The sequence below is a fragment of the Berghia stephanieae genome, chromosome 5 (genome assembly GCF_034508935.2).
Source record: "Berghia stephanieae isolate SIO BIC M18660-M18661 chromosome 5, UCSD_Bste_1.3, whole genome shotgun sequence".
In the NCBI taxonomy this organism is placed as follows: Eukaryota; Metazoa; Mollusca; class Gastropoda; order Nudibranchia; family Aeolidiidae; genus Berghia; species Berghia stephanieae.
In genome coordinates, this window is record NC_088364.1 from 81983529 (window position 1) to 82127707 (window position 144179).

A 144179-nucleotide genomic window follows, 5' to 3' on the forward strand; every position below is an offset into this window, starting at 1 on the left:
GGCAAAAAACAATAACAAAGACCTGAGTGACGTCATCTTCGAATTATCTATAGATAGTATGCAGATGACGTCACTCAGGCCTTTGTTATTGTTTTTGCCATCCGCGTTTGTGAGTTGTTCTCACTAAACTGTATTAACCAGACTATAAAAGTTCATGGTTACACAGAGTTTGTTTGTTGGTCTATAGATAGTACGGGCTTGGCTGAGAAGCTCACAGCATTTGCGACCAACACACAAAACTATGTGTAATCTTGGTCGTTTATAGATAGTTCGAAGTTGACATCACTCAGGTCTTTGTTATTGTTTTTTTGCCATCAGCGTTTATGAGTAATTCTCACTAAACTGTATTAACCAGACTATAGATAGTATGCAGATGACGTCACTCTTGGTCGTTTATAGATAGTTCGAAGTTGACATCACTCAGGCCTTTGTTATTGTTTTTGCCATCCGCGTTTGTGAGTTGTTCTCACTAAACTGTATTAACCAGACTATAAAAGTTCATGGTTACACAGAGTTTGTGTGTTGGTCCGTCATACTTCCGGATGGCAATGTTGTGAACTCCTTGGCCAAGCGCATTCTATCTATAAACGATCATTATTACACAGAGTTTTGTGTGTTGGCCAGTTATACTTCCGGATGACAATGTTGTAAACTTCTTAACCAAGCGCATACTATCTATAGTCTGATCAATGAAATTTAGTGAGAATTACTCATAAACACGGATGGCAAAAAACAATAACAAAGACCTGAGTGACCTCATCTTCATTCTATCTATATGATGAGGAATTACGTGACTAGCTTGTTATAACAGCATTTCTATCAACGCTGCTTCCAGTGACTTCAGTCTAAATAGAACAACACTCGGTTATGAAGGGGTTTTCACAAGCATTTAATCAAACGGGTCTGATTCATGGAGCGGGACTATGGTAGTCTCAGACTATAGCAAAGTCTGAGACTTTGTAGTCTAAGACTTTGGGAAGTCAGAGACTACGGAAAGTAAGCTATTCATGGAGTCAGACTTCGTCCCTGACTATCAAGTCTCTGCCTGACTACGCTTGCGAAGTCTCAGACTACAGAGGTCAATCTATTTTTAACTGGGGATTCCTCGGAAACGTACCACAACACGTCATAGAAATGTATTACTTATCCAGCTGCGCATGCGTCATACGAAGTGGCACAGAAATCATATCTATTTCTTCTTTGTGTTTGTTTTGATCGGTTTTTTTTTGTTTTGTTTTGTTGTTGTTTTTCCCCCACAAATAAAAATAGTGTGAGACAAGTTTAGGGGTGTAAAAATTGTTTGAGAATGTTTGTGTGTGTAATGTTTTGAGTAAATATAAATAACGATGGCACTTAAATGATTCTTATCCACGGTGTAGCATTGTTCAAATTAGAAGATATGAAGTGAGTAGAAAAGTGCCAGAAGACAATAGAGAATAAAAATTTTTCGCGGCGGTGGTGGGGTTTGAACCTGCGACCTTATTGGTACGACAACTCCGCCTGGCAGGTGAGAGCGTGGCTCTACCGTGTGAGCTATCCACGAACACAAAAATATTCGTTTCAAACCCAAGTCATTTCTAGATCCCTCTCTCACCCACTTCTGGGACCGCCGATTCGTTCGCCCACCACCATCGCGAAGTATTTTGACCAGCAGTTAAGCTTAATAGCCAATATTCTCAACACAAACATATAACATAGAAACGATTGAGACATTGAGTATGCTCCGGTGATGGGGTGAATTTTTAATTCAGAAAAGTGAGTGGAGCAGGCACTTATGTTGGTAACAACAAGATATGAAGTGAGTAGAAAAGTGCCAGAAGACAATAGAGAATAAAAATTTTTCGCGGCGGTGGTGGGGGTTTGAACCTGCGACCTTATTGGTACGACAACTCCGCCTGGCAGGTGAGAGCGTGGCTCTACCGTGTGAGCTATTCACGAACACAAAAATATTCGTTTCAAACCCAAGTCATTTCTAGATCCCTCTCTCACCCACTTCTGGGACCGCCGATTCGTTCGCCCACCACCATCGCGAAGTATTTTGACCAGCAGTTAAGCTTAATAGCCAATATTCTCAACACAAACATATAACATAGAAACGATTGAGACATTGAGTAATGCTTCCGGTGTATGGGGTTGAGAATTTTTAATTCAGAAAAGTGAGTGGAGCAGGCACTTATGTTGGTACAAAAAAGATATGAAGTGAGTAGAAAAGTGCCAGAAGACAATAGAGAAATAAAATTTTTCGCGGCGGTGGTGGGGTTTGAACCTGCGACCTTATTGGTACGACAACTCCGCCTGGCAGGTGAGAGCGTGGCTCTACCGTGTGAGCTATCCACGAACACAAAAATATTCGTTTCAAACCCAAGTCATTTCTAGATCCCTCTCTCACCCACTTCTGGGACCGCCGATTCGTTCGCCCACCACCATCGCGAAGTATTTTGACCAGCAGTTAAGCTTAATAGCCAATATTCTCAACACAAACATATAACATAGAAACGATTGAGACATTGAGTATGCTCCGGTGTATGGGGTGAATTTTTAATTCAGAAAAGTGAGTGGAGCAGGCACTTATGTTGGTAACAACAAGATATGAAGTGAGTAGAAAAGTGCCAGAAGACAATAGAGAATAAAAATTTTTCGCGGCGGTGGTGGGGTTTGAACCTGCGACCTTATTGGTACGACAACTCCGCCTGGCAGGTGAGAGCGTGGCTCTACCGTGTGAGCTATCCACGAACACAAAAATATTCGTTTCAAACCCAAGTCATTTCTAGATCCCTCTCTCACCCACTTCTGGGACCGCCGATTCGTTCGCCCACCACCATCGCGAAGTATTTTGACCAGCAGTTAAGCTTAATAGCCAATATTCTCAACACAAACATATAACATAGAAACGATTGAGACATTGAGTATGCTCCGGTGTATGGGGTGAATTTTTAATTCAGAAAAGTGAGTGGAGCAGGCACTTATGTTGGTAACAACAAGATATGAAGTGAGTAGAAAAGTGCCAGAAGACAATAGAGAATAAAAATTTTTCGCGGGCGGTGGTGGGGTTTGAACCTGCGACCTTATTGGTACGACAACTCCGCCTGGCAGGTGAGAGCGTGGCTCTACCGTGTGAGCTATCCACGAACACAAAAATATTCGTTTCAAACCCAAGTCATTTCTAGATCCCTCTCTCACCCACATTCTGGGACCGCCGATTCGTTCGCCCACCACCATCGCGAAGTATTTTGACCAGCAGTTAAGCTTAATAGCCAATATTCTCAACACAAACATATAACATAGAAACGATTGAGACATGAGTATGCTCCGGTGTAGGGGGTGAATTTTTAATTCAGAAAAGTGAGTGGAGCAGGCACTTATGTTGGAACAACAAGATATGAAGTGAGTAGAAAAGTGCCAGAAGACAATAGAGAATAAAATTTTTCGCGGCGGTGGTGGGGTTTGAACCTGCGACCTTATTGGTACGACAACTCCGCCTGGCAGGTGAGAGCGTGGCTCTACCGTGTGAGCTATCCACGAACACAAAAATATTCGTTTCAAACCCAAGTCATTTCTAGATCCCTCTCTCACCACTTCTGGGACCGCCGATTCGTTCGCCCACCACCATCGCGAAGTATTTTGACCAGCAGTTAAGCTTAATAGCCAATATTCTCAACACAAACATATAACATAAAAACGATTGAGACATTGAGTATGCTCCGGTGTATGGGGTGAATTTTTAATTCAGAAAAGTGAGTGGAGCAGGCACTTATGTTGGTAACAACAAGATATGAAGTGAGTAGAAAAGTGCCAGAAGACAATAGAGAATAAAAATTTTTCGCGGCGGTGGTGGGGTTTGAACCTGCGACCTTATTGGTACGACAACTCCGCCTGGCAGGTGAGAGCGTGGCTCTACCGTGTGAGCTATCCACGAACACAAAAATATTCGTTTCAAACCCAAGTCATTTCTAGATCCCTCTCTCACCCACTTCTGGGACCGCGCGATTCGTTCGCCCACCACCATCGCGAAGTATTTTGACCAGCAGTTAAGCTTAATAGCCAATATTCTCAACACAAACATATAACATAGAAACGATTGAGACATTGAGTATGCTCCGGTGTATGGGGTGAATTTTTAATTCAGAAAAGTGAGTGGAGCAGGCACTTATGTTGGTAACAACAAGATATGAAGTGAGTAGAAAAGTGCCAGAAGACAATAGAGAATAAAAATTTTTCGCGGCGGTGGTGGGGTTTGAACCTGCGACCTTATTGGTACGACAACTCCGCCTGGCAGGTGAGAGCGTGGCTCTACCGTGTGAGCTATCCACGAACACAAAAATATTCGTTTTCAAACCCAAGTCATTTCTAGATCCCTCTCTCACCCACTTCTGGGACCGCCGATTCGTTCGCCCACCACCATCGCGAAGTATTTTGACCAGCAGTTAAGCTTAATAGCCAATATTCTCAACACAAACATATAACATAGAAAACGATTGAGACATTGAGTATGCTCCGGTGTATGGGGTGAATTTTTAATTCAGAAAAGTGAGTGGAGCAGGCACTTATGTTGGTAACAACAAGATATGAAGTGAGTAGAAAAGTGCCAGAAGACAATAGAGAATAAAAATTTTTCGCGGCGGTGGTGGGGTTTTGAACCTGCGACCTTATTGGTACGACAACTCCGCCTGGCAGGTGAGAGCGTGGCTCTACCGTGTGGAGCTATCCACGAACACAAAAATATTCGTTTCAAACCCAAGTCATTTCTAGATCCCTCTCTCACCCACTTCTGGGACCGCCGATTCGTTCGCCCACCACCATCGCGAAGTATTTTGACCAGCAGTTAAGCTTAATAGCCAATATTCTCAACACAAACATATAACATAGAAACGATTGAGACATTGAGTATGCTCCGGTGTATGGGGTGAATTTTTAATTCAGAAAAGTGAGTGGAGCAGGCACTTATGTTGGTAACAACAAGATATGAAGTGAGTAGAAAAGTGCCAGAAGACAATAGAGAATAAAAATTTTTCGCGGCGGTGGTGGGGTTTGAACCTGCGACCTTACCTGTTCAAATTAGAGAGCGGTGGGCGCTGCCTGAAGCATGGGGTCCCGAAAATACTAACGAAAGAGTGATGATGGAGAGGAATCGGTGGAAACAAAACAGACAATGGGCGTTTCGGGTACAAACCCTTCGTCGGCACAACAATAAACAAATAAACGTTGAAAACAAATAAGATGAAATGCAGTATAAATTGCATCGTCTGTACTCAACGATGGTTGGAGTGTGAACGAATCGTTAGCGCGGTGTGATAGAAATGATAAGTCCAGTGAGAGACGTGAAATTTCTATAAAATAATGGACGATAAAAGACATAAAAGAAATGTAATAGTAGTAGTAGTAGTAGTAGTAGTAGTAGTAGTAGTAGTAGTAGTAGTAGTAGTAGTAGTAGTAGTAGTAGTAGTAGTAGTTGTTGTAGTAGTAGTAGTAGTAGTTGTTGTTGTTGTAGAAGTTGTAGTAGTAGTAGCAGTAGTAGTAGTAGTAGTAGTAGTAGTAGTAGTAGTAGTAGTAGTAGTAGTAGTAGTAGTAGTAGTAGTAGAAGTAGTAGTAGTGGTACTAGTAGTTGTAGTAGTAGTAAGAGTAATGATAATAGTGAAAGTAGCAGCAGCAGCAGCAGTAGTAGTAGTAGTAGTAGTAGTAGTAGTTGTTGTTGTAGAAGTTGTAGTAGTAGTAGCAGTAGTAGTAGTAGTAGTAGTAGTAGTAGTAGTAGTAGTAGTAGTAGTAGTAGTAGTAGTAGTAGTAGTAGTAGTAGTAGTAGTAGTAGTAGAAGTAGTAGTAGTGGTACTAGTAGTTGTAGTAGTAGTAAGAGTAATGATAATAGTGAAAGTAGCAGCAGCAGCAGCAGTAGTAGTAGTAGTAGTAGTAGTAGTAGTAGTAGTAGTAGTAGTAGTAGTAGTAGTAGTAGGAGGAGGAGGAGGAGGAGGAGGAGGAGGAGGAGGAAGTTACTATGAAACTGTGTGTTGGGGGGGGGGGGGGGGGGGAGGGGAGGAGGAGTCCCTGCAGAGTGTTTTGAATGGGCAAGATGAGGAGTGTATGTGCGATTGTCGAATCTTCGAGAAAAGGAAAGAAAAGAAAATAAACAAAACCAAAAAATAAATAAATAAATAAATAAATAAAAATAAATATAAAATCAAAAACTGTCGGGTATTCTTGTTCTAATCGCTGTACAATTACTTCCCCCAGCGTAGAGGACATATTATGATTTTGACATTTAGTCTCAGACTACGATATTTACACATGCTAAATCGCGGGTGTAAATTTCACCCGTTTAGTCCCTCGTTTAGTCTAAGACTTCGCGTAGTCCGGCTTCATGAATATCTTACAACGCCTTTTAGACTGAGACAACGGATTTAGTCTAGGACTATCGTCGTAGTCCCGCTCCATGAATCAGACCCCAGGTTCCATAGATAGTATGCGCCTGGTTAAGAAGCTCATAACATTGCCATCCGGAAGTATAATGGACCAACACACAAAACTGTGTGTATCCATGAACGTTTATAGTCTGGTTAATACAGTTCAGTGAGCATTACTCATAAACGCGGATGGCAAAAAACAATAACAAAGACCTGAGTGACGTCATCTTCGAACTATCTATAGACAGGTAGATAACCACGCCTCTCGGACAATCGTCATAATGTAAACAATGACAGTGATTGGTAGACACAGCAAACTACACAAGTTTTACTATCGATGGTTTGTGCTTAAGTAAAATAGTCACTGTTCTACCGCTTGATCAATAGAACTGACACAGAAAATTATATGCAAACCGAAACGTTTATCATCTGATCAAGAAAATCGTGTGATAACTAGTCACCCATTTGGCGGTATGAAAACAATAACAATGATGGGTCGATTCCATTCCCGTTACTGTTTATAGATAGTTCGAAGATGACGTCACTTTGGTCTTTGTTATTGTTTTTTGCCATCCGCGTTTATGAGTAATGCTCACTGAACCTGACTATAAACGTTCATGGATACACACAGTTTTGTGTGTTGGTCCATTATACTTCCGGATGGCAATATTATGAGCTTCTTCGCCAAGCGCATACTATCTATAAACAACCAACTATGTTTGTCCGAGCACGTGTGAGGGTGTGTCACAAATTTCATGTTTTGATTGGTCAAAAATCTACTGGCTAATTGTGTTCACCCTTCAATCTTCAAACAACTATAGAAACCGTCTAGTCATGCTTTTGAGTCCATTTATAAACAATACTTCTAACAAACCAAGGCGCACAAAAGCGAGCAATGTTAAAAATGATTTATCATGGAGGCAAAATCGATATTGGACATTTTTCAATTTGCTACACTGGCCTGCCCGCCACCACTCTGTGAAAAGTTTTTTCTTTAAATTGTAAAATATTTGCTATTAATGTTTGTTTCTTTGATAATAAAATGTTCTCGTTGCATTCCGTGTTTCCATTTCTATGCATCTCTTTTTCAATTAAACCACACAACAAAAAATTGAATCGTGTTTAATGAATATATCGGTTGGCCCAATAGAAACTCGCTATCTCTGGCCATCCGATTTAATTTTTGTTGCATCGATTATTCATTTCTTATATCGATTATTCTTATAATATATATTTTTAAACAATGTCGCAAATGAAGTGTAAAAAAGTAAATGAAACGAAAATAGGTGGTGTCATCTTAATTAATTTATTTTTTATTTACTTATTTTTTTTGAGAGTTGCAAATGAAAAACTCTATCCCCAGCATAGAATTAAACGAATGAGAATACGTACGGAGTCTAAAAAGTGTCCACCAATGAAAGCATTTAGCGCCATTTTGTTGTTGGCTGAGAATGTAAACATTACCATTCATTCGGTATCTAATGTCATCATAACGACACAACAAACACCACAACAATATTAAAATTCACAATAAAATGGTTCAGAACTGCTGCGTATATTTATGCCACAATAAAGCTGTCAAAGGCACATCATTGTCGTTTCACAGGTCAGAGAAATAAATCAATTCTAATTGTATTTTGGGCTACTGACGACTGCGACGGAGACTGATAATGTTCTAGGATCTAGATAGATTTAGATATAGAGTCTATATCTCATAAGTATTTGGGAGACCTTCCATAAGCTACTACATCCCAAGTATTCTTGTTCTAGTAGGGGGTTTGGGAGGGGGAAAACTTTTTTTTTTTTTAAAGTTTCGCCCCTCCCAAACCCCTAGTACTAGAGCAAGAATGGAAGGTCTCCCAAGTATTTTTATAAATAAATCTACATACTGATCTGAACTATTCCCCTGAGGTAAAAATGAAGTTAGAGAATGTGTGTAATCATGTATTATAATAACCTATAACTATAATGCGTTTTCGAATTGAGGAGGAGAGCTTGCGATTGCAATTAACTGCAAAGGCCAAAGTATAAGCACTCCACTCTAGGCGTGTAAGAGTAGTGTGGTTATTTTTCAAAACTTGAGATACATGAACCGAGATGAATATCAACAAGTATATAAGTATATTGACAGGAAGACCTAGATAAAGACAAATATATAAGTATAGTACTAGACGTCTAATTGCTTTTTTTTCCATGGAGTCTTTCCCTTGCCAATAGAAAATAATTCAACTGGATAGATTGTTTTTCACTATAGTACACCAATTGTCAAGATAGTCCTAGTTAGAATGCCTCACTTATTTTCAGCTTTCCATGGAAGAAGCCTGAGTTGTTGTCCAAGTGGATTACTAAAATCAGCAGGAAGAATGTAGATGGGTCAGAGTGGAGACCTACAAAAAATGATAGGGTCTGTAGTGTCCATTTTTTATTAGAAGATTATTATCTCGGTTTAGACCAAAAAAAATTGAGAGAGAATGCTGTCCCATCTGTATTTCCAAATTATCCCCAACATAAACAGTCTCCTGCCATTAAAAAGACAAGATCATCCCCTCGAAAACGAGCTGCTCCCAATTCTCCATTTGAAGATGCTACACCCAGTAAGACCCCTAAAGTTGATGAACATAATTATGCCTATTAAGCCACTTAGAAGAGACCTAAAATAAGTTGCTTGTTTGCCAAGAAAAGATGCTTCATCAAAAACAACAACTCAGTAGCATGAGGAAGAAGTTGGCCCGTCGAGATGTAAAAATTTCATCCCTTTTGGAAGATTTGAAGAAGAAAAAGTTGTTGAAAGAAGAAAATGTTGACATCCTAAAAGAAAATTTTGCTGCGGAAACCCTCACTTTAATTGAAAATGAATTAAAAGCTGCCCATATGTCCAAAAATAATATGTGTTTTTCTGATGAATTAAAATCCTTTGCTGTTTCCTTGCACTTCTATAGTGCTCAGGCTTATAATTATGTGAGAAAGTATTTGCATTTGCCTCATGCGGATACCATTCGTAGGTGGTCTGCATCCCACAATGTCTCCCCAGGATTTATTACAGATGTTTTTAATACCTTGCAAGCTCAACTTAAAAAGGATGATTTGATGAAGGATGTTTGTCTTATGTTTGATTCGATGTCTATTCGGAAGCAAGTTGTGTTTGACCCTGCATCCCAGACCTATGCTGGCTATGTGAACCATGGTCATCTTCAAGTTGCATCACCAGACACATTAGCTTCAGAAAGTCTTACTCTTCTCATCGTTGGACAAAAGCGATATTTTAAGCACCCTATTGGCTATTTTCTTGTTGATAAGATTAGTGCAGCCCAGCAAGCACGTATTATTAATGATGGGATAGTTTGGCTGTCTGAGGCAGGCTTCTCTGTTCAAGGGGTTGTGTGTGATGGAGCTTATGTTAACCAAGCGACTGCAACTGCTATTGGATGCACTATAAGTTCAGATGTCATTGATCCTGAGTTTCCTCACCCCTTGGATTCATCTAAAACCATTCCCTTTATTTTTGATGCCTGTCATTTGTTAAAAAATGTTAGAAATGCATTGGGTGACCTGAAATGTTTGCGCCGTGGAGAGGAGAGGATTGATTGGTCTTATATTGTTGCACTTCACAAGCTGCAGCTGGAAAGTAATTGAAACCTTGCCAACAAGCTAAAAGGAAGACATATTGATTATGTGAAAAATAAAATGAAAGTTTCTCTTGCTGCCCAAACTTTAAGCTCTTCTGTTGCTTCTGCCATTATGTTTCTTCGGGATGACTTGAAGTTGCCTGAATTTGCTGGAAGTGAAGCGACTTGTAAATTTATTCGTATATTTGATAAATTGTTTGATTTATGCAACAGCAGTAGTTTCTGTACAAAAGGATTTAAAAGCCCTATTACAAAGGAAAATCTTGAGGAAAAATTAGAGTTTATTCATTTTGCCAGAAATATATATATCATCTTTATGTGACAATACTAACAAGCCAATACTACAATCAAAGAGGAAAACTGGATTTATTGGATTTTTGGCAACACTGACATCCATAGAATTGATATCTCGGCGACTTTTGGCCAATAACTACAAATACATACTTACTTACAGACTCTCTCAAGATCATTTGGAGACATTGTTTTCAAGGATACGAAGAAGAGGTGGCTGGAATAATAACCCGAATGTCCTTCAATTTAAATATGCCCTCAGGTCTCTTTTGATGAAGAATGGTGTGCTGAGTTCCAAAAATGCTAATTGCTTACCTGCCCCCGAAAATAAGCTTTTCCAAGAAAATTCATCTTTTACTGTTGACAATTCGACAAACTCTTTTCAACCTGAATTGGACAGAAAAACTATGATCTTTACGAAAACCCTTTGCCAGCCCTCAGAGTACCATTCAGATGTTTTGTATTATATGTCTGGATTTATCGCAAGGAAATTACGAGACAAAATCAAATGTTCTGTTTGTTCAGAATTTTTAGCCTCATTAGACAATCCTGATTCAAGCAAACCATCATCATCTAGTTTTACCGAAAGAAAAGACAGGGGGGGATTATTATATCCATCTGAAGATTTTTATAAAGTTATTACAGCAGCTGACCTTTGTTTGAGAGAAATTCTAACTACACACAAGGAGGGACCTTTGAGAGCAGTCAATAGCACAACAATAAGTAAAGTGATAATAAAAGTAACAGAAAGATTAGGGCCATCAATTTTTACAGATTTAGATAAGCATGCCATGGAAAGTCATTTTGAAAGTGAGGACAATCATGTAACACAGATTATTAAAGAAGCTTGTTCCATATTTTGTAGAACAATGTTGTATCACCACGTTAAACTATTTACAGACAGACACATATTCAACAACACATGCTCAGTTCGTCAAAAGCATACTAAGACAATACTCTTTAAACACCTGTAAAGACTTGACCAGAAAACATCACCAACAACTTGTTATCTAAAGGTTAGTCCCAGAGTTAGACATTGGTGCTGTTTTGTTCCAAATTGACAGTTTTTTTTTGTTTTTGTTTTTTTAAATTGATTATTTTACTTCTGCTTTTGTTCTTTTGACCTAATCCAGGATTACAATATCTTCAACCAGTCAACCCTATCAACATAAAAATGTGCATGTTCTTAGTAAAGTAAACTATGTTTTAGTCGACTAAAAAATATTTAAATGCTACCGTCAAATTTTTGCCTGGAGAGGGTTAAAATTATTTGTGTTGATTTTTTGTTTGTTTTTATCATGCTTGGTGACTGAATTTAAATATGTCACATATATAGCCTACTTTTTTGCTATCAGAATCATCTCGATCTGATGTTATTCTTAGTCTTTTGTTTTTAATACGATCTCATTGTAATTTCCACTACACTAATATTAATACGGAAAAAAATATAATCCTACTTAATATCCAAAGAGATAACTCCTTGGCCTCCTAATTCTGATAAAATTAGACTACAGCCACGTCTCACACACACACACACACACACACACACACACACACACACAGCGGCTCGCCTGTGCTCAAGGATTCTAAATAAAGATTTTTCTCTCAATAACTTTAGTAGTAGTAGTAGTAGTAGTAGTAGTAGTAGTAGTAGTAGTAGTAGTAGTAGTAGTAGTAGTAGTAGTAGTAGTAGTAGTAGTAGTAGTAGTAGCAGCAGCAGCAGCAGCAGCAGTAAAATGTGGAATTTCCCCCTCTAAAATAGCTTTTAATGCCGGTAAACGATAATTCTAACTGTAATGCTAAACCACTGAACTATCGAGTCCAACTCTACTCATGTGAATTACGTGTATGTGAAAAAAAAAAAAGGGGGGGGGGGGGCAGTTTCGTCGCGCTGATGGAGTGAATGTGATCGTCATCACTACACACATAGACAACAGAAACAATTAAAAAACATGACTATGACACACAACCACTCACACATGAGGCTATACTATTTATCCTTTTCTCTATATAGAACAGGGCAAGACAAACAATAGTTTGACTCTCTCTCTATCCTTCGCATTGATGTTTGTCGTTTGATGAGTTCACCTCTCGGTCGACCTGTCAATATTCCTTTTTGCCGGACGTAATCATTAATAGAATGTTGTGTGGTTTTGACCGTGAAGAAAACCTTAAGAAGTCACATTTATATCATTTTAGAGAGATCGTTTTGAATAATTTTGAGTTAAACGAGCGAGCAGCAACTGGTTTTCATGAACGGCCGATCAGCGCTTGTTTACTATAGTAACGCGATTCCCAGCCAACAGCAAAATGGCCGATATTTTTCTCATCGAGGCCGCTGGTTTGGTTAGCCAATCAGAGCACCGTACGGTTTCCATTGGGTAAATTCCTTGATCCCCAGTTGGTTATTTTCTTTTTGTTTTGTTTGGTATTGTTTTATTTTTGTTTTGTTTTTGTTTTTTGTTTTTTGTTTTATTTTGTTTTTTGGTTGTTTTTTATGGGGGGTGGGGTGGTTATGGGGTTGGGGTTTTTTTTTAGGGGGGGGGGGGGGGGGGGTGATTTGGGGTGGGTTGTTTTTCTTTTTTGTTTGTTTGTTTTTGTTTTATAATTATTATTTGCTTGTGTTACTATGCAGTCTTGTGGTATGACACTAGCCTTCGGACCGGAAGGTCCAGGGTTCGAGTCCCTGTCTGAGCGAAGTTTAGTTGAGTCCTTGGAAAAGGCTCTATATATATACTCACACTCACGCCTACTCAATTGAAAAATGAGTACCTGGCCATTAACAGAATTATCTCTGTCAGAAAAAAAGTAATATTTCCAGGCGTCATGTCTCGTCCTACATGTTTAAGTGTCGCTGTTGGATACTAGAGACCCTTTATAAAGAGCCTTGAGCACATTTAGTGGAACTGCGCTATATAAATGCTCATGTTTATTTCATTTCATGTTTTTCATTGAGTCTCAGCTACTCAACAAGAAATGAAATAATAATAATGATAATATAATAATAATAATAATAATAATAATAATAATAATAATAATAATAATAATAATAATAATAATAATAATAATAATAATTAAAAGTATTATTATTACTATTATTATTATTATTATTATTATTATTATTATTATTATTATTATTATTATTATTATCATCATCACCATCATCATTATTATCATCATTATTATTATCATCATCATTATTATTATTATTATTATTATTATTATTATATTATTATTATTATTATTATTATTATTATTATTATTATTATTGTTATTATTATTATTATTATTATTATTATTATTATTATCATTATTGTTATTATTATTATTATTATTATTATTATTATTATTATTATTATTATTATTATTATTATTATTATCATCATTATTATTATTAAACCTCAGAATAACACGGAGCTTAGGGCAAGACACGAAAAATAGCATTACGACTTAGTTATAATCTCAAGCCAGATTAAAACAGATAACTGAGCGTTCCTGACATTTTCTCTGATTCCTTTTGTTTGCTATTTAAGTATATTACAGCAGGATAATAGAAAGCCATGTCTCAAGCAAAAACATTTAATCCTGTTTTTTTTACAATAATGACACAAGCTGTCATGTTATTGGTGAGTTTGTAAATCCGTTCTCGGATAGGATCATACTGAAACAAAAATAAATAGTCAAGTTATAACATGGCCCAGTTGTATCGTTAACTCACTCAATCCTAGAGATTTTTGCTTCTTTTCAAAATTTGAAAAAAAATGTATTTAAAAAATGAGCATGTACATAGACAGTTTTATTCAACTATCATTAACATGTAAAAAATAAATAAAAAATATTAGCTTTGATACTTCGCCTATAATTTTTCTCAGAAAAATGTAATAAATAGGCATGGGGTAAAAGTAACACGGGAAAACTACGGATATAGTCGGTGTTAGGGTTGAGTGAGTTAAAGTTAAAGCTGGTTGCGACAGCTGTTGTCAATCTCTCCAGCTCAAGAGGTTCGTTTTGTAAACACTTCCTTCCTTTTTAATCTGAAATAAACTTTAATACAGTGGGATCCCAATTCAACGAAGTCGCCGGCCGGGACCGACGCGTCGATTTCAAATCTCATTGAATTCGATCTTTCGTTGTATCCGTGCTGTGATTTATGAATCTATGACTGAAATGTCAAAGGGGAAATACTGTAGCCTACAGGCAAAGTAGGAAGATGTCCTTAAACAGATTCGATTACGTCCAATGATATACCTTGCCAAAGAAAATGACTGAACAAGGATTGCACTGAATATTACTATAAAGTTATCCGTTTATCCATTTTAAGTGTCTCAAGTTGTTTGTTGATCTGTGGCAGCTTCGGCTGTTTTTGTTTTTTTTAAAAGAGTTTTACGGCACTTGCAACACATTAAGGTCATATCAGCGCCAGTAAAAAGGAAGAAAATGAGATAGTAAAAAGTTCTAGAATTACAATTAAAGCACCCAAGACAAAGGTAAGACAAAGGGGAATTGGTTCAAATAAGAAACAGGTGTAGATTCCAAGAGCACACTATCAAAGTATCAAAGATTACTAAAAGTCTCATCCAGACACAAGCACAGCTCCCCACTAAGAGGAATACACTCAAATATTTTACAAATCTTATATAATATAAATGTAATAGAATGCCATTTTATTACTATTACTACTACGCCTTACTACTATAGGCTAGCATTCGTGTGTGTGTGTGCGTGTGCGTGTGTGTATATGTGTGTCTAACGCGGCAAGCAGTGATGCATGGGGGTAGTGTGTGTGAGCGTATGTGTGTATTCCGACAGGTATCTCTGATAACTAAGCAGAGTAGTATTATTATTATTGTCTTCCTTGTACTCGGTGTCGGTTGATACGTCTTTTTATTGATATATTTATTTCTCCTGTTCCAGTTAACTTTAAAAGACAAATTTACTCTCCTTAGATCGGGGATATCCATGCCTTCAAAATGTATATTTTATTTCTCTATACAATATTGATGTGATTCCAATATCTTCATTTTTATTTACAAACAAGCTACTCGCACACTGTTTATTCATGTGTTACACAATAACCAAATTGCTGTTGTACCCACCAATTTGTAAGAATATTATTATGATACCACATTTTCACCTGTAACAGTTCATCTATTTTTATATGTTGCATTTTGTGATTTATTGCCATTTTATTTTAGCATGTCGAACACCCTCGCGGGAATTCCCAATTTTCCTAAACATGCCCATCTATGATATTGTTGTGACGTAGGTGCTTTCCCTGGGGTCCGCGTCGATATTATTATATCATGCATTTTTCATATTTTGATGTTGTTTTGCTTTATTCAATAAACCTCAAACATTGAATAATTCGCCTTCTGACGTTCACTCCTTCAATAACCCTTTCTTTACGTGGGTGGTCGAGGAACCGGGGTTGACGAGGGATCCAAACCACTGGACTGTGTGTGCTCATCACATGAAATCGCTGATCTTCATTTTCTTTACACTACTACTCCTACAACAGTTGAGAGACATAGCCGCAACCGGTCACATGAAATCATTGTCTCTCGGCTGCCTTTTACTTTACATGAAATCAGCTATCATCATTACTATTTCCTACTCTATCTCTATTTGAGCACCTCCACAGAACGGTTACGGTTCGGAACCCAAGTCGACTCTGCGACTGAGACCATCCACCTCTTTGTACGGTACTTCACCACACTCGTGATACCGTTACAAATTTGGCGCTGCGAGCAGGATTCCATTTCAGAAGCCACAGCCTTTTGGAGACCTGCAGTATTTATCATATGCCAGCCACAAGATCTGCAGCAGCAGTAACGCCACCAGAGCCAGAGATGTCAGCCATGGCCATGCACCGGATCTCTCCGACACCACTGCCAGTATTCCGGGGCCTAGAAGAAGAAGGCGGCTGTAACGACTTCATAGAGACCGCCAGAAGAACAATCCGTGCTTTCCAACTACCAGAAGGAGTGGCCACGGAATGGATCATCTCCTACCTCCAAGGACCTGCTCGGGAGGAGGTCTTGTCGCGCCCTGCTGATGAACGATCCACCGGCGACCAAGTCTTGAATATACTCGCCACAACCTTCAAGACGAGAGACAGCGCTCTCGGGGTCATTCGGCAGTTTCACCTTCGTCGACAGGGCACTACAGAGTCCCTGCTGGAGTATGCCCAAGCACTAACCTCAATGTCGACAAGGGCCAACGCAGAAGCTCCGGATGCCGTCCCCAGTTGGGTGCTGAAGGACCGGTTCGTAGACGGCGTATCTTCATCTGTGCTGAAGAAACATTTGAGGGACTATGCTCAGCAAAATAGACAAGCATCATTCTACACCCTACGAGAGGAGGCCAGGAGATGGATCCAGGATAACCCGGAGTGCGGCTACGTGGAGCAAGTGACCGCCGGCCAAATAGAAGAGTTACGTGCCACTGTGGCCGCTCTGACTGCCCGCCTGACAGAAGACGACGTTAATCGACCTCAGCCCATGCCCAGTCGACCTTCAATAAACCGGCAGAGGATAAGTTGTACCTGGTGTAGCAGAACGGGTCACGATGAAACACAATGCCGGACAAAACAGAGGTATATGTCCAGTAGACCTCAGTTTCAGGACCGACGTGACCGAGAGACCAATAATCCTGTGCCCCGTTGGCCGGATAGCCCCCGTGGTCCGGTGCCCCGTTGGCCGGATAGCCCCCGTGGTTCGGTGCCCCGTTGGCCGGACCTAGACCGAGAGACCAGTAATCCGGTGCCCCGTTGGCCGGATAACCCCCGTGGTCCGGTGCCCCGTTGGCCGGATAGCCCCCGTGGTCCGGTGCCCCGTTGGCCGGACCTAGACCGAGAGACCAATAATCCGGTGCCCCGTTGGCCGGATAGCCCCCGTGGTCCGGTGCCCCGTTGGCCGGACAGTGACCGAGAAACTGAGACCAATAATCCGGCGCCCCGTTGGCCGGACAATGCCCCAGTGACGAATAATCCGGTGCCCCAATGGCCGGATAGTGCCCCTGCTAAGTCTCGAAATCCGATGCACCGTTGGCCGATGCACCGTTGGCCGGAATCTTACAGTCCGAAACATAACACTCGTAGACCAAAGTCTCGAGAGGTCCGTGGGAAATGTTATGCCGCAGCAGTGTTAGAACCTGAAGTTCAAGATGTGGGAAACCAGGGAAACTACTAACCCCCGTCGTTCCAACTCAGACTGTAGCGGCGGGGGTAAATTCATCCGACCTCATTGGAGACCGACCTGTGACGACCATTGCCTTGAACAATCAGCCAGTGGATGCACTCATTGACACTGGTAGTCAAGTATCCACCATAACCAGTCGATGGGCAACCAGTCATCTCGACAGCGACATCATCAAGACTAACTTTTTGAAACTGAAAGCCGCCAACGGACTGCCGATACCATATGATGGCATCATTATCACCGATGTCTGCTTGTTCAGAGAGTGGTTCCGAGATGTGCCTTTCCTTGTACTACCCGATGACCATCCCAGAGACACCCCTTGCCTGCTAGGAATGAATTTGCTCGCCCGCTGCCAGTCCCTGCCTGCCAACCTCGGTGCCATATTGAGTCAGACGAAATGCCACCTCAGATTGCCAACCGGCCCCTTTACAGCCAAAGTTATCGCCAGACAGCAGATACCGCCCTGTTCAATGGCTACCGTACAAGTCTCGTATCCTGCCTGCCTGACCAACACAGAATGTTTGCTACTGGCCACTCCCCTGACGACTGCATTGCCTAAAGGTCTACTCCTAGTTCCAACAGTGGGATGTACCAGAAAGAAACTCTTCGTACGCGTTGCCAACTTGTCTCCAGAACACGTTATCATTGACTCAAAGACACCGATTGCCAATCTTGAAATAGCTGATTCCGTTGAGAATGAAGAGCCGCTGGAACTCACAGTCACCTGCAACGAGATCCACGTCGACAAAAAGCCATCAAATCAACACTCTACGGCGACTAGGTTAGAACCCACAATTCGAAGTCAGCTGCCCACCTCCCAAGTCGAAATTGGCGGAAACGACAGGCAGAGACAACTGCTTGACGACCTCATAAAAGAGTACCACCATATTTTTGCCAGAGACGATGCTGACATTGGGTTCACAAACGTTACCACCCACCGAATCCCAACAGTAGACCAGACTCCAGTATCACAGCCTTACCGTCGTATCTCCCCCACTATGCTCCAAGAGGTACGGCAACATCTTCAACAGCTCAAGACCAACAACATCATAATCGAAAGTCATAGCCCGTATGCGTCCCCTGTTGTATTGGTTCGGAAGAAAGATGGGAGCCTCAGATTGTGTGTCGACTACAGAAGGCTTAACGCCAAGACAGTTGGGGATGCCTACCCTCTTCCTCGTATTCAGGAGTCGTTTGACGCCTTGGCTGGTGCCCGATATTTTTCGACAATTGATCTTGCCTCCGGTTACCACCAGATTTCAATGCACCCTGACGACCAGCACAAGACTGCATTCACCACTCCTTTTGGTCTTTACGAGTTCACAAGAATGCCTTTTGGTTTGACTTCTGCACCCGCAACTTTCCAGCGCCTGATGCAACGAGTGATGTCAGACTTTCTGTTCGAGCACCTCCTAGTGTACCTTGACGACCTCCTGGTGTACTCCAAAACCTTTGAAGACCACCTCTGTCACCTCCGACGTGTGTTTCAACGGATAGAAGCCACCGGTCTCAAACTACGCCCAGAAAAATGCCAGTTTCTGCCAGCCCAAGTCAGCTACCTAGGGCACACAATTTCCCCCAGTGGTATTGCCTGCGAGTCCGATAAAGTACAGAAGGTGAAGGACTGGCCAGTTCCAAGAAACACTACTCAACTCAGATCCTTTCTTGGTTTTGCTTCATACTACCGTCGTTTTGTCAAAGACTTTGCCAAAATAGCAGGACCACTCCATGATCTCGTTACTGATAACAACAAAGAACAAGGGAGACGTCGTGGTTCCATCATCCGCTCGTGGCATGAAATACATCAGTCAGCGTTCCAGTCCTTGAAAGATGCCATCACCTCGTCTCCGACTCTTGGATATGCAGATTTCCACAAGCCGTTTTTGGTCCAGACCGATGCCAGTGAACAGGGTTTGGGTGCCATTTTGTCACAAAAACAAGAAGATGGTACTATCAAACCCATAGCTTTCGCAAGCCGACGCCTCCGTCCTGCTGAGAAGAATTACTATCACAGCCATCATAGCAGTTACAAGTTGGAGTTCCTGGCCATGAAGTGGGCGATCGCAGATAAATTCAGACACTACCTGATCAGCAATGAATTCGTCGTCCTGACTGACAACAATGCACTGACGTATTATGAGACCGCAAAACTTGGTGCCATCGAACAACGTTGGGCGGCGCAGCTTTCGGCATTTAAGTTCAAGGTTCAGTATGTTCCCGGAAAACTAAATCCAGCTGATCCACTCTCCAGAGACCCTGTCTGTGCGACTGTCAAGATTGCCATCGATTCGCCGTCCAGCCAGTTATTCCCATCTATCGATGAAAAATTTCCTTGGTGTAATTCGTCTCCCCTGCCAGCTACCCTATCAGTTCTGTGTGCTGAGACTTCCTGTGACATCCAGTCGACCCCAGATGCTGAGACGTGGCCGAATTCTAACGATCTGGTCACCTTGCAGACAAACGATAAAGTCATTGGTCCAGTGATGTTAACCTTCCCAGAAAAACCGCCGAAGTCAGCATGCTGTCCTGCTGTAAAAGCACTGATACGTGAATACCCAAAACTACATAAAGATGAGAACGGCATACTGCGACGACGAATACAGACGGAAGCCGGCCCTGTGGACCAACTTGTTGTGCCCAAAAGTTTGCAGCAGAAAACCATATCTCTCCTACATGACAGAATGGGGCACCAAGGTTTCGATCGGACTTTCAAGCTGATCCAAACACGGGGATACTGGCCTCAAATGACTCAACACATCAAAGACCATTTGAAAAATTGCCAACGATGTCTAATCTCACGCCCTCAGACGATCCATACGCCATCGGCTCACATATCGGCCACGCGACCTATGGAGATTGTAGCAATCGACTTCACCAAACTTGAGATGGCGTCAAGTGGCATAGAAGATGTTCTTGTAATTACGGACGTCTTCACCAAGTTCACACAAGCGGTCCCTACCAGAAACCAGAAAGCATCTACCGTTGCAGACGCTCTCATAAAACACTGGTTCACTCGATACGGCATACCAGAAAGAGTACACAGTGACAGAGGAAGAAGTTTTGAGGCTGACGTGATTTATGAACTACTGAAACGATACAACGTGGAGAAGAGTCGGACCAGCCCTTACCACCCGCAGGGAAATGGCCAATGTGAGAGGTTCAACCGAACCATGCACCAGCTACTGAGAAGTCTAGCCAAAGAAGAGCAGCACAGGTGGCCGAATCACCTTGACGATCTAGTCATGATATATAACTCTACGCCACATTCGACGACTGGATTTACCCCTTACCGCTTGATGTTTGGCAGAGAAAATCGGTTGGATGTGGATTTCTTCCTTCAGTCACCAGCCGGCAACGCCCTACAGACAGAACGCGATACAGCCAGAGCGAGGGAAAAGGCTTTGCACTCCGAAATCCAACGAAGAAAACATACAGATAAGAGAGCAAAACCTCTGACGTTCCAGCCAGGAGACCTTGTCCTAGTCAAATATCATGGAACTGGGCGAAACAAGATGCAGCACTCTTACAACGAAGAGATACACAAAGTGCTGAAAAGACTACACCCGGATACAGATGTATATGCTTTGCGACGCCTCAAGGATAACGTCACGTTGAGGAGACATGTCCGAGAGCTTAAAATGGTGCCTGACCAACCCGAGACGAACCATGTGCCTGTCCGACCCGAGATGACCCGTGTCCATGTCCCCGAGTTGACCCATGTGCCTGTGCCCGAGACGAACCATGTGCCTGTCCGACCCGAGATGACCCGTATGCCTGTGCCCGAGACGAACCATGTGCCCGAGGTGACCCGTAAGCCTGTGCCCGAGACGAACCATGTGCCTGTCCGACCCGAGATGACCCGTGTCCATGTGCCCGAGGTGACCCGTATGCCTGAGTCCGAGACGAACCATGTGCCTGTCCGACCCGAGATGACCCGTGTCCATGTGCCCGAGATGACCCGTGTCCCCAACCAGATGGAGCCTCGTCCCCCTGATGGCCATGCAACTACTCGAAGACATCGTCCTGTGGTGACCAGTACATCCCAACTGCCTAGGCGTTCCAGGCGACATAAAACCCGTCGTGCATCGTGTGAGTGCTGTCGTTAATTATAATGCCCTCTAACACACTAAGAATGTTTTCATATTTGAATCTATGTACAATTTTAATGTTTTTTTTTTGTTTGTTTGTTTGTTTTTTTTTTTTGTGTTTTTTTTTTTACGATTGTTCAATTTTGTCCAATTAATTAAGAACGTTTCTTTGAAGAAATAGCAATGACAAGTGCGTTTGTGTATGATTTTAATCTGTATAATTTTTGGTGCTTTATGAGCACATTACTGAACTGTTTAAATTTATTTATCCGAAGGCATCGTCGTCAAGTGGTGGCCGGTGTTCCTAAAAGTCGCGTCTGTGAAAGTGAAACCACGTCACAGAATCCCGCCTGCACACATCTGCCCAGACGACATCACGCCAAATGCAAGGATCTGCCTGAGTTTGACCACCACGTTGGTGAGATAATCCATGTTTTGTAGGTTTCTCGTTTATATTGATTCAATATCTCGTTAGTTCCCATTAATTTTGCAATATGCTCATGATTCATAATGAAACATACAATGTAATTATGGAATGTTAAAACTATTGCTTATAAGTATAACAGTGTAGTTCTTTCTACCTTTACCGCTAACAATCGACGTCCACTTAATATTTCCATGTCTATCTATATTCGACATGAGCCTCCTCATATTTGAGACGTTCGTATTTCAAGTTTTAACACTTTTCTCATCTTATACTTATACCGCTATGCTGAAGCGACGTAATTTTACATTGATTGCATTTCTTTCAAGTTGAATTCGTACATTGAATCCTCTCTGCCTTGTTGACCATTGATAATTAAATAATTTGTTCTATGAGGACATAGAACGGTTCGAGTTGGGGGATGTGTAATAGAATGACCATTCTATCTAATGTTATTTGATTTTGTACTCTATTACTCTTTACTACTTGTCGCTGCCATCACTATTTACATGTATGCAAGTAATGCAAGAATGTGTGCCTCTGGTTGATATCAACATTCCTTTACTCGTGTGTGTTACTATGACCAATAGTACACTGTGTGTTGTGTGTTAAGCCCTTACACAGGTAGTCTCTCGATGTAGTACTATTTTTATCTTCGGCTGGGTGTGACTTCTGGCCTGATACTATATTTTTGTGTGCTTTCTTTCTTTCATCACTTCACATCGTTATAACTTCATTTTAACAACTATGATCATTTACAAATTTATATAACTAATTCTGGCAAATCATAGCTTTCTAACCACCTACCTTGAGTCATCTAAATCTACTTGGTTCTTCTGTATACTTAATAATTGCTACTTAAATATTTCATACAGCCATAACGTTAACGCCTTTGATTACTAATTACGAGCTAAACATTTACTCTTTAACTCTGCAATTCACTATGATTGATTTTGTAGCATAACTCTTTAGTTTAGACTTATTCGTTCCTTCATACATGTCCCATGTTATTTGCATTAATTTGTTTAAATCATGAAGATGCACACAACTCGATCGAGTTTACTCACTTCAGTCTACGCATCACTTTACCTGGACCAGTGACGTAGGTGCTTTCCCTGACGTCCGCGCTAAATCTATTTTTAACTGCTATAGCTAATATTAATTATGAGATTATTCTGCCATTGATTCGTTTCATTCATTCATTGCTCCATTCATTGCTACACGCCTATTGAATACGATACAAAAGAATGATCTGTTCCATTGTTCCTGAATAAAGACTTCATCATTATACATCCTGGCCTTTGTTGTTTGATCGCCTCCACTACCCTGGAGTGGATGGGCTAGGACTCGGGTAGACTATGGTGTCTCCGGACTTGACTGTGGTGTGTGCTCTTCGCTCATGAAATCAACTCCCTACTTCTACTTCTGACACATGAAGTCATGCCACTATCACTAACAGTAGTACTAAACTGTCACTTCATTGTCTCGATCTATCTTCCCCACTTGAGCACCACCGCCGCAGTTACAGTCTGGAACTCTTGAGTCGACCCCGGGACCGAATCCATCCACTCCCACGGCCTCTACACTCTGCCAATACTACTACTACCACTCGCCGGCATCAACTACCCGGTTGTCTCCATCAGTATCACACTCGCCGGCATCAACTACCCGGTTGTCTCTATCAGTATCACACTCGCCGGCATCAACTACCCGGTTGTCTCTATCGCACTCGCCGGCATCAGCTACCCGGTTGTCTGACTTTATTACATAAAGAAAACATAATACAATGCATAACAGAGAGATGATTTACAAGGAAAAAATATCATCTCTCAAAACTAACTATACATTTGACTGTTTCCCTCTCAGCTAAAGTATCCGACCAGGGCCAGGACAAAACCAAGTAATCTCATTCCAAGACAAAGACAGAGAGTGAGTTGGAAGACAGATATAAGGGGATAGAAGACTATGGGAGGCAGCTTCTGTCACAGACATTTGAACCAAAACTTTATAAATGTAATATATCTAGTGTGATCTTTTAAAATTCTAATTTCCTTGTAATTAAAAAATAAGCAACAACAAAAACAAGTTGACATTAGTGGAACAAATATCATGGAAAAGTAGAAAACAGTAGGGGCTGCCTGAAGCCGGTGGTCATGAAAATACTAATGAAAGAGTGAAAATGGAGAGGCTTCCTATGGGACCAAAACAATAACAGTTGAATCACTCACCTGGGGCACCCTAGCCACAACCCAGGCCACGCTAACGTTTCATTCATACTGTAATCACCATTGAGTACAGACGATACAAGTTGTTTTGCATTTTATTGTATTTGTTTTCCACGTTAATTTGTGTATTATTGTAAGCTGACGAAGGGTTTGTACCCGAAACGTCCATTGTCTGTTTTGTTCCTATACGAAGCTTCTTCATGAACAAATATTATGTTAACATGCTTTAAAAAATAAATCAAGAATTGCAATCATCTTGATTTTTTTTAAACGTTTGTGGCTAATGGCCCATTATTAAACTCTAAGGTTGTGATATATATACAAGTCCGGTTTCGAGTTCTGGTGTGGACGACGTCAAGTTGAGTCCTTGAAAAATGCTTTTAACTCACATAAATTTCTCATCATACTCAGGTGTAAACTGAGTACCTGGTTGGTAACAGAGGTTATTTCTGTGAGAAAAAAATTCCAATAATTCTGTTGAGTGTTTCTGTCCTCGTGGCACCCCTTGTAACGCGCGATAAGCGTTCACGTTTTGTTTTGTTGCTTGATTTTTAATGTTAATTAATTTTTAGTTATTATTGTTTGTTTGTTTGGGTTTTTTTTGGGGGGGTGTTTTTTTGTTTGTTTAGTTTTTTTGTTTGTTTTTTTTTTGTTCTGGACTGTTTTGTTTTGTTTTTTTCTTCTTTAGCTTCAAATTTTACGATTTTAACTCTCTCTCTCTCTCTCTCCTTACCGACCATTTTCAGTATTTTCCCAAAATGGCAGGCTTACCTAGCAGAAAAATTAATTTTTAAAACTCAAACAATCTCTCTACAAAACAACTTCATGTTCTTATTAATTAAACAAAGATCATTCTTCAAAGTTTGTGATGAAAAAAATAAATCTGAATAAGAAAAATGTATATTGTATCGTAACAAATGTGACGATTTTGTTGTAGGTGGTAAGGAGAGGGTTAAAAAAGTCCTATCGAAAATTATTTTATGGACTATATTATTCATGTCACAGACAGTGATGCTTACGGGAAGTTAGCCAAAGTATTCCCATTCACCGTTAATTCTATAGGGAATGAGATTAGCGGAAGAGTAGCGTCCCTTGATTGGACGTCACCCATAGTATGTGACGTCACCGGCGGAAAAGTTATTAGAGAGAGAACGGCATGTTGGTTGTGAGCATGCGTCTCTCGTCCCCATGCACACAACCAACATGACGTTCTCTCTCTAATAACTTTTCCGCCGGTGACGTCACAGACTATGGGTGACGTCCAATCAAGGGACACTACTCTTCCGCTAATCTCATTCCCTATTATCTAGATAATCCCAAAAAATATATTTTAATGCATGGCTAGATAACACGTCAATATCCATTAAAATATGTAATCTGTAGAAGATATAAAATGACGAAAACAGAGCAAAAGAAAACAACCAAAAAAAAAAAAAAAAAAAAAAAGAAACAAAAACAAATAAAAAAGAAAACAAAAAATAAACAAAGTTTGTTTTTTTTTAACCCACTAAAATGACACAAACGTTAATTGTAACAACCGCTCTCTAAGGTCATGAGATGTTGAAACTATTTTCTTGCTCTATGTGTGTAGTAGATATTCATCCTCAGTAACCATAGGTAACAACACTGACAGACTGTTCTGATTCATCCATTTGTTAACGGCAAACGACTTATAGGAAGTAATCCCTCGGAGTCATACGACTAATGAAACCGGAGCTTATCCCGGTATCTTTAACATGGAATGAACAATAGCAATTGCTACATCTTGGAGAGGGCGCTTGCCTTTCGCAAAGTACTATACGTATCCGTCGACAATAATGAGCGACCCAACCACTGCTGGAAAGATTGAGGGAGGGGTGGGGGTAGATAAAAATACTGACTGCACCCAGGACCGATGCTGATACCACTGAGCTTCCCCCCCCCCCCTACACACACGCGCACACACACACACACACACACACACACACACACACACACACACACACACAAATATTATGCTGGTGTGCATCTTTCTTCATTATTACTTTTTACTCAAAATGAATTTTTGGTCATGGGTATTTTGTTGAATCCGAGCTCGCTCATTTTAGACTTCTTTGAATGTGGTGTACCATCGGGAATGTTCGTACCTCTTTGTAAACCTTCCACATAAAAAAAAAGATTAATATTAAGAAATGTATAGCTAAAAAAACTGTCTGATGTTAATCAGTTTTAAAGAACTTATTTAAAAAAGTGAAAGATTGACACCACGCGAATGGTAAGTATGGCCTCTCAAAGTGACAAAAGATTGTGAACAAAGCACGTATAGATAGTATGCGCTTGGCTAAGAAGCTCATAACATTGCCATCCGGAAGTATAACGGACCAACACACAAAACTGTGTGTATCCATGAACGTTTATAGTCAGGTTAATACAGTTCAGTGAGCATTACTCATAAACGCGGATGGCAAAAAACAATAACAAAGACATGAGTGACGTCATCTTCGAACTATCTATTAACTTTGGTCACAGTTGTTCAAAACACCTCGAGATGTTTTGTTTTTGTTTTTGTTGGGGGGGGGGGGGTTATTTTTTTTTGTTTTTTGTTTTTTAAGGGCTTTACCGCGCATGGGACACATTTAGGTGATTTCAGCGCCAGTCAAAAGGCAGAAAACGAATTAATCAAAAAGTCTAGATTTTTTTTTTTAATTATGCCCTTCCGCCACGACATTATAAGACATCGTCGCCTAGACATTCCACGAAGGATTATAAGGATTATTATACATCAAACAAGATGTCTGACTATCAACTATCGTGTTGTCCAAATGAGCAAATTGGGGGGTTAATAATCTTACTCGAGAAAGAAAACAATACTGCCTGAAGTGGGGGCTCGAACCCGGAACCTTCCGGGTCACAGTGCAATGCCTTAACTACTCGGCCACTTCGGCCCCCAGATTTATTACAAGCATACAATAATTGACAAATGAAAATGGTTCAAAAAGGGAACAGATTTAGGTTTCAAGGGCCTCCATCAGTGTACTTAGTTTGAGGTCACCTGAAAGTCTCATCCAGACATAAGCACAGGAGCCCACCAAGAGGAATACACTCAAATTCAAATGCTTACAAAACATGATTTTCAAAACAAAAAATATATTACAGTACCAAACAGAGACATGATTTACAAGGAAAGAAAAGATCATTTCCCAAAACAAATACTATACCTATATTTGACTGTTTCCCTTGCAGACAAGGACCCCGGTCATGGTCGGAACAAACCAAGATATCTCCTTCAAGGACAATGATAGAAGGCAACTTGGAAAACAGATATAAGGGATTTTTTAAAAACACACCAAGTAACCTCCTGCCCACCGTGTGAGGTCAGAAGACCCCAACCAACTCGAGAAGCTGAAAGTCCGGTTAAAATATTTATGTCTATATTTGGTTGGGGGGGGGGGGGGGGGGGGGGGGGGGGGGTATCCGGATATGAATACGATCCGGAAGAAAAAAAATTAATAAATCCAGAAAGCAGGATTGTTCTCCTCGTTTGTATAAATTGTCACTTCAAAATGCTTTAGCAACCTGCCTACTTGAAAATTTTAAAAATTATAATTTTTAGTTGATACAAATTGTAGTCACTTTACAGATCAGCAATTTGCCTCACAATTAATGGCTAGAAATAACACCTCAAAATCCTTTAAAATATGTAATCTGAAATCAACTTTTATTTTCAATAAGTTTTAATGACTTAGAAATGTTTTAAATTTTTTTAAAAATTGAGCTTTTATATAGATAGTATGCGGTTAAACAGCTGATCGGAGTGGAAGTTTACTTCCGGCTGGCAGAAAGCAATGGAAGACAATGGCGTAGAATAGTAAAATATTAGTTTCTGTCGATAATCTTCCATATTTTTCTGGTTCTAGACATAAATATATTTTTTTAAAAATTCCCGTTAATGATGTAGACCCCTATGCCATTTGTGAACACGACTGGTGCCATAATCTTTAGGAACTACAGCCAGTCTCATCGTTTGATGTAGCGAACTACCTCGTCACGACCACAAGTTTCTGTCTACACGGTCTACACATTTCACGGTAAGTGTATTATTTAATCGTTTCCCTATGCTATACCTATACTATGTTACACCATTCACGGCTAATTGTAAGATTTATTCTCAAAAAATCACAGAAGACAGATATGTCGAACCTGACACGGGAATATTAATATGATATGACCTGCTTCACGAGTCGTGATCATCTTAGTCTTAGTCTTAGTAAGTTTAGTCTAAGTTAAGTCAGTCTAAGTAGTGGATCAATGAGACTTTGTGGTTACATTCAAATTTAAACTATTTTGCCTTTAAGGTGATGAATTCCTCCGAATTCACCAAAGATTATAAATAATAATTTAAATTAAAAACACCAGGGCAGGCAATGACTATGAAATCAATGTGGTCCCGCGTCCAAATCAAACTGATTAATACAGTAACAAAACATCATGCCCATAAGACTGTTTTAAAAGCCCCACCCCATTCCAAGGGACTGAGCTTGATCCCGAGTGAATATTTTTTTTCTAATCCCACTCCCCTTGTCAATCCAGCAGTGATTGGGTAGCTGAGTCTGTTAGATCTAGCGGAAAGTACTTTGACATAGACTAGAGTCCTATCTAAAGGGTAGCAATTGCTATGGTCCGTTTCGCGCTTTTCAAACCAGGTTAAACTTCGGCTCCATTGAATGACTACTTTTTTATTCGATATTTTACTCAATCCCCCAACTATATAATTTTTAGCCCCACGGCTGATGTTGAGTTATGGAATTGTGTCTCTCTGAATAATTCTAATAACCTTTCAGATGAGTACTCCACATTTCACAGCAAATTTAATTCACTGTTGTTAACTAAGTGTGATAACAACAGTTTTTATCCTCTAGTTTCAATTAATAATATTACCACCATTGCCACAATTTTTTTTTTCAGGCTTACAGGGGACTGACTACTTATAATCAGGCCTACAATGGATGGGTGACGGATGTAAAATGGTTTAAGCCTCCTAGCTGTGGGAAAGTGGTACTAGCTGCTAAGGTAACCCCCCCCCCCCCCCCCCCCCCCCCCCCCCCCCCCCCTTTTCATCTCACTTCTATGATTATTATTACTGTTATTACATATTATTATTTTGATTTCTACATTTATTTATATTACTCCATGCAGGATTGATAATACGATATAGAGGTTTTTATCACATGGCTATATTCATTACAATGAATTTTCTTGAACTAGAATATGAATAACTTAAAAAAAAAAAAAAGAAATAAGAAACTTCTTTAATAGGTTCAAGTTCTACTATGGGAGACTCAGTCGAGTCCTTGGAAAAGCCTCTTTACTCACATTTGCTCAGTCAGTGTGTTCGGACATAAACATTTAAATGGTTTTGCGACTCATGGCAGTCCCGTTAACTCGATAGAGCACCCATTTCACAATCAAAGAGACCGAGATATATTCTAGATGAAGTTAAGACCCCACCCCCTCCCCTTTCTTTTATTTTTGTACACCCAGCAGTAATTTGGCAATAGAAAAGCGCCCTATTCGAAGGGTAACAAGTTATTATTTTCACACTATAGAAACTGGGATGAAATCTGGCTCTATAGACCTAATGGTTCTGATGGACAACTTTTGGTGCTTGCGACACTATTAGGTCATTTTCAGCACAATTAAAAGCTGTTGCGAAATACGTAGTAAGAAAAATGGGCTTGGATCAAATACAGAGCAGAAGTAGATCAAAGTTATTAATGTGCTTAGTTTTGAGATCGCCTAACAGTTCCATCCAGAGACGGAATACACTCAAATGTTTATGTTTGATTTAAGGGTTTTACTGCACTTGCGACACATTTCAGCACCAGTAAAAAGGAATAAAATGGGATTGTAAAAATTTCCAGATTTACAATTAAAAGCACACAAGAAAAGTAAGACAAAGAGGAACAAATGTAGATTCCAAGAGAATGCTATCAGTGTACTAAGTCTGATAACACCCAAAAGTCTCATCCTGACACAAGCACAGGTCCCCCCTAAGAGGAATACACTCAAACGTTCACGTATTATTTTTTTATTATATTATATTAAGTTACGTTATGCCTTTTGCGCAGCGATATCATAAGATATCGTCGCCTAGGCATTCCACGAAGGAATATAGATAACTCATCAAACAAGATGTCTGATGTCAACAGGAATCACCCATGTTGTCCAAGTGAGCAAATTGGGGGTTAATAATCTTGCTCAAGGAAAAAAAACGAAAGTGCCTGAAGCGGGGCTCGAACCTGGGTCATCCGGATCACAGTGCACTGCCTTAACCACTCGGCCACTTCGCCCCCCATATTATATATACACACATATATATAATATAATAAAATTTTACGCGAACTGATTTACAAGACAAAAAATTTTTTTTTTCCCAAAACCAACAATATTCATTTGACTGTTTCTCTCTCAGCAAGAGAAAGGACAAAACCAAGTAATCTCATTCCAAGACAAGGACATAAAGAAACTTGGAAAACAATATAAGGGATAGAGGACACAGCATGACCTCTTGCCACCATGGGAAGTCAAAGACCCCACCCAGTCTATTGTTTATAAAATGTTGATTATAAATTTACAAAATAAATTTACATCCATTTGTCACTCTCTCATCTAAGGACAGGGAAAAAAAGCATGTAATCTTATTCCAAAACAAAGATAGAAAGCTACCTGAAAAAGGAATACAGACATAGGGGGTGAAGAAAGCAATAATGACCTTGCCCACAATGGAAGGTCAATGACCCCACACCCAGGGTAGAAAAATGAGAACTCAATCAAGCATTCACCATCAAATTACAAAAGCAACGGATAAAACAAATTTTAAAAAAAGTCATTACAGTACTTTATTTTCTTTATTGTGCTCCAACTTCATGTTTAAATATACAATGGATTTCTATTTATTTGCCAATTCAAAAATATTATTAGGTTTTGAATATTATTGCAGAACATATAATATAGCAATGACTATCCCGCACAAATCTTTGGGCCTCTTTTTCGCTCACGAAGTGCCCGAATTCGCGTCAAAATATGGGATGAAGCCGTTTCGTATATGCTATTTAAAAAAATTAATTTCGACGCTGTTTATCTATGAATATGACTGAAAGTTGGCACACTGTTAGAAAAAAGGTCATTTTAGATTATGTCAAGCGACAAAACTCGTGCGATTACCAGAAGACCGTTAAAAATAGATTTTTCTCTTTGGAGTAAAATATTTCTAAAACTACCGGGCGTGGAGTTTTTGTCGCTGACAAGGTAATACATGAACATTTCTTCTTTTTGGTTGTAAAATTTCATATGAATATGACGAGTACTTTTCCCATATTTGACAAAACACCATCCTAATTTGCTCTTCAAGTTTCAATCTTTTAATCCACTTATTACGCAAGATACAACCAAAGGTCGAAAAAAAAAAATGCCGAAAAAGCATCCCATATTTTCGCGTTTTTTTCCTCTTTGCGGGTCATCCAGGTAAATGACACCTTTAAAACTGTATAACTTGTTTATTTATGAATGGATTTTCAAAATTCAAAAACATTTTTACTCAGTGGAGAAAGGGCTTGGATTTTAGACAAAAATTTTCTTTAAAAAGAGAAAAAAAACATTTTTCATAGTCATTGCTATATAATAATGGTAACAGAAGTAATACAACAACTAGTACAATTTTTTCACAAACATTTCGGGCAAAAGTAAAAATGTTTAACACATGTATTAGTCTAATGAAAAGAATGAAAAGGATTACAAAGGTATATAAAATCAAGCATTATTGGAAAAGAATGAATAAAATGTCTGACTGCTTTCTTTTCGTTTCAGGTTCGCCATTCCCAAAAATTGGGTTATAGTGGACTCCGTGTGTCGACAAGTGCTTTCTGCTCAGCATCAAGATGGGAACCTGAAATGTCTGTCTTCACAATCCTGTAAAAGAAATACCAAGATTAAGTTAATACATAGAGCAAATAGTACATTATTGACCTACCACCTCTGGCGTCTATCGTGTCACTGGGAATTTTAATTTTAATATCTTAATATGTTTGAAAACAAAGAAAACTTAAGCCCCATTTCCTCAAATATGCAAGTCATTCATTTTACAGGTCAAAATAATTTTTTTTTAAAGTTTTTCTTTGACTTCAACTTCAAATGCCAATAGTGCCTGAACCTAATGATAAATTCCAAAATGGTTTGGTATATTTATGAGGAAATCTATTCTTTTAAAAAAATAGAGTTGTGGATCACCATTGCTCCGTACAGCAAATGTTAAATATTTATCATCGAGCACAAAATTACTGGCAAACCTAAAAATTCTAAAACTATTTATTTACAAACTCTTCAAGTAACACGCAAATATTTTAAAAACTAAATGTAATTCTATCACCTGTGGAATCAAACTATGTATGCTCAGAAAATCTGCTGTACTGTAATGTTCGGGCAATTATTGGCCTTCGCCAAAAAAAAAGAAAAAAAATAAGAACTGTATTTCCTACACCAGTATACAAAAAACACACATATATGTTTTCTCTACACGGGAAATTCCATTGAGTGTAACAAGCGCTGCACCTAACCATCAACTTCTTGTAGATACCGCTAGCTATAACCAATAAAATGGACAAACTTAGCCCATAATATTTTACATTTCTGGGAATGTTTGATTTTTTCTTTTATGCCATATAATTTATTAATTTTTTAATTTAATTTGTTGCCAGCGTGTGTATTTTGTACATACATAGGGAATAGGTACATGCTTCTGTAAAAAAACGTTTGATTGGTCATTCTGCTGATTTGTGCAGATTGCCTTTTACCACAATGAAATGACAATTGGCTTGTAAAAATAACATGTAGACTATAATATTAATATATTCATTTAGCTAAGGTTAATAAAACATTTCCTCCCAGATCTTAATAATTGAGGAATAAATCAATATGGGTGAACTCATTTAATTCTATCTATCTCATCATAAGAACACTTTGTCACTACGTTGTGTGGCCTTGATCAAGTCACCTCAGCCCTAGCTCAGTTTGTGGCGCTGTGTTGCGGCAATGGCTGGGTTATTTCAGTGTCCCTTTAGAATAGACTCCAAAGACAAATTTTCCCTAGAGGTGAATAAAGAGAATCTATATTTTTAAAATTTGTAACGCTATAGTCAAAGACAAAAACCTTCAGGATTTTCTAATTTTGTATGAACTATCCTAAAAGGCAACCTATCCATAGCATAGAAGGACATGCTCACAATAGTATTCATTTCATTTCCCTCAAATTTAATGGATCTTCCTCTTTTATTAATTGTCATTGCCCATTCATTCAATAAAACAAAATTAATCAACATAATAAAGACAAAGCTTTTGATTCAAATGAAGTGATGGTTTTTGTTCAGTTATTTATTATCTCTGAAGTTAAAAGTCTTAAAACTCAACCATGTAAGCTTTTGTACAGTCTGGTTATTTGAAAAAAAACTTCTCTTGATGTCAGTTCTTGCACCAACAATTTGGACAAACTTTTGACTTCATTACTGGCTCACCAGACAGGCATTCCTTACATACCTTATGAGCAAATGAAGTCACTTGATATGTGCTCTATTCCCCTTTGTCTTATTACATTCCTCATAGTCATAGATTTGTGTCTTAACTTTGCAATATGAAATATGATTTTGTGCCCTTTGTCTATTGTTATGTGCATAGATCTACAATCTTTTCACTCTCTATTCAACTTCCTTTCAACTGGCAATGCAATGACCTTAAAGTGTAATGAACGGCACAAACGTTGCTAATCTCACTTTTTACCCCCAAAAATTGCTTGATTTGGACCTATTAAATTTCCTGAGAGTGAGATCTGCTTTTATTTTTATATAGCGCATGCAATATCCACCCAAAGCACTCTAACAAGATGTCCCAAGCCAACAGAAACATTAACATTAACATGTAGGAAGAGATATCATGCCTACATAAATATTGTTTTAAACAGATACAATCAATACACTTACATTTACATGGTCAATGATTGAGCTAGTTTCTCCAATTGTTGATTGTTCAACTAGAGCCGTTGCTGCCTGCAGTCATTGCGTTTGTTCCTATCTTTAAGACATGAGTAATGGTCTGTTTTTTTCTCTGCCCCATGTCCAAGCTTTAACGTTGGAACCCAATCAGGATCAGTTTCATCAAGCAGTGATGCTGGCCTTCCTGTAAAGGCAAAAATATTGATTTTTGAAATATATTACGTCATTTCTTGCCTATTACAATCTGGTCCTGGTCCTTGTGTGGCTATGTGGTCTAGTGGTATGACACTCGATTTTGGATCGGAAGGTCATGGGTTCGAGCCTCGCGCTCGACGCATAGTTGAGTCCTTGGAAAAGGCTCTTTATTCACATTCTCTCACCGTACTCAGGTGTAAAATGAATACCTGGCCGTTTACAGCGTTTTCTTTGTCCGAAAAATTGTAGTGTCGCCTAAAAACATGCTCTACATGTTAAATGTTGCTGTTGACCAGGGACCCCTTGTAAAGCGCTTTGAGCACATTTAGTGGATATTGCGCTATAATATAAAGCTCAATTTTTAAATTATTTTTTTTTTACAATGCTTAAGCTTTCCGTTAAATTTACATCAAGCTTTGTCAAATTAGAACAAAGGTAGAACAATTATATAGTGCAATTTCCATGAAATGAAAATTTGTTCAAAGCGCTTTGCAAGGGTTTATAGCCAACACTTCTTCACTAGATGAATTCAAGCGTCGATTGAAGACATTCTTATTCCGACAGGCTTTCTTTTGATTATGTGTATAATTAGCGTTGTTCGTGTACTGTGTTAGGGCTTCATGATTAAGTTAATCTATGTTTTGCGCCCAGAGCCCTCCTGATGAAGGGATGTTTGGCGCACTATAAATCTATACCATTATTATTATTATCAACAGCAAGACTTTACATGCAGGTCGAGACATGATGCTTGTTAGGCGATATTACATTTTTTCCGGAAAGAGACAATGCTGTTTAACAGGCCTGCATCTGCCCCCTGAAAAACTTGCCTGAAAATCCTCGAGCTGAAGCTTTTTCAATAACATGAGCAAAAATCCCCATTTCCCAGAATATTTTCTTAGAATTTTACCAATTCAATAGCTGTTAAACAAAATGAAAAAGTATTTTAATTAATTTTTTGTTCCGGCAGAGCGAAATTGCCAGAAATGCCGGCAAATTTACAGGCCTATGTTAAAAGCCAGTTACCCAATTTATGCCTGAGTATGGTGAGAGAATGTGAATAACGTTCCTTTCCCAATGACTCAACTGCTCAGAACGGGTCTGGAACCCTAATCCTTCCAAAATGACGGTGATACCTATACCACATAGCTGCAATTAAAGTATCGGGATCCCAAAGGACAATTTTTTTTAATTGAAATTTTTTTATTATTATTATTGTCATATTTGGGAAAAATTCCACATGAAGGCCCTAATTCAATGACTATACGAAACATTATAACTAATCCTCACCTTGAGTTAAAATTAGTTTCTAACTATGAAAATTATGAAAAGTCATTTTAGTGGATTGATAGAGGTCGATTGTTTCTTTCTTTGGATTAAAATTTAAAATAATAATTATTATATTAATTTTGTCAGTAAAAAAATAACCATTACTATCATTATAAACTGACACTGGCAATCACTAAGCAGCGTGTTAAACTTCTGTCAAAAACTAGCATTTACATGTCCAACAGCGGTGTAGAAAAGCAGTTTGTTCGTGTTACTTTACAATACACCACCAACGGAGGAACGGAAAAAAAAACTTAAGAAAAACGCAACCTTACTTTTAATATTTCTTCAAATGGAGAACATGTTTTTAAAATGCACAATAAAATAATCTTGACAAAGCATAAGTTATAAACTGGAACATTATAATTCTAAAATGAATGATCAGAACAACAGTGAAAGACTTCCTAATCTCATAAAAGCCAAAGCTTGAAAACGAAAGTAACCCTATCACTATCGGTAATGAGGCATTTGGTTTTGATTTAGAGTATGTTGCACGAGAAATGCATGAAATATTCATGGTCCTATCTGATAACTAAACACAACAAATAAAAGATCATCCATCCGGACCATAAAATTAAAATGATTCCTTCTAGACCGACTACAGACTACAGATTACATCTGAGTCTGAGATGAGTCAGATGATTTCTCCAACTTCGGAGTTTCGCATAGAAAAGTCACATCGGTGAAAAATCTCTCCGTAGATTTTGTTAGACCACTGAGTTTGAAAATTTTTGATTTGATTTCTCTTCCATGAAAAAGAATAAAACACATATTTACTAAATCATAAACTTGCAACGTCAGAAATTAAGGCAAGGACCTTGGTCGGTTGCCGCCAACTCCGTGACATGCTATGGCCATGGCCCACAATGGCTACATGATGGTGTTGGAGCGAAGTAAACTTGCTTTGTTCACAATAATTAAAATTAATTCATATCGTATATATAATATTTAAGATTTTAATTAATCCATCAATTCTTACCTTTAACAAAATGATCATTGCAAACTCGGTGGCTGCAAGTTAGATTTGAGCCATCGCCAAATCCCTTTCTTCTGATCGCTGCAACTGTCTCCGCTGGGTTAAATTTATTATTTTTGGGTCCTTCGTCTTCCTAATGGATGGTAACCTGAACATTTTGACTCCATCTCGACCCTGTCTTCTAGTGCATCCGATGATTATGCAGTTATTTGGCACGTTTCACGTTTTAAAAATTGGACTAGAGCTTGTTTCACATCAATGTTTACAAGCCAGCCAAGTTCTTTTGCCATCCGGAACTAAAGTAGGTCATTGCGTGACGTCATCAGCATACTATCTATAGCGCAATATCCACTAAATGTGCTCAATGCGCTTTACAATGGGTCCCTGGCCAACAGCAACATTTAACATGTTAGGCGATATTACAATTTTTCGGACAAAGACAACGCTGTTAACGGCCAGGTACTCATTTTACACCTGAGTACGGTGAGAGAATGTGAGTAAAGAGCCTTTTCCAAGGACTCAACTATGCGCCGAGCGCGAGGCTCGAACCCGGGACCTTCCGATCCGAAAGCGAGTGTCATACCACAAGACCACATAGCCGCACATGATGTTCATGTTCATGAAGTTTCGAAATTGGAGCCAAAATGTCGTAATACTACTGATTTTTCGTAGTACAAAGCAAGTCTGATTTAGAATAAAAGCAATGGAGTGAAATTTATTAATTGGATTCAATAGTCTGATGTCACGTCCGCCCAGCAACGAGCATCTTGGTTCTAAACAAAGAAAATCGGTACTTTATATTCTTCATGCTGGTTAGAACTTTTTCACATGCCATGTGATCAGAATGTATAAAAGTCAAAACATGATCAGATTTATAATATATTTCTCCTCTGGGTACACTTTTATGCTCGTCAGAGTAATATTTCATAAGGGCATCCGCCATTGATCCGATAGTTTAGAACCAGTTACTAAGTTACTACGCGTCATTACGAGGGAAGTGACGTCACGACTGTTGAAGCCTATTAACACACCCTTATCTCTGAGTAAAATAACAATATTATTTTGACCACTTATCCAATCAAAATGTAACTAGAATAATCTAAATGTGAAAATATTTTTTAAAAACATGAAGCTCAAGTTGGTGATCCAAAATGTGTCGAGAACTGCACCGAATAAATTATTATAAGTGATAGGTCTGTTATATTGAGCTTTTGAGCTTTATATAGCGCAATATCCACTAAATGTGCTCAAAGCGATTTACAAGGGATCCCTGGTCAACAGCAAAATTTAACATTTAGGACGGGACATGACGCCTGTTAGGCGATATTACAATTTTCGGACAAAGACAACGCTGTTAACGGCCAGGTACTCATTTTACACCTGAGTACGATGAGAGAATGTGAGTAAAGAGCCTTTTCAAAGGACTCAACTATGCGCCGAGCGCGAGGCTCGAACCCAGGACCTTCTGATCCGAAAGCGAGTGTCATACGACAAGACCACATAGCCGCAAATGGGTACCTTAAAATACCGGTTTTATATAACATTATTAATATTAATATTATATTATTAGGGACAGCGTGGCTCATGGTATGGTCTTTGCTTCCTACCCGAAAGGTACCGAGTTCAATCACCCGCCGCTGCGTTGTGTGGCCTTGAGTAAGTCACCTCACCCTAGCTCAGTTTGCGGTGCTGTTCTGCGGCTGACGCCTGGGTTATTCCCTTGGAAAAGACCCTAAAGACAAATTTCCCCGTGGGGATGACTAAAGGGAATTTTATTTTATTTTATTTTATTTTATGGAATTGGGGATGATAGTGATGGTGATTAGGATTTCCAGTTCATATCAACGGTTAAATTGTTTTGAGTTTCTGTAACTTTGAAAAAAGGAATTATCAAATCTTGGCAATAATAAAATGCCTGTCTAAAGCAGATCAGGTAACATCTGCACCGTGTCGTCACTGCCTCGGTGTCCCGTCGTTCAGAAAACATCTGTTGTTTGATAAAGCCTTAAATTAGATTTATTTGTTAACAAAGAATCTGTTTTCGCCGTGTAAACCATAAATGTGACCCCTCGTCTCAAAACGGTATTATGTCAGGATGATTAAAATGCTGGGGTCTGATTCATGGAGCGGGACTACGACGATAGTCCTAGACTAAATCCGTTGTCTCAGACTAAAAGGCGTTGTAAGATATTCATGAAGCCGGACTACGCGAAGTCTTAGACTAAACGAGGGACTAAACGGGTGAAATTTACACCCGCGATTTAGCAGGCGTAAATATCGTAGTCTGGGACTAAATTTCAAGATCATATGTCCTCTACGCTGGGGGAAGTAATTGTACAGCGATTAGAACAAGAATACCCGACAGTTTTTGATTTTATATTTATTTTTATTTATTTATTTTTTGGTTTTGTTTATTTTAATTTCTTTACTTTTTTTCGAAGATTCGACAATCACACATACACTCCTCACCTTGCCCATTCAAAACACTCTGCAGGGACTCCTCCTCCCCCCCCCCCCCCCCCCTCCCCCAACACACAGTTTCATAGTAACTTCCTCCTCCTCCTCCTCCTCCTCCTCCTACTACTACTACTACTACTACTACTACTACTACTACTACTACTACTACTACTACTACTACTGCTGCTGCTGCTGCTGCTGCTACTTTCACTATTATCATTACTCCTACTACGACTACAACTACTACCACTACTACTGCTGCTACTACTACTACAACTTCTACAACAACAACAACAACAACAACAACAACAACAACTACTACTACTACTGCTACTACTACTACTACTACTACTACTACTACTACTACTACTACTACTAGTACTACTACTACTACTACTAGTAGTACTACTACTACTACTACTACTACTACTACTACTACTACTACTACTACTACTACTACTACTACTACTACTACTACTACTGCTGCTACTACTACTACTATTACTACTACTACTAATACTACTATTACAACTACTACCATTACTACTACTACTACTACTACTACTACTACTACTACTACTACTACTACTACTACTACTACTACTACTACTACTACTACTATACTACTTTACTACTTCTACTACTACTATACTACTACTACAACTACTATTACAACTACTACCATTACTACTACTACTACTACTACTACACTACTACTACTACTACTACTAAATACTACTACTACTACTACTACTACTACTACTACGACTACTATTACATTTCTTTTATGTCTTTTATCGTCCATTATTTTCTAGAAATGTCACGTCTCTCACTGGCCTTATCATTTCTATCACACCGCGCTAACGATTCGTTCACACTCCAACCATCGTTGAGTACAGACGATGCAATTTATACTGCATATCATCTTATTTGTTTTCAACGTTTATTAGTTTATTGTTGTGCCGACGAAGGGTTTGTGCCCGAAACGCCCATTGTCTGTATTGTTTCCACCGATTCCTCTCCATCATCACTCTTTCGTTAGTATTTTCGGGACCCCATGCTTCAGGCAGCGCCCACCGCTCTCTACTTAGAACAATTCTACACCGTGGATAAGAATCATTTAAGTGCCATCGTTATTTATATTTACAAAAAACATTACACACACACATTCTCAAACAATTTTTACACCCCTAAACTTGTCTCGCACTAGTTTTATTTGTGGGGAAAAAACAACAACAAAACAAACAAAAAAAAAAACGATCAAAACAAACACGAAGAAGAAATAAATATGATTTCTGTGCCACTCCGTATGACGCATGCGCAGCTAGAAAAGTAACACATTTCTATGACGTTTTGTGATACGTTTCCGAGGAATCCCCAGTTAAAAATAGATTGACCTCTGTAGTCTGAGACTTCGCAAGCGTAGTCAGAGACTTGAAAGTCAGGGACGAAGTCTGACTCCATGAATAGCTTACTTTCCGTAGTCTCTGACTTCCCAAAGTCTTAGACTACAAAGTCTCAGACTTTGCTATAGTCTGAGACTACCATAGTCCCGCTCCATGAATCAGCCCCCTGAATATTTAATTTATAGCCAGAAATTTAAACTTGGGTAGAGTTTTTATGTGTTATTGGGGAGAATAGATATCATATCTTAGTGTGCTGAATAGCAATAATTCAGAATTTTGACCTGTTTAGCTCTAATTTGACTTTTTAGCATCTGGTTCAACCCCGACATAATACTGTTTTGAGACGATCGGTCACAATAAGCTGTCACGAAATCTTCAATTCATAACAAAATGATCATTACAGCTCTAATCGGGGAGATGGCAAAAAGTAACGTTCTATGACCATCTTTCTCCTCCTCCCTTTTCTTTTCCGTTTCATCAACCCGCCCCTCCTCCTTTTCATTCTTTTTTTATTCCTTTCCCCCCTCATTCTCCTAATCTTCCTTCTTACTCTTATTCTTATCCTCCTCTTCCTTCTTCCTCCTCCTCCTCCTCCCTACCCTCTTCTTTTTCTAACCTAGTCAGAGAGGTGCGCTTTACAAGGGGTCCCGGGCCAACAGCAACACTTAACATGTAGGACGGGACATGACGCCTGTTAGGCGATATTACAAAAAAAAATTTTCAGACAGAAACAACGTTGTCTTCAGCCAAGTACTAATTTTACACCTGAGAATGTGAGTAAAAAGCCTTATTTCCAAGGACGCAACCATGCGCCAAATGAGGCTCGAACACAGGACCCTCAGATCCGAAAGCGAGTATCATACCATTAGACCACATTTCTGCACTGAACTGCAGAACCATCTGCTTTCTACTACTGTCTTTATCAAAATATTGTTATACTGTGCGCTTTTTTGTTTGTTTGTTTGTTGCTTTAGGTCTCTTCCAACACAATTGAGGTTATATGAGAGACCGCTGAAACAAAAAAAAACAAGCAATCTAACAAAAATAGTAAAAATGTCAATCAAAATCATAACCTAAAGATATCATAAGCTAAATTATAAATAACCAAGAACAAACAGGCAGAGGATTTACAGGGAAAAAAATATCTCCTGTCAAAAATACAATCACAAACCAAAGAAGCAGGATAGGCTAGTAAAGAGAAGAAGAAACGACATCACTATCGGATCGTACACCCATGCGAACATCATAGGTATATGATTCAAGGGTGATGCTCCCATCCAACCACCCGCACTATCGGATCGTACACCCATGCGAACATCATAGGTATATGATTCAAGGGTGATGCTCCCATCCAACCACCCGCCACTATCGGATCGTACACCCATGCGAACATCATAGGTATATGATTCAAGGGTGATGCTCCCATCCAACCACCCGCACTATCGGATCGTACACCCATGCGAACATCATAGGTATATGATTCAAGGGTGATGCTCCCATCCAACCACCCGCACTATCGGATCGTACACCCATGCGAACATCATAGGTATATGATTCAAGGGTGATGCTCCCATCCAACCACCCGCACTATCGGATCGTACACCCATGCGAACATCATAGGTATATGATTCAAGGGTGATGCTCCCATCCAACCACCCGCACTATCGGATCGTACACCCATGCGAACATCATAGGTATATGATTCAAGGGTGATGCTCCCATCCAACCACCCGCACTATGCGCTTTGGAAAATACACAATAATGAGCTGGGAATTTAAAAGAAAGAAAAAATAGAACTCAAACAAAAGAATAAATTGAAAAGGCAGTATCACTTTGTACTTGATTTTTATTTAAAAGATTAACTCACTCACTCACACTCACACACACACTCTCTCTCTCTCTCTCTCTCTCTCTCTCTCTCTCTCTCTCTCTCTCTCTCTCTCTCTCTCTCTCTCTCCCTTTTCTCTCTCTCTCTCTCTCTCTCTCTCTCTCTCTCTCCTCCTCCTCTCTCTCCTCTCTCTCTCTCTCTCTCTCTCTCTCTCTCTCTCTCTCTCTCTTCTCTCTCTCTCTCTCTCTCTCTCTCTCTCCCTCTCTCTCTCTCTCTCTCCTCTCTCTCCTCTTCTCTCTCTCTCTCTCTTCTCTCTCTCTCTCTCTCTCTCTCTCTCTCTCTTCTCTCTCTCTCTCTCTCTCTCTCTCTCTCTCTCTCTCTCTCTCTCTCTCTCTCTCTCTCTCTCTCTCTCTCTCTCTCTCTCTCCTCTCTCTCTCTCTCTCTCTCTCTCTCTCCTTCTCTCTCTCTCTCTCTCTCTCTCTCTCTCTCTCTCTCTCTCTCTCTCTCTCTCTCTCTCTCTCCTCTCTCTTCTCTCTCTCTCGCTCTCTCTCTCTCTCTCTCTCTCTCTCTTTCTTTCTGTCTCTCTTTTTTTTCTCTTTTTTTTTTATACATATAATTTTCTTTCTTAAACAGAGCACTGTATTGCGCGTCGTTACAAAATACTATATTCGTATGACAACTGCCCATTTCCTTTTTATTCATCAACCTGAACGCTTAGTTAGCTCCGTGCTGGAATGAGGAAAACAACTACATAAATGAAAATAATCCAAAGATCACATAGATAGTATGCAATTACAAAAATAAATGAAGACTAGAACGATCATAGCCTCCATACAACCATAAAATGGATAATTCGCATTCTTTCTTTCAAGAAACACATAACAGACAGCAGCGATGTTTTTCATGAAAATAAAAATATATGACAATACAGTGAAGAAATGTCATTACATGTCATTCATAGCCACACACAAGTATTTCAATAACAATGAACATGACTTATTATTTTGTGATCACAGGAGCTCAGCTTTACAATGACAAAACGCCTTTTTAAATTTTAACTGGCAAACGTTTAATTTGTTTATCAATATCATTCAGATCCCCAATTTATCAAAAATTCTTTAATTCGGTAGTCTATAATACTAAAATACCCAAAACTAACTATACATTTGACTGTTTCCCTCTCAGCCAGGATATCCGGCCAGGGCCAGGACAAAACCAAGTAATCTCATTCCAAGACAAAGACAAAAAGCATGTTGCAAAACAGACATCGGGGGATAGAAGTCACAGTATGTACCTTCCTGCCCACTATGGGAGGTCAGGAACCCCACCCAGTTGCAATACATTAAGGTCATATCAGCGCCAGTAAAAAAGGAAGAAAATGGGAAAGTAAAAAAAGTCAAAGATGTCTGGAGAGATTTTCGTATCATAGCTATAGCCCCCTGTAATAAAGATGTCTTGGAATCAAGAATTATTTAGACATGTTACGGGACATTTTAATCCATCAAAAAATGAAGTAAAAGTTTATTGGCCAAAATCTAAAAAGGAATTTAATCGAAGTATGGCGGAGTTGGTATTGGGTATTTTACATGCAGTAACATATTATCTGTGTGCACTTTAAGATCATATCAGCAACTGCAAAAAGGAAGATATTAAACAACTCACTGGATAATCAGATTAGCACATTGAGATGATATATTTATCAGTTAAGGAACTCATTCGTGTCATTCGTATTTTTGTTTTTATTATTGCTTTTAAGGGTTTTATGGCACTTGCAACACTTTAAGGTCATATCGGCGCCAGTAAAAAGGAAGAAAATGGGATAGTAAAAAGTTCTAGAATTACAATTAAAGCATCCAAGAATAAGGCAGACAAAGGGGAATTGGTTCAATAGGGAACAGATGTAGATTCCAAGAGCACACTGTCATTGTACTTAGTTTGAGATCACCCAAACCTCATTCAGAAACAAGCACAGGACCCTACTGAGAGGAATACACTCAAATGTTTACAAATCATATATAATACATAACCAAAACATAATACAGTGCATGACAGAGAGATGATTTACAAGAAAAAAAATATCATTTCCCAAAACTAACTATACGTTTGCTGTTTCCCCTCTCAGCCAGGGTATCCAGCCAGGGCCAGGACAAAACCAAGTAATCTCATTCCAAGACAAAGACAGAAAGCATGTTGGAAAACAGACATAGGGGAATAGAAGTCACAGTATGTGCATCCCTGCCCACTATTGGGAGGTCAGGAACCCCATCCAGTTGCAACGCATTAAGGTCATATCAGCGCCAGTAAAAAAGGAAGAAAATGGGAAAGTAAAAAGTTCTAGAATTACAATTAAAGCACTCAAGAAACGGGAAGACAATGGGGAATTGGTTCAAATAGGAAACAGATGTAGATTCCAAGAGCACACTATCAAAGTACGTAGTTTGGATCGCCAAAAGTCTCACCCAGACACCAGTACAAGATCCCACTAAGAGGAATACATTCAAATGTTTACAAATCATATGTTTAAAATAAAAAAAATAACAGTACTTAACAGAGAGATGATTTACAAGGAAAAAATATCATCTCCCAAAACTATAACGATACATTAAACTGTTTCCCTCCCAGCCAAGGATTCCAGCCAGGGTCAAGACATAACTATGTAATCTCATGCCAAGACAAAGACCGAAAGCAATTGGAAAACAGATACAGGAGGATAGAAGACACGGAAAGTACCTCCCTGCCCACTATGGGAGGTCAGGAACCCCACCCAGTAAAATCATGATTTATCCCAATACCAAAAGTTATTTCTGGTTGTTTTGTACAAAACACAAACTATATCATATAAATTTAAATTTTATACATCATTATAGTGACCAAATGTCACATGAAATCAGCGACAAATTGTGCTGAGAATATAGTTATGAATACAGTGGTACTCAATAACACTGTGGCCTATATCAGGTTACATCAGATATTTCGTTAAAAGCCTTTTATAAGTTATAATTTTCTTCTTTTTTTTTTTAAAGCATTATTATTCTCATATCAACCCACTTCAGTGAATATGACTTTTAGTTAGCAATCATTACCAATTTCAAAAGCAAAACATCAATATCAAAAGTTGGTAAAAAAATCACAATTGTGATCATAGAAATAAGTATTTTATGCCTGAAACATTAATTGTGATTATATTTTATTACAACTCAAATTGGACAGTCCAACACAAAAAAAAAAAATAATTATTTTACTGAATTAACATGTGTTTATGAGAAATGATTAAACAAATATTGGACCAGTAGATTTATTGAGAATAGTTAAAACTAAATCTGTAAGGAATTATTAAGACATGGACCTTTTCTCTTTGCACTAATTAAATATGGCAAGGATCACCAAAAGTTCCCAAGTTTTAAAGCATTATGAGGCAAGCCCTTTTAAATCTGTTGTGGCTTCAGATTCAGAACTGGATTCATGTTTCGAGTTCACTGTTGATGTTTCATAATGGTAAAAATTAAATAAAGTTTAGCAAATACGTAGAAAGTGTTCTTTCTCCCCATTTTAATTCGGTTCCAATTAAGTTTGCTTCCAAATTTCATTAAAGAAAAATTAAATGCAGTATTCTTATTTGAGGAAGCAGAACGACTATTCTTCTTATTTGAGAAAGCAGAACGACTCTTCTTCTTATTTGAGAAAGTAGAACGACTATTCTTCTTATTTGAGAAAGCAGAATGACTATTCTTCTTATTTGAGAAAGCAGAACTTCTTATTTGAGGAAGCAGAACGACTATTCTTCTTATTTGAGAAAGCAGAACGACTATTCTTCTTATTTGAGAAAGCAGAACGACTATTCTTCTTATTTGAGAAAGCAGAACGACTATTCTTCTTATTTGAGAAAGCAGAACGACTATTCTTCTTATTTGAGAAAGCAGAACTTCTTCTTATTTGAGGAAGCAGAATGACTATTCTTCTTATTTGAGAAAACAGAATGACTATTATTCTTATTTGAGAAAGCAGAATGACTATTCTTCTTATTTGAGAAAACAGAATGACAATTATTCTTATTTGAGAAAGCAGAACGACTATTATTCTTATTTGAGAGACCAAATCTTCTTATTGCAGGTCAACACATCCATAATACACATCTGTGTCAGATTCACTAGATAACTGGGTCACATCCATCCCTTATAGATGGAGTTGACACAATAATCAATCAATCGGAACACTGCTCTAAACCGTTTTATTTTTCATCGACCCGTTGACACTGACATAGAAAGTAGAAAGCGCTCTTTTCCAGCCATTTCAGGGCATTAAAAGATTTTTAGAACCTATTATCTCTTAAACGATACGATACTATAAAACATCGCGAATGTCTTAATTTTCCAGTTTCAAATTTTGCATTTCATTACAATAAATTTATTTGAAAGAAACTATTTTTTAGTAGAGGAAAAACAGATTCAAAATTATTTTTTGCTGTAAAGCGATAACAACCAGGATGTTTTCAATAGAGAGCATTTACATCGTTTACAAATTAAAAAAAAAAAAGACACATTTTTCTACTCAAGAACATTTTATCACAATACAAAATAACGCTAAAAAGCACATTGAATATGACGGATTTTTAACATATGGCAAGTAAATCATTTTACTAGTGAGTTGTTAGTAATATCCTGTCTAAAGCAATCGCAATAAGGAATTATTAGAACAATACAATCAAGTCAGATAATACAATTATAAAATTATATTTAAAGTAGAATTAAAAGAAAAACACACTATTAATAATAATAATAATAATAATAATAATAATAATAATAATAATAATAATAATAATAATAATAATAATAATAATAATAATAATAATAATAACAATAATAATAATAATAATAATAATAATAATAATAATAATAATAATAATAATATTAATAATGATAATAATAATAATAATGATAATAATAATAATATTAATAATGATAATAGTAATCCTTAAAACTTATATAGCGCCATAACTCTAAGACACCAGACTCTAAGCGCTGAAAATACAAATTACTTTGGTTGAAACATACTCATTCACACAAACAAGCACACACACAACACAAACCAGACACCTATCTTGCTTCTCAAGACAACCATTAGGGACCATTTTGGGAAAATACGACAATCTGGAATTATAGAGTCTGAACATGCAATAAATATTGTTTGTTTAGTTTTTAAAGGGTTTTAGACACTTGTTTAACAATTCTAGATTAAAAGCATCCGAGTAAAAGCATGACAAAAGAATCAAGTTCAAATATGGACAAAAGTAGATTCCAAGAGCAAACTATCAATGTGTTTAGTTTTAGATCACCAGAAACCCCCCCAACCAGACAGAAATAAAGGATCCCACTAGAAGAATACACTCAATTGCTTATAGATAGTTAGAAGATGACGTCACTCAGGTCTTTGTTATTGTTTTTTGCCATCCGCGTTTATGAGTAATGCTCACTGAACTGTATTAACCCGACTATAAACGTTCATGGATACACACAGTTTTGTGTGTTGGTCCGTTATACTTCCGGATGGCAATGTTATGAGCTTCTTAGCCAAGCGCATACTATCTACAAAATTCAAATAAATCCAGCTGACGGTATGAAGGAAAAAATGAAATTACATAAATTTGAATATCCCATTAAAAGGATGTAAATCAGAGTCACTTATGGGAAAATAATTTTTTCGTATTTAAACTTATAAATATTAAAACATCTTAACTCTTCTAATAAGTTTTACTCAAAAACAAGAAATTCAATACAAAACTAATGAATGGATAAGGTAAAAACCATTCAGCTAAAGTTTCACAATGTTTTTAAAAATTGGAGCAAGTTCTGGACAATTAATTAAAACTGAATAATAAAAATAAAATTGTCTCTTATTAATGTTGCATGCTAAACGCATAATTACTGGATCAGATCTTGACAGAATGTGTCCAAATATGACAAGGCATAGTAGACTGGGATGTCAAGAGGCAAGGAATGTCGATATGAAGACACTGGTATCAATGTTGAGGGTCCCATGCCACCAGCGGTCAGGAAAGTAGATGAGCTGAAGATATTGGAAACAACCAAGTCGGTTTAATATCATTGCCAAATTGTTGGCACCATTATCATCACCATCAACATCATCCTTATCATCACCTTCATCATTAATATCAGTATCACCATCACTCTTCAATGCTTCTCACACCAAGAACCAAATGCGGTTAGGTGGTTAATAAATGTGTGATATAATAAATATAATTGCATTTTCATATATCCACTCACATAATATAAACAGAGTAGGTTTCATTTTTATTACCAAGGGCAGTCTGAAGGAAAGGGGGGGGGGGGGGGGGTGAACAAGCTCCCCCATCCTAATCATAATCATCATAAATGTGATTCAACGCCTTTAAGCTGTTATTATATTGACAAGACCATGATGCAGAATGTCAAATTAAAAGTCAAAAATATGAAGCAAGGAAATAATACACGGAATAGAGTGGAAGTAGAAATAGTAATAAATGAACACGCCGATAGAATCCAATACAGCTGTTGACAGAAATGAGAGTAAAGTGATTCTAAAATGTTTTTTTTTTTTAAATATCACATAGATACAGAAGGTATGGATAATATATCTACTAAAGATTTTTTTTTGTTGCTTACCTCTCCCTTCTTCATGGTACATTCTAATGGCATCTCAGTTAGATGAGGATAGTCCTCGTACAGCCACTGAAGGGTGGTTTTGTTAGGGTGATAGTTTATCTCTTTGTCCGGTGGATACAGGAACCATCTCTGTGAAAAATAATAAAAAATAAAAAATGTCATTTCAGCTTCAACTAAATACAAAGCACTCACAAATGAATCTTAGGACTGGTATATACTTCATGTAATACTGAAAATAAATACGAAATTAAATACTTTAAAATTCGGTCGTAGGCATATAACGTACTAAACCTTTCATCGTGTTGTCAAGTGGAAAACGGTAGGGGCTGCCTGATTGTGAAAATACTAACGAAAGAGTGAAAATGGAGAGGCTTCGTATGGGAACAAAACATACAATGGACGTTTCAGGTACAAACCCTTCATCAGCACAACAATACACAAATTAACATGGAAAACACACATTACACCAGTGATCTACTACGTAATCAAAAATTTGGTTGTTAGAGGAAACACTCCTTTTAAAACATTGTCAATTTAAATTTTATAAATTGCTTTCTGGCATTTCTAATTCTCTGACAGATTGATATATAATTTGTGCTCTTTCTGATGTCTGACTAAGAAGAAAAAAAAACAGTTTCAAATTAGTATTTAGTTTATTGATTTCTATTCTAGATAAAATATTGTCTTCCTCTGTGATGCTTTAACAAATTTAAACAATTAAAGGTGGCTTAAACAAGTCCCTTCCGGTTACCTTGGATGATGTGCTTTGGTTACTGAACTATGTAAGCAAAATCTACTTCTCATAACAATCAAACCCAAGATATAGTATCATGTTAAAATGAATTGATTAAATTTTTCTTTAAGTGCATGCAATAACAAAGTAGAAGAGGCACCAGTTACCCAATACACACCTTCCTTCCAAAAACAACTTCTCCAAACCCTGGACCATGAAAATGAAATGGAACACCCGTGCCAGCGCCTAAGGAAAAGAAATTGGGTAGATTAAGTGACGATTTTGTAGAGGAAAAGTGGTGCAGCCTTATGGTCTTGGACATAAATCAGGTCTGTGGGTTTGAATCAGCAACTATGTAATTTGACAGATACCTTTAGGAAAGACATTTGGCACGCACTTTCCGTTGTTCATCCTACAGTGACTGCGTAGTTGGATCCATTGAATGTAGCAGAAAGTGCTTTGCAGAAGACTAGTATCCTATCCAAAGGGTAGCATGCAATTTAATGCCCTCAATTACAAACAGTTCACCTCAAGAAAACCAAACTATGCAGCATATGCTTAAAACTACCAACGATTTAAAAAAAGGTCCAGTAGACTTAGATCGGGGACACGAACAGTTTCACAACATGTCAGAATAAAACATTTTGTCCAAGAGGTTTACCCAATATCTATAAACATGATGAGTCATTGGTAGATGAGTGATTGTGGGCTAAAATTTGAAAACCACGCATTTTTTGAGTTAAAAATCGAATTTTATACAATTTAGAATTTTTCTTAAACTCAAAATATAAAGTTTTGATGTTTTACAAGGTAAAAGTAAATGCACTGAGGGGGTGGGGGATGTGTTTATTATTAAATCATGTTAATTTGGAATAATAACGCAAAATTGTAACCAATTACATTACAAACAGTTCAACTAAGGAAAACTGAACTATGCAGCCAACAATAAAATGGTCTAATTGACATTAACGATTTCATCAAATGTCAAAATAAAGCACGCATCATGAGTAGAATAGTGATCTTGATCTAAAATTAGAAAACTGCAATATTCTTTGAGTTGAACTGTTGGCCACTGAGATGTTTGATTTGGATTTTTTTTGGTGGGTTTTTTGGTGTTTTTTTTTTTGTTTTGTTTTGTTGTGGGGGTTTTTTTGTTGTTTTTTTTGTTGTTTTTATTTCTTGTTTTTTTTTTTCAACCACACATAATCGATGAATCACATTTTATTTCATAACTTGGAAAACTTGGAATGTTACTCATATAAAAAATCTTAAATGGCATTGCCCATTCTAAAATCTGAAAAGTAATCTATTATGACAAAAACCAAACCAAAATGAAACGATGTAATATAGACATGCAGAATACAGGATTCCTATTTAACTACAGTTAAGTATGTACGACATAAATTAAAATCGATTAAATCCAAACACACCAGCGAGTCCAAAGCTATATGCTCCCGTCATCTTTGGTAGATAATATGGAGGAGGCTTATATAAATCTATTAATGATTTCCATTCTGTGAAATTGTTGTCCCCAAACCAATAATAGGTTTCTGAAGAAGAAAAATAAGCAATAATGAGAAAGTAATATAAGGGAATCCACAGTATACAAACTTTAACTGATTAACTCTTTCAGCACTGAGACTATATTCGCATTTCCATCACAAAATGGCTGACACCTGATTGAGGCAGCAAGAGAATGGCAAACTAAAACAAAGCGACATTCGAATTCGGCGCAAAATTTCAATTAAAATATCCCCATAGGGCAAATTGAATATTCTGATGAAAGAAATTATACCATTGGTTCAATTTATAGTACTTTTGTAGAATGTAGGACTGTTTTACATTATTATTTTTGCCTTTCAAGACCGGCCGCATTGTGCGACCGTTGACCAGTAGATCAGATTCTGTTCTGGTCGCACAGTGAGGCCAACTGCACTGAAAGAATTAAATAATAAAAGCTCTCAGTACAGTCCTCAGCCATATCGAGTAGTTTGTTATTGCTGACAACATGATGAAAGAGTGAAAATGGAGAGGATCTGTATGGGAACAAAATAGACAATGGACGTTTCGGGTACAAACTCTTCGTCACCACAACAATACACAAATTAACGTGGAAAACAAATAAAATGAAATGCAAAATAATTGTATCGTCTGTTACATCTGTAACATTTCTGTACAGACAATACAAGTTATTTTGCATTTTATTTTATTTGTTTTCCATGTTAATTTGTGTATTGTTGTGCTGACGAAGGGTTTGTACCTGAAACGTCCATTGTCTGTTTTGTTCCCATACGAAGCCTCTCCATTTTCACTCTTTCGTTAGCATTTTCACAATCACCAGCTTCAGGCAGCCCCTACCGTTTTCTACTTGACAACAGGATGAAATGTTTAGTACGTCAGTTGTTCGACTAGCAGCATCAGTGACTAGGAGCATCAGATTTGCAACAAATGTCACAAATATTTAAATTTAAATTAGCCAAGTTAGATTTGCTAGAATGCCTGTCTGTAGTAGTATGTGGACAGGGACCCTTCTTGTGCGAGAGTATTTATCTGTAACACTGTCTTTTTTTTTTAAGGGTTTGACAGCGCTTGCAACACATTAAGGTCATATCAGCGCCAGTAAATAGGATGAAAATTGGACGGTAAAAACATTCTAGATGTGCAATTAAAAGGACTTGAGGAAAAAGTAAGACAAAGGGGAAATGGTTCAAATAGGGAACAGATGTAGATTCCAGGAGCACACTATCAGTGTACTTAATTTGAGATTACCTAAAAGTCTCATCCAGACACAAGCACATGTCCTTACTAAGAGGAATACACTCAAATGTTTAAAAATCATATATAACACATTAACAAAACATAATACAGTGCATAACAGAGAGATGATATACAAGGGAAAAAATATTATCTCTCAAAACTAACTATACATTTGACTGTTTCCCTCCCAGACAGGGTATCCAGCCAGGGCCAAGACAAAACCAAGTAATCTCATTCCAAGACAAAGACAGAAAGCATGTTGGAAAACAGACATAGGGGGATAGAAGACACAGTATGTACCTCCCTGCCCACTATGGGAGGTCCGGAACCCCACCCAGTATCTGTAACACTGAATCAGTTTTAAAATTACTAAATGACACCAAATATGCACATACACAGTAGATTCACTCATATTGGAATTACTGGACATTAAGATCTAGTTAACAATGTGTGGTACAATGGCATGTACTATGTTGAGATTTGTTAAGATTTAATAAAAAGTTACTTACATCAATATCATTATCGTATCATACAGATATGCAGTATAAATAGGGGAAATGCCATTAAATGACAATTCTGAACTCATGAGAATTATATCTTTAGAGTGCACCAGTTTGAACTAGAATACTACACGAGACTGTGATTAGTTAAAATACAATGAATACATTTTTAAAATTAAAAGAGATAATTCATTAAATGATTTACATCATTTGTTAAATTGTATAACAGCAATCTTAAATGAGAAAATCAATAAAGGCTAGAATTGTACTAAATTCCCTTCTAATGCATCAAATGTTACAAATTTAGATTTATCATCCAAAACGCTATGAAAAAGTTAACTCTATAAATCTCCCAAATACAAGTTCTTTAATCATCTGTAGATGAAGTCAAAATTAGAAAGCAACATTTTCAGGATTTTTTTTTTCTTGTAACACTTTAGAATACCAACTTGAGAATGAATGCTAATCTATGTGTGATCCTATAACATTATGGCTATTGTATTTTTCTAAAGCATGATTATTTTAATCTTACCATTTCCAAGCATATCCAATGTCTGTGGCTTCAAATACTTTTCTACGTATGTCCTTAGACTGACATCCTCTGGAATAAGAGGTTTGTTGGAAATTAACTCTAACCCACATAGAGCCATTTTACTATAAAGTAAATACAATTTTTATTCTAATAATCTATATACTAATCGAGTTAAACTCATATGACCACAAATCTACAACAGTAAAAAGATATTTTACAGGTCTTGCAAAAAATCTACCGAGTTTTGAAATAGTTGTGGATATTTTTTAAAGAGTGCATGGGCATTATTCTAAATGCCTAAGAGACATTTTCGGTTTTAGATTTTCATTGACCAGTGTCATTGTGAGTCGAGAGATTTTTTATACCAACAGAAAAAAAAAAAATTCTTAATGGAATACAAAGGAAACACAACTTAGATTGGTACCCTATAGTACATGCTGTGGTATTCGATTATTGAACAATCAATTAATTTCTACCCAACACCAAAATCATAATTGGGCTCTGCTAGTGCTAGTAGTAATGCAGTGGTTTTCATCGTGTGTGCATACTTCAGAGAAAATTTTGTATCATAAGCAACTTCTTAGAAGCCTTATATAATTATGCATGTTTGCCAGCTATTGTGCAACATTTCCTTGTCATAAATAGATAATTACTGGATTTATTGTCTACTACTAACAAAAAATAATAAAGCGCTTCACATTGACCATCAGTAAAAAACATTACACACTGCAGATTCGGCCATATGAACAAAAGCTCACACGCGTCCAATTATACACACACACACACTCACACACACACAAACACACACATCCATATACGCACTGTACATAAATATATAACTCACACACAAACACACAATCATACATGCACAAACACATCATATACACGTACACACTAAATATACATACATGCATATAACATATATACACACACATACACACACAATTAACTAAATGTATACACGAGTGCATACACACTCACATACATACATACACACACACACACATACGCACACACATATGCACTTTGCAATAATTCTAATACTAATGAGACTCTTTCTTCCAGCCATGTACATCACTATAAAACGAAAAAAAAAATTACATTTACAGAGGACATTTTTATGTTCAATAAGCTTAAAAATTCATAATTAATTCTAAGAATGCTATATGTTTCCATATGTTTCCAATTATATCCGAAGCAAACATTTTGTACCTGTATTATTACAATACTAGTCACCATCTATATCCAGCTAATCGCTCACATCAGAGTTAAGTGAGGTAGTATGTGGAAAGGTAATATGTAAGGACACTATGCCTGGGCCAGACGTTATAATCATTGTCACCAACAAGTCACTAACAGCACTCAATGTTGCCTGACTTAAAAACAAAGAACAAAACAAAACAACAACAACAACAACAACAAAATAAACAAGACATGTTACTAGCTCAGCCATCATCACTTTCACCAAGATAGTTCTATCAGAACCTCATTTCAACAATTATCCCATTCAACAAACCAGAAGAAAATATAGACATACTTACTCTTGTCATAAGAATTTCTGTTAGCTGTACTAAGTCTAATCTTTTTGTCATGGTGTTGAGCCAACATCTTATCCTTTCGACACTCATCCTGGAATACCTATCACATTAAGAAAAAGAAAACATACAATTAGCTTTTTAATCACTATTTCATTTGTTTCACAGTTATCTAGTTGTAGTCTATAATTAATTTGACTTTTTATTCAATCCACTGCTGTTTACCATCAGAGATTATTCCTAAGGAATTTGAAGAGGAAAACGTTAAGTATGAATAATTTTAACTTAAATATTTTTTTTTAAACATAAAGTTCCCAAAAGATCAGTGGAAATTTGGAAGAGTAATTTGGTTTTTTGTTTGTTTGTTGTTGCTTTAGGTCTCTTCCAACACAATTGAGGTTATATGAGAGACCGCTGAAACAAAAAAACAAGCAATCTAACAAAAATAGTACAAATGTAAATCAAAACCATAACCTAAAGATATCATAAGCTAAATTATAAATAACCAAGAACAAACAGGCAGAAGATTTACAGAAAAAAAAATATCCCCTGTCAAAAATACAATCACAAACCAAAGAAGCAGGATAGGCTAGTAAAGAGAAGAAGAAACGACATCACTATCGGATCGTACACCCATGTGAACATCATAGGTATGTGATTCAAGGGTGATGCTCCCATCCAACCACCCGCGAGTAATTTGGTGGACAATGAAAAGAATCTTTGAATTTCCTTTCATCCTATGTCAACTAATATTTACACGTCTGCTAGATTTGTGAATAGATCAATCCATGAGATAATAATTTGATTGCATTGGCATTGTGTTCTTAATCAGCTATTGAACTATGAGATTTACTTTGCTTACCGTGTTGTCAGTAGCACCTCGTATCACAACAGGTCTTTTAAAGGCATACCTACAAAAGAAATTACATTATTTCACTTTTTATTAATAAAGAGAAAAGGCCAAATTCAAATTTATATCAAAACTACTAATAATTCCAAGTATCCCTAAAGTAAATGAAAAGATGAATCCAAATGTTGCAAATGTTGTTAAGATAAATTCAAGGGAGAGTAGGACAGTGAATCATGCAAATGTGTCACTTATATGGTGAAGCAATACAGTCTTTGACTCACAACACAAGATCAATTAGGTCTGCGAGTTCAAGCCATAAATTGGCACCTAGATGGTATGTTTTTGTTTTAAGGGTTTTACGGTGCTTGCAACACATTTAGGTTATATCAGCGCCAGTAAAAAGGAAGAAAATGGGATAGTAAAAAGTTCTAGAATTACAATTAGAGCACCCAAGAAAAAGTAAGACATAGGGGAACTGGTAACAAATAGGGATCAGATGTAGATTCCAAGAGCATACCACCAATGTACTTAGTTTGAGATCACCTATAAGTCTCATCCAGACACAAGCACAAAATCCAACAAAGAGGAATACACTCAAATGCTTACATTCTACATTGAAAATAAAAAATATAATAATACATAACAGTACAAGGAAAAAAATATCATCTCCCAAATCAATAACTATGCATTTGACTGTTTCCCTCCCAGCCAGGACTCTGACCAGGTCCAGGACAAAACCCAAGTAATCTCATTCCAAGACAAAGACAGAAAGCATGTTGGAAAACAGATATAAGGAGATAGAAGACACAGTATGTACCAACCTGCCCGCTATGGGAGGTCAGGATCCCCACCCAGCACCTAGATGGTATGAGCTTAAAGCAAGCATTTTGATTTCCCAATCAATCTTTTCAATTAAATATAAAAATCAATCAAATTTTTCACAATTTATACTTCTAAGTTCAAATTTCAACAACTAAATAACCCTGAGACAAGACCGTTTTGAAGTGATATGGTAAGATGGTAAGTAGCTGACCTTTCCAAAAATTCATCCTGTGATAACCCGTTTGCTTCTCTCACGTCGATATTGCATGGTCCTGGAAAGGCTAAAAGTTCTTCTTCTGCTGTAAACCTAATGAGAATATGTATATTAATATCATTAAATTGTATTGCTCATTTTACAGTGAAAGCCTGCTAAACTATAAATAACGAAACCACATAAATGATTAATTACCTTTTTAACATTAAAGATCTGAACAAGTGTGTATGAAAGTGCCAGACAAAGCAAGAAATAAAAATACAAGAAAAAAACCATCCCAAAAAAATTAGTCTACCTCGACTGGGGATCGAGCCTCACACCTTCTGATTACCTAGCAGATCGACAAACGAGTCCATGCCATCACTGTCAACATGGCACAGACAAACAGTGATGAAGGGGTTCAAATCAACATTTTCCATCTCTGAAGATCCCAAAGAAAATACCAGAGAAGCTCAGCCTAATGATACTCGGCTGACCCCTAGGGATCACAGGCTTGGTGACAGCTGGAAAAAGCACCCTAAATCCAGAGATCTGATGATACCAGGGTTGGAACCCTTCAAAATCACAGGCGGGGAAGAAAGAGAGCTACCCAAAGGGCCCATCCAATAATGGCTTAAGAATCTGATCCAACCCGATGGAACCAGAAAAAGCCAAGATAAGAGAATGAACCCAAGAGGGTATCATAACGTCCATGGGGGCCAGGAAACCCAGTACCCCTAATGAACCGATAACATGAACACATGGGTAACCACCTCAAGAAAGCGAAGGAGGGAATTATGGATCCACTATCAGAAGGTATTTCAACTACCTCAATCAGGTGAGTCAGAAGCATAAGATTTCAAATGAAGATGATGGATATCATCTTGTGGCAGGACCTGTATTATAGACATCAACATGATTTGGTAACTGACATCGTTCCAACTATGCTTGTTTTATTTCTGACATTTTCCCTGGTCATTGTTGTCATGGTCTCAAGTGAGTAAAGAGCTACTCGACTATGCATAAAGATATATGTAGAATGAGGCCCCAGAATTTACTAGTTACTATAAATGAAAAACAATTAACGATTTGTTTACAATGAAATAAAAATAATGATGAAATTTAATTAAAAGAGATAAACAGTGATCGTGGCAGTTACAAATAGAGATATGAATATTTTACGTAACTTATGATAATATGTCAGGTTCATAAGTTTACGTTTCCAGGCAGTTGATGGGCTTGGATGATCTATTCCTCTGATAACAGGATCGGACTCGTAAAATTCCACTTCCAGGCAATTGGTAAGAGGTTATTGTGTAGTCCTTTGACAGCGGGCTCGGGTTTGATCCTTGAAGATTATACAATCAAAGTTAAAAGCTCCGGCGTCTTAATGGTGTAGATATAATATCTACAAAGTCCCAAAAGATAAAAATCTTCCAGTATATATATAGGAATAGAGCGACTGGCCGTCCGGCATAGATTGTGGAGAGAAAGTGAGTGTCGAATGTTAGACCTATCAGCTTTTATAATAAGTGGCTACGTGACAGAATGTAGAACGAAAAGTATTCACTAATTAGAAATTAATTCGAGGGAAGGCTATAAAAGGAAAGACGATCTAATATTAGAAGGTAAAGTTTATCTAAGCCTACCGAAATATAACTGGAGTGAGATGAATTCAGTTCTTAATAAAATAAAATTTAATAAGATAATTGTGAACAACCTTTACTGTGACAATTGTCATCTTGTCAGTTAATTACTAATGAGTTTCCCTGTCCTGCTAGCAAAACTTATAAATATACTAAATAAGCGCAAAATGTTCAGCATTGTTTTAACTCACTCAACCCTAACACCGACCATATCCGTAGTTTACCCGGGTTAATTTTACATTACACTTTTATGAGACAAAATTTAGGCGTAGATAGCTAATGTTTTTAGTTTTTGCATGTTAATGGTAGTTGAATAAAATTATCTATGTATGTTCATTTTTAATACATTTTATTTTACCAATTTTGAAAAGGAGCAAAAATATCTAGGATTGAGTGAGTTAAAGAAAAGATTATATATATATATATATACATATAAGTATTACGTTCTGATATGGATATTTTCAGTAACGTTTTGGGACCTGATAAACTCATGCAAACGTGATATCTTTCCACTATTCATTTATTTGAGGTATAACTTCAGGAGGGAAAGCATTTTAGAATGGGGAGGAATGTGGGAACGTATTTATCGTTGTGCTCCAGTTTGTTGTTGTTTGACGATTGAGTTGTTGTGAGTTGTTTTCATGTTTGAGGGTCCCTTTGAGTTCCATTCACTGTTGTGTATTATTTCTTCCTGTGAGTTTGAGACGTCACTATGGGTATGAAACCATCTTCCCTTCTCTCTTTGCAATACTACGTCTACGATATTCATAATGGATTGTTGATTTATAATTAGATAGTCAAGTGTTGACTTTGTTTTTATTTCCGAACTACCCGGACTATTCGCGTGAAGCCAAGATGCATGGATTAGATATATGATGCATGGCATTTTTAACCGCCCATAATATTAATATGAACTCTGCGGATATGGAGAACACCCACTTCGGTGGAGACTTTTCCGTCATTGTTTCTTATATTTTACACTTTCTTCATTTGTCATAAAGTAGTTGATCAGACCCTGAAAAGAACCTAATGTTGTTTCAAAGTGAAAAATATTTTCTATATCGTTTGGTATAGTGCCAAGTCAGAGTCATGTAAGTTCAGTAAATTGAGTAAGTGTCTGCGTTAATTAAATCACGTGAAACGCTTGAGAACGGGGAAATCTGGTTCGTTTCCACTTTTGCTCCAATTCATGACCTACCATCCACCGTCATCAATATATTTGTGCAACCTGTCATCGTTGTTTTCATGAGCAAATACAACAAATACGATTGTCGGCAGCAGGGTTAACGTCAAAAATAAAATCCACGTCATGTCTTCTAGCAGACAACACGGGCTGGCTGGCGACTGGAGTCGTTGCCGGTGATTATTTCGTTTCGTATTGTACTTTCGTTTTCTCGGTTGATTAGCACTTTTTGTTGTTGCTGAGCATATTCTATATGGTGGGTAGCTTACTATACAACAATCTAGATATGAAGTGAGTAGAAAAGTGCCAGAAGACAATAGAGAATAAAAATTTTTCGCGGCGGTGGTGGGGTTTGAACCTGCGACCTTATTGGTACGACAACTCCGCCTGGCAGGTGAGAGCGTGGCTCTACCGTGTGAGCTATCCACGAACACAAAAATATTCGTTTCAAACCCAAGTCATTTCTAGATCCCTCTCTCACCCACTTCTGGGACCGCCGATTCGTTCGCCCACCACCATCGCGAAGTATTTTGACCAGCAGTTAAGCTTAATAGCCAATATTCTCAACACAAACATATAACATAGAAACGATTGAGACATTGAGTATGCTCCGGTGTATGGGGTGAATTTTTAATTCAGAAAAGTGAGTGGAGCAGGCACTTATGTTGGTAACAACAAGATATGAAGTGAGTAGAAAAGTGCCAGAAGACAATAGAGAATAAAAATTTTTCGCGGCGGTGGTGGGGTTTGAACCTGCGACCTTATTGGTACGACAACTCCGCCTGGCAGGTGAGAGCGTGGCTCTACCGTGTGAGCTATCCACGAACACAAAAATATTCGTTTCAAACCCAAGTCATTTCTAGATCCCTCTCTCACCCACTTCTGGGACCGCCGATTCGTTCGCCCACCACCATCGCGAAGTATTTTGACCAGCAGTTAAGCTTAATAGCCAATATTCTCAACACAAACATATATTTTTATTCTCTATTGTCTTCTGGCACTTTTCTACTCACTTCATATCTTGTTGTTACCAACATAAGTGCCTGCTCCACTCACTTTTCTGAATTAAAAATTCACCCCATACACCGGAGCATACTCAATGTCTCAATCGTTTCTATGTTATATGTTTGTGTTGAGAATATTGGCTATTAAGCTTAACTGCTGGTCAAAATACTTCGCGATGGTGGTGGGCGAACGAATCGGCGGTCCAGAAGTGGGTGAGAGAGGGATCTAGAAATGACTTGGGTTTGAAACGAATATTTTTGTGTTCGTGGATAGCTCACACGGTAGAGCCACGCTCTCACTTGCCAGGCGGAGTTGTCGTACCAATAAGGTCGCAGGTTCAAACCCCACCACCGCCGCGAAAAATTTTTATTCTCTATTGTCTTCTGGCACTTTTCTACTCACTTCATATCTTGTTGTTACCAACATAAGTGCCTGCTCCACTCACTTTTCTGAATTAAAAATTCACCCCATACACCGGAGCATACTCAATGTCTCAATCGTTTCTATGTTATATGTTTGTGTTGAGAATATTGGCTATTAAGCTTAACTGCTGGTCAAAATACTTCGCGATGGTGGTGGGCGAACGAATCGGCGGTCCCAGAAGTGGGTGAGAGAGGGATCTAGAAATGACTTGGGTTTGAAACGAATATTTTTGTGTTCGTGGATAGCTCACACGGTAGAGCCACGCTCTCACCTGCCAGGCGGAGTTGTCGTACCAATAAGGTCGCAGGTTCAAACCCCACCACCGCCGCAAAAAATTTTTATTCTCTATTGTCTTCTGGCACTTTTCTACTCACTTCATATCTTGTTGTTACCAACATAAGTGCCTGCTCCACTCACTTTTCTGAATTAAAATATACAACAATCTAACATATTGCATACACTGTTGAGGGGAGAGGGGGAGGACAATTAAAATTAAAATTTAAGCAATGAAAGACTTTCACCAACAGATAATAACATACCATCATCATCATCATCATCATCATCATCATCATCATCATCATCATCATCATCATCATCATCGTCGTCGTCGTCATCATCATCATCATCACCATCATCATCATATTACTACTACTACTACTACTACTACTACTACTACTACTAATAATAATAATAATAATAATAATAATAATAATAATAATAATAATAATAATAATAATAATAATAATAAAAACAATATATTTCTATAGCGCCTATGCATCCACTTAAGTGCTCTGCAGCGCTTTACAAATAACTCAAACGCACAACCACCCCCGATACAGATATAAGGGGATAGAAGACACAGTATGTACCCCCCCCCCCCCCCAACTGCCCACTATGGGAGGTCAGGAGCCCCTCCCAGTGAGACACCGCATGGAGTTTCATCTAGAGAAATATCCTTTCCATCTCCAGAAACCTAAAGTTATCGTTCAAAATGTAGTTGGCTGGGTAAAAAACCCAACCACTAATCCCACAGGATCTCCACCTACTAGAGAGATATTAAACAAAACAGGATGACGATAACAGTACAGAATTCACAGGAGCATTGGCCATTCAATTTATTGTCCTTGGAGCACTTTTGACATTAATACACCATTTCGTTTTATTTTTAAGAGTTTATAGGCGCTTGCTTGCAACACATTTAGGTCATATCAGCGCCAGCAGAAAGAAATAAAATTAAATGGGATAGACAAAAAGTGCTAGAAGTGCAATTAAAGCACCCAAGAAAAAGTAGAGCAAAGGGGAATTAGTTCAAATACTTAATCCTCTTCGGGCCTTGAGGCACATAGGGCATCCACCAGACATCTCCATTTTTTGCGATCGGCTGCTTTTGCGGTGGCTGTATTCCAGGACAGGCCTGCTTCCTTTAATTCTTTCTCCATGGTCCTTCGCCAGGTTTCTTTGGGTCTTCCCCGCTTTCTCTTCCCATCTGCTGTCCAGTACAAGGCTGTCTTGGAAAGTGACCCTTTTTCCATTCTGGCCACATGACCCAGCCAACGCCATCTTCTTCTTTTTATTTGGCTATCAATGCTAGTGCAGTCAGCTTTCTTTAATAGATCCACTGTTCTTATTTTTGTAGGCCAAAATAAATTAAAAATTCTTTTTAAACACTTGTTCTGAAAGGCTTCTAGTTTCTATATTAAGGAGGATGTCATTTTCCAGCTTTCACTTCCATAAAGCAGTACACTTAAAGCATTGCTCTTGTATATTTTCAGCTTTGTCTTTCTCATTATTTGCTTTGATTTCCAAAAGTTTTTCAGCATGCCGAAAGCCTGGTTTGCCTTTTGAATTCTGTGCTTGATATCGTGTTCTGCATTTCCGTCGTCTGTTATTTTGGATCCGAGGCAGGAGAACTCTGTTACCTCTTCAATTATATGTTCATCTATCCTAATTTCACTGTCATGTTTTGGATTCACCCTAATGTACACAGTCTTATCGAAATTTATTTTCAGTCCAATTTTCGAGGCGTTCTTGTGTAGTACGTTTAGTTTCTCTGAGGCGTCTCTGTGTGTACTGGAAACTAACGCGATATCATCTGCGTAGTCTATATCTTCCAGAAAAGATGTCAGTGTCCAGCGAATGCCTCTCTTCTTACCATCAATTGTATTTTTCATGAGCCAGTCTAGAGCCAGGATAAACAGAAGCGGGGAGAGTATGCAGCCTTGTTTTACACCAGTTGTTACATTAAAGCTGTCTGTTAAATTGTTACCACAGATCACTTGGCATTGGTAGTTGCTGTACATTGCTTTGATTAGGTTGACTATCTTCATCGGTATACCATAATGGCGGAGTATTTTCCACAGGGACTCTCTGTGTAAGCTGTCAAAGGCTTTTTCAAAATCGACAAAAATGGTGTAGAGGGCAGAGGGGGCTGTTCCATTCAATGCTTTGCTCCAGGATTTGTCTCAGGGTAAATATGTGGTCACTACATGACTTCCCTTTTCTGAACCCTGCCTGGTCTTTTCTAAGAATGTTTTCAATGTGAGGTGAGATTCTTTTAAGAAGGATTCTATTAAAAATTTTGCTCGTTACGGACAGGAGTGTGATTCCACGCCAGTTAGCACAATTTCCTAGGTCTCCTTTCTTGGCTATTTTATGGATGATGCCTTTCTGCCAATCCTCTGGTATTTCTTCCTTTTCCCAAATGTTGGTGAACAATTTACTGAGAATTTTGGACATTTCTTGCGAGTTCGCTTTAAGCATTTCCGCAGTGATTTTGTCAATACCTGGGGCCTTGCCATTTTTTTGTTGTTGTATTGCCTCGTGCACCTCATGCTCAGTGATTGGACCAAGATTAACCTCTACGTCCATTTCTGCTTCTGGGATATCTGTGTAAGAAGATGGGTCTGGTCTGTTCAGAAGGTTTGCGAAATATTCTCTCCATCTTTCAATTTTCTCCTTTTCGTCTGTGATGACACTATCATCTTGGGATTTTAATGGTTTCTCTTGACCATAACTTCTGTTTCCCGAGAGCTTTTTTGTGATTTTGTATAGTGTTTGTGTGTCTTGTCTTACAGCTGCATTTTCTGCTTCAGTTGCAAAATTTTCTGCAAAATCTCTTTTGTCTTTCCTTGTGGATTTTTTCACTTCTTTATCCTTCAATGAGTATTCACTGGATAGCCTTTCTTTTAGTCGGGGGGATTTAGCGTTCAGGAGATTTAGTTTGATTGATTTTCTTTGGTTAATGAGCTCCCATGGCCTTGCTGATATCCAATTCTCTGTATTGGATTTATTGTGTCCTAAGTGTTCAGTGGCACTTTCCTGCATGACGTGGTTGAAATATTGGATTGTCATGTTTGTAATATCTTGTATTGCACTGAATTTGTTTCTTACTGAGATATTGAAATTGTTTTGGATATCTGGGATTTTCAATTTATCTGTGTTGAAACGTTTCTCCTTCTGTTTTGCTATTTTTGTTTTCATCAATTTAGTAGAGATTTTGGCTGTGACAAGATGGAGGTCACTTCCAATGTCTGCCAATCGTCTGACTCTGACATCGTTTACGCTGCTCTTCCATTTTCTGTTGATAATTATATGGTCTATCTGACTTTCTGTTTTCCCATCTGGTGATTTCCATGTCAATTTGTGGATGTTTTTGTGTGGGAAGAAAGTTCCACCAATAATGAAGTTGTGTTCTTCACAAAATTCTGCCAGTCTGCTTCCATTGTTGTTCATTACCCCTATGCCCTCCTTTCCAACGGACTGATTTGTTTGTGTATTGCCAACTCTAGCATTAAGGTCTCCGATGATCATGAGCATATCATGTCTTGGAATGTTTTCAACGGCCATTCTTAGAATATCGTAAAATTCTTCTTTGTTTTCTTCATCTGAATCCTCTGTAGGTGCGTAGCATGTGAGGATTGATAGCTTGGTGTATTTTGAGGTGTGTCTTGTGTATAAAAGTCTTTCACTTATCGGTTTCCATTCCAATAGTGACTTGTTGTTTTGCCTGGCTATCAAGAGGGCAACACCTTCTCTGTGTTGGTCATCCTTTCGTCCTGACCAAATGATCAGGTCGCCATTTGAGAGTTGGCGCTTCCCAGCTCCTGTCCATCTTGCCTCTGATATGCCTAGCAAATCGATCTTGTAGTTCAACATCTCGCGCTGGGCTTGTGCCAGTTTTCCTGTTTGATATAGGGTCCTAACATTCCAGCACGAGACATTGAGCTTGCGTTTTGGTGACAACAGATCTGCAATCTGGTCGGGGGCGTCCTTTCGGCTTTGACCTCCTACCGTCATGAAGCCAGTATTCTGGTCCGCTTCTCTGCTGCCGCCGGTTGTGGATTTACGTCTAGTTTCTGTTTCTGTAACAGTTTGCTTTTTATGAGGTGGGTTGTTAACCCTACGCTCAACCCCCATTCCTGGAGGGCCGGTGGATTACTCTTCGTCTGATCTCTCTCCTTTTTTCTCTTATTAGAGGTCCGAGGTTCGAGATACGCAAGCCCTCACACCACAACAAGGTGATAATCCGTCGGGAGAGATTAGTTCAAATAGGGAGGAGATTTAGAATTTCAAGAGCATACCATCAATATACTTATTTTGAGATCACCTAAAAGTCTCACCCAGACACCAGCACAGGATCTGACTAAGAGGAACACACTCAGGTGTTTACAAGATATGTTCAAAACAAAACTATTACGATCAAAATGTAACAGAGAGATGATTTACAATTAAAAATAGATCACCTCTCAAAACTAACACTATGCATTTGACTGTTTACCTCTCAGCCAAGGACTCAGGCAGTGGCCAGGAAAGAACCGAGTAATCTCATTTCAAGACAAAGCACCCAAGTAAAAGTAGGGTAAAGTGATATTGAATAGAGAACAGATGTAGATTCAAAGGGCATACCATCAATGTAATTAGTGTGAGATCACCTAAAAGTCTCATCCAGACACCAGCACAGGAACCAATAAAAAAAGAGGAACACACTAAAACGGTAAACACGATAAGTTCATAACAAAAATATAACGATCAGTAAGTATCAGAGAGATGATTTACAAGAGGAAAAAATATTACCTCCCAAAACTAACACTATACACCCGGCAAGGACCACGACAAAAACAAGTAATGTAATACAATTTCAAGTAACTCAGAAAACAGAGATAGGGAGACAGAAGACACAGCAAGTAATCTCCTGCCCACCATAGGAGGTCAAAAGACCTAACACTTACCCCACAGGATCTCCACTCACCATAGTTATATTGTTTATGTTTTTAAGATTTTTACGGCGCTTGCAACACATTTAGGTCATATCAGCGCCAGTAAAAAGGAAGAATATGAGATAGTAAAAAGTTCTAGAATTACAATTAAAGCACCCAAGAAAAAGTAAAACATAGGGGAACTGAGAACAAATAGGGATCAGATGTAGATTCCAAGATCATACCATCAATGTACTTAGTTTGAGATAACCTATAAGTCTCATCCGGACACAAGCACAAAATCCAACAAAGAGGAATACACTCAAATGCTTACATTATACATTCAAAATATCAAATATAATAATACAACATAACAGAGAGATGATTTACAAGGAAAAAAATATAATCTCCCAAAACTATCTATACATTTGACTGTTTCCCTCCCAGCCAGCGTATCCGGCCATGGCCAGGACAAAACCAAGTAATCTCATTCCAAGACAAACACAGAAAGCATGTTGGAAAACAGACATAGGGGGATAGAAGACACAGTAAGTACCTCCCTGCCCACTATGGGAGGTCAGGAACCACAGCCAGTAACTCAAAAAACAGAGATAGGGAGACAGAAGACACAGCAAGTAATCTCCTGCCCACCATAGGAGGTCAAAAGACCTCTTACCCCACAGGATCTCCACCCACCATAGATATATTAAACTTTAAACAAAACAAGATAACGATAATAGTATATAATTCACAAGAGGAGCATAGCCCCATCAGTTTATTTTCCTAGGAGCACGTTATGAGATTGATACACCATTTCACAGGAAAATCAAAAAGGAAAATGTACTTTGTAACAAAAAATCTATTTAAAATTTTCAATCAGCACATTACGACATGTAAACTTTAGGCAAAATACGTCACCAGATATTACCATTGATGATAATGATGATGACAGTACACGTAATAAATTATCATTAATAATAATAATGATAATAATAATAATAATAATAATAATAATAATAATAATAATAATAATAATAACAATAATAATAATAATAATAATAATAATAATAATAGTAGTAGCATTATCACATACTATCACTATCCACAATTCGTAGTAACACACACATCCACCTTCTAAATCAGAAAGACTTGTCAAAATTTCATTAAACATTAAGGAAAATATTACAAGTGTACATACAATAGATTTCCACCTCAAACATGCAAGCACTTCTTAAGACTAAGACCAGTATTCATACAGTATGAAAAGCTTAAAAGGATGAACAGTGAAAAAAAAAAGATGTATTTAGAATCTTATAATTAGTTCATTCACAATGATTTACTCTGCGACACAGAGGAGTACACAACAGCACCCGAGATGAGGAAAATTTTTAAAAAGGGCAGCAAAACAATGAAATAAAGAGACTACATCAATACTGAATGCCAAGACAAAGAGGACAAATTTCAAAGGATAATTACCAAACTCTATCAAACTGTCCAGTTTGAGCACACTCAAATATACCACAGCGACAGACGCAGGATGGCTCTGCAATGGACACGCCAAGGGAAAACGAAGACTGCCAAATAGACCATTTACAAACCTCTATAGTCCATGAACATTACCTTTCACTGTCTAAAAGGCCATTCCACCCACCTACTTTCATACCGAGTAATTTTCCATTAAATCCAATCTTTCAATTCAGTCAAATTTTAATAAGATATCACATTCCCATCAGATAAACTGTTAAGAGGTTACCATTGTTTAAAATATGAATCATTCAAATATACACACATGAGAATCTCTTGAACAGTGTTAGGGATCAGCTGATTGTCTTTTTGATTAACATGTACCAGAAAAGCAGAATAACTCATTAAATAACTTACACTGATTTGTTAAATATTTGTAGTAAGACAATTTTACAAGTTAGCAGATTGGACTGGATTTTGTTTATTAGTTTTTAAAGGTTTTAATGCGCTTGCAACACATTAAGGTCATATCAGCACCAGTAAAAAGGAAGAAAATGTGATACTTAAAAAATCCTAGAATTACAATTAAAGAACCTAAGAAAAAGTAAGTCAAAGAGGAATTAGTTCGAATAAGGAACAGATGTAGATTTCAAGAGCATACCATCAATGTACTTAGTTTGAGATCACTAAAAGTCTCATCTTGACAACAGCATAGATTTCCACTAAGAGGAATACACTCACATGTTTACAGAATATATCAAAAACCGAAAACATAACTAACACACCATAACAGAGAGATGATTTACAAGGGGGAAAAAATAATCACCCAAAACTAGTCCCAAACATTTGACTCTTTCCCTCTCAACAAAGGACCAGGACTAAACCAAGCAATCCCATTTCAAGACAAAGACAGAAAGCAACTCGGATAACAGATACATGAGGGTAGAAGACACCGAAATGACCTCCTTCCCACCATACTGGATTTTAAGATCGACCGTAATCTAAAATGAAAAAGAAAAACAACCTGAACTTTACAATGAATACTGTTGTCACAATATAAAAGATCTATGGTGTTTAGTATGGCATGGTATCTGATACAAATGAAAGTAATTTTGTATCCAACACAACCGAACTCAGAACAATGTTCTACATATTCTATTCTTTCAAATAAGAGAAAACAACATGACACTTGGAATATATAGCACCACTAATGGTCATTAAAAATCTCTTGCAGGCAAATGGTAAATAATTATATCATACACATATTATTGGGGGGGGGGGGGGGGGGGGGGGGGGGGGGGGGGGAGGTGTTTTTGTTTTTAAGGGTTTTACGGCGCTTGCAACAATTTAGGTCATATCAGTGCCAGTAAAAAGGAAGAAAATGGGATAGTCAAAAAGTTCTAGAATTACAATTAAAGCACCAAAGAAAAAGTAAGACAAAAGGGGAACTGGTTCAAATAGAGCAGGTGTAGATTCCAAAAGCATACTATCAGTGTACTTAGTTTTGAGATCGCTTAGCACAGGTCTCCACTAAGAGGAACACACCCAAATGTACACAAATCATAATATATGTAAAAACCAAAAAGTGATAGAGTGTATAACAGAGAGATGAATTACAAGACAAAAAATATCATCTCCCAAAACGATCACATACATCTGACGGTTTCCCTCCCAGCTAGGGTATCCGGCCAGGGCCAGGACAAAACCAAGTAATCTCATTCCAAGACAAAGACAAAGAATGCGTGTTGGAAAACAGATACAGGATAGAAGATCCAGTAAGTGCCTCCCTGCCCACTATGGGAGGTCAGGAACCCCATTCAGACGGACATCATTATCCAGTTTCTAAAAATATTTAAGTAAAAGCAAGTTAAATATTTTGGTTTGGCAGAAATGAAAGTAAAACAAAACGTTTTTTTTCACACTCAAACTCCTGTAATAACAAAATTTCCAAGCAAACAACAAGCTATGTGTATCAATGAAGTCTTACAATAATGCGCAACAAAGAAACATACATGCACAAAAAAAATATTAAAAAATGCTAACATTTTATGATCATTAATATCCAGTATATAAAAAATATGTTTAACTTCAATATAGACAAGTCTAATTGAAATAATTATTTAAAAAATAGCACCAAAACATGAAATGTGACAAATTAACTACTAAGATTCAAAAAATTCAAACATAGTTTAAAATATCATTCTTTTTTTTTCTCTCGACTGTCAAAACAAAAACGGGTGTCCTGATAGCTCACTTGGTAGAGCACTCACTCTGAAAGGGACCAGTATAAATTCTGGGAGCAATCAAGACTTTGTTATTCTGAAGCATCTGCACAACCAACATGCCTAATAAATAAGAAAGATGGCACACAACACAGAATAGTTACAAATATGGTTTATCACTGCCTATTTGTTTTTATTTTTAAGGGTTTTACAGCGCTTCCAACACATTAAGGTCATATCAGCGCCAGTAAAAAGGAAGAAAATGGAATAGTAAAAAGTTCTAGAATTACAATTAAAGCACCCAAGAAAAGGTAAGACAAAGGGGAATTGGTTCAAATAAGAGACAGATGCAGATTCCAAGAGCACACTATCGAAGTACTCAGTTTGAGATCACATAAAGTCTCATAGCATGAGATCGTCCAAAATTTAACACATAGGACACTGCTTACTGTTTTTAAGTGTTTCCAGTGCTCATCACATTTCTAGGTAATATCAATGCCAGACAAAAAATTCTTGATTTACAATTAAAAGTATCCGAGAAAAAAAAGATAGGAAACAGAAGTACATTCCAAGAGCGAGCAATCAATGTGCTTAGTTTGAAATCACCTGAAAGTCCCATCCAGACATAAGCACAGGATCCTGGTAAGAAGAATATACTCAAATTCTTACAAAATTATATATTCAGAAAAAATAAAAAAATAGAAGTAGAAGTACATAGCAGAGAGATGATTTATTGTCACAAATAAACAATTCAAAATTAACATTATGCGTTTAACTGTCTTCTTCTCAGCTACGAACTATGCCCTGGGCCAGGACAAAAGCAAATAATCTCATTTCAAGACAAGGACAGAAAGCAACCTGGAAAAGGAAAACATAAAGGGGAATGGAAGACACAGCAAGAGAAATTACTCCGCCCACCATAAGAGGTCAAAAGACCCCCCACTCCCCATGACACTGTAACGACATCTCAGATGGTTACAATATCATAGTATTAAAAATCTAACGATTGCGTCATCTGTAATGGAGAGATGACTTAGGAGGGAAGAAAAGAAATCTCTCAAATAAATCAATCAGACTGTTTCCCCCTCGGCAAAACTAGACCCAGCTGAAACTGTGGTCGAATACAAAAACAAGGACACGAAGCCACACTGAAGGAGATGATTTGGAACAAATGAGAACATCGAGGATATGGACAGATGAAGAATCCATCAACCTGGAGGGTCCAACATTCCCCTGCCCTAAGGGAATAAAGAGGGATAGAAGAAAGAAAACAAGGACCAATGTAAATACCCCCTCCCCTCCCACGGAGGGACCTCCAAATTCAGCAGGGAAAGACACATTTGTAAGGCATTGTTAGAGGGGTTAGAAGAGACTACGGTGCCTTCCATCATCACCCACAACCTACACAATTTAGAAAACTAGCCATGGTTGACGTGTAATGATGTCATTAAAATTTGAATGTGGCATTATTCAATTAGAATTATCAAATAAATCTGGCAAATCAAGTAAATAAGATTGACAATTTTATTTTTTTTTAATTCATGTGATGGACCAAAGTTAGAGTAGTCCTCAAAACGAATCAATTGGTACAAGAGAACTATTTATGATTACATGGAAAGAATAATGCACTCAATGATACACACACACATACTCCTGTCACTTTTGACCATGTAAACGCCGGAAATGTGTGAATGGATGAAAACTAATATTGCACCCTCTTGACTGGACATAGAGATATCTTCATACTAGATCAGACCCCTTCATCTGTTTTAGACTTAGCAACTTACAAAAAAAAGTAAAAATCTCTTTTATTAGGGCACACAAAATTCAAAACTTCATTTTGCAGAAAATGAACTGGAAAATGGATTGAAATAAAGAAACAGCAAGCTCATTTTGTTAAAATGAATCATTTAGTGGGGCATACGCATCTAATCAACAGGGCTTGTTGAATATAGATCGTTAACTTATTAGCCCTACACCATCGTCTACCATTTTCATCATGAAGGCAGTAGATACAATCAACAAGCAAGGGTTCACAGCGTAAAACGCAACGTGTACCCTTGTGAAGAATATAAGTATTAAAAATTATCCCAACTGTCGAGAGCCTATGTGGTGTAATGGTAGCACGTTTGACCAGTAATCAGAAGGTCTGTTTTGTTTTGTTTTTGAAGGTTTTACGGCGCTTGCAACACATTAAGGTCATATCAGCACCAGTAAAAAGGAAGAAAATGGGATAGTAGAAAGTTCTAGAATTACAATTAAAGCACCCAAGAAAAGGTAAGACAAAGGCGAATTTGTCCAAATAGGAAACAGATATAGATTCCAAGAGCACACTATCAAAGTACTTAGCTTGAATCACCTAAAAGTCTCATCCAGACACAAGCACAGGCCCCAACTAAGAGAGATACACTCAAATGCGTACAAATCATATATAACATGTAAACAAAAAAATACAGTGCATAACAGACAGATGATTGACAAGGAAAAAAATATCATCTCCCAAAACTCTAAACATTTGACTTTTTCCCTCCCAGCCAAGGTATCCGGCCAGGGCCAGGACAAAACCAAGTAATCTCATTCCAAGACAAAGACAGAAAGCATGTTGGAAAACAATGTCACATTGTCTGAACTCAACACCATCACATATAATGCCAGGGCTTTACTGTAAACAGCATTTCTTACCAAGGCAGTAACAGACATTAAAACATTTTTTTGTAAGAAAAGATGTCAAAAAGAATAATACTTTCAATTCCATGGAAAGTAGCTACCTACCACTTGATTGCTAAATTACACAATTCTGGACTTCGTATTCTTTTCTTTTTTGGCAACCAGACTTTAGATCAGCTTTTAGTTTTCTATGGCCTTCTTTCAATCAGGAACCTCCCTGATAGATTTAAGACTTAGAAAGAGCATTCTCATTTTTAAAATTTGATTATTTCATTGTATTCTTCAGAGGAAATTCATCCTTTTGTGAATAAATGGCTTTCAACAACACACAGACCTGGTTCCCCAAAAACTGTACTTAACCCCATGTCTGAAACTCCACTAGAGGGCAGATAATTGGTTTTCTGAAGATTCTTTACCATACATAATTCATTGAAAAAAAAAAAATCTTTGAATTTAAAGTTATCCCATTTTCTTGCTTCCTTTCAGCTGACCCTTGAAGAAATTAACTGGCCATAAATCCATAATTCTCTATATAAATGACTCGGTGATATTGAAATGGAGAATACGGTAAGTTTTTCATACAATTATACATAATAATACGTCATTGCTTTTTGTTATGGTTGTAAGCATTAAAATCAAGCACAGCCTTTTAATCTCATGATAAAAATACCAAGAAATACATGATGATTGTGACAATAATGATAAAATATTATATTATGTTTCCATAATCATGTATTATATATATTTTTTAAAAACATTATTTCCATATATTTATATATATATAAAGTCATAATGAAATGGACAATACCTTTGCAGAAAATGCTTTTTCAAATGCACATAAATTGCTTTATACAACAACTTTGGCTTTACTAGAATATAAATCTATAACCAACATTATAAGAGAAATAAATACTGAGTAAAAAAAAAAAAAAATGACGCAAAGAATTAATTTCTACCTTGGTGACATATCTGTGACTCAAGGTTATAAATCAATATCGAATAGATGGGAGCGTGGCTCAGCGGTATGGTATGGTCTTTGCTTCGTACCCGAAAGGTACCGAGTTTGACTACCCACCGCGTTGTGTGGCCTTGAGCAAGTCACCTAGCCTTAGCTCACTTTGCGGCGCTGCACTGCGGCTGACGCCTGGGTTATTCCAGTCTTCGCTTGGAATAGACCCTAAAGAAAAATGTCCCCTTAGGGATGAATAAAGGGAATTAATTAATTAATTAATTATAGAAGGGGTGGGCTTGATAAATATGAGATTTTGGACACCATCGCGGAAACGAATCATTGTGACCATATCACACATGTAACCTTTGAACTTTGCCACAAGGCCTAAATCTGTTTTAGTTGCTCTTTAAAACCTCACACGTTACACTGCTCCTCCTGACACACACACACACACACATACACACACACACACACACACACACACACACACAGACAAATTTAAACAAATACATGCACAAACAATTATACAAAGAAAGACACAAATAAAAAAAAACACTTTTTCTTCACCGCTTTCTCTTAGCCAACATTGTAACTGTGATGTATTTTCCGTAATGGTAAATTCACGTAGTAGGATCATAATTAAGGAAAAAACATCACTGAACCAATTTCACCAAAAATCATGAAAGAGAATGATTACTTTTTTTTGTTTGTTTGTTGCTTTAGGTCTCTTCCAACACAATTGAGGTTGTATGAGAGACCGCTGAAACAAAAAACAAGCAATCTAACAAAAATAGTACAAATGTCAATCAAAATCATAACCTAAAGATATCATAAGCTAAATTATAAATAACCAAGAACAAACAGGTAGAAGATTTACAGGAAAAAAATATCCCCTGTCAAAAATACAATCACAAACCAAAGAAGCAGGATAGGCTAGTAAAGAGAAGAAGAAACGACATCACTATCGGATCGTACACCCATGCGGACATCATAGGTATATGATTCAAGGGTGATGCTCCCATCCAACCACCCGCGAGAATGATTACTCCGGATTACAAAAATATATCTAAAAATTTTAAAGAATACAATGCAACCATAGCACACTAAGCACATACCACTTAGATTTATTGAGACATTGAGCAAACAAGAAGTGTACACCCGATATCAAATTTCAAATTGATGAATTTAAGAGATTTTAATACAAAACGAACGTCAGCAACTCACTTACAACATCTTGCAACTCAAACACACCCTGATCTTGGTCCCTTAAATCATAATTTTATTATTTTCATTCCTCCATAATTTTTTACAATGATGAAAATGTACAAGTCACCAAAAGGGATTATCTCTGTAATATAAGAAATGGGTCAATAAACATATAAATGTCTCGATTTACAATACGTATTAAGTCATATACTTCAAAACGAAAGCATTTACAATTGTTTCCCATTCATATATGGTTAGACAGAAATATTACATGAATTCAGTAAAGGTAGGAATGTTGAATTCAAGACAATTAAAGATCAGTTCATTTTTTCTGGTAAAAAAATGAAAAGCACATAAATACTGAAAATTCAAAATATAATCATATTTGATTAATTTATCAAATTAGAAAATTCATACATTTAAAAAAAACTGCTTTTTTCTCTTGTGACATCAGACAATTGTAATGAGCTGTTCAATTTCCAATGGAAGCAGCCATACTTCATCCTTCTATCTTTTTAATTACACTATCATAAATTAGGATTCTGAATAAAATACTGAAACCTGTCAATAACTCCCTGGACGAACACCTTCAACTCCTGAGTTGTCAGTTTTCCTGCCACTTAACGTTAATACTAATATTGCGATTTTTTGGGGCAATTTGCAGTTGAAAAAAATTGTTCCTCCATGCTAACTTGAACTCAACTCATTAATTCAGTTAAAACCAATTATCAATATTTACCATCATTTGAAGCAATTAATTGTAAAAACGTTTCACAGTAATTTCTAACATCAAAATTGTTGTCACCTCCATTTCAAAGGACAACAAAGTTCCAATTTCACTCTGACATCGTGTCTTATCATTTTCACCAGGAGAGAAGTAACTGCAATAAAACTGACTGACATGAGCATTACCATTCTCTTGGTAAAAACAATTAGATCTGTTGTTATAACCAGATGCGTGATGGAAGAAAACATGATTTGAATAGTTTCAGTCTCGCCACTATCATGTTAAAATATGATGATTTTCACAATCTTTACTAATCGCTTCCCCAAAGTTAATTATGATTTTGGTAGCAAAATTTATGAGAGGGAACAGAGAGGAGGGAGTTTTCCAATGAAACTTCAACAGCTCATTAAATATCATTCATTATTGTTTAAAATTCTTAGCTTCATGACACATGGATTTCAACAATGATCTCACTTACAAAAGCAAACATCACATATTATTTTTAGATCTGAAGAGCACATGACAATAGAAAATTAATAAATTGCTAATTTCTATTTGAGGAATACAATATTCTTTTTAATTTGAAATTTAGGCTTTGGCAATATCATCTTGCCAGCAGAAGAAACTGTTTGACTCGAGATGGGAGGGGTAGTCCCTGGATGCTCCTCACAAAATCCTTTCCTTGGTTAAATGAACTGGTACATGACCTGAGCACTAACTTACACTGGTGCTGTAAGGAAGGAGGAGACTGAGCTTGTTCATCCAGGATTTCCAGAATTTCAGCATCAACGTCACTATTACTTAAAGCCATTCTCACAGATCTGACTTCCCACAAATTAACTCCTGCTTGCAAAACTAATCTGACAATGTCCAAATTGCCATTTTTGGTAGCCCAAAAGAGAGGAGATTGCTCAGCTGATGCCCACCTATAAGGGGATGAGAGAGGACTTCCATGAATGATCAATGTCCGGATGATCATTGAACTAACACGATACATTAAGGCTGTGAGGAGTGGAGTGCATCCGTACTTATCTACCCTACTCACACTAGCACCATTGGTGATGAGATAATCTACCAAATCTGGCATCTGCTGTCTTGACGCTACCCATAATGCTGTGTGACCTTGAGAGTCAGTAATGTCAATATCTGCACCTTTGTTGATAAGAGTTACAACTCCTTCTAAGAAATGTAATCGACATGCAGTAATAATCGGAGGTTCTACACGACCCAGACTGTCTTTGCTCATCATGTTCAGATTCACATTTCCCATTTTTTCGTGATGCCTCAAGAATAAGTGAAAAATTTCAAATCGCCTGCGATATAGTGTAAGGGACAAGGGTGTGACATCTTTGATATGAAAATTGAAATCCAAATCAGGGTAAGAGAGCAAAACATTGCGTACCCTGGTCAAAGATCCAATTTCAATAGCAGCAAAGAGTTCATAGCAAAGGAAAGACTGGACATATCGATTAGATGTCTCAAAAGTCGTAGATTGGGGAATTTGACGACACTCTATGGTCCTTGTTGGACTTCCTTTGTTGGCAATGTCAACATGACCCATGTCTACTGGGTAGTTGGCAGGAGAGAGAATTAAAGGGACGGAATGTTTGTCCACTGCCAACATTCCATGATCCATTGCAATTTTTGCAGTCGATGAAAGTACTAGCCCTTCATCTTTTAATATCTGGGTGAAAAAAAGAAAGGGACAACAAATTAAGTTTGAATACAATAACAATAACTTAAAATAAAATTTTTAACGATGTCTGTCAAAATGACATACAAAATATGATTGCTGCATCTATTATATCAAATATCATCAAATGTAACAAGTCATGTTTGGACAAAACAATAATAACAGATAGATTGAATCTTACTCTTACAAATAAACAACAGCTGAAATTGAAAAGTCTTATTTTGAAATTACTTGGCAAAACTGTTATTTTCTTGACACTTATCACGCATTATCGAACATTTGGGCTGTAACCAGATTTAGAATCCAGTGCAATGCAAGAATTAACCTTTACTACGTATTTCAATTTCTAAATTCTTTAATTGACTACTGATCCCTGAGTGAATGTGGCATGAGAAACGGACACTCATACTCATATGGACCCTGGAGCAGAACAAGTGTAATATCATCATTAAAATCAAAGAAGCAAATACACGTGTGATCTGTGTGTGACCAGTCTTTCAAATAACAGTCAGGAATACACATCTGTATATATTTCAGTCTAATCAAAAGATTTTTATTGTTTAATCCTTAATGGACTTGTTTAAGTCCTTTCTTTCAATTTTCAAATTATCACTGTGCAAATTATTGACAGTAGTAGACGTGAGCTAAAAAAAAATTGGTAGCCTGATTCTGGTAAATTCATGGAGCCGAAGCTGCTAGATAGAAAACTTCTACTTCTACTCTCTTCTCTAGTCTAGATTTAAACGTATTGCCTTTTTTAAAACTCTTTTAGGGCGTTTAGTCTTAGTCACTTAATCGATTCATTTTTATTCTCAAAAATTTTATTACATTTTTTAGTACACTATACTATAAAACATGGATTAGTCTAGGGAAAGCATTGCAGTTTATTAATCAAAAGAAGACATGTCATCAATCATGGAGCTGTTCGATGCCCATTCATCATTCATTGACATTTTTGTCGTTTCTGCTTTTTAATTTTATTCCATTCTCATGTCCTTTATTAAAAATGCATCTTTTTCTTCACTTAAACTTATAATATTGCAGCAATTACGTCCTTTGCACCAACATCTCATGGAAATCAAATTGCTTCACCTGCTTCGGTCTATAAAAAGGGTTCATTTGCGACGTTAACTCGACTTTTGGTGGATGAGAATGATAAACTGATAAATGATAGGCTGTCATTATTCCCAGACGCCTGTCTGGGGATAATAAAAATTCGTTATCCCCAGACAGGATAACCAATTTTTGTTATCCCCAGACACCTGTCTGGGGATACTATCCCCAGACGCATGTAGCAAGTGGGCAGATAGATTTTATGCAAAATGCCAAACTAGGCGTGAAAACTACCAAATATTCTGGAAAAAATACTAGTGGTTGTGTCCCAAAACAGTTAATATATCAAGTGATATTTAACACAAGATGAAAGTAAATAGTGATCAAATGTCAAATCCAGCTCTTTTAAAAAAAATATTTTAAAGCAAATGGATCAATGAAATTTCTTTTGTTACTTTGATCTGAAAACGTCAAACTGGCAATTCGACTTTTTATTTTCAACCAGGAAGAAAGTTGTTAATCATCAAATCTGTTCATAGTCCACCAACCATTTAAATTTTCATTACCTACCTACCTGTTAACTTTATTGATCATCTCTTGTTTCTATAATTTGCTCATTCTGGCCACAATTTTGGGGACGACCGGGAATAATTTTTATGTCGCGGACGAATTCCTAGGCCATGGTGTTGTTCGCCCCAAAGCCCAATACCCACACCTGTTATTTTCCTGTCTGCTTCGCACAAGACAATACAATTTAGTATCACACGTCCACCAAACTAGATCCACCAACATGTTTTTATTCGAATCAGAGATGAAAATAACTACCAAAACAAGGAAGCAAAAATGGTGGAAATATGTTTAGCTCATATATGAATTTTAAATATTCCGATAGCGGTGTGGATAGGCAGCTCAGTGGGTAAGGCCACCTTTCGTTTTACTCCTTTTAGCTGCACAGATTCGACCCAGTCGATTGATTTTCATTGTTTTCACTTTTGTTCCGAGTTCTGAGCAAGAGTTTTTTTTTAATCAGTTGAATTTTTTATTTCTCCGATAATATTATTTCATTATTTAATTTGCACTAGATCTATTATTGTTTTTTTTTGTTTTGGTCAATGATAATAATAATAATAATAATAATAATAATAATAATAATAATAATAATAATAATAATAATATTAATAATTGTAATATTTGTTATTATTATTACTATTACCATCATAATCATTATTATATTATTATCAATAATAGTATTATTTTTATTATTAATACTCTTATTATCATACTATTACTATTACTATTATTATTATTATTATTATTATTATTATTATTATTATTATTATTATTGTTAACACTATTCCCTGCTCCGAGGGAAATCTCTCTTTTTCTTTTTTTTTTAATATTTTGACCTAAACCTTAGAGTTTTTTGTTTGCTAAACCTTTATGTAAATGTTCCGTTTCTGAGCATGAATTTCTTAAATTGTTTTTATTTCTAAAACAATTATTGTTTTTATTTCTAAAACAATTATTGTTTTTATTTTTAAAACAATTATTGTTTTTTTTTCTCCTCTATCTTACCATTTGGTCGCTCTCTGAATATTTCTGTTTGTTTGCTTTTTAATTATTTATTCTTTTTAGACACTATTTGAGATCGGAGTGGGGACGAATATATTTGCTAGAAACTAGAAAAAAAAAGAGAGAGAGAGAGAGAGAGAGAGAGAGAGAGAGAGAGAGAGAGAGAGAGAGAGAGAGAGAGAGAGAGAGAGAGAGAGAGAGAGAGAGAGAGAGAGAGTTTAGTATAAAAAAAAAGGTGGGGGGGGGGGAGGATGGATGGGACATTTATCCCTTTCAACGTTCTGTAAAAAGAAGACGGAATTTTAAAAAAATAAAAAAAGTGACGTTACCAGGATTCGAACCCACAACGTCGATTATGGTCAAACTACCAGGGCAGACGACTAAACCATTCGGCCATGACACCCACTTCGAAGTCGACGCATATTGTGTATATGTAGTAACAACTGATTTTAATGTTGGTTAATTTTATGTTTTTATAGATATTTTATTAACTTTCCTTATTTCTATGTGCATCTGGAAACATTCCATATTCTGGAATGTGGATAATTGTTTAAAAGAGCGGAGTTTCAAATATGCGTCTGGGGATAATGAAAATTCGTTATCCCCAGACAGGTGTCTGGGGATAATCACAGCGTAAATGATAAATGGATCAAGTTGTCTGCTATGGTTATTGTTGGAAATTGAAACATCCCGATTCATGGCAAATATTTACATCAAATTGATACCTAATAACGACAGTCAAGAGATCGTGATTTGAAGAAAATCAAAAGTACTTTGCATTAAGTTTGTCTTGTCACTTACTTGACTGTATGCCAATGTTTCTCACCTAATATGAACATCAAAATTCAGAGAATTATATCTATCGTAACCAAATCATAACAAAGATGTCGGGGGATAGTAAACAGATGAAGTGAAATAAAAAGACAAATTTAGCCAATGAACTTCGTCTATTTTCATTCTCTGTGATCCTATCAAAACATTTCCTAACTTCCGCTTTTCGCGCATAGCTTTGTTGAACTTGGTAACAGAGCTGAAATATTAACTTTTGTCGAAGTCCAACACTTTAAACTTAAGTTTCATAAGTATTAATCATTTTTATTATTGTACATATAACTTCATTCGAAAATACAGTATGCCGACAATATTACGATGCAAATGCGTCATTGTTGGTAAGCGTGTTTTCTTACACTTACACTACACACTTACTCTACACTAATATACACAGTTCTTGTCTTGCCCTCCGTCTCTACTCTTAGTACTATAGGCTCTGTACAAAATAGTAGTATTTCTAAATTATCCTTTTATTTCTAGACATTCGTCTAAATTCGACATTCTTGTGATTATCCCTTTAAATGTTGCCAGAAGTTTATCTAATTTTTTTTTTTATTTATTTATTTATTTATTTTATTTTTTTTTTGTTTATTTATTTTTTTTTTTTTTGTCTGTTGAATAAGGGAGCGTTCACATATTACGTCATCAGCTAGTGGGGGAGGGGGGGTCTACAAAATGTTGACATGTGTTGACATGGGGGGGGGGGGGTCAGACCCAAGATGATGTCATCAAAACATAGGCAAATTAAGCCTATTTCAAAGTTTGTTCCTTTCACAACAGCTAAAGATAAATTGCTATGATGAGTATTGCCCATCTCTCAAGAAACAAAATGGGAAAGGGGTATCACTTCTCAAAAGGCGAACTTGCCCTAAATGTTCATTGTATCACTCCTCGATCACAGCAATGAAAGACCATTCACGAAAATGCGGCATACATGAAGAACAGCAAATGGGAGAAAATGATGAAGATGAAATTGATGATACTATTTATAGTACATTGCCAGAGGTCCAAGGCAGAAACATTTTTGAATCAATTAATTTTATGTTTGGAAATTGAAACAGAAATTCATTCCACTAAAAGACTAATATGCTATAAAATAATTTGCCTCCTATACTATTTTAAATGACACTTTCTGAATTTTTTTAATAGCACCTGCACCAAGTAGCCTAATTTAAATAATGTTTGTTAGATTTTATCTTTGCAAATTTAAATTTTATGTCCCCATTGTATCGTAAAACATAAATTATCAACAGTTTCTGAAATTAATAAAATGTCTGAATGTGTTTTATCAAACGTTGATAATCAATGTTTATGGTTTGAAAAACGAATAATAAATATTGTGAAATTAAAGTTATCTTTTAGTTTTTATCAAATTAGATGACGTCATCATCTGTTGGGGGGGGGGGGGGGTCAGGTCAATGATGACAAGTGATGACTTGGGGGAGGGGGGGGGTCTAAAAAGGGCAAATTTTTGATGACGTAATATGTGAACGCTCCCTAAACCATTCATTCAGTAGGTATTCAAAATTTGCCGGTCATGATATTTTCTTATATATTTGAGCGATTATGTGTGGTGCGATATTATCCTTTTAGGACTTGTTTCATTTGATTTGTTCTTGAGTTCGTAATTTTTCCCCCCAAAAAATTACTTATATTTACTCCATAGCAACATTTCCCAACAAAGTACAGAAAACTCACATCTCTGTAATGTCTGTAAGAAGCTGGAGAAAAGAGAATATGGCGTATGCAATGAAATGGACTTTGTTTAAGTTTGTTTGTTTGGTCATGCTGTTTACCTATGACTGTGGCAATTTTGTTGGAGGAAACTAATGACCTAGAGCGGATGCTAAACTTAACCTCTTCCAAACCTTAAGATGGAAAAAATACACATAAAACTCAGTAAGACCAAGCCTTTGTGTCTGAAATGTATGGTACTGATATCTTGTTTAATCCATATGTGCTTCATGAATAACAAACCCAGACATATGTTAAACGGGCATCTGCATTCAATTGTGTGATCCACAATCCTAACTTGACCATCAACATATCCATTGTGCTTGACTTAAACATCATCGTATCTGTCAATTTGTATTTAACCAATTGAGCCAATGATTGTCTTATGGTATGTGGGCTGTGCGATCGGCGATAGGTCATTGACCCCTCAGGCAGAGAGCTCACTTAAACCTAACACAGTTATTCTCCCTCTTTTTCACTCATGCTATGATATAATTCTTCCCCTTTCACAGTGTCAGTCAGTTGCACTGAGTTGACTTCAAGTAGTTTTCTCTGTGTAAATTAAAGAAGAAAAAAATCTGGACAGTCTTTGGGGGTTGATTTCAAACGAGTTGATTTCTTCCAGACTGCAGTGTTTTTATTTATTTATCTCTTTATTTTTATATTTAGTTATTCATTTGTTAAAAATAAAGTAAAAAGTAAAATAAAATAAAGTTCCCTTTTTTTCATACCTTGGGGGAAATTTGTCTCTAGGGTCTATTCCAAGGGAAGACTGGAATAACCCAGGCGTGAGCCGCAGTGCAGGGCCGCAATTTGAGATAAGGCAAGGTGACTTGCTCAAGGCCACACAGCGCAGCGGCTGGTGATCAAACTCTGTACCTTTCGGGTATGAAGCAAAGACTGTACCGCTAATCCATGCTGCCCCCCTGCCCTATTTATCTATTTATTTTGTTTTCGCAGGTGATGCAGGTGTTGGGAAAAGCTCTATTACTCAAGTGTTTCACAGTGACAGTTCACACTTTCCAAAAAATTATGTTATGGTAAGTTGTGACAATCGTAAGTTTTGACATTCGTAAGTTATGACTTTTGTAAGTTGTGACAATCGTAAGTTGTGACATTCGTAAGTTGTGACAATCATAAGTTGTGACAATCGTAAGTTGTGACAATCGTAAGTTGTGACAATCGTAAGTTGTAACAATCGTAAGTTTTGACATTCGTAAGTTATGACTTTTGTAAGTTGTGACATTCGTTTAAGGAGACCACAACTAATAATAAGATTAATGACTCCAGCAGAAATAGATGTGATTTTTTATTCTGATGGAAAAGAAGGTGGGCCTGGTATTTTGCACCAAACTATGTTGCACCCACTTTCTTATTGAGTCCATTTGTTATTGATTCATTCATTATGGCTCAAGACAATGACGTGATCTGTCCAATATTGAGCCCTGTCTCATGATTAATGACACATCACATCACTCAACAAAGGCAGGAAAGTGGATAAAATGAGGAATTTAAAATAAACCCTCGTTTTTTTTTTTTTTGTTAATTATCAGCTCTAGTTGCCTTGGGGGTTATCCCTCAATTACAATAAATTGAGCAAGCGATGTAGCATAATGTATTAATTGGTGACTTGCTATGGTATCTACTTATAAATCCAGTCTATTGACCAATAAACATTGTAAAGGAAGATATCAAAATCGATATAAATTTATATTTTACTGTTATTTCTTCATTAATTCACATAATAATTATAAGTGGACACTATTTTCTGATTTCATTCGAGGAACATTGAAGAATGAAAAGAACTGAACTAAAAATTATGACAGAGTTTAAATTTTCTTGGTAAACATTCAGTCAATGTGTACTTATTTGCAGGCCCGATAACCCAAATTGGTAAGGGCTCATTACTGCAGTGGAAATACTGTCAAACCAACGCAAAGTATCGTCCATAACTACAATATGTTAAATCGAGCCCATAATTGCATCCGGTTATCAGACCTGCAAATATGTACACACCACCATACACAATACATTGGATTGATTAATGAATCGTCGTTACATCAGTTCAGGCCATTTTTGGTGTCAGTTAATCCTGATGGGAAGATCAAGTCTTTTTGGCTTTTAAATCAATGTGACCCAGGCAAGTTTTCTCTCTTACGTGTTTATTTCACTTGTTATATTTTGTTTTAGAATTGATGATTTGTTGGTTTGTTTTTTAAAATGACAGACTCAAGGTGTCGAGATGTTGGTTAAATCAGTAAATATTCCTGAGTCAGCAGACAGTGTGGTAAGTAAAAAAAGGAAATTAAGATAGTAGTAATATTAGTATCATTATTTGTATTATAATTGTTATTATCAGTATTGTTGCTATTATTACTATGTACTATTATAACTATTTTTTAAACAAATTATTATTATTATTATTATTATTATTATTATTATTATTATTATTATTATTTTTATTATTATTATTATTATTATTATTATTATTATTATTATTATTATTATTATTATTATTATTATTATTATTATTATTATTATTATTATTTACTCTAAACTTCTGGTAGATGATGACCAAAAAAAAAAAGGGGGGGGGGGGGGGGGGGGAGGAGATAATCAGAAGATATAACATATAATTAGTTAACTTATGACAGAGAGTGGGATAGTCATGTAGTACTTTGTAGTATTGTAATAGTTCATGGAGAAAAGAAAGCAAATGAGATATGATGTTTTACTGATATTTATTTATCTTTTGTATTTACAGGAAATTTACATTTATGACTCAGCTGGAAAAGAAATATATTCGGACCTAGTAAAACGTTTTGTAAGTATTGTCATGAGTAATATATGCAACATGTTATTTATCTACACTAATATCCTTATTAAGGGCACCATGCGCATAGAAAGTTGAGTCAAAAGGGAGCACTTGTTTGTTACAAACACACAGAAGACCAAAAATAAATGAACTGACACTAAGCTATGAACATGAATCACATCAAGTTGAAAGGGAAGTAGCATTTCGCATTTGGTATCTCTGGTGTGCACCAAATGGCATTAGGTGAAGGTGATGCATACATTCTATTGATGTCAAACTTCAAATTTAAATATTGGCAAATTGTTATGCCACTGAATTATACGACTATCCTGAAGGGTATGAAATAATTAGGTTGGAATGTTATCATCATCTTTATCATCAGCAGCAGCAACATCATCATCACCGTATTTATAGTTAACCACAAAATGATCATTTCGTGAAATAAGCTCCAATTTAGTATTATGACATCAGTTGTGTTGTTGATAAAGGGTTGGAGTTGTTTTGAGTTAGGAACCATGCCAAAATAATTAATACTAACCAAAAATCACCAGCATCTTTATCATCATCATAGTCATTATCATCATAGAGGTTTTGCAAGTATGTTATGTGGGAATGCCTGTGTACGATGTTTCTGTTTATGTAAAATGTGAATATTTTTTTCATGTCGTAACCCTAATTGTTTCATCAGTTTTTGCCTCATATGAATTGACATTTGTTTGGACAATAAAGATTATTATTATTATTATTATTATTATTATTATTATTATTATTATTATTATTATTATTATTATTATTATTATTATTATTATTATTATTATTATTATTATTATCATTATTATTATTATTATTATTATTACAGTAGAACTCGGAAATAGCGAGTTCGACGGGTCCACTCCTGATTACTCGCTATTTCCGAGTTCTCGCTATTCCCGAGTTGCCAGGAAAGGTTATAATAATATTGCTGGTTATTCCCCTCAGTGTGTAATTCGAGTAAAAGCTGTCGCCCCTATTTCAATTTCTTGACAGAAGTGGCAGAATGCTTGGTTTTTTGTTGTTTTTTGTTTTTATTTTCAAGTAATATCATGACTAGAAAAAAAACAAGAACATAGAAGTGTGTGTATGTGTGTGTGTGTGTGTGTGTGTGTGTGTGTGCATGTGCGCGCGAGTGTTTGTATGCACTCGGCATGTTTGATGAGGTAAGGAACCGCATCACTCAATCACTGACCTATTGAAATAATGGTTCCACACTCCCCTCTCTCGCTGATCGTGTCATTCGTTAACGATGCTACTCGCTGACCGATGCTGCGAAGTGAGGCATGTTGACATGTGCTTACCTCGCGCGTCGCGTGGCACCACATTAGGTGAATAATTGACCCCCACCCCCAATACACACACACGCACACAAACCCAACCCCCACCCAAATTTGTTTCGCCTATTATGTACTACTACAGACTAGGTTACTATGTAATATTACTCGTAACGAAAAATAAGAAAGAAAAGAGGCTAGGCTAAAATATTTAAATTGCCATTGTCTCTTGTTTTGCTTTACTTCGTGCGCAGTCCTAGGCTGGGGCAGGAAATGCTCGTTATTTCCGAGTTGACCTCTTTTTCATACTCGCTACTTTCATGCTAATTTTATTGACTCAAATAAGGGAAAAAAACGGGGATTCAGATTTTACTCGCTATTTCCGAGTACGTTACTTTCATGTTCTACTGTACTATTATTATTATTATTATTATTATTATTATTATTATTATTATTATTATTATTATTATTATTATTATTATTATTATTATTATTATTATTATTTTTATTATTATTATTATTATTATTATTATTATTATTTTTATCATTATCACTATTATTATTATTATTATTATTATTATTATTATTATTATTATTATTATTATTATTATTATTATTATTATTATCAGCATCATCATCATTACATCATCAAATTTATTTATTTTTAATTTTTAAATGGTCCTTTTCTTCAATAATAACATTGAATGCGTTTCATTATTTTGGTTCCATTTCGTGTTTCAGTGGGATCACCCATCAGTGGTCATGGTGATATACGACTGTACCAGTGAAACGTCTTTCTCTAGTTGTGTCAAATGGCTGGAAAGAGTTCGGGCACAAAGTCCCGATGTGCAGATTCCAGGTGTTTTATCTCTTTGTTTAAGTTTCATTTTTCCCCACCTAACAATGGATTGAAATATATTTTGTTTACTAAAAAAAAGAGAGAAAAAAAAATTCCATTGTTCATCTAGTCAAGTAGAATCACACGAATATTTATTTATAGATTGATAAAATAAATAAATAAAATTCGCCATGTAATTGGATTCAATAGTCTGATGTCACATCGCCCAGCAACGGTGACCATCGTGGTTCTAAACAAAGAAAATCAGTACTTTTTATTCTTCATGCTGGCTAGAACTTTTCATATGTCTTGTGATCAGAATGTGTAAAAGTCAAAACATGATCAGATTTATAATGGGTTTTTTTCCTCTGGATACGCTTTTATGCTCGTTTGAGAAATATTTCATAAGGGCATCTGCCATTGTTCCGATAGTTTAGAGCCAGTTACTAAGTTACCATGCGTCATTACGAGGGAAGTGACGTTACGACTGTTGAAGCGTTTTCCGACTACAATAGCTGACATCGTTTAATCATTTCCTTTATTGCCTGAGTGAAACTAAGTTACTGCAATTTACATACGAATGCATCAAAGGGAAATTATAGTCTTCTGGTATTTAGACTTCTGCTGTCAATGGCAGGTTTTATTTTTTTTTTTTTTCAATAGATATGACTAACTCACTCAACCCTAACACCGACTTTATCCGTAGTTTACCCGAGTTACTTTTACCCCATGCCTATTTATTACATTTTTATGAGACAAATTATAGGCGTAGTATCAAAGCTAATGTTTTTAGATTTTGCATGTTAATAATAGTTGAATAAAACTATCTATGTATATGCTCATTTTTAATACATTTTTTTTTCGAATTTTGAAAAGTACCGAAAAGCTCTAGGATTGAGTGAGTTAACTTATACTATCTCTCTGCTACATAATTTGTATCATTTACTTGTTAGAAAGGGAACTAGATATGCATTTCTAAAAAGTTTTAACCATAAACTTACATCTGTTCCCTCTCTCAATGAAAAAATTGAAGTCAAGGGCTTGAATATGTCGTCGATATCAATTCAAACAATTGTTTCAAATCTCAACAAGAATTTTTTTTTTTGTTCTGTGTTTTTTTTTTTTTTAATTGAGCTTTTATATAGCGCAATATCCACTAAATGTGCTCAAACTGCTTTACAATGGGTCCCTGGCCAACCGCAACATTTAACATTTAGGACGGGACATGATGCCTGTTAGGCGATGTTATAATTTTTTCGGACAGAGACAACGCTGTTAACGGCCAGGTACTCATTTTACACCCGAGTGCGGAGAGAGAATGTGAGTAAAGAGCCTTCTCCGAGGACTCAACTATGCGCCGAGCAAGGTTCAAACCCAGGACCTTCCAATCCGAAAACGAGTGTCATAGCACAAAACCACATAGCCGCTTTTTTTGTTTTACTTCCCAGGGGTGTTAGTGGCCAATAAAACAGATCTCGATCAAAGAAGACTTATCAGCCCAAAAATTGGAAGAGAATTGGCCCAAGCCAACAAACTTGAATATTTTGAATGTTCAGCAGTAAGTGGCCGATGGTTTATGTTATTATTTATTTACATCTTTTGAATTTCATTTTCATTGATTTATTTATTGAAACGCTACAGATAGTCGTAAAAAAAAGACATGTAAAACAAAACTTCAACATAAAAATGCAAGCCATTTTTATGTTGTCTTCATTCAGGTATAAATAATTGTTTGCCATTGAATCTCATGACCTCTATCCATCAATAAAAATCACAAAATCTATTGGCTTGTAAAAACTATACGGTAGCTAGGAAATTTAAAAAAATATTTACTCATGACATAATGTTTTCAACTCAATGTGGAAGAAAATATTGATTCCTTGCATTTTTTATGTATTTATAGTAATGACATGTAATCTTAAAATACCAGTGACTTACACATATGAAATCAAATCTAAAACCAAATAAAGTAGTCTTTCAGAGACATAGAGACTCGTGAAACTGGACTTTAATCCAAAGTTTCTATGGTGTTGAACAGACAATAGTAATTGCTTGCTATCCTTTTAATAGGACACTTCTCTTTCGCAAAGTACTTTCTGTCAGATCTAACTAGACCATCCATCCAATCACTGCTGGATTGACAAGAGTGCTCAGGAAAAAAAATTCTATTTCATCTGGGATCGATCCTGGTCCCATTGCATGTGAAGTGAGTGCCCTACCAAATGAGCTATCAGTATCAGGACTATCTGAAAAGAGGAAGTAGTCCATCAGAGCCACTAGGCCCATGGAGCCGGAGTTTATTCCAGTTTCTATAGCGTGAAACGGGCAATCGCAACTGCAACTGATTGAAGGCTAGTCTATCACAAAGTAATTTCTGCCAGATCTAACAGACTCAGCTACCCAATCACTAGTGGAGGTCAGAAAAAAATATCGACTTCACACGAGATTGATCCCAGTCAAACCTGAGCTGTCAGGGCCCCCAGAAATGATTTAAACCAGACTTTTGTTTGTTTTTGTTTTTTAGGGTTTTACGGCTTTTGCAACACATTAAGGTTATATCAGCGCCAGCAAAAAGAAAGAAAATGGGACAGTAATAAGTTCTAGAATTACAATTAAACTACCCTAGAAAAGGTCAGACAAAGGGGAACTGGATCAAATAGGGACAAATGTAGATTCCAAGAGCATACTATCAAAGTACTTAGTTTAAATTAGAAGGAATATGATATGAACTGTGATACACAATCTGACAACATTTACACAATTTATATTATTCTTTTTCTTTTTTTTTTCTTCTATTCAACAGAAAGAAATGCAGAACGTGGACACAGCCTTTTTCTACCTCGCAAATGAATTCCATAAATTATACGAAGAGAGAGTTGAACTTTTCAGCTCGTTAACATAGCATCACTTCGTCTTTTTTTATTTTAGTACACGATATGATATAAATTACTTTTATAAACTTTCTTTATAATTAGTTTTCGAATTTAGGGAAATTACTTACCAAAAATGGATAAAGTTTGTCAATGAGAAAATGTAGGTTTTTTTTTAGGGATTAAAAAAAAACAGTTTTAGCAGGTTTACTTGTTGGGACATGAGAAAGGGTTAAGCTGCATTTCTTAATGTAACTAATGAATGTTTACATCTAGATCAATAGTAATAATGATGATAATAAGAATAACAATGAATAATGTAGTAGACATAGTAGGCAGGTATTCCTTCTTTCTCTCCAGATCCACCCCATTGTTTAGCTTGCCACATCAGACTCACGTTTCCTGTTTTACTTTGAATGTGATGATAATAATAATAATAATAATAATAATAATAATAATAATAATAATAATAATAATAATAATAATAATAATAATAATAATGATGATGATGATATGATGATAATAAAAATAATACTAATAATAATCATTATATCATCATCACCATCATCATCATTTTCATAATCGTTATCATCATCATCACCACCACCAGCAGTAGCATTATTAATAATAATATTATTTCATTATTATTATTATTATTATTATTATTATTATTATTATTATTATTATTATTATTATTATTATTATTATTATCACATTCAAAGTAAAACAGGAAACGTGAGTCTGACTCTGACGTGACAAGCTAAACCATTGGGTGGATATTGAGAGAAAGACAGAATAGCTGTCTAATTGTCTAGAGTTTTCTTTTTAAGAGTTTGTTTCTAAATGTTTAAAAACATTATACCTACAGTTTTGTTTTGTTTTTTAATTCACTCAACCCTAACACCGACAATATCCGTTATATACCCGGGTTTCTTTTACCCCATGCCTATTTATTACAAATTTCTGAGACAAATTATAGGCGTACTATCAAAGCTAATGTTTTTAGTTTTTACATGTTAATGGTAGTTGGATAAAACTATCTATGTACATGCTAACTTTTTAATACATTTTTTTCCAATTTTGGAAAGTAGCAAAAATCTCTAGGATTGAGTGAGTTTAATGTGCAGGTGGGCTAAAAAAAAAACTTTTTTTTTCCTCCAGTCTTATTGTCTCAAACAGATCTGATTACGTTAACGACATTGACAATCTTGTTCATATGTGACCAGCTGTTTCAATCTGGTATTATATTGGAATGAACTAGTTTTAAGAGTATTCAGTTTCACGTCTAAATGACCAGAATTGGGAAATTTTAAAGTGTTCTGGAGTTGCAGAAATAAATCACTCTCCCGCACTGAAGGTATTTATTTTAACTCAAACTTTAAGAGTTAATTTTAAAATTCAATTTCAAACATCAGGTTCACCTTTTGAGACAATTCGTTGCATATGTTATCAACCCAGATTGTCAGGTGATCCTGTTTAAAGATAGTATGTGCTTGACTAAGAAGCTCACAACATTACCATCCAGAATTATAACGAACCAACACACAAAAATATGTGTAACCATGAACGTTTATAGTCTGATTAAAACAAGTTTAGTGAGAATGACTCATAAACGTGGATGGTAAAAAACAATAACATAGACCTGAGTGACGTCAACTTTATTCTATATGAATGTAGCAATGTTGTATATATACAGTGGAATCATGATAAAGCCAACACCACCTGATCAGAAAGATTAGTTGACTTTATCCATTATCAATGAAACACACTTAGGACTTAGATAAAGAACAGAAAATTTGGGACCAACCAGAAGTATTGACTTTAAGCATAAGTTGACTTTTAAGAGTTTTGTCTCAATGTGGATTCCACTTTTAAGCCTTTTAAAATAAAACTCCAACATCATAGGCTACAGGTTACAGCGAGTGCATTGTTTGAATTAGAAAATTTCTGTGATATTTTAATAAATATTTTCATGACAACACTATTATGATGTTTTATCCTTTTCTTTGACGTTCTTCACACGACTAAGCCCGAGTAGTTCTTTCAATGAAGGTTGGAAGATTAATGTTCGGCCTTACAGAAATTGTAGTGTGTTTTTTTTTTTTAGCTTTGAGCTTTTATACAGCGCAATATCCACTGAACGTGCTCAACACGCTTTACAAGGGATCCCTGGCCTACAGCAACCCTTAACATGCAGGACGTGATAAGACGCCTGTAAGGCGATATTACAATTTTTTCAGACAGAGACAAAGCTATAAACAGCCAGGTACTCATTTTACACCTCAGTACAGTGAGAGAATGTGGGTTAAGTCTTTTCCAAGGACTCAACAATGAACCGAGCGAGGCTCGAACCCAGGGCCGTCCGATCTGAAAGAGAGTGCCATACCACATAGTCACGTTTTACAATTCCTTCTTTGTAAAGAGATTGACTGACAATTTTCTGAGCAAAAAATTCAATATATATATTTCCTTTTTCATATGGATTCAAATCAGGCCAAGGATAAATTAAAGTAATTTTATCTCACAGCAAGGAAAGAGAGCAAGACGGAAAGGGAAAATAGATATAAATAATGGGAGAGAAATAATAGAAAACACAAAACGGACCTTAATGCTTGCACCCCACGGAACATATTTCTGAATCATTTCTTACTGTCCTGGGTGGGGATCCTGACCTCCCATAGCGGGCAGGGAGGTACATACTGTGTCTTCCATCCCCTTATATCTGTTATCCAACATGCTTTCTGTCTTTGTCTCGGAATAAGATTACTTGGTTTTGTCCTGGCACTGGCCGGAATCCTAGCTGGGAGGAAAACAGTTAAATGCATAGTTATTGTTTTGGGAGATGATATTTTTTTCCTTGTAAATCATCTCTCTGTTATGTATTATTATTTTTATTTTGAATGTATAATGTAAGCATTTGAGTGTGTTCTTCTTTGTTGGATTTTGTGCTTGTGTCTGGATGAGACTTGTAGGTGATTTCAAACTAAGTACATTGGTGGTATGCTCTTGGAATCTACATCTGATCCCTATTTGTTCTCAATTCCCCTTTGTCTTACTTTTGGGTGCTTTAATTGTAATTCTATAACTTTTTACTAACCCATTTTCTTCCTTTTTACTGGCGCTGATATAACCTAAATGTGTTGCAAGCGCCGTAAAACCCTTAAAAACAAAACAAACATTCTTACTGTCGAACCCGTGATCAGACCTCTTCCTCACTTCTGTTTTTAATGGTTTTGACTTACTTGACTTATGCCCCTTGGCTCCTAGCGAAGCATGGGGCCTCAACAGCACTCTTCCATCTTCTTCTGTCCTTGGCACAGACCTTTGCCTCACTCCAAGTAAGAGTGGAAACGCACAAATCTTGGTGAAGGCTTCTCTTCCAAGTCTTGTTTTGGATGACCCCATTTCCTCTTGCCCTGAGGGTTCCATTCGAGAGCCTGCTTGGTTATATTACAGGGCTCTTTCCACAGGGTGTGGCCAATCCATCACCACTTTCTGCAGCTGACCTGGACATCCATTTGCTCTTGGTTTGTTCTTGTCCAAAGGTCAGCATTTGGCACTTTGTCAAACCATTGCAACTAGAGGATTTGTCGAAGACAGCGATTGACAAAAGTTTGTATCTTGGCTGAAGTGGTCAAGGTTGTTTGCCAAGTCTCTGACCCATAGTGGTTTTACAATGTTTTAAAAGTTAATTTCTTATTGCAAAATTCAAGCTGGCAAGAAAAATGTGCTTAATGTGATTAACATTTGGCCTTACATAAATTGTGTTTTACAATTCCTTCATCGTTTCATTTGACTGTTTCCCTCCCAGCTGGGGTATCCGCCAGGGCCAGGATAAAACCAAGTAATCTTATCCCAAGACAAAGACAGAAAGCATGTTGGAAAACAGATACAGTAAGTACCTCCCTGCCCACTAAGGGAGGTCAGGAACCCCACCCATGGAAATAAAAGATAGAAACCAAGATGATGTTTTGTTTGTTTTTAAGGGTTTTACTGCGCTTGGAACACATTTTGGTCATCATGTCAGCGCCAGTAAAAAATAAAAAGGAAGAAAATGGGATAGTCAAAAAATTCTAGAATTACAATTTAAATACCCAAGAATGGTGAGACAACGGGTAATTGGTTCAAAAAGGGAACAGATGTAGATTCCAAGAGCATACCATCAATGTATTTAAAGATTACCTACAAGTCTTATCCAGACTAACAGTACATAGCAGAGAAGTATTTACAAGAAAAAAAATATCACCTCCCAAAACTAAAACAACACATTTGACTGTTTCCCTCAGCCAAAGACTCTAGAAAGGGCCATGACAAAACTATCCCATTTCAAGACAAAGACCGAAAGCAACTCAGAAAACAGATATAGAGGGACAGAAGACACAGCAAGTGACGTGCCAATCATGGGAAGTCAAAGGATCCCACCCAGAAACCAAGATAACAAGCACCTTTTTTTATAAAGTAGGACAAATGGGATAAAAAGTTTAAGAGGGATTAAAAGTAGATCCAAGAGCACTGTATCCTTATTGCTAGTCTGAAACCGTTTTAAAGTCCCACACTGAGACCGCCACAGGATCTCCGCCAAAATGGATACACTAAAATGTTATTATATACGAACTGTAAAGAACCTAATAGTGACAACATATAGGTTAGAGGTATTTGAGATGTGGGTGTATAGAAGAATGTTGAGGCTATCATGGACAGACAGGTATACAAACGAGAAAGTGTTGGAGAAGGGGAGAAAAGGAAGAATATTGATCGATACCATCAGAAAGAGGCAGTTATGGTTTCTGGGACATGTGTGGAGAAGAGACGGAATAGAAAAGTTGGTAACATCCCGGATGATCGAAGGAAAGAGGGCTAGAGGAAGATAAAGAATGACTTATTTAAATAACCTAAGAATGGCCAAATGTGATTTTAAAAGTATAAGCAACACAGATTTCATGCGCACCGCAGAGGCAGATTTCATGCGCACTGCAGAGGATCGTGATTCGTGGAGACAGCTGACCGGCAACGTGCTCAAGAGCACAAGCCATGATGGATGATGATGAACAGTGATAACATATATAATGGTGAGATGATTTTCAGGTGGGAAAAAATATCATCATTCACAAAAACGAAATCCATCTGTTTCCACCACGCACAATAAAAGACTGAGCAAGGCTCGAGTTAAACAAAATGGTTTAATTTCTCAGCAAAGGGTCAGGACAAATGATACAGGAAAATAGAAGATATAGCAACGCTGTGGACCAGAGATGATTCTTTGTTTAAGGGTTTTACGGTGCTTGCAACACATTTAGGTCATATCAGCGCCAGTAAAAAGGAAATAATTGGTTTTGTTTGTTTTTAAGGGTTTTACGGCGCTTGCAACACATTTAGGTCATATCAGCGCCAGTAAAAAGGAAGTAATTGGTTTTGTTTGTTTTTAAGGGTTTTACGGCGCTTGCAACACATTTAGGTCATATCAGCGCCAGTAAAAAGGAAGTAAATAGGATAGTAAAAAAGTTCTAGAATTATAATTAAAAGTACCCAAGAAAAAGGACGACAAAGGGGAATTATTTCAAATAGGGAACATGTCTAGAATCCAAGAGCACACTATCAGTGTACTAAGTTTTGAGATCACCTGTCTCATCATGAAAAAAGCACTGGTCCCCACTAAGAAGAGGAACACACTCAGTAAGTGCCTCCCTGCCCACTATGGGAGGCCAGGGACCAGAAATGAATCCACCAACCGAGAAAGGGCTGATGTTTGTTTTGTTTTTGTTTTTAAGGGTTTTACGGCACTTGCAACACATTAAGGTCATATCAGCGCCAGTAAAAAGGAAGAAATGGGATAGTAAAAAGTTATAGAATTCAATTAAAGCACCCAAGAAAAGGTAAGACAAAGGGGAATTTGTTCAAATAGGGAACAGATGTAGATTACAAGAGCACACTATCAAAGTACTTAGTTTAAGATCACCTAAAAGTCTCATCCAGACACAAGCACAGGTCCCCACTAAGAGGAATACACTCAAATGTTAACAAATCAAATATAACATGTAAATAAAACATAATACAGTACATAACAGAGAGATGATTTACAAGGAAAAAAATATCATCTCCCAAAGCAATAACTATACATTCGACTGTTTCCCTCTCAGCCAAGGACTCCGACCAAGGTTAGGACAAAACCAAGCAATCTCACTCCAAGACAAAGACAGAAAGCATGTTGGAAAACAGATATAAGGGGATAGAAGACGCAGTATGTACCTCCCTGCCCGCTATGGGAGGTCAGGATCCCCACCCAGAGGACTACACTCAAATGTTTTACAAATCATATATAATATAAAGAAATAATACAGTGCATAACAGGGAGATGATTTACAAGGAAAAAAAAATATCTCCCAAAACTAACTATACATTCGACTGTTTCCCTCCCAGCCAGGGCATCCGGCCAGGACCAGGACAAAACCAAGTAATCTCATTCCAAGACAAAGACAGAAAGCAAGTTGGAAAACATAATGGGGGAGACACAGTAAGTACCTCCCTGCCCACTATGGGAGGTCAGGAACCCCACCCAGAAAGGGCTGATGTTCATTGGGAAAATTCCACCCACCAGGCCTGAGACTGACACTCTATTGCATTACATGATTGGGTGAAGAAGCAAACACCATCATTAATCCTTCTGCTCCAACACGAAATATTATGTTTATTATCTGACATCTACAGACATGTATCATAACAAGGACCCATAAATAAGACAATTACATATATAAATAAAAACAAATAATGCTCAAAATATGAATAAAATGACACAGCCCTTAACACCCCCCACCTTCCACCACCACCAATCTCTCTCTCTCTCTCTCTCTCTCTCTCTCTCTCTCTCTCTCTCTCTCTCTCTCTCTCTCTCTCTCTCTCTCTCTCTCTCTCTCTCTTCCCCTCTCCCCCCTCCCCCTCTTTCTGTTTCATGAAAAATAAAAAATACAAAACTCAAAATAAATAATTGGCTGCATTTGGAATGCTATTGAAATCATAAGATTGTTTTTGTTTGTTTTAAGTTTAGGGGTTTTGCTGCACTTGCAACGCTTTTAGGTCATATCAACGCTAGTAAAAATATGGATGATAGATGAAAAGTTTTGGGCTTTTTTTTTTTTCTTGGGGGGGGGGGGGGTGGTACTTTTAGGGTTTAACGACGCTTCAGACACTTTGACATCATTACAGTGCAGTAAAAAGTTGCCGATTTGAAGTGAAAAGCATTTAGTTAAAGTAAATGTAAGACAAAGGGTACTAGATCTGATGATCTGAGCAATTCGCCAATGTATTTATTTTGATATTATCTACAAGCCCAATCCAATTACAAGTAAAGAATCCCGCTATGAAGAAAATGTTCAAATGCTTAAAAGTGCAATATGTTGAAAACTGAAACTATAATAGTATGTTTTGTTTTTAAGAATTTTACGGCGCTTGCAACACAGTAAGGTCATATCAGCGCCAGTAAAAAGGAAGAAAATGGAACAGTAAAAAGTTCTAGAATTACAATTAAAGCACCCAAGAAACGGTAAGACAAAGGGGAATTGGTTCAAATAGGGAACAGATGTAGATATCAAAGTACTTGGTTTGAGATCACCAAAATGTCTCATCCTGAAATTAAGCACAGGTCCCCACTAAGACAAAGAGGAACACATTCAAATGTTTACTAAACATAATACAGTACATAACAGAGAGATGATTTACAAGGAAAACAATATCATCTCCCAAAACGAACTATACATTTGACTGTTTCCCTCCCAGCCAGGATATCCGGCCAGGGCCAGGACAAAACCAAGTAATCTCATCCCCAGACGACAGAAAACAAATTGGAAAACATACATAGGGGGATAGAAGACAGAGTAAGTACCTCCCTGCCCACTATGGGAGGTCAGGAACCCCACCCAGATAATAGTATATATAACAAAGAGATGATTTACAAGGAATAGAATATCATCTCTCACAAAAAGAACTATACATTTATTTTGTTTTGTTTTTAGGGGTTTTACAATGCTTGTGACACTATAAAGTCATTTCACCGCTAGTAAAAAGGAAGATGATGGAAGAAAAGTGGCAACTATGAGGTTAAAACCTCCAAAGAAAAAGCAAGATAATGGTAAAACAATTGTTTTAAATACTGGATTAACTCACTCAATCCTAGAGATTTTTGCCACTTTCAATTTTGGAAAAATGTATTAAAAATGATCATGTACATAAGATAAGTTTTATTTAACTATCATTAATATGCAAAAACTAAAAATATTAGCATTGATACTACGCCTATAATTTGTCTCAGAAAAATGTAATAAATAGGCATGGGGTAAAAGTAACCCGGGTAAACTACGGATATAGTCGGTGTTAGGGTTGAGTGAGTTAAAAAATAAACAACTTTGTGACTTGACAACTCTTTCGGGTTGCACTGGACGAAGTTGGGTTATCGTATGCTTTAGTAATATAAAGAGTAAGATGTGACTGGCCTTTGCATTAAATTTGCATTTTATTTCACATAATTAACAAAAAAAATCACTGAGGTTAATATCACAATTCGATTCTTACCTTTAAAAATAGCCTATAAGAGGGTTTTCCTTTTGCTTTTCACGGTATATCACAATAAACTGGGGAATTTTAAAAAATTACCTCCACCAGATAATAATGACTAAATAGCATTAATTGACAACCTTTATGATAGCCATTAACCCTTTAAAAAAAAATAATTGAGTATTGGTGAATCATAAATGTAAAAGTTACATTACAAGAAACGAAAATGGTTACAGATGACAAAAATAATAATCAAAATTACAACTATTCACTTCACTACATCTCCTTCATTTTTTGCTACATTTTATTGCACTATGAGACTTATTAACAAACTATACAGTTAACAGAGAATGATCTGTATATCGTATGTACATAACATATATGTTTTAGTTTTCATAAATAAATCAAGAACTTTCAAGATTCAATTCAACGCCTTATGATAAAAATTCATAATTTTATCTCTTTAATCTGTATTTTACTCAATAATAAATTATATATATAAACCAATGTTCAACAAACAAACAAAAAAGGGCAAAATTTTGCTAAATGAGTTCATATTTTGTATACATGTATATCGAGCTGAAAGAAAAAGGTGTTCAACATAATTAGGAAAGCAATTGGCAATTTACTCAACTCAGTCTCTCCGAGTCACACCGACAGTGTTGTTTTTGTTTTGTTTTTTAATTTGTGTGTGTGAAAGACAAAAAAAAACAAAACAATTTGCCTCATTCGTCTTCTGTGAGTTCAGATTCAGAGTATATATAAAACAAAATGGGCATGGAATCGAGACAACATTGAATTTCACGCAACTCCATTCAAATGATGTAAAACATTCAGGACTCAGTTGTCTGAATCAGCTCAAACCTATTTCAAAAATAGCATGTAACAGCATCATTAAGTCGGAATTTACATTAGAATATGGTTTGATAGTTTATCTTTTTTGCTAAGCTGTTCCAGTATTATATGTTATGGTCTTTACTGACTATGTATCTATGACCGTGAATGGATTCCATGTCCACTTCGACATTGAAGCACTCCTCTTGATGTAAAATGAGACTACCATCCAAAAACTTTGGTTTTTATAAGATATTTTTTTCCGATCTATTGTCTGCTAATAACAACACACACATGCGTGCATGCACACACACATGCGCGCATGCACACACACACACACACATATGTACACACAGTACTCTGAAGTGTATAAATCTTTGTGAACAAGATAGACAATAATAGCCCTGCCTACATTCTGAGAAACTTCAAACAGATTTGTTTCTGTATGGATTTTAAACATATGAAAAGGGGAAAAGATACAAAAACGAATAGAACAAAACTAAAGAGTGAAAGTCCCTGGAACGTTTCAAATTAAATTGAAACGCTCTCAATTTCATGGGAGGGGTCTTCAGATTCTTTCTAATTTGTAGAACAGATATTATAGTTTCATCATTAAGAATCCAATCATAAATGCGTGCTCTAACTCAAATGTTTATGTGTTTATTTCAAACACAATCTGTGTTTTGATAAAAGCAAAAAATGCAATGATTTTAAATAATATCAACACCAATACATAGAATTTCAATGATAAGCAAAGCGTGCAGACAACTGCTCTTATGTGTCAACACTGATTTAGTAGTGATTTAATAATAAAACAACACACCCATCTCGACAATGCTCATCCAACAAATTATTAAATTTATTTCACAACAAGGCAAATACAAATACAAATACAAATACATACAAACTGTTCTGCTTTCATTAAATATGAAAAAGGGAACCAAGTAGTGGTAAAGACTAAAACTACTGGGATGCCAATAGCTATCATTGTATTCTCTTGCCATCCCAAATCGTTGACAGATATTTGTTGTTAGGAGCTTATCAATACTACAAGCACCACTATATAGTCATATCAGCACCATAAAAAGGGATATGATGGGATAGTTAAATTACTTAAAATCGTCAATCTCGTCAATTTGAGTAAACACATGCCCAAGAAAATGTGAGATCTAGGGAACTAGTCTGACACTCAGAACTAAAGTATTATACATGACCAAAAAAAAACGATCTCCAATAGATAAATTTAGTTGGTTAATTCCCCTTTGGCAATGATCCCAGACAAGGCCTAGGCAAAATTCTAAAAAAGGACAGAAAACCATAACAGATAGAGATATTATCCGGAAATAAAATATGAGAGAGAGAGGGAGAGAGAGAGAGAGAGAGAGAGAGAGAGAGAGAGAGAGAGAGAGAGAGAGAGAGAGAGAGAGAGAGGGGGGGGGGGGGTAGAGCAGGAGGTGACTGTTATTTCTTTGTTGTTTTTGGGTTTTTTTAATTACTACTTAGCGCAACACTTTAAGGTCATTTCATCACCACCAAAAAGAAAGATGAAATAGTCAAAAGATTTAGATCAAGCTAGCAATCACATTTCTGTAGGAATTTGTTTAAAAGTTAAACGGGGATCAGAAGTAGATCCAAGGCAACAACTTTTTGTAGCTTGTCAAATTTCACCTTAAAGTGACATGGCTAGAGGATTTCTGCCAAAAGGGATACAATCAGATGATTACAAAGCATGGGTTATATCAGAAACCTAATGACAACATATAGGGAGAGGTGATTCAATAGATAAAATTATCATCTCTCACAAAAAGATAATACATCCGTCGTTTTCTCTTGCAGCAAAAGACTCGAGGTAGGGCAAAATACAATTATCCATAGTCCATAACAAGAACATGAAAAGTTTGTTTTTTGTTTTGTTTTTAAGGGTTTTACGGCGCTTGCAACACATTTAGGTTAATAACTTATATCAGCGCCAGTAAAAAGGAAGAAAATGGGATAGTAAAAAGTTCTAGAATTACAATTGAAGCACAAAAGAAAAGGTAAGACAAAGAGGAATTGGTTCAAATAGGGAACAGATGTAGATTCCAAGAGCACACTGTCAAAGTACTTAGTTTGAGATCACCTAAAAGTCTCATCCAGACACAAGCACAGGTCCCAACTAAGAGGAATACACTCAAATGTTTACCAATCATATAATATAATATGTAAATTAAACATAATAAAATGCATAACAGAGAGATGATTTACAAGGAAAAAAATATCATCTCCCAAAACTATAACTATATATTTGACTGTTTCCCTCTCAGCCAAGGACTCCAACCAAGGTCAGGACAAAACCAAGCAATCTCATTCCAAGACAAAGACAGACAGCAATTGGAAAACAGAAAAGAAGGGATAGAAGTCACAGCAAGTACCTCCCTGCCCGCTATGGGAGGTAGGAACCCCACCCAGGAACATGGAAAGAACAAATGATATCGGGGGTTACGGCAAGACTGTGAATCAATAAAGAATCCATAGGTCCAAAGAGGGTCAATATTCGCCTGCTCTAAAGGGAACAGGAGGTGATTTCCCCAAACCATTGAGTGGCTCCTGCTTTGTCTACATTTTACAGTTCTTATTTATCTTCTTACTACACATCTTGTGAAAGAGTCGTATCGTATTCATGGGAGTGAGAGATATGTAAGATCAGTCTAACGTTTTGATTTATAATAGTGCATCAAATTATAGTTAGAAGGGGTGGACGAGATGAATGAATGTCTTTGTAACCATTCTATGAGTTTTAACAGTAAAAGAAATCTCCTAAATATAAAAAATCTGAAGACTATGACTTCAATTTATATTTACTACAAAATTGTGTAATAATTTTCCAAAGAGCAATCCTTTGTGCTAAACCGAGAGCAAGATATTGGAGCAGTTAATATGAGCATAAGCTATGAATTCAAGAAAGGGTAAAGAGCGAATAAAAAGGCATTTTATGTTATCCAATACAACTATGCATACCATTCCACTGTCATACACTTGGTCTTAACAAAAATGATTCATTTCATTCTCATGATTGATGTACATTTGAGTAAGTCAAAGTGATACTAAGCTGCTAGAAGCTGTGAACTGTAAATAGCCATAAACAAAAATGTGCACAACAGCTTCGTTTTATTTGTTTTTAAGGGTTTTTATTGCGCTTGCAACACATTTAGGTCATATCAGCACCAGTAAAATGAAGAAAATGTAATAGTAAAAAAATTCTAGATTTACCATTAAAGAACCCAAGAAAACCATTAAAGAACCCAAGAAAACCATTAAAGAACCCAAGAAAAAGTAAGACAAAAGGGAATTAGTTCAAATAGGAACAGATGTAGATTCCAAGAACACACTATCGATGTACTTATTTTGAGATCACCTAAAAGTCTCATTCAGACATAAACACAGGATCTCACTAAGAGGAATACACTCAAATGTTTACAGAATATATCCAAAATAGAATATATAACTAACAATAAATAACAGAGAGATGATCTACAAAGTAAAAAATATCATCTCCCTAAAAACATACATTTGACTGCTTCCTTCTCAGCCAAGGACTCCGGCAAGGGCCAGGACAAAACCAAGTTATCCCATTCCAAGATTAAGACAAAGCAACTCAGAAAACAGATATAGGGGGATAGAAGACACAGCAAGTGACCTACTGCCACCATGGGAGGTCAAAAGACCCCACCCAGTATAACAGCTTCAAAAAAAAGAACAAAATACCAAACACGGAACTTTTCGAGCTCAAAACCCTTCCTCAGCTAACAACAAAGAACAATGAAAACAATTACATTACTTAAAAACAGGTTGACGGCTTTCGAAGCCGTTATATTCATTTTTGTTTATTATTATATACATTTAAGTAATACATTCCTATCTCTGAGAGAGAAAAAAAAAATACAACAACGAAGACATAATGATCACCTGAAGTGGATATGGTAGTTTAAATATGTTAATGTATCTCTCATTCACAATTAACACGAACAAGAATAGCAAGTGGTGCGGCCTCTACTACTTATTATATTATTGTTCACAGTACTCAGTATAGTTTTTGCTCCATTGCTCCAACGCAACTTCAACCTTAATCAACCAGTGTTTTGCTGCTTCTTGGCCGAGTCACCAGGACTGCTGCTGTATGGATAATGCTCTTGTACCATCTGGGCAAGCTGAGTCAGTTGCTGGGAGGCTGATCCTGCTGGCCTGACCATACCGCCGATACCGACCCCTCCTATGGCACCGGCAACAATCATAGCCGACCCTGTGGCTGCGGCATTATTATCCGAGTCTACATCCATGCTACTTTCGCTTCCAGCCATACTGCTTAAGCTTATCATACTGGCATCGCTGGAAACAGCCGAGTCACTGGAGGGAGTTTCTGGACTGATAGCAGAAGCACCGCTGTCACCGCTATCTCGACTAGCACCTGCGCTAGGGACAGCTCGCTGTAGACCTTGAAGGCTCAATTCTTGTACATTACCACGAGATAGTGGTAAGGTTCCACTCCCACCACCACCTGCAGCTACTTCTCGTTGTGCTTGGGCTTTTACAGGTGGAGCTGGGGGTGGAGGTGGTCCCATCAGAGGTTGCTTGGGCCTGGCACCGCCCATGGCAATAGATTGTGACAGAGATACGCCTTCTGGTGTTGCTTCTCCTAGACTGCTTATTTCGTCTTTCCTTCTTTCCATTGAAAGATCAGAATCGGGAATGAGGGTCGCTGTTGCACTGACAACATGATGTCTCATTGTAGCAGGGGTATGACTAGATGAATCAACCTTCTCAGCCCACATGGAACTCTGCTGTTCTTTTGGAAAACTTGTATAGGTACGACCAACTTGTGTAGCTGTGGATACCTTTGATACTGATGCTGGGGTTGGAATATGTCTATTAAGGGATGCTCCAACCATACCTGGTGCCGATAATCTCCTGGTTGCCTCATATTTTTCTGAATATAAAAGAGCAGAGGTGTCGGGATTTTTTACTATGCTTCGACTTGGACTATGAGAGAGACTTCTTTGGAATTTGAACATCTCCCTCTGAGACACCATTTTCAAAGGTTTGGGAGCTCTTTCACTGGAATAAGCTCTTCCTCTGCTAAATCTGCTTTGAGACAAATCTTCCATGGGAATGGCAAAAGAATTGTTACTGTTGGACGAAGAGGAGGAGGATTCTGCTGGCCATAACTGTGCTGATCTAAGAACATTACCTCTGATGGCACCAATGCCAATATCAGATGATGATGATTTGGTGTTGTTCAGTGTCAAAGCAGCAGATGCAGAGTTGGCTTCCACGACAACATTGCTACCATCTACGTCTTTGATATCTAAAACTTGCTTGGCACTTCCAGGGATGTTCATGCTTTGTTTTGTTGCTCCATCAGTTATGCTTTGTTGCTCTTGTTGACTCTGCTGTTGTTGTTGCTGTCTGCTTTTGATACGTTGTGCTGCTTTAGCCTGCAGCATCTTACGTTGTTCAGGTGTGACCCGCCTGGCTGGTCTGGAACCAGCTGCAGCAGCATTGGCATGGGCAAGAAGTGTTGATGTAGTGGGTGCAGCAGCAGTTGTGGGCTGCTGTTGGGATGCAGATGATGATTGTGGGATATTGATGGGACTACTCTTGGCTGATGTGTCTACTCTCACTGGGTGACTCCTTCCTGGACATGAATTGAAAAAAAAAAATTGTCAGTTATCCAAGTATTTACTAAAAGCTAAGAAAAGGTTAGGTTTTTTAGTTCTTTGTTTATGAATAAAAAAGAAAGGTGTTCTTCATTCTTCCTTTACTTTTTTATTCTATGAAGGTTCTGTCTAACAAAGCCATGACATTGCCAATGTGTCCCATATGTGCTCACGTGTATATCTTACCAGCAAATAAAGGACCCACAGTGCGAGATGTTCTATAGGTTAATTGCAGAAAATTGTAGATTACTTCATAGCAACTCGTATCATACCAAGAAATTTGGCTTACCCCAGACTATGTCAAAACATCTACAAGAGATTTTGCCTCTAAACGAAAGCCTCAAAACGAAAAAAAAAAAAGAAAAAAAAGCGATCTCTGAAAAAGTATACGATCCATCCTTGACTCATCATCAAATTGACATGTCTTGGTTTAAAACAACATTTAAAATTTTTTTTTAATTGAGCTTTTATATCGTGCAATATCCATTAAATGTGCTCAAAGCGCATAACAAGGGGTCCGTGGCCAACAGCGACATTTAACATTTAGAATGGGACATGACGCCTGTTAGGCAATGTTACAATTTTTTTCGGACAGAGACAATGCTGTTAACGGCAAGGTACTCATTTTACACCTGAGTACGATGAGAGAATGTGAGTAAAGAGTCTTCTCCAAGGACTCAACTATGCGCCGAGTGAGGCTTGAACCCAGGACCTTCCAATCCGAAAGCAAGTGTAAAAAACCACTGGACCAAATAGCCGCACATTGAGAGAATTCTTGGACCAGATTTTCAAAACATGACTAGAAAAGTAATTTACCTGGGATTGGTCCGGAGCGTGTGAAGTGTCCTCTTTCCATATCCTGAGCAATATCCAGAAGCCTTTCAATGGTGGTCATCTTCTGCTGCCTGGCTCTCTGGCGTCCTTTAATCAGTCTTTGCTTCGCCGCCATGCACCGAATGTGGTCATCGAATACAAAGCGTGCCGAGAGGATGGGTACAGGCTTGGCATGGATAGTGGCTTGCGGCTTGTGAACGACCACATGGAGAAGGCGGCTGTCGTCCTTGTCTCCTGTCACTTCCACATCCTGTTGGAACGGGATTATAAAGATAAATGGGAATGTCATGTCATGTCAATTCTCATCAGAATGAAATTCGATACAAAGGATGATTTGTATGTCTGATTTCTATTGTGTGTTGTGTGTCTGTGTGTGAGTGTATGTGTGTACGCTTGTGTGTGTGAATGAGTATGTTTCAGCCAAAGTAATTTGTAATTTAAGCGCTTAGAGTCTGGTGTCCCAGAGTTATAGCGCTATATAAGTTTTCAGCATTATTATTATTATTCTTATTTAAACTCAAGGTGTTACATGATTTAAGTACATAATGTCATATCAGCAATATGGCCAAATCCAGATCTCTAGTTCTATTTAATCATTTATTACATGTAATATTGAGTTATAAAGGCCAGATTCTTTATTTAGCTTTAGCTTAATAACTTAAAACGTGTAAAGTCTAAAATAAACCAAAAAAATTTTTTTAAAACAACAATAAACAATTGTTTAACTTCATATCTTTTATGAAATGTAACATTTTTAGCTTGTAATTAGCCCATTTATGCGCATTATAAACTTTGATACTTTTGCTCCTCCTCCCCCTCCTCATCCCTCATAAATGTCATTGTCGTCGTCTTCTTCTCCTCCTCTCCCTCATCCTCCTTCTCCATTTTAAAAAATTGTTCTAATATGAAAAAGTCCATTACTTAAATCAATCATGCAACATTAATATGTAAAAGTAAAAAGTAACAAATACCTGCAAAAACCCTACAAATTTAACAACTCCCCATCCTAAACGTTTGGAGTCCGGTTCAACAAGAATTAACTGTACTGGATCTATAACAAGGAACCTTCTCTCTTGACGACGACTGAAAGAATGAGCCAAAAACAAATATGAAGTGAGTGAACAAAAAACACCAAAAAAAAATAAATAAATAAAGTATGATGTATGATAAATTTAAAAAAAAAAAAAAAAATCAAGTATGAAGTATGAAAATAAAAGATACAAAATCAAGCATAAAGTATGATGACAAAAACAATGTTTTTATAATCAATCCCCTTTTTTTATCATTAAAATCCCAAAAGAGAACTTTCAAATTGATAGGCTCTTGTTCATAACTGAGTCCTATATAGATAATATGAAGTTGACGTCACTCAGGTCTTTGTTATTGCTTTTTTGCCATCCGCGTTTATGAGTAATTCTCACTAAACTGTATTATCCAGACTATAAATGTTCAGGGTTACACATAGTTTTGTGTGTTGGTCCGTTATACTTCCAGATGGCAATGTTGTGAGCATCTAAGCCAAGTGCATACTATCTATATCTTGCACAGTCAAAATTTCATAAAGACCTCTGAACGGGGCAACTAAAAAAAACAACAACAAAAACAAACAAACAAACAATCCATTGCCCAAAACAAGAATCTAAACTCTGTGAGTTATAAATTATTAATCATTTTTTAAAAGAAATATATCACATGATTTGTGGTCTGGAAAACCAATCTGATGAATTCAATGGGCAAATTTACCTTTCCCGTGTAACTGTACAAGCAATTAGATCACTGTTGTCTGAAAATTTACAAAAAAATATAATCAATTTAACAAGCATAAAAGTCAAAGTGACGGATTAGAAATTATAAAACATAGAAAATGAATGTCCAAATTGCATTCACCATGATTCAAGACCATATCGAACCTTAAACCACAGGTTTACAACATAATTGACATGGAATCCTTCATAAAACTCCAAATTCTATTTCTGAATTGTGTAAATTATTCGTGAATTCATTTGTAATGCTGCTTATGATGACTAGGTGCTCAAATTTACTATGAGTAAGTAAATTATACATGCTGCAAATTTAAGGTAGAAAAATTAGTTTCTTTTTCCTTCAGCAAGATTATTAACTCCCAATATGCTCACTTGGACAACATGGGTGATTCCTGTTGACATCAGACATCGTGTTTGATGGATTATCTATATTCCTTCATGGAATGCCTAGGCGACGAATCTGATGATATCGTGGCGGAAGGGCAGTTTTTGTTTTTTTTAATTATCAAAAACAAAATGTGCTTAACAAGATACATTTCAGTCTTCCATGGTAAGTCCATAACAAAAACAATAATTGTCCTTGTGTTTGCCCGAAGAAGGACTTCAGCCTAGCAAGTCCATGTTATTTGATTTAGTTTGTTTTTTTTTTCTGTTTTGAAGTTGCTGCATTTATTTTTGATAAAAAAATTAAATGAGAATACAGCAATTTATTCATGCATTGTGAAGGATTGAAATCAAGAATAAATAGTAACAAAGAGAGTAAGTAAATAAAATTTCCAATTCAACTCACTCAGATCCAACACATCGTTAGTTTTGATACAAACATTTTCCTTGGTGAGTGGTAGTTGTGTCTCCGTCTCATGTAACAATGTCAAGGACAAATCTCTGACCAAGAAGAACACTCGAATGGCCTAAGAAAGACAAATGATCAAAAGAAGTTAGTGATTACCTCTCAAAATGCATTCAAGTTCATATATCACCCGAAAAGAACAACAGTTATGTCTCTGTTTATTTCAAGAATTACGTTCAAATAATTCTATGCCAAATTGAAAAACTATACATGACTTTATTGACACTACAAGAAATGATCTATGAAGAGAGAGAGAGAGAGAGAGAGAGAGAGAGAGAGAGAGAGAGAGAGAGAGAGAGAGAGGGAGAGAAGAGAGAGAGAGAGAGAGAGGAGAGAGGAGAGAGAGAGAGAGGAGAGAGAGAGAGAGAGAGAGAGAGAGAGAGAGAGGAGAGAGAGAGAGGGAGAGAGAGAGAGAGAGAGAGAGAGAGAGAGAGAGAGAGAGAGAGAGAGAGAGAGAGAGAGAGAGAGAGAGAGAGACTTACTTTTCTGGCTCTCTCCACCTCCCCACAGGGAAGGCGTTTATTAAAGTTGATGCCTGTGAGGGGAGTGCCAGTGGGAGGCAACAGGATGGAGGCGTCTTGCATCATGTATTCCACGTTTAAGGGATGAGTCTGAAATGAAACAACATTTATACAGATAAATTGTTGCACTATTGTGAAAAACAACGTTGAATTGAAGCTGAATTCATGCTCCAGTTTAATTAACTAAGATAAATGATGCTTAAATCCTAATCTACTATATAATCTCACACTCATTATTAACAAAGATAAATGATGCTTAATTCCCAATCATCTATATCATCTCTCACTCATTACTAACCAAGATAAATGATGCTTAATTCCCAATCATCTATGTTATCTCTCACTCATTATTAACCAAAATAAATTATGCTTAAATCCCAATCAGCTAAATCATCTCTTACCTTCATCTCTCTGTATTCATCCTCAAACATGTCAAGGAAAATTTCTTCACTCTGTTGAAAAAAAAGTTTAAAATAATTTCAAAAATTATATCCTGCTCAACTTCACAGCAACTGATAAAAGAAGTATTAAGAATAGCTCATTAAATATTGACCTAGAAATAGGGGGATTGAGTATGATAACAAATCTAACTGCAATCTAACTTCATCCTTCTGTGTCTTCCAATTTATCATTAAAAAGTTATGGACAGCAAGGAAATAAAACCAATGTTCCCATGAGTTATGATGTGACAAAAAAAGTTTCAAAGATTTTAATTTTATAAAATCTTATTTTTTTAAAAACAAATGGAGAGATATTGTCCATTGAAATCATAAACCATGAGGTAGTTAGTTATAAAAATATATAAAATAGCAGATTGTAAAAAAAAAAAAATCAAATTATATTGAAATACGTGCCTTGTAGAAATTCCTTAACATTTGGGTACAGCATTCTTTAGCATTCTCTATACATGCTAAATGTCTGTCTTGTAAAAAGGACTGGGTTTCTGTATTTACCAAAAGCTTCAACAGCTTGATGCTCATTTCTAGAGTTGCAAGTCGAACTTTGTTTCCTGTTAAAAAAATCAATAATTTCAGCAAATGACTGACTTGAATGTATGCATTTATATCTAATAAGCTATTCTCCTATTCACTTAGTCAGGTTTTTGGGAACAATTGAGGGACTTAATAATAATAAATATGAACAAATCTGAAATCTGTACCCCTCCATCAACATTTAAATGAAAAATTAAGAAAAAGACGATCTGAACAAACAATGACTATCAACTTCCAGATCTTTAATCAGTACCAGCATATATTCCTTTTATGTTACTCACATAAAATCATATCCTGATATCCCTATATCACAGTGTTATTGTTTAGAAATTGTGTTTGTTGATTGATAGTGATAATAAATTAAAACTAAGAACAGAGAAAATCCCAAATGTTTATAAACACTGCCAATGAGATAGGAAGTGGACATAAAAGAGTGATGGGGTTTATTTGGGAGATGAGAGGAGGAGAGTGTAAGAGATAGACAAACAATAAATGGAATGAGCCGTTTACAAAGTGAGAAAAAGAAGAGGAAGTCGCAAATTGACAGCAATCTAAATTTAAAATGTGCCTAAAAGAATCAGTAAACTTGTAATGAAAATGTATGAGTGCATCACATATGTTGAAACAATAAAATATATTCGGTCTCAGCCCTTCGTTGTCTCTCATTCTTTATTACTTTTATCTATTGAAGTTGAGTTTTTGTTACTATTTTGTATGTTTTGTCGGTCCCCTGAAGAAAGCAAATGACCAAAACGTTGTTAATATTGATTCAACATATGTGAGCCACCTTTACTCTTTCATTTTCTTTACAAATTGACAGCAAGACAGTTGTATATAAGTTAGAGAAATGAGGAAATGACATGGAGGTGAAAAAAAGAAATAGAGATAGCACAGATCAAATGAAAAGATGACAGGAGATTATTTGATAACCATTTAAAAACACAAAGTGGAACTCTTCTTAAAACAAGGATGCATTTTTAAAGTTACAAGCTGACATGATAGGCCAAAAAAATTTTTTTTTAATTTTTCGATTTTAATCTGATGAATTATATTTACATTGCTGAAAAGAATGGATATCATTTGATACTCACCAGTCTGGCAGGCTAACTCAATGATGCGAATGAGTCTCTCTACCAGGTACAGATTGTAACCATCTTTACGCTGAAATGTCATTGATTGAAGATATAACGACAAATTAATAAACTACAATTTTTAAATGATAATAAATAAAGATTTTAAAAGTACAAAGCAGAATCATTAAGAAAAAAAAATGAAAAATCTTAAATTTGACAACTTTTATTTTTAATATATAAATAATACAATAAGTTTTGGATCTTTGTGAACAACTGTTTTACAACTTCAGATTTAATTCAGAGATTTTAGATAATTGTCTACCACCCTTCCCACCCAACAGTATAAGGGTAACCAGGATTTCATCTAAATTATCAATTTTTTATTATTAAATTACTTAGCTCTATGTGGTCATTTATTTGATAGCTCAAGCTCAAAAGGGCAACAACAAAAAATAAAAACTTAGTTTTATCAAATTGTTTGAAGTAAATTTAGACAATATTGAACATAAAAATTAACTTTTATTAGTAAAATAAAATCATTTTAGTCACTGATATCAACCATAACGATGACAGAGCACAATTTGTTCAATAGATAATTCTAACTTTTCACTTACAGTTGACCTGTCAGTTGGCAAGAGGACTGAATCAAGTAAGGTTTGAGAAACACCTGAAAACAAATTGTAAAAGAATTGTATGAACGAGAACAGAAAAAGAATCTTTGTCTATTTTTAAACGTTCGCTTAAAACATATCTGTTTCGTCTTTAGTAGATGGTATGAGGAGCAAGATAAGTCTGTCTGGTTTCTGTTCTGTGTTGTGCGTGAGTGTGTGTGTGTGTGTGTTTATGCGTTTGTGTGTGAATGAGTATGTTTCAGCCAAAGTAATTTGTAATTTAAGCGATTAGAGTCTGGTGTCTCAGAGTTATAGCGCTATATAAGTTTTCAGCATTATTATTATTATTATTAACAGTGTACATGAAAATTACCCATGAATATCTTCTCTGGGTAAACTGTATTGCATGTTACATCATTTTCTTTCTTTCTTTCTTGTTTTTGTTGAATAAAATAATTCATTCCAACTAAAAGGTTTTAAGTATATATGATTAATGTTGTTTGTGTTTATCTCTCACATGATGAAAACAAATTCATAGATCTTGCTTTTCAGTATGTATCTCAAGAAACTTTTAAGATTTTTATTTTGCACTACGGAAGGGTGCCCTACTTTTCAGGCCATCAGTTGTGCTTGGAAAAAAAAAAAGGGTGAATCTGAGATTAAAAGTGTATGTGTATGTGTGTATGTGTGTGTGTGTATATGTGTGTGTGTATGGGTGTGTGTGTGTGTGTGTCTGTGTGTGGGTGTGTGTGTGTATGGGTGTGTGTGTGTGTGTGTATGGGTGTGTGTGTGTATGTGTGTGTGTATGAATCTTTGTCTATTTTTAAACGATCGCTTAAAACGTATCTGTTTCGTCTTTAGTAGACGGTATGAGAAGCAAGACAGGTCTGTCTGGTTCGTGTTGTGTGTGTGTGTGTGTATGTGTGTGTGTAAGAATCTTTGTCTATTTTTAAACGTTCGCATAAAACATATCTGTTTCGTTTAGTAGATGGCATGAGAAGCAAGACAGGTCTCTCTGGTTTGTGTTGTGTGTGTTTGTGTGAATGAGTATGTTTCAGCCAAAGTAATTTGTAATTTAAGCACTTGGAGTCTGGTGTCTCGGAGCTATAGCGCTATATAAGTTTTCAGCATTATTATTTTTATTATTATGTGTGTGTGTGTGTGTGTGTGTGTGTGTGTGTGTGTGTGTTTCCTTTATTAAAACTAATAATATATCTTGAAACTTTCTTACGAATTGGATGCCTCCTTTTCTCACACAAAAAATACAGTGTCCTGGGCCCTGGAATTTCGAGTACTTATCATTAAAATTATTGAAGGAAAAAAAACATCTTTTTTTTTTTAAACAAAAAAAAAAAATTAAAGCTTTCAATTCTCTTTGAATACTACCAAAAAAAATATCAAATCATAAAGAATACTTTTTTAACAAGATCCGAATGGCAGCAATTAGTTATTTACTTCTTCTTCAAGTACCAAGTCTGTGCCAGACATCGGTGATCATGGTACGCCATTCATCTCTCTGATCAGATAACCTCAGAAAACTAATATTACTCTTCTCTTTCTTTGTCACCCAGCTGTTCAAACTATTCAAATATGTTTTTCTTGGCCTACCTTTACTCTTTTTACTTTCTATCTTTGTGAGAGCAAGATGTTCAATACATTTATGTCAATTTAGGTGCCCTAAAAATTGCATTTGTCTTTTTCTTGTTGTACGAATTAATAACCTTTTAGTTTCAGCTTGCTCTTATACTTCTTCAATAGTTTTCTTCTCTGTCCATGAGATTCTTAACATCCTCCTAAGAAACCACATTTCTGCTGCCTCCAGTTTCTTTCTAATGTCTTCTGTAATTGTCCAGCTTTCACAGCCATATAATAATACTGACCATACATAGGCCTTCAAAACTCTATGTTTTGTTGTCATTGAGATATTGTGGTTTTTGAAAATTAGACTCATTTTATTAAAACTATCTTTAGCTATTGCAATTCTTCGTTTTATTTCCATGCTACATCTGCCATCAGAAGTTATTATGTATCCAAGATATTTAAGTGTCTGAACTTGTTTTATAGTTTCTCCTCTGCTTATTAAGTTACAAGTTGGATTTCTTCTCTCCTTGATACAACCATGCATTCTGTCTTTTTTACATTTAAATATAACCCCATACGTTCACTCTCTGTAACTACTTTATTTACAAAAATTGCAAATTTGATTACAGTCAAATCTGGTTACTTAAATTTGTTTGCCAGTTCTTGTAAGATGCACAATATTCCACCTAAACTCTTCATGGAAGCTGTTGTATTCAATTTTGTTCTATAATTTTTATATTCGGTATTTATTTAATAGTGGGGGCAAAGTGGCCGAGTGGTTAAGGCATTGCACTGTGACCCGGAAGGTCCCGGGTTCGAGCCACACTTCAGGCACTTTAGGTTTTTTTCTTGGGCAAGATTATTAACCCCCAAATTGCTCACTTGGACAAAATGGGTGATTCCTGTTGACATCAGACATCTTGTTTGATGAATTATCTATATTCCTTCATGGAATGCCTAAGCGACGATATCTTACGATGTCGTGGCGGAAGGGTGTAATTTAATTTAATTTACTTAATCGGCTTCCATTACATTTCAGGGATTTTTAAGACTGCTCTCTTACCATCACTTTTTCCAACTGCATACAGTAAACACAGAGCAAACAATGCTGCATAATCATTCTCACTGCATTCCAGTGCTAAAAAGATGGACTCTAAATAAGGTCTGAAAACAATTAAAAATTACAAGCAATATATTTATGATAAGATACTATAAAAATAAATCTCCAATATCGTGATATAAATTTTTAAGCATTCTCAAAATAAAACAAAGGAGCATTATTATAGAAATGTGTTCATAAAACCAATACATTTTCATATTCATGTAATATGACTTTGTAAATGCATGTATGACAAAGAAAAAAAAACAAAATACAATGGAGAAAATGATTCTTGGTTGTTCTTAACAGCCATGAGACCCATACAAATTGGCTGCATTTAGATTGGAACTATAGATATATACAAGCATCTAAGTTAAAAGATATACTAATTTAGCTGTTGCTTCTCACCCAAGATATGACCGAATGTTTGCATTAAGAAGCCTTGGAATCAAATTAAATTGAAAATTCTTTTTAAAATTTTATTTTACTTCAAAAACTCAAGCCTTCACTTACCATATTTCTTTTAAAAATATAACCAAAAAAAAACAAAAAAACAAACAGAAAAAAAGAATAACAAAAAGCTGAGCTTTTATATGACACAATATTCACAAACTGTTTCAAAGCTTTATATATTACAAAATATCAATTGAGGGTGCTCCAGGAACTTTACAAGAGGTCTCAAGCCAACAACAATTTGTGAGACATGATGTATATATGCCATTAATGACCTTTACAAGAAATCACTAAACATCAAAGACAACTCCTGAAAGGGGACATTACAATCTTTTTCCAACAAACAATGCTGTTGTTAACAGCCAGTCACTCATTTTACACGCGAGTATGGTGACAATGAGTAAAGAACAGTTTCCAAGAACTTAAGATTGTACCATCCAAACCCCCCTAAAATCTGGGATCTATAAGTCACAACCCAAGTGTCATACTACAAGACCACAAATACTATACCTGTTCTCCAAAGTAAAAGTGTTCTGAGGATTTTCAGGAACCATGGAAGGCCGAATGAGCCGAGTTCTTCCCATTAGCTTTTCTTCATCTGTGGAATTTTGTGTGGGACTTGACAGCTCCGTGTCACCTGAACAGACTTCACTGCTAGGACTGCGGGCTCCCTCTGTGATAAAAATGATGAGAGATAACTCCTTTTTTTTTTTTAAAGAAAGACAGTTTTCAACACCATCAATGAATAACAGAAGCAAAAGAAATAATAATAAATATCATAATCATCATTATCATAACACATCTCGTTGATATATTACATCAGACAAACAAAACTGTTTGGAAACCTAATCACCAGTGCAAGTCTTTTTTTTTCTTTTTTTTTTAAATCATCAAAAGTCATAAATTGGTGATTATAAATAGCGCTCAACATTTGCTTTTAAATGTTTACATTTTTAAAAGTCCATGAAATTTCTGATAATGAAAGCAATGCATTCTGTTGCCAATAATCTTTAAAATCAGACAAGAATCATGTGTGGTCACAACTGTCTTAGTGACATGGCATGGTGACATTCCATCAATCAACAAACAGTAAATTGGGTAAAATTGAACTGTCTTGGCACTTTAGTAAATGACGCCGACTTCAAGGTCCTTGATCACATGACCATGTGCTATAAAATTAGTTCTTAACTATGTCAATAAATTTTGGAATAAATAATTTTAGGGTCAACTATTTCAATTTTCCCAGATGTATTCAAGGTAGCTTAAGTCTAATTAATTCGACTATTTGATATGTGAAGCTTTATAATCGTTTGTTTTAATGATAAGTTATTTTGGGATAATTTTACCTTTTTTTTTTGTCTCCAAAGTTGTTGAGAAAAAAAGGTTAATACCTTTACAAACATTATCCTATCAAACTACAATATTAAAATTCAAGAAATATTTTGAATAATTGAGTCAAATTGCATATATCTTCAACATCACAAATAACATTGTTTTCAATAATAATTCTCATCCAAATTCAACCATCTTTACTTACCAGTTGAAGGGCTTGAAAGGACTTCAACCGATGTCCCAACTGCTGATGAAGAGGCTTGCTCATCTCCCATGGAACTGAGACTTTGAATATTCTGTTGTGGATCATACCTACGGATAGGTCGGGTATTCTCTAGAGTCTTCTCTAAAGATTCCCTGGGTTGCCGAAACTCACGCCTCTGGTATGATGTGAATATATATATATAGACAAGTGATAATGAATCAATCATAACTCAATTGAATATATATATTAATACATATCATGGCATAACACTACATAAAATATAAAGAAATATATGAAAGTCGTGGGTGGATGGGAAGGAAAAACAATGCTTAATTTTGCTTTTAAAATGTTTTTTTAAATATTTCGTAATGCTGTTTTATCCAACAATAAAGCCTCATTTACTCCCATTGTCTCTTATTGTAAAAATTAGTTTAACTCACTCAATCCTAGAGATTTTTGCTACTTTTCAAAATTGGAAAAAAATGTATTAAAAATGAGCATGTACATAGATAGTTTTATTCAACTATCATTAATATGTAAAAACTAAAAACATTAGCTTTGATACTGCACCTATATTTTGTCTCAGAAAAATGTAATAAATAGGCATGGGGTAAAAGTAACCCGGGTAAACTACGGATATAGTCGGCGTTAGGGTTGAGTGAGTTAAAAGAAAAAAAATATATCGTGTATCCATTCTTACATCAATATTTCTTTGATAGAGAGGGAGACACTTACTCAAGCATGGCACGTATTAGATTTATAAGGAAGATAATTTTTAAAATGTTGAGAATCTGGTCAAAATTTTTTTCTATCGTTAGTTTAGAATTTAAGATCAGTTCTTACCCTGGTTACGTTTGGAGAATTGCGTGACCCTTGGCTATCATGTGAGGGTTGAGCTAAGGCCATGTCTCCTTGAAAGATGACCTCAGCCAACTGTTGTATAAGAGGAGGACTACGGATGATGAGGAACACCTAATGAGCAAAAAAGGACAGAATATTGGTTTTGATACAAGGTACTGTATTTTAAGAAGGAATATTTTTATCTTGTGAATATAATAGTAAAATGTCATTTGGAACTAGTGAAGAATCAGAAGAGGAAAAAGGGGCAGCGTGGCTCAGCGGTGCGATCTTTGCTTCGTACCCAAAAGGTACCGAGTTCAATTATCCGCTGTGCTGTGTGGCCTTGAGCAAGTCCTAGCTCAATTTGCGGCGCTGCACTGCAGCTGATGCCTGGATTATTCCAGTCTTCCCTTGGAGTAGACCCTAGAGACAAGTTTCCCCTATGGGCTGAATAAAGGGAATTATTTTTAATTATTTTTTTAACTATTAAATGTATGAAACAAAAATAAAGCCAACACTGATTAGAGGAAAGCATTTTAGATTTTTTAAAGACTTCAAAATAAAGCAGTGTGATACCTTACTGAACCATGTAAAATATTTCATACTTTTAAGTAAGCTGATATTGATAAATATAAAATACCCATCATACAACACCTAATCCATGGATGACATCACCTACATTTTCAATTTAGAAAAGTGAGTGGAGCAGGCGCTTATATTGATAATAACAAGAAATGAAGTAAGTAGGAAAGTGCTAAAAGACAACATAAAATAAATAACTTTCGCGACAGAAATGGGGGTTCGAACCCGAGACCTTACTGGTATGAATGACAACTCCGCCTGGCCGGGGAAGTCGTGACTCTACTGTATAATTATAAGATATCCACAATCCCGTACGACACATAGTTGTCATACCAGTAAGGTCGTGGGTTCGAGCCCCCATCACTGCCGTGAAGATTTTATTCTGTTGTCTTCTGGCACTTTTCTACTCACTTCATTTCTTGTTATTATCTATAGATAGTATGCGCTTGGCTAAGAAGCTCATAACATTGCCATCCGGAAGTATAACAGACCAACACACAAAACTGTGTGTATCCATGAACGTTTATAGTCCGGTTAATACAGTTCAGTGAGCATTACTCATAAACGCGGATGGCAAAAAACAATAACAAAGTCCTGAGTGACGTCATCTTCGAACTATCTATATTTCCAAATCTAATTCTCCTGGTGGACTTCATACAAAAATGAAATATTGCAACACAAACAATGTTTTTCAGGTATTAGTCAGATAATCTTGGACAAAATCAACAGTGTTTGACAAGAGAGAAACCTCTCTGTTTTACAATAGTTTCTATGAAACAGTAACACACCACTTGCTTGAATGTCAACCTCTTGAAGACCTGAGATGCACATTCCTCCCACCAAATCCAAGCATCAGTAACACACTTTATAGTCACCTGGAACAACTACAAAAGACGTCTAACTTCTACGTCATGGCACAAGACCGAAGGGCTAGAGCTCATGTGGTCGCTGGTTCGGATAAGTAAGTAAGTACAATAGTTTCTAAAGGAGACGGCATTTATGTGCAAGAAGCTTACACAACGGTTTACCAATATTTGCCAAAAAAGAGCGTTAAACTCAAACCCTTCTTTACATGCTGCAACTCCACAGTGGCACAAGCTCGTAATGACAGCAATTTACATCCCAGTGCTAATGAATCCAAATGAAATGAAATTCTATTCAATTAAATTCTATTCACAAAAACACAAAAATATTTTTCTTTGAAATGTGTTTACCTGAGACAACAGAAAGAGAGAGACAACACAGCTGATATGTTTTCTGTCGTCCTGAAAATTGAAGAAAATAAATATTTATTCATCTTTTAAAAAATAAACACACACACAAACAAAAACACACACATACATAAAAACAAATACAAACGTTCATTCATACATAAACTCACACACACACACACACACACACACAGAGGGATGTAACTCAGACTTCCTTACAAAGATGATTCTATCTCCTCCACTCCCATGAAATACTAGTCAACCATTATCAATAATAAAATTGCAGACCATTTAAAAATGTATTAACCCTCTCCTTACCAGACATTTTCAGAATTTTCCCCAAAACTTCACACCCACCCAACAGAAAAACAGACATTTTTTACTCAAACAGAAAAGCAAAAAGCATGTTGTATTCATAATATTGTTCGACAATACGAGCTCTATTACAGAATGTCAAGTTTTTATAGCTATAGTAAAAAGAAATGAAATCTGGATGAGAAAAGTGACGGTTGCATCGTAACAAATGTGACGATTTTCTAATAGGTGGTAAGGAGAGGGTTAATGCAAATTTAACCGTTTTAAAAATGGTCAAAATTTGTTCTTCTATATTAAACACAGCACCTTCTGTTATCTGAAATTCATATGATTAAGCAGCAGTAACAAAGCGGTGAATGAATGCATGTACTGAAATGTTTATGAGGTTAACAAGATCTATTGCACCACAATGAAATAGCAAACCACAACAATTATAATGCCTTGTATTTTGTGAGTTGCTGAGAGCAGACTACAGGGGACTTTAAGGCTGGTTCGTTACATCAGTCAAATATGTACCACAACAATTATGCCTTGTAGTTGCTGAGAGTAGACTACAGAGGACTTTACAGACTGGTTCGTTACATCAGTCAAATACAAAGGGGAAAATGTTGCTAAGCACCCATGACTCTATTAAAACTATCAGTTCCTTATGGCATGTTCGTTATATGCATAATAATTTTTTGAAATAGTCAGAGAAAAAGAAAAACAGCTCACAGACCATGTTTGCAATCTATTTATGATAATTCATTATAAATGTGTTTGTTATAAGTGTGTGCTGCTGTAGTGGGTTTTTTTTTTTTAATTCTTTAAAATCTGATTGAAATTGAAAATGAAATAAAATTACGAAATCATACCTTTGTCTTTAAGATGAAAAATATATATATATCGTTTCCATAATGAAATATTTAAAAATTGCTAATCTAACCAAAACAGATTGAACTTACCGACTCTTCAGTAAATTTCTTTCTTTTGGTGAGAGAGTACACATACAGAGGGATCAGCAATCTATTTAATAGCTTGTCTGTCAAAACCTGGATAAAATTAAAAAATAATGATAAACATATTAGAAATTTAAAATGTGACAAAACATCTGCCAAAATCCCTAAAAGAAGCAGCTAAAGCAACTTCAGGAAATGCTTTTCCCAATCTTCATCCATGTAAAGTAAGTAGTAAGCTTCTCAGTCCGAATGACGCTTGCTGAGAGTTGTGTGATTCAGTCATGGTTGATAAGTATAGCTGCTCTCTCCATCCATGTTGTTAATTATTTCCATTGGTCACGGTCCTGGGCCAGAGTTTTGAGGCTGTCAAGATCTTGTAAAAGTCCTACTCTTCAATGTAAGCGATACTAAGCTGCTAAAAAATTGAGCTTTTATATATATATATATCCACTAAACGTGCTCAAAGCGCTTTACAAGGGGTCCCTGGCCAACAGCAACACATAATATGTAGGACGAGACATGATGCCTGTTAGGCGATATTACAATTTTTCGGACATAAGACAACGCCGTTTACAGCCAGGTACTCATTTTACACCTGAGTACGGTGAGAGAATGTGAATAAAGAGCCTTTTCCAAGGACTCAACTATGCGCCAGGCACGAGGCTCGAACCCAGGACCTTCCAATCCGAAAGCGAGTGTCATACCACTAGACCACATAGCCGCTGTTAATGGCCAGGTACTCATTTTACACCGGAGTACGGTGAGAGAATGTGAATAAAGAGCCTTTTCCAAGGACTCAACTATGCGCCGAGCACGAGGCTCGAACCCAGGACCTTCCAATCCGAAAGCGAGTGTCATACCACTAGACCACATAGCCGCTGTTAATGGCCAGGTACTCATTTTACACCGGAGTACGGTGAGAGAATGTGAGTGAAGAGCCTTCTCCAATGACTAAATATGCGCTGAGCAAGATTTGAACCCAGGACCTTCCAATCCGAAAGCGAGTGTCATACCACAAGACCACATAGCCGCTGTTAATGGCCAGGTACTCATTTTACACCGGAGTACGGTGAGAGAATGTGAGTGAAGAGCCTTCTCCAATGACTAAATATGCGCTGAGCAAGATTCGAACCCAGGACCTTCCAATCCGAAAGCGAGTGTCATACCACAAGACCACATAGCCGCTGTTAATGGCCAGGTACTCATTTTACACCGGAGTACGGTGAGAGAATGTGAGTGAAGAGCCTTCTCCAATGACTAAATATGCGCTGAGCAAGATTCGAACCCAGGACCTTCCAATCCGAAAGCGAGTGTCATACCACAAGACCACATAGCCGCTGTTAATGGCCAGGTACTCATTTTACACCGGAGTACGGTGAGAGAATGTGAGTGAAGAGCCTTCTCCAATGACTAAATATGCGCTGAGCAAGATTCGAACCTAGGACCTTCCAATCCGAAAGCGAGTGTCATACCACAAGACCACATAGCCGCTGTTAATGGCCAGGTACTCATTTTACACCGGAGTACGGTGAGAGAATGTGAGTGAAGAGCCTTCTCCAATGACTAAATATGCGCTGAGCAAGGCTCGAACCCAGGACCTTCCAATCCGAAAGCGAGTGTCATACCACAAGACCACATAGCCGCTGTTAATGGCCAGGTACTCATTTTACACCGGAGTACGGTGAGAGAATGTGAGTGAAGAGCCTTCTCCAATGACTAAATATGCGCTGAGCAAGGCTCGAACCCAGGACCTTCCAATCCGAAAGCGAGTGTCATACCACAAGACCACATAGCCGCTGTTAATGGCCAGGTACTCATTTTACACCGGAGTACGGTGAGAGAATGTGAGTGAAGAGCCTTCTCCAAAGACTAAATATGCGCTGAGCAAGGCTCGAACCCAGGACCTTCCAATCCGAAAGCGAGTGTCATACCACAAGACCACATAGCCGCTGTTAATGGCCAGGTACTCATTTTACACCGGAGTACGGTGAGAGAATGTGAGTGAAGAGCCTTCTCCAATGACTAAATATGCGCTGAGCAAGGCTCGAACCCAGGACCTTCCAATCCGAAAGCGAGTGTCATACCACTAGACCACATAGCTGCAATAAACAAAAATGAATGGAACAGCTTCGTTGTTTTTTGTTTTTAAGGGTTTTACGACGCTTCCAACACATTTAGGTTATATCAGCGCCAGTAAAAAGGAAGAAAATGGGATAGTAAAAAGTTCTAGAATTACAATTAAAGCACCCAAGAAAAAGTAAGACAAAGGGGAATTGAGAACAAATAGGGATCAGATGTAGATTCCAAGAGCACACCGCCAATGTACTTAGTTTGAAATCACCTACAAGTCTCATCCAGACACAAGCACAAAATCCAACAAAGAGGAACACACTCAAATGCTTACATTATACATTCAAAATAAAAATAATACATAACAGAGAGATGATTTACAAGGAAAAAAATATCATCTCCCAAAACAATAACTATGCATTTGACTGTTTTCCTCCCAGCTAGGATTCCGGCCAGTGCCAGGACAAAACCAAGTAATCTTATTCCGAGACAAAGACAGAAAGCATGTTGGATAACAGATATAAGGGGATAGAAGACACAGTATGTACCTCCCTGCCCGCTATGGGAGGTCAGGATCCCCACCCAGTATAACAGCTTCCAAAAAAGAACAAAATACCAAACATGAAACTTTTCAGGGTTCAAAGATCTTAACTCACTCCACCCTAAAACCGACCATAACCGTAGTTACTTTTACCCCGTGCCTATTTATTACTTTTTTCTGAGACAAATTATAAGCTTACTATCAAAGCTAATGTTTTATAGTTTTTACACGTTAATGGTAGTTGAATAAAACTACGTACATGCTCATTTTTAATACATTTTTTTTTCCAATTTTGAAAAGCCAGCAAAAGTCTCTAGGATTGAGTGAGTTAATACAGAAAGGGCATGCTGAATATTTATCTGTCAATCTGGTTTTTTAGTAATGTATCTATATTTTCATTGTTTGTTGTAGTTGGCTGAAGGTTTTGAACCCAAATGCACTGTCTTGGGTATTTTGTTTTCTTTCTTTTTAAGCAGTTATAAATCATATTTTGTTCATTTCTTTTCAATGTACTGTTAACGCCAATGTTATTACAAGAAGAAGTAACAGACTTAAACTCCCATTATTCATCCCACAATCGTTATATTTGTAATTAGGATCTATATCAGGAATAGAATGAAATTACAATGCAGCACAGCAAAGTGAAAAATGGAGGTCAATTATTTTGCTCAAGGAAGAAAAAAAAAATGAGACACCCAAAGCTGGGCTCAAACCCAGATCCTCACAATATAAGTGCAATGCCTTATCTATTCAGTAATCTTCCTTCCCCCCTCCAACCCATTTGCTTAAAAAAATTAATAAATTATGCCCTTCCGCGACAACATCATATGATATCGTCAAACGAAGGAAAATAGATAATTCATCAAAAAAGATGTCAACAGGAATAACCCATGTTGTCCAAGTGAGCAAATTAGGGGTTAATAATCTTGCCCAAAGAAAAAAAACTAAAGTGTCTGAAGTGGGGCTCGAACCTGGGACCTTCCGTGTCACAGTGCAATGCCTTAACCACTCGGCCACTTCACCCCCTTTGCTCAAAGGCAATTGAAATACAAATTACACGGCAACATTAAAATTAAGAATAATGAAATTGGTACCCACCTCATTAAGTGTGTGTATATCAATAAGGAAAATGTCATTCAAATAGTGAAGATGGTCAAGGTGTTCGGCCACGAGATCTGCCAACCTGTCTCTGCTACGGTGGCTGGAGAAATGGGAGAGAAAAATCAAAGCATGAAAAATAAAACAACTTCTTAGAATGTACTTTATTGACATGGCATGCATAAAAATGTATAAATATAAAGTTAAGAATTCATGGCGACAATGTATATATATAAATAAATAAGATCACTCACGTATTTTTTAATTTCAATTTTTATATGTTCTAACCAACGTTATCAAGCACTCTCGTACCTACAAGTACCCACCAACACTCATTTATATATATATATATATATATATATATATATATATATATATATATATATATATATATATATATATATATATATATATATAATATATATATATATAATTATATATATATAAATAATATATATATATAATATATATATATATATATATATATTATATATATATATATATATATATATATATATATATATATATATATATATATATCAATTTTACAAAGTGAAATATGAAACTTACTCATGATCATGTCTGACACAAGTATCCAAATCCAAGATGTGATTGCCGATAAACCAGACCAGATTGGAGAAGTATGGAGCTGCCGTCCGATTACGAATGTATGACAACATGGCCTTGTCATCAACTTGTAGAGATAAATAAAATATGTATATAAGTTGATCTGACTTTTGTTAACATTGTCAATGATTAAATTAAATGATTTATTTAAACTTTAATAAAATGCCTCTCTTGAAAGTCATTGTAAAATCCTGACTAATAGCAGAGAGATAGAGAAAGAGAGAGAGAGAGAGAGAGAGAGAGAGAGAGAGAGAGAGAGAGAGAAGAGAGAGAGGAGAGAGAGAGAGAGAGAGGAGAGAGAGAGAGAGAGAGAGAGAGAGAGAGAGAGAGAGAAAGAGAGATGGAGGGGGGGGGGGGGAAGAAGAGTAATGAGTTGAAGGAAAACCTTATCAGCTTTTTCCTTTTGTGATATTCTTAAACTCAATAACCTTGTTTAACGAATGTTGAATAAAAAGTTAGTTCTTCACGTCTTACCTCTAAAAACATTGAGAGTGATGGTTCTCACAGCAATGCGTACCATAGACTCGCCACTTGAATGAACGTTGCATTAGACTCGATGTGAGATGTTTGTCGGGCAAAATCATTTGTGTGCTGCATGAACACAAAGTAAAAATGAAATTATAATGACCTTTAAACACAAAATATAACCATAACTAAAATAAATAAATAACCAGTAAGGAATCATCACTTTTTAAAAAAATTAAGTCGTTAAGATCAGGGATGCAAAGATATCCTGCTCCGATATCAAACGCTCAAAATGTAATAATGACGTGTTTCTAATATCCAATAATATATTGTATCCACTCAATAAAGCCCTGTTCTCCTATGTATATGTCACATACTTAGATGTAAGCTAATAAAACCTGGATCTTAGAAGGCTCTTATAAAACTTGCTTTGTTTTGTTTTTTATATTGATTTTTATATTGACATGTTTTGTTTTATTTTGTTTGCTTGTTTGTTTTAAATAAATGCAGAGCATACATAATCCTGTATATATACAAAATGCATCTCTTTAACCTCAGAATAGTAGCTGTCATATCACCAACAAAACTTGAAATTTAAAAGCTGATAAATCTAATTCAAAATGTATTGATGTATCTAACTTTTGCAATTGATTCAAAGCAGCATTCGATCAAAATTGAATACCTAAATTAAAATGAATAGAAACTTATATCGAGAACTATATCGAGTGTCTACAATATCAACACATTAAATGTTTTGGAAAATTAATATTTCAGACCAACTCTTCCTAAAGAAATGATAAAATCATGGACCCCATTTTGAAAAAGGTTTATCAATGAAATGACTAAGGTAACTGCCCCAAATATCTAAACATAAACTACATAAAATATCCATTTGAACAAAAGGTGCTTCTAATTTCAAGCAATAAATAACATTTATTTTTTTATAATAAATTCCTTTAAAAAATATTTTTCATTTATTTTTTTAACAAATTCTCCAAGTCCATTCTGGCATCAACGACGCCATATAACCTATATTTTCCCACGCAATGAGACTCATGCAAATTTATGTCACTCATGACACATAGCATTCCATGGAATACTGAATGGCAGTCGTGCTTATCAGCCAATGGGAAGAGAAAGGCATTGCTGCAAGTCATTTGAAAGGATTCAATAGAACACAAATGTTAATGTTATTAACAATATAAAACAGGTTGAATCTGATGCTCCATGACATAAACCCAGAATTCTTTCACAGTATAATTAAATCACCATTATTGTTGCATTTACGATGTGGACTGCATAAATAATAAGGGGATTGGCACAGAAATGATCAATCCAAAATGGATTTTGAGAGAGGATAAAAACAAAAGTGAGACACAAAATCTTCAAGACATTCTACAGATATTTCAGCATCTATATGAAACATTATTATCATCATCATCATCATCATCATCATCATCATCATCATCATCATCATCATCATTATTATTATTATTATTATTATCATTATCATTATTATTATTATTATTATTATTATTATTATTATTATTATTATTATTATTATTATTATTATCATTATTATTATCATAATTATAATTATAATTATTATTATTATTATTATTATTATTATTATTATTATTATTATTATTATTATTATTATTATTATTATTATTATTATTATTATTATTATTATCATATTTATAATTATTATTATTATTATTATTATCATTATCATTATCATTATTATTATTACTATTATTTTTATTATTATTATTATTATTATTATTATTATTATTATTATTATTATTATTATTATTATTATTATCATTATCATTATTATTATTATTATTATTATTATTATTATTATTATTATTATTATTATTATTATTATTATTATTATTATTATTATTATCATATTTATAATTATTATTATTATTATTATTATTATTATTATCATTATCATTATTATTATTACTATTATTTTATTATTATTATTATTATTATTATTATTATTATTATTATTATTATTATTATTATTATTATCATTATCATTATTATTATTACTATTATTTTTATTATTATTATTATTATATTATTATTATTATTATTATTATTATTATTATTATTATTATTATTATTATTATTATCATATTTATAATTATTATTATTATTATTATTATTATCATTATCATTATTATTATTACTATTATTTTTATTATTATTATTATTATTATTATTATTATTATTATTATTATTATTATTATTATTATCATTATCATTATTATTATTACTATTATTTTTATTATTATTATTATTATTATTATTAATATTATTATTATTATTATTATTATTATTATTATTATAATTATTATTATTATTATTATTACTATTATTATTATTATTATTATTATTATTATTATTATTATTATTATTATTATTATTATTATTATTATTATTATTATTATTATTATCATTTGAATTGAATAATTTGCTAATTTTTAAAATATTGAAAGCCCATCGATGACAGGGTGGGTCATCCACACCCACACCCCATAATCCCCTTAAGACACAGTTGAGAAGTAAAAAGTCAAAGGTCAATCTCAATGCAATGAGGTGAACAAGAAAATACTCCTTGATAATTCAAAATCAATCAGAAATCCAACAATCAAAGTGTATAAATTTCAGTTGCTAAATACATAATGGTGACTTTGTTCATCGGTTTTGGTTTGTTTTTGTTTGTAAAGTATTTGTTTTTTGTTCGTTTCCTTTATTAATATATGACAAAAGAGGCCAAGGAAAAGAGGGTGGTTTGTAAAGAAGAAAATAATTACATAAATAGAACGGTTTCAAAAATGTTTAAAGCATATAAATCTCTCAATGTTCTGTCCGTCCCGTCCTAAATGTTAAATGTTGCTGTTGGCCAGGGACCCCTTGTAAAGAGCTTTAAGCACATTTAGTGGATATTGCGCAATATAAAAGCTCAATTTTTTTTATTTTTTTTTCCTTTTTTTTCTGTTTGGAAACAATTCTTTAACATGGCTTGTTACCACAATCAAAATCAAACTTAATAATTACCTTGACTTGTGAAATTCAATTTCATCATTTTCATCTCAACAAAATATTTTTTTTTTCAAAAGATGCAAAATAGAGAGTATTCAAATGCAGCAAATGATAAAGCATAAGGAACATTGATGATTTAATTTGATTTTTATGTAGAAGTCAGAAAATAATTCAAAACCCTTTTTTTTTTTTTAGAAGAAGACAATTTCGTTCACAATGCTCTAGAATGAAGTGTATAAAGTAGAAACCAAAATCTCTGATATACAAGGGGGTCAACTTTATAGTAAAGGAACACACATCACAGTTGTCATGAAAAGGATGATTTAGAACTTGCCATTTAGACAAAATAAATCCAATCAAATGAAATCAGGACTTTGCAACCCGATGAAGTCATAGCATAATTAAACATATTTCGTTAACCAAAGTAGCAACACATAACCATAGATACCTCCAGAACCAAGAGGTAATGTATAAGAAACACAAGTACCAAAGACAGTGCAACATAACAGCAGCAGCAGTCATGGCAGTGCAATGGATTGTATGCATGGAAATCAGGAGGTGTGCGGTTGTATCCCCAAGCACAGCATGCTGACTTTATTACGATAATTCTTTCCTTATATATTTCACTTTGCTTTTACTGTGTCACACATTAACTTTTATATTGAAATTACTCTTAAGAACTTGTATAACTCCAAGAGGAAAAGATGAAAAACGTGTATCAATTTTCTTTTATTATTATATTATTTACTGTCCAATCTCTAAAACTTTTCCTTTCAGCAGTTCCTTTTAAAAAATGGATACAGATAAATAATTCCAAGATGACTCAGTAAAAAGTCAAGAAAATTTATTTGCAAGTCTTAGGAGCCCTGTTAAGAGACTCGTCTAGACTAAAAACAAAAATTTATGAATCTAAAATCACAAAATGACTTCAGTGTTTTATATAACTATCAAAAATAACAGCTGAAAACTGAAAGAAGCAAATGATAAAAAAAATGAGTAGGTCTATACCATATAGATATGTCAACAATTATTCAAAGTGGTATTAAAGACGTAAACAAAAATCCTGAAATTGATATAATAATAATTTGTTAATCAAGGGAGGGAGGGGAATGCCAACCAATATTAGCATTAAATACCGAATTCCCCCCAAAAAATGTGTAAAATCTTATTCCAGCCCTTTTTGTGGAAATGACAGGGAAGGAAACCCATAACCATGAGGCAGTGTCTTATGTGCAGCAGTATGCCAGGTTAAAAAAAAAAAAAAAAAGCAAACTAGAGTTAACTTACATCCTCGTCATACGACTGTTTTTGAGGAGGGAAATCATAATTATCAATGTAGTATTATATAGTATATTTGCATTAAGGATATAATCAAAAGCATAGTTAATCGTATTTTTGGGGGAGGTAAAATATGACATGGTTGATTGAATTGGAAAACATCTCCAGACAAAAACAAGGAAAGCAAGGAAATTCTATACCAGGGGAAATCTGCAGCCTTATTCAAATCTTTGGGACCATATCCATTTCCATATATATCTTATAATAGTTTTCAATCCTTTACTACTTTAAGCATTTCTACTGTGATAAAAAGTCTTAAAAAGTTACAATTTCCATCCAAAAAAAAAAATTTCTCTCTCTAAAAAGCCTTTCGTATTGATCATAGGGCTGAGGTGGGAATGTTTTTTTCGGGGAGTTTTCATAATCAAAAGAAGAAAAATAAGCTAATTAGTGAGCTCTGGCTCTGCATAAGCTTTCTTATTTCTATTTTATTCTTAGGTTTACAAATATTTTTCATTCATAAAAAGTAGTTTCATGAGGGGAAAAAAATGAGAGAGTGAACACTTGATGAACTATAACATTGCCAGACTAAACAGATAGAAAGATGCTGGGGAAAAAAATCCCCCGAAAAGCTTTGCCTGACAATGGATCTTATGCAAATTCCTATAATTCAAAAAAAGATTTTCATCTTTCAACAGTTTCTGCTTAATTTTTCATTGACACTTCAATAGACAGAATTACTTGTTTAGCAAAGCAATGAAGAAGCAATAATAGGGAATTGCAGGGTAAACTCACACCTGGGGTAATTCTGTACGCTCTTTTTTTTTTTTTTTCATTCTATGGAACAAATCTTGTACTTATATAAAGCTATTGAAACAATACTCGAAAGATTAAGGTCTTTCCATTGATCTTCATTTTGATATTTAATTAAATTGGACATTTCACCTGAGAAAAGACTGTGTAATTAAGAAGACCTCAATACACTTCGACTATGGGAGGGGAAGATGAATAATGAAATCTCATTTAGGTTAACATTAGGTTTTAAAAATCGCATAATATACGGTTAAGCCAAAAAAATCTACTTACATCATACATGACAAAATTCTATAAGATACCAAATACAAAAATGCCTGGTAATTATAATACAGTAAATTGTTATATAGAGCATAATAAATGTAAAAAGACAAATTTAGTTTTTAATTTGATCAAATGATATAAGTATAAGAACAAATTAAAGAAACAAGTTTAAAAAAAAAAAAACCAAAAAATCCTAAAACCAACTTTATTCAATGATTCCCAACTTGGGATTCAACTCATTAAAAATTAAAAAATCAAAAACTTCCAGAATAATGCACCAAAAGAAATTTACAAAATAAAAAAGTATGCATTCCCTGATGGTGAATCGGGGGTGTTCACAAAGTAACAACTGCATTAACAAGATTGACTGACTTCATTGAAATGCCAATTGATGAATACCAACCTAAGTCCAATACAATTTGAAAGTCAATTATTATCTTACCTCGTTGTAAAAGAAGTGAATGGTGTGCTTATTCAGTTTGAGTGACAATGTTTTCAAGAATGAAATGTAATAAGCCATCACCTGTTGAATAATAAAATATTGTTCATCATTTTTATGTACTTTTGGAGCCGTGTGAATCACGGAACTGGAAATTATTCCTGCCTGTAACATAAAACCATCAATATAAATTGCTTTCTATACTTGGGATATAATGCTTGACTAACCACAAAGTGTTTTCCATCATATATAACTTAAAATTCAGCTGCCAAATCATGGGAAAGAGGAGCCAGAAATTATTATGAATGATGACAGTTTCGAAAAAGATCAATTTGTGTGAAGTTTGAGTGTTCTACTGATTTAGCTACATTTAGCTGCAGGACCTTGTCTGAAGAAAGACACTCCGTTTCCTTTATGAAGCCAAATGTACTGATTTAGCTACATTTAGCTGCAGGACCCTAGTCTGAAGAAAGACACTCCGTTTCCCCTATGAAGCCAAATGTGTCTATTGATCATGTTTCTCAAATCACACATTATCACCAATCATATCATCAATGAGGCAATTTCAAACCAACTGAAATCTGATGATTATAATTGTCCTAGTATCACTGTGATGTTACAGGGCCAACTTGTCAAGATAAGTGTCAGAGATGGAAAAAGTTAAGGCTCATGGAGCTGGAGGTTATCCTGACTTCAGAAAATTAAATCAAACTGTAAAAAAAAATGTTCGCTACCTTTTGGATAGGGCACAAGTCTTTTACAAAGTACTTTCTACCAGAGCTAACAGATCCAGCTACCAAATTACTTCTAGGCAGACATGCTTTCTGGCATAAAACCAAGATTTTACTCAAGATCAATACCAGTCCCTTTGTTTTTGAGACAAGCGCTCTATTACTTAAAATATAAAATATTAAGTGATATGAAATAATTATTTCAGAGTCAGTTTGGGATTCCAACAGCAATTAGTGCGCCCTCAAGCTCAAATTTTCATGTGTTTCAAAGGGGCACAGTTACCATTTTTGTTGAGGACTTGAAATAAACTTTTAAGATTTTTCATTTATTTTTTAAATATTTTTTTTAATTCATCATTTGAAAATACAATGTTAATACAAACCTCCTCATCAGAAAAATCAAATTTGTGGATTATGATAGAGTTGATGTGATTGTTGGAAAGCAAGTAATCTGAAACAAAAGACAAAAGAATTATATTTCATAAAATAAAAAACAAAAATATATGATAATGTCAGATAGTATATATTATACATTATTTCACTGGCACATTTCATTCTCTATCTTATCATATCTTTTTGTCAGATCCCTTAAAGCTACTTACTTGTACAATTACATTTCTATAATGATATCAAGCTTTATTGTGAGAGATAGAATGATAAAGTTAATCGATTTAAAAAATCAAAGATACTCACAAAGAGATGTTTCATTGCTTATATTTTCAAATAAAATGTTCAAGGTCTGTAGCAGCTGAACACAGATGAAGCGACCAAAGCGTTGCTGGAGATATCGCAAGAAAAAAGACAGCATGTTCTTCTCAAGAAAGAAGCTGAAAATAGAAAAATTCCATGAATAAACATCACTCTTATTTCAGAAAATAAAAAATGGAAAAGAACTTACTATCATTTCTTATCCAACTTGCTATGAGGAAAATTGATGTAGAGTGAATGAATGTTTTAGTCAGTCAAGGTTCAGTCAGACATATATCTCATTAAGTCATTTATTAAAATTTTCAGTAATTTCCCCACATAATCTTTATACACTTGTGCCCGTCAGCTCAAAGCGGTGTTATGTTGGATTTGGAACTCAGAGAAAATCAGTTTTGAAGTGGAAATGGTCAAAATGATCAAAATTTAGTGTTTGGCAGTTTCAGAAACTGTAATCGTTTACATAAAAACATTGTAACACAAATTTTGCATAAAAGTTAAGAAGAATGTTCATAAAAATGTTAATTTTATTTAAATTATTTCATTTATTATTCAATTTATTGCCAACACCCTAAAAAAGTAAAAATTATCATTTAAAAAAGCAGTTTTATACCTATTACGGTCATAATATTAGTGTTTGATTAATTTAAAGGCATCTTATACATAATAATAAATAACAAAAAAGTAATGGTTGGATTATTTTTTAAATGTGTAAGCACATAATTTTAATGTATATTCTAAGCTCATATGAAAGTTTATTACTCTCATCAAATTTTAAATGCACATATCCAAGGATTTACGTTTGCCCACTGAATGTGCGTGAAAAAAACTGCCACAACTTCAATGTTGATTTTCTCAAAACTTGGATTTTACAGTCTCCTTACTTCAAACGTTCATATCTCAGCAACGAATTTTCAGAATTTAATATATTTGGTGTCAAATTTTCAGCACAAAATAAGCTTTGCTTAGATACTAAACTTGAAAAAGCTGACTTAATGCTGTTTGAGCTAGCAATCACATTTGTGATCAGTAACCGGAGACAGAAAGAACTCTACAAATACAACAAGTAACATCATTTGACTCTGGAGTCAATTAATATACGGACTCAAATTTTGAAAATAGGTTCAATTCAGTTTGTAATATTTAACTTAAATATTTACTTAACACGACAAATACAACAAAGACTTACTCAAAAAACACTGCTGTCATTTTGATCTCCCCAAATGAGAATTTCTGAAATTGACCTGAGAGTCTCTACCAAGAGAGCTCTGTTCTGTTCTGTAACTGTTTGGTTCTTGCACAGGAGGTTGTAAAGAAACCTGGAAAAGGAAAATACAACAAAACCAAAGATTGGTTGTTAAAATAAATGAGATTACCAAAAAGTGATTTTAACAGAGACAGATTAAATTCATATCCATGGGATGCAACACTGGAACGTGCCCTCTCTAGCTAAAACCTCCCAATTTGGCGATGGAGACCACAGCATTATTTTTGGCACAGCAGATGTCAAACAGACAACAGACCACTCATTCTTTTTTGGTTATTTCATTGGGTGAACATAGATTCATTAAGGGTTATAGAGCTTTCACTGTAATGATTCCAATAAATAAATAGTCCAAGCCGGTATAGGGGACGCCGCTTATTGGAACAACCACTTTATTGGGACGATTCCTTGGAAACGGAATTTTTTCTATATAAAAGTCATACCCTGTCCAATTCTCAGCCTCTTAATGGGAACAAAATTTGACAATGACCATCCCATTTCGTTGCCTACAAACATTCAAAACAATGGTTCATAAAATGCAAATTAGTCTTAACGGTACAGTCAACCATGTGTGTGGTCATACTGTTCATCACAGATGTGTGAACAATAGAATTTAATTGTATCCCCTGTTAGTGTCTATTGACTGCCATTGTTATGTTCATGTTCACAATGCTAATTTCTCATGACAAAGGTGTGATGGATAATGAATGATGGCCTTGTTCGAGGCTGTCACCACCAAATGGTTTGTTTGTTCAATGAGACGAATAGCCGCCACTTAATTGGGACGCCACTTAATTGGGAAGATTTATCGGGAACCAAGCCATCCCAATAAACCAGCTTGGAATGTATGATGTATAAATCTATTTTTCAACCAAACATTTCTTGGCGAATCAGGGTTCAAATCCTGTCAACACAACTTTTTTTTAAACTTGTCCTCTATAGTTATATCATGTTGCAAATGTTATTCCCCCCCCCCCCCCCCCATCCCAGAAAATCTGCATGGGGCAGTAGTGTCATTTTACTGTCATTATTTTCTTACTGTGTTATGCTGATCAATGTCAGTAGAAAAGCTCATGATCTGAATGTTGAAGCAGTTGGATATAAATTTCTGAAAATAATTTTTCGTAGAAATAGCCGGCCAATAAATATAAGATAGGGTAAGATAAACTTATTAATTCTCTCTCTCTCTCTCTCTCTCTCTCTCTCTCTCTCTCTCTCTCTCTCTCTCTCTCTCTCTCTCTCTATCTATCTATCTATCTATCTCCCAAGTTGAAATTAGGAAATTATGGTGTCTTGCAAGAGCTAGATTAGAATAGGTTACACAGTCCTTTCTCGTCGCATTAATAAATCCCACTCGTCCACATGTATATTCGATTATCAGTTATCGGAGGGGGGTAGAAACAGACCAGCTGTTTTTCTGCAAGTTCCTAGCACTGACTTTGCCTTGTTATTTAATCTTATCTATTATTTTCTATTATTATATATATCAATTTAAAGGATGGGGGGGGGGGGTTCGGAAGGGGGTTCAGTTTTTTGGGGGTTTTTTCAATGGGACTTTTGCCCTTCACTGCTAGGAACTTGTGGAAAGATCCCAACAGACCAAATAATCAGAGCGAAAACAAATCTAGAAATAGAAAAGGAGCGGTGACGTGTTTGTGTATGGTGTGTGTGAGTGAGAGAGAGAGAGAGAGTGAGAGTGAGAGAGAGAGTGAGAGAGAGAGAAAGAGAGAGAGAGAGAGAATGTGTGTGGTAAGAGTGTGTGAGAGTTAGAGGAGGGAGGGAGAGAGAGAGAGAGAGAGAGAGAGAGGAGAGAGAGAGGGGGGGGGAGAGAGAGAGATAGGGGGAGGGATATCATCATCGTCACAATAAATGTAAAAAAAAAAAATACCTAACCACAAATGAATAATGCCACATCACTGACCACTGTCATCACACACGGTTAGAGAATTCCTAAATTTTGTTATTAATTTGCTTACTTTATCCACACAGAAAAATACATTCCAAACTAGACAGTCACTAAAGGATGTAACGACCACTTACAGTTTGTAGAGTATAGAATTATCAAAAGTCAAAAGCTAAGACAAAGACTCAGACATCGAGGAGAGGACGTAATGTGTTAGAGTGAGAGTAGAGACAGAGACGAGAGGAGAGACACTAAACTCACTTCAGATGTTCCAGGGAATGAGGATTTTTTGGTCTCCATATTGATCCCGACAACCAGCTTTTAGGTTTAGAGAACATTTTCGGATAATGTTTTGGCATCCAAATCACAATAATAAATTCAAGGGGTTAATTTGAGGAAAGTTTCATCTCTTTTCTCCATTGTAGAACATAATTTGCGATGTTTCATCTGCCATATTATTATTTTTTCATGACTCCGGAAGTACTTCGAGTCAATTCAAATTCAACTTCGGTCAATGTTTCCATCGTGTGATAGTAGAAAGGTCATCAACTAAGGGAGACAATCTCCAAATTGTCCACGCCTACTCTCATATCGTGAACGACGTGCCACAAATTTTCAGGTCTGATAATCAAAATTGTAATGGGCTCATTGTTGAAAAGGTGAAACTCTCAACCCAGACGCAAAATATCCTCCATTACAGCAATATTTATTTAAGCGCGTTCGGTTATCAGCAGACCCGCAAAAACGTGCACGTGATCGTGGAACAGGTGGAAACAATTAATTGTTAATTGATGATTGATTACATTTTAATGTTAATAAAACTAGAAAAGGAGAAGAGAGAGAGAGAGAGAGAGAGAGAGAGAGAGAGAGAGAGAGAGAGAGAGAGACTATGACTCATATAAAAGGAGACAATACAAAGCTAACAACGTTTCGGCGTTTGGTTTTCTTCGGGTCCACACAAAATACGCAGATAATGACGAGAGAAGAAAAAAAAATTACATAATGAAGTCACAATTGGATTCAATAGTCTGATGTCACGTCGCCCAGCAACGGCGGCCGTCGTGGTTCGATACAAAGAAAATCGGTACTTTTTATTCTTCATTCTGGCTAAAACGTTTCATATGTCTTGTGATCAGAATGTGTAAGAGTCAAAACATGATCAGATTTATGGGGTTTTTTTTTCCTTTGGATACGCTTTTATGCTCGTCGGAGAAATATTTCATAAGGGCGTCCGTATGTGTGTGTGTGTGTGTGTGTGTGTGTGTGTGACCCATCGTCTCAAAACGGTATTATGTCGGAACGAACCATATGCTTAAAATCCGGATTTAATGTTAAACTGGTCAAAATATAAACTGTTGGCATTAACATCCTAAAATAGTGTATCCATTCTCCTCAATAAATCGTTATAAACTCAACACAGGTCTGATATGTCTGGCCATAAATTAAATTTTTAACATCTTAACCAACCGACATAATACTGTTTTGAGGCGAAAGGTCATATATATATATATATATATATATATATATATATATATTATATATAATATATATATATATAATATATATATAATATATATATATATATATACATGTATATTTCATACATATACACATATTCTCATATTCTTATATATACTACGGCGTCACTTATGAAAACAAGACATGGGACTGGCTAAAAACCTTTCTTGTTTTTTTTCCAAAACGAAAATCTACTACTAAAGCCATCTCTCTTCGGGTTCTATTTTCGGGTGACAAAGTATGAAATGAAGTGTGAGCGATGGTCAACGCGATTCGTAATAGATAGTATGCACTTGGCTAAGAAGCTCATAACAGTGCCATCCGGAAGTATAACGGACCAACACACAAAACTGATCCATGATCGTTTATAGATAGTATGCACTTGGCTAAGAAGCTCATAACATTGCCATCCGGAAGTATAACGGACTAACACACAAAACTGATCCATGATCGTTTATAGATAGCATGCACTTGGCTAAGATGCTCATAACATTGCCATCCGGAAGTATAACGGACCAACACACAAAACTGTGTGTATCCATGAACGTTTATAGTCGGGATAATACAGTACAGTGAGCATTACTCACAAACGCGGATGGCTAAAATATAACAACAAAGACCTGAATGACGTCATCTTCGAACTATCTATAAAGCAAGCAGTCATTAGCACTTTTAATTCTGAATTTTTGTTTCCAATTGATGCTATGCGTATAGGTAAAAGACTCGTCTGTCCCCCAGATCAATCAACATACAACGTACCTACCAACATATAAAACTAAGTGTAACATTAAATATCTTTCGTCGGTTATAGGGGGATTAGTTGGAACTAATCCCCAACTGACGATCTGAAAGCAATAAGGAGCCAAGTGACGTCAGCTTCTTCATTCTATGACCAAACATAAATCCCTACCGATAAAGCTGATCCAATATATGGAATCTTGTAAGACAAAAATGTAACATCGCGAAGGCCAAAGCATTGATAAGAGAAAGTACTTAAAAGAAATTATAGAAATGAAATTCGCGTTAATGACATCCTTAACAAACCTCTCTCCCCATCCTCAATATCTCTCTGTCTCTCTTTCACACCCACAAACATACGCGCCGCACACACACACACACACACACACACACACACACACCACCACACATGCACGCGTGCATTCAAGTCATACACGGCCACTCAATAAATAGATAGTTCGAAGATGACGTCACTCAGGTCTTTGTTATTGCCATCCGGGTTTATGAACTGTATTAACCCGACTATAAACGTTCATGGATATGAACTTACATTTATACTTCCGGATGAGCTTCTTAGCCAAGCGCATACTATCTATAGATAGTATGCACTTAGCTAAGAAGTTCACAACATTTTCATCCGGAAGTAAAACTGGCCAACACACAAAACTGTGTGTAACCTTGAAGGATTATAGTCTGGTTAATACAGTTTAGTGAGAATTACTCATAAACGCGGATGGCAAAAAAACAAAACAAAACAATAACAAAGACATTAGTGACGTCATCTTCGAACTATCTATACGCCGCATTTGCAACCGGATGCAAATCCAGAGACCCGTGTTGTGTCACGTCCTCCCTCCAGTCACTTGAATGGAAACCACTGAAAAACCGGCGCAATGTATGAGTTTGACATATTTACTACCTTACACAAAACCACCAACGACCAAACGTACCCCCCATCATCCCAAACTACATAAAAAGCAAAGCAGATAGGTCCGCTACACGTAGATACACTACATCACAATACATACAACCATTTTCAAGAATAGACACACAAACACAGCTTTCTTTTTTTTTTTTCCACGAATAAATGACTGGAATGTCCTGCACCGGACATCACTTCACTTACTTCACTTAGGCCGCCCCTTGGGGCGCCCAACATGAGCCACAAGACTTCGCCATTCTGTCCTGTCCTCCATAAGCGTACGCAGCTCCCGGGTGTTGTCCATTCCTGTGTCATCTAGCAGACAGTCAATGTAAATTTTATTCTGCCCGCCTCTGCTTCTGGTTCTCTCAGGTGGTTCCCATAGCACAAGACCGGACATAACGGACGTTGAATGCTTGGAAACGTTCAAAACAGCTTTGAATGCACTAGCTCGTCAAAGTAATCTGTGACTGTTCCCTGTTTTGATTGGACTGTACTGTAACTGAACATTTGCAGTGGTGGGAACGTGGGGCCTTTTTATAAATACATGCCATTGAAGATTGAAAATCAACATCATCATCATCATCATCATCATCATCATCATCATCACCGTTATTATTATGATTATTATTATTATTATTATATTATTATTATTATTATTATTATTATTATTATTATTATTATTATTATTATTATTATTATTATTATTATTATTATTATTGTTATTATTGTTATTATTATTGTTATTATTGTTATTATTATTTATTATTATTATTATTATTATTATTATTATTATTATTATTATTATTATTATTATTGTTATTATTGTTATTATTATTATTATTTATTATTATTATTATTATTATTATATTTATTATTATTATATTATTATTATTATTATTATTATTATCATTATTATCATTATTATCACCATCATCATCCACCTCCATCACCACCACCACTACCATCATCATCATCATCATCATCATCATCATCATCATTATCATCATTGTTATTATTAATTTATTCATTTGGCGCAATCACTTTCTGCTTACTCAGCAAGTTGTCATTTCGCGATTAGTTATATAACGGTTATAATATGACTCTGGTTTAATCCACCTAGAGGATGTTGTGAGTATTTTTACCTAAATGCATAGCACCAAAAGCAAACTTAACGAGTGTGTGTTGGAGGAAAACGCTTCATGTTCAGAAATACATACCAGTTTAGCATTTTAAAGCCAAATTCTGATGTTTGGCATTGATCACAGAGTTCTGTGGCATTGATTTAATTATTGAGGTAATTCGAATGAGGATACTTATCAATAAATTGTCATTCAATTTTGATATTGTTACAGTGAATATATCTAATCAGCCGGATGGTGAAAAGTTTTCCCATACATCTGACCATAACTTCATGAAAAATCACCCGATTTACTTCAAATAAAGATTAAAGTTAAAGTGCTCTGGGGAGCATATTCTTTCAGAAAATGGAAAAAAAAATGCAAATCCAAAATTTTCACCTTCCGACTGATTATGTCATGCATGTGGCGTTCTCTTAACAACCCCCCCCCCCCCCCCCCTTTTTCCCCAAAAAAAAAACCAAACAAAAAAAAAAAAACAAAAAAAAAAAAACAAACAAAGCAGCAACAAAACAAAACAAAACAAAAAAAAAACATAAAAAGTTTGCTTGATACTTTAAAAAATAAAGTTATCTGGCAATACCTAATGACATTAGACGAAAGACAACTCCGAGAGAAAGATCGAAACTGAAAATTCTCGCCCATTTCATTGAAATAAAAAAAGTAAACGAAAATGGCTGCCGAGGGTGAAAACGTGACGGAAAAACAGTTCGTTGCAAAACGAACAAAATGCAGATCAGCAGACTTCAAGCATATATACGATTGAAAGTAAATTAATAGTATTTTGTAGAGATAATATTTGTAACACTCTGACTCTTGATACATTCATCCGCAATGAGCGTTCATGATGATGAAGTAGAAGTTGATGTGGCAAGAAAAAAAATCATTGTGATGCCCCGATGTTCAATATGGAATAGAATCGTGTGGGAATTTTTTTTTAATGTGCACGAGGCGTGCTTAATAAACGGATTCAAATTTTGTGTGTGTGTGTGTGTGTGTGAATTGTATGTTCACTTGATTGCTCATACTCATACTCATAATAATAGCAAAATTACTCAATAAAGTGTCATGAGATGATGATACCTACACCGGACAGGGTCACATCGCAGGCTTCGTACTGCCATTGACTCATCATTAAAGTTAAAGTAATAACTTCCATATACAGGCGCTACTGAAGGGAGGCCTTCCGAAAGCTCCTACATCCCCAGTGCCAGTATTAAGTATTCTTTTTTTTATATAATGTTCTAGTTATCTAGTTCAAGTTCTAGTAGGGGCAGGGGTTTGGGAGGGGAAACTTTTTTGTAATGTTCTAGTTCTAGGAGGGGGGGAGACTTAAAAAGAAAAATCCCCCCAACCAAACCCCCTACTAGAACATTATAAACAAAAAGAAAAGAATAGGTGGGGATGTAATGTAACGGCTGTAGGAGCTTTCGGAAGGCCTCTTAGACCCGTGATTATACATCAAATGTCGACTATCCACTGGGTTCCTACCACCAGTAGATCACTCCTAAACAATGAAGAAAAATACATTTTAGTTTTAGTTATCGTCAGTGACATCAGCCATCTATCTATTTGAAGATCAAGTTTAATGGTTCTAATTGCAGGTTATTGCAGAGAGCAGATAGGTTATTTTGTAGAAAGTAGTCCCTGTTGAACGGAGTAATTTTTACTGTTACTGATATTTCGTGTTAGCTAGATTAATGTTGATGAAGAGAAATAACAGCCAATTTTTGTATCGTAGTGTTTTTATGCACCTCCGCTGACGGTGTATCTTAATGGATCGTTTTTATACTCCTCCGTCACACATGCGCATCCCACCCAATTTCATCAGCGATATTGTGTTTCTGTATTTGGCACATGCGAAAGTTATATCTGTAGGATGTTTTTGTTAATAAATTTATATAAAATATAATAATAATAATGTAAAAAATCGAAATATAAAACCAGAAAACAGAAGTTGCATTGAAGTTGAAGGTAAAATATGTTTTAGAAAAAGCTTATTAAATGTGATGAACAGTCAGGTGGCTCCGTAGCGCAATGGATAAGCTGTTAGACTCTAACCTTGAAAGTACCGGGTTCGATTCCCTTTGTAGATTAAAAATTTAAAAAAAAAAATTTACTTTATTTTTGTTTGCTTTTTTTTTCTTGCTTTTTTTTTTTCAAAACTTTTTATCATGTTTTTAACAACTTCGATTTTAGTTTTCTAAAATTATTTATTTATTTGAGATCAGTATTTGTGTGCCATGTATCTTTTTACATTTGATTTTAAACATTATTGTTATTATTCTTTTATTTATATATATATATATATATAATATATATATATATATATATATATATATTATATATATATATATATATATATATATATATATATATATATATATATATATAATATATATATATATATATATATTGAATCGTGTTTGATACAAATATGGTACGAAAAGTGCTCGACATGTAGTAATGGAGCGAATTATTATTTAAAATATTTACCACAATGTTTGGGGCAGTCTACATCGATGTTTCAGGCTTAATTTGCCATCTTCAGGACTCTGAAGATGGCAAATTAAGCCTGAAACATCGATGTAGACTGCCCCAAACATTGTGGTAAATATTTTAAATAATATATATATATTATATATATATATATATATTATATATATATATATATATATATGTATTAATACCGGATAGGGAGACTTTTGGTACCCCTATTAGTTCATTTTACAGTACTTTACCAATAGGGAGACCAAAATCCGGTCCCCCTATTGATTTGACCTCTAGCACATTCACTTTTCTATTTTTAGTTAAGGTTGTCAACCAACCGTCAAGGATATATAATTGTAAATCATAGTATTGAAGTTATTTGTTAAACACCACAGTAAGAAGAGTTATGCCTAAATTTTCACGTTGGTCAATAAGGTGACCGCCTGAAAAAGTACAATAGGGGTACCAGTGTTTTCATCGATATATTTCAATAGTGAGGCAATATATCTTTCCGAATTTTCTCTAAAATTCTAGAGCATTATATGGATTTTTATTAGTAATGAAAACTAATATAAAATTGTGTGAAAGTTGATGAACTGAGGAATGAACAAGATATACGAATTATAATCTATTTTTAGAAACAGATTTATCGAATCTTGGTCCGGATTCTTATCTTGGTGACAAGAGACAAGCAAAACATAGTAACTCTTTTTTTCGTGAAACGTATGTTTAGTCAATTTCGCGCATAAAGAGGCACTCGGCACTCACTCACTCTGCAAGTCGGTAGTAGGTGGTTATCAGTTATCAGCTCGGCCTTTAGTTCTTAGTCAAACGCTTCATCAAACCCATTATTGAGTAGCATGTTGATGCCTGATGCCAGTTGAAGCCATCTCGACGTCGTGAAATGGAGCATCTTCTGTCATAGCAGTAGAATCGTCAGATGCCGCATTTAAATCCTCCATTCCAGTCGTTGCTGTTGCCATATCGATCTTCGAAATGATTTGGTCTAGACGTCAAGTTGATCGTTCTATGTCTGAAGAGATTTTAAAGTGCAATACCTAACATTATAACTTGATCTACAAAAGAGTCTTTTTAAATGAACGCTGTGTTTCTATATTTTTCAAGAACCAAGGATATCTGATAACCACTGACTACTGACTTACAAAGAGAGTGGCCGACGGACGTCCTCTCTATAGCCGCAAGATTTTTTTCGTCACTTGCTGAGTTCCAAACTAGACGTCTATGGCATCGTGGGGTAAATTGATGCTGGAGGCATCATTGAAGAGACACCGAGATAATTATAATGGTAAGTTATTGGCCATTCTTATTACATCACAGTTGATTTAAGATTTTCAATAGGGTAGACATCACACACCGATTGATGATTGTCACTTGTCAGTCAGTCAT

General features: G+C 36.1%; 6 protein-coding genes and 2 long non-coding RNA genes across 10 annotated transcripts in view; 2 read left to right on the forward strand and 6 right to left on the reverse strand.

Annotated features, from left to right (window-relative positions):
• Positions 1 to 28031: 28031 nt before the first annotated feature.
• LOC144973725 (uncharacterized) lies at positions 28032 to 33628 on the forward strand. Its single transcript, XR_013645609.1, has 3 exons — positions 28032 to 28312; positions 29190 to 29294; positions 32091 to 33628. It is a non-coding gene; the product is annotated as an uncharacterized LOC144973725 (long non-coding RNA).
• LOC144973724 (uncharacterized) lies at positions 31099 to 37054 on the reverse strand. 2 transcript variants are annotated; one of them, XR_013645607.1, is made up of 3 exons: positions 36765 to 37054; positions 34253 to 34448; positions 31099 to 32192 (listed from the first exon to the last, which is right to left on the reverse strand). It is a non-coding gene; the product is annotated as an uncharacterized LOC144973724 (long non-coding RNA). The 2 variants fall into 2 exon arrangements; XR_013645608.1 differs by lacking the exon at positions 36765 to 37054 and adding an exon at positions 36563 to 36647.
• A 5964-nt stretch (positions 37055 to 43018) lies between these two features.
• LOC144973726 (jmjC domain-containing protein 8-like) lies at positions 43019 to 60043 on the reverse strand. Its single transcript, XM_078916555.1, has 9 exons — positions 59878 to 60043; positions 57052 to 57147; positions 56031 to 56079; positions 55175 to 55271; positions 53634 to 53702; positions 51275 to 51394; positions 50023 to 50090; positions 49112 to 49240; positions 43019 to 48515 (listed from the first exon to the last, which is right to left on the reverse strand). Exons 1-9 carry the CDS (start codon positions 59988 to 59990, stop codon positions 48432 to 48434), a joined length of 825 nt encoding a protein of 274 aa, XP_078772681.1. The 5' UTR covers positions 59991 to 60043; the 3' UTR covers positions 43019 to 48431.
• A 14039-nt stretch (positions 60044 to 74082) lies between these two features.
• Positions 74083 to 80944, reverse strand: LOC144973728 (uncharacterized). 2 transcript variants are annotated; one of them, XM_078916557.1, is made up of 2 exons: positions 80868 to 80944; positions 74083 to 77407 (listed from the first exon to the last, which is right to left on the reverse strand). In XM_078916557.1, exon 2 carries the CDS (start codon positions 77357 to 77359, stop codon positions 76328 to 76330), a length of 1032 nt encoding a protein of 343 aa, XP_078772683.1. In that variant the 5' UTR covers positions 77360 to 77407; positions 80868 to 80944; the 3' UTR covers positions 74083 to 76327. The 2 variants fall into 2 exon arrangements, with proteins under 2 accessions (XP_078772683.1, XP_078772684.1); XM_078916558.1 differs by having other exon boundaries at positions 80843 to 80932.
• A 103-nt stretch (positions 80945 to 81047) lies between these two features.
• Positions 81048 to 92420, forward strand: LOC144973729 (intraflagellar transport protein 27 homolog). Its single transcript, XM_078916559.1, has 7 exons — positions 81048 to 81210; positions 83567 to 83646; positions 84834 to 84893; positions 85371 to 85430; positions 87470 to 87587; positions 89015 to 89124; positions 90370 to 92420. The coding sequence occupies exons 1-7, from the start codon at positions 81174 to 81176 to the stop codon at positions 90466 to 90468; spliced, it is 564 nt and encodes a 187-aa protein (XP_078772685.1). The 5' UTR covers positions 81048 to 81173; the 3' UTR covers positions 90469 to 92420.
• A 10539-nt stretch (positions 92421 to 102959) lies between these two features.
• On the reverse strand, positions 102960 to 125634 carry LOC144973727 (protein CLEC16A-like). The gene is made up of 19 exons (XM_078916556.1): positions 125518 to 125634; positions 124987 to 125110; positions 124417 to 124519; positions 120714 to 120800; positions 119458 to 119508; positions 117665 to 117793; positions 116822 to 116996; positions 115795 to 115957; positions 114796 to 114896; positions 112155 to 112207; positions 111559 to 111628; positions 110330 to 110484; positions 109877 to 109927; positions 109437 to 109565; positions 108895 to 109015; positions 108085 to 108124; positions 107313 to 107424; positions 106324 to 106591; positions 102960 to 105485 (listed from the first exon to the last, which is right to left on the reverse strand). Exons 1-19 carry the CDS (start codon positions 125561 to 125563, stop codon positions 103921 to 103923), a joined length of 3543 nt encoding a protein of 1180 aa, XP_078772682.1. The 5' UTR covers positions 125564 to 125634; the 3' UTR covers positions 102960 to 103920.
• The window catches only part of LOC144974029 (protein CLEC16A-like), a gene marked incomplete at its 3' end in the record, with an annotated part of 44381 nt that continues 25770 nt past the window's right edge, over positions 125569 to 144179 (reverse strand). The window contains exons 3-7 of the mRNA XM_078916918.1: positions 132787 to 132920; positions 132477 to 132544; positions 131366 to 131446; positions 129856 to 129870; positions 125569 to 125634 (exon numbers count right to left, since the gene is read on the reverse strand). Of these exons, the coding sequence (XP_078773044.1) occupies positions 125569 to 125634; positions 129856 to 129870; positions 131366 to 131446; positions 132477 to 132544; positions 132787 to 132920 (364 nt within the window). The remainder of the gene's footprint in view (positions 125635 to 129855; positions 129871 to 131365; positions 131447 to 132476; positions 132545 to 132786; positions 132921 to 144179) is intronic.
• LOC144973820 (protein CLEC16A homolog) lies at positions 133988 to 136428 on the reverse strand. The gene is made up of 2 exons (XM_078916713.1): positions 136227 to 136428; positions 133988 to 134117 (listed from the first exon to the last, which is right to left on the reverse strand). The coding sequence occupies exons 1-2, from the start codon at positions 136322 to 136324 to the stop codon at positions 133988 to 133990; spliced, it is 228 nt and encodes a 75-aa protein (XP_078772839.1). The 5' UTR covers positions 136325 to 136428.

What these genes read in the sequence shown, in the direction of transcription:
- LOC144973726 (XM_078916555.1), bottom strand. Translation starts at nt 59,990, where the DNA reads ATGACGTGGATTTTATTTTTGACGTTAACCCTGCTGCCGACAATCGTA. An exon ending in TATATTGATGACGGTGGATG is followed by an intron (nt 57,148 to 59,877) that starts GTAGGTCATGAA and finishes TATTCTCATTAG; the next exon opens with GTTTACAGCAGAAGAAGAAC. An exon ending in CAGGATGAATTTTTGGAAAG is followed by an intron (nt 56,080 to 57,051) that starts GTCAGCTACTTA and finishes TTTCTTTTGTAG; the next exon opens with GTATGCCTTTAAAAGACCTG.
- LOC144973728 (XM_078916557.1), bottom strand. Translation starts at nt 77,359, where the DNA reads ATGGATCATGGAATGTTGGCAGTGGACAAACATTCCGTCCCTTTAATT.
- LOC144973729 (XM_078916559.1), top strand. Translation starts at nt 81,174, where the DNA reads ATGCCGACAATATTACGATGCAAATGCGTCATTGTTG. An exon ending in CTGAGTCAGCAGACAGTGTG is followed by an intron (nt 84,894 to 85,370) that starts GTAAGTAAAAAA and finishes TTGTATTTACAG; the next exon opens with GAAATTTACATTTATGACTC. An exon ending in TCCCGATGTGCAGATTCCAG is followed by an intron (nt 87,588 to 89,014) that starts GTGTTTTATCTC and finishes TTTACTTCCCAG; the next exon opens with GGGTGTTAGTGGCCAATAAA.
- LOC144973727 (XM_078916556.1), bottom strand. Translation starts at nt 125,563, where the DNA reads ATGGTACGCATTGCTGTGAGAACCATCACTCTCAATGTTTTTAGAG. An exon ending in TGTGTCAGACATGATCATGA is followed by an intron (nt 124,520 to 124,986) that starts GTAAGTTTCATA and finishes CCATTTCTCCAG; the next exon opens with CCACCGTAGCAGAGACAGGT. An exon ending in AGGTGGAGAGAGCCAGAAAA is followed by an intron (nt 109,016 to 109,436) that starts GTAAGTCTCTCT and finishes TGTCTTTCTTAG; the next exon opens with GCCATTCGAGTGTTCTTCTT.
- LOC144973820 (XM_078916713.1), bottom strand. Translation starts at nt 136,324, where the DNA reads ATGCCAAAACATTATCCGAAAATGTTCTCTAAACCTAAAAGCTGGTTG. An exon ending in CATTCCCTGGAACATCTGAA is followed by an intron (nt 134,118 to 136,226) that starts GTGAGTTTAGTG and finishes TTCCTTTTCCAG; the next exon opens with GTTTCTTTACAACCTCCTGT.